Raw genomic sequence first — 144179 nt, 5'->3', positions numbered from 1 at the left:
CAGCCCCTCCCCTCAGGAAAGCGGCTGAGGAGCATTAGGAGCAAAACCACCAGGCTCAGGAACAGCTTCTTCCTTGAAGCTGTGAGACTAGTGAACTCGAGCCATGTTCCGTAGACTCCCTCATCTTCCTGCACTACAAACACTTTACACTTTATATTCACCACCACTTCTTCACTTTATCCCTTGTATATATTTTTACGCTCCTGTATATATTTTTACGCTTCTGTTATATATATTTTTATTACTTTGGCTTACCGGGACCTGAGTCCAAATTTCGTATCATTTTATGATATGACAATAAAGAATCCTTGAATCCTTAAAGGAAGCATCAGTGCTATCCTATGCTAAATGAGGTTCTAAAGGAAGCATCAGTGCTATCCTATGCTAAAGGAGGTTCTAAAGGAAGCATCAGTGCTATCCTATGCTAAAGGAGGTTCTAAAGGAAGCGTCAGTGCTATCCTATGCTAAAGGAGGTTCTAAAGGAAGCATCAGTGCTATCCTATGCCAATGGAGGTTCTAAAGGAAGCATCAGTGCTATCCTATGCTAATGGAGGTTGTAAAGGAAGCATCAGTACTAAAGGAGGTTCTAAAGGAAGCATCAGTACTGTCCTATGCTAAAGGAGGTTCTAAAGGAAGCATCAGTGCTCTCCTAGGCTAGAGGAGGTTCTAATGGAAGCATCGGTGCTCTCCTATGCTAAAGGAGGTTCTAAAGGAAGCATCAGTGCTATCCTATGCTAAAGTAGGTTCTAAAGGAAGCATCAGTACAATCCCATGCTAAAGGAGGTTCTAAAGGAAGCATGAGTTCTATCCTATGCTAAAGGAGGTTCTAAAGGAAGCATCAGTGCTATACTATGCTAAAGGAGGTTCTAAAGGAAGCATCAGTACTAAAGGAGGTTCTAAAGGAAGCATCAGTGCTATCCTAAGCTAAAGGAGGTTCCAAAGGAAGCATCAGTGCTATGCTATGCTAAAGGAGGTTCTAAAGGAAGCATCAGTGCTATCCTATGCTAAAGGAGGTTCTAAAGGAAGCATCAGCGCTATCCTATGCTAAACGAGGTTCTAAATGAAGCATCAGTGCTATCCTAGGATAAAGGAGGTTCTAATAGAAGCATCAGTGCTATCCTATGCTAAAGGAGGTTCTATAGAAGCATCAGTACTAAAGGAGGTTCTAAAGGAAGCATCAGTGCTATCCTATGCTAAAGGAGGTTCTAATGGAAGCATCAGTGCTATCCTATGCTAAAGGAGGTGCTAAAGGAAGCATCAGTGCTATCCTATGCTAAAGGAGGTTCTATTGAAGCATCAGTACTAAAGGAGGTTCTAAAGGAAGCATCAGTGCTATCCTATGCTGAAGGAGGTTCTAATGGAAGCATCAGTGCTATCCTATGCTAAAGGAGGTTCTAAAGAAAGCATCAGTGCCATCCTATGCTAAAGGAGGTTCTATAGAAGCATCAGTACTAAAGGAGGTTCTAAAGGAAGCATCAGTGCTATCCTATTCTAAAGGAGGTTCTAAAGGAAGCATCAGTGCCATCCTATGCTAAAGGAGGTTCTATAGGCAGCATCAGTACAATCTTATGCTAAAGGAGGTTCTAAAGGAAGCATCAGTGCTATCCTATGCTAAAGGAGGTTCTAAAGGAAGCATCAGTGCTATACTATGCTAAAGGAGGTTCTAAAGGAAGCATCAGTGCTATACTATGCTAAAGGAGGTTCTAAAGGAAGCATCAGTGCTAAAGGAGGTTCTTAAGGAAGCATCAGTGCTATCCTATGCTAAAGGAGGTTCTAATGGAAGCATCAGTGCTATGCTATGCTATGCTAAAGGAGGTTCTAAAGGCAGAATCAGTGCTATGCTATGCTAAAGGAGGTTCTAAAGGAAGCATCAGGGCTATCCTATGCTAAAGGAGGTTCTAAAGGAAGCATCAGGGCTATCCTATGCTAAAGGAGGTTCTAATGGAAGCATCAGTGCTATCCTATGCTAAAGGAGGTTCTAAAGGAAGCATCAGTACTAAAGGAGGTTCTAAAGGAAGCATCAGTACAATCCTATGCTAAAGGAGGTTCTAAAGGAAGCATCAGTGCTCTCCTAGGCTAGAGGAGGTTCTAATGGAAGCATCGGTGCTATCCTATGCTAAAGGAGGTTCTAAAGGAAGCATCAGTGCTATCCTATGCTAAAGTAGGTTCTAAAGGAAGCATCAGTACAATCCTATGCTAAAGGAGGTTCTAAAGGAAGCATGAGTACTATCCTATGCTAAAGGAGGTTCTAAAGGAAGCATCAGTACTAAAGGAGGTTCTAAAGGAAGCATCAGTGCTATCCTAAGCTAAAGGAGGTTCCAAAGGAAGCATCAGTGCTATGCTATGCTAAAGGAGGTTCTAAAGGAAGCATCAGTGCTATCCTATGCTAAAGGAGGTTCTAAAGGAAGCATCAGGGCTATCCTATGCTAAAGGAGGTTCTAAAGGAAGCATCAGTGCTATGCTATGCTAAAGGAGGTTCTAAAGGAAGCATCAGGGCTATCCTTTGCTAAAGGAGGTTCTAAAGGAAGCATCAGTGCTATCCTATGCTAAAGGAGGTTCTAATGGAAGCATCAGTGCTATTCAATGCTAAAGGAGGTTCTAAAGGAAGCATCAGTGCCATCCTATGCTAAAGGAGGTTCTAAAGGAAGCATCAGTGCTATACTATGCTAAAGGAGGTTCTAATGGAAGCATCAGTACTAAAGGAGGTTCTTAAGGAAGCATCAGTGCTATCCTATGCTAAAGGAGGTTCTATTGGAAGCATCAGTGCTATGTTATGCTAAAGGAGGTTCTAAAGGAAGCATCAGTGCTATGCTATGCTAAAGGAGGTTCTAAAGGAAGCATCAGGGCTATCCTATGCTAAAGGAGGTTCTAAAGGAAGCATCAGTGCTATGCTATGCTAAAGGAGGTTCTAAAGGAAGCATCAGGGCTATCCTATGCTAAAGGAGGTTCTAAAGGAAGCATCAGTGCTATACTATGCTAAAGGAGGTTCTAAAGGAAGCATCAGTACTAAAGGAGGTTCTTAAGGAAGCATCAGTGCTATCCTATGCTAAAGGAGGTTCTAATGGAAGCATCAGTGCTATGCTATGCTAAAGGAGGTTCTAAAGGAAGCATCAGTGCTATGCTATGCTAAAGGAGGTTCTAAAGGAAGCATCAGGGCTATCCTATGCTAAAGGAGGTTCTAAAGGAAGCATCAGTGCTATGCTATGCTAAAGGAGGTTCTAAAGGAAGAATCAGGGCTATCCTATGCTAAAGGAGGTTCTAATGGAAGCATCAGTGCTATCCTATGCTAAAGGAGGTTCTAAAGGAAGCATCAGTGCTAAAGGAGGTTCTAAAGGAAGCATCAGTACTATTCTATGCTAAAGGAGGTTCTAAAGGAAGCATCAGTGCTCTCCTAGGCTAGAGGAGGTTCTAGTGGAAGCATCGGTGCTATCCTATGCTAAAGGAGGTTCTAATCGAAGCATCAGTGCTATTCAATGCTAAAGTAGGTTCTAAAGGAAGCATCAGTACAATCCTATGCTAAAGGAGGTTCTACAGGAAGCATGAGTACTATCCTATGCTAAAGGAGGATCTAAATGAAGCATCAGTGCTATACGATGCTAAAGGAGGTTCTAAAGGAAGCATCAGTGCCATCCTATGCTAAAGGAGGTTCTAAAGGCAGCATCAGTACAATCTTATGCTAAAGGAGGTTCTAAAGGAAGCATCAGTGCTATCCTATGCTAAAGGAGGTTCTAAAGGAAGCATCAGTGCTATACTATTCTAAAGGAGGTTCTAAAGGAAGCATCAGTGCTATACTATGCTAAAGGAGGTTCTAAAGGAAGCATCAGGGCTATCCTATGCTAAAGGAGGTTCTAAAGGAAGCATCAGTGCTATACTATTCTAAAGGAGGTTCTAAAGGAAGCATCAGTGCTATACTATGCTAAAGGAGGTTCTAAAGGAAGCATCAGTACTAAAGGAGGTTCTTAAGGAAGCATCAGTGCTATCCTATGCTAAAGGAGGTTCTAATGGAAGCATCAGTGCTATGCTATGCTAAAGGAGGTTCTAAAGGAAGCATCAGGGCTATCCTATGCTAAAGGAGGTTCTAAAGGAAGCATCAGTGCTATGCTATGCTAAAGGAGGTTCTAAAGGAAGCATCAGGGCTATCCTATGCTAAAGGAGGTTCTAAAGGAAGCATCAGTGCTATGCTATGCTAAAGGAAGTTCTAAAGGAAGCATCAGGGCTATCCTATGCTAAAGGAGGTTCTAAAGGAAGCATCAGTGCTATGCTATGCTAAAGGAGGTTCTAAAGGAAGCATCAGTACTATTCTATGCTAAAGGAGGTTCTAAAGGAAGCATCAGTGCTCTCCTAGGCTAGAGGAGCTTCTAGTGGAAGCATCGGTGCTATCCTATGCTAAAGGAGGTTCTAAAGGAAGCATCAGTGCTATCCTATGCTAAAGTAGGTTCTAAAGGAAGCATCAGTACAATCCTATGCTAAAGGAGGTTCTACAGGAAGCATGAGTACTATCCTATGCTAAAGGAGCATCTAAAGGAAGCATCAGTGCTATACGATGCTAAAGGAGGATCTAAAGGAAGCATCAGTGTTTCCTATGCTAAAGGAGGCTCTAAAGGAAGCATCAGTGCTATCCTATGCTAAAGGAGGTTCTAAAGGAAGCATCAGTGCTATCCTATGCTAAACGAGGTTCTAAATGAAGCATCAGTGCTATCCTAGGATAAAGGAGGTTCTAATGGAAGCATCACTGCTATCCTATGCTAAAGGAGGTTCTATAGAAGCATCAGTACTAAAGGAGGTTCTAAAGGAAGCATCAGTGCTATCCTATGCTAAAGGAGGTTCTAAAAGAAGCATCAGTACCATCCTATGCTAAAGGAGGTTCTAAAGGAAGCATCAGTGCTATCCTATGCTAAAGGAGGTTCTAAAGGAAGCATCAGTGCTATCCTATGCTAAAGGAGGTTCTAATCGAAGCATCAGTGCTATTCAATGCTAAAGGAGGTTCTAAAGGAAGCATCAGTGCCATCCTATGCTAAAGGAGGTTCTAAAGGCAGCATCAGTACAATCTTATGCTAAAGGAGGTTCTAAAGGAAGCATCAGTGCTATCCTATGCTAAAGGAGGTTCTAAAGGAAGCATCAGTGCTATCCTAGGCTAAAGGAGGTTCTAAAGGAAGCATCAGTGCTATACTATTCTAAAGGAGGTTCTAAAGGAAGCATCAGTGCTATACTATGCTAAAGGAGGTTCTAAAGGAAGCATCAGTGCTATCCTATGCTAAAGGAGGTTCTAAAGGAAGCATCAGTGCTATCCTATGCTAAAGGAGGTTCTAAAGGAAGCATCAGTGCTATCCTATGCTAAACAAGGTTCTAAATGAAGCATCAGTGCTATCCTAGGATAAAGGAGGTTCTAATGGAAGCATCAGTGCTATCCTATGCTAAAGGAGGTTCTATAGAAGCATCAGTACTAAAGGAGGTTCTAAAGGAAGCATCAGTGCTATCCTATGCTAAAGGAGGTTCTAAAGAAAGCATCAGTGCTATCCTATGCTAAAGGAGGTTCTAAAGGAAGCATCAGTGCTATCCTATGCTAAAGGAGGTTCTAATCGAAGCATCAGTGCTATTCAATGCTAAAGGAGGTTCTAAAGGAAGCATCAGTGCCATCCTATGCTAAAGGAGGTTCTAAAGGCAGCATCAGTACAATCTTATGCTAAAGGAGGTTCTAAAGGAAGCATCAGTGCTATCCTATGCTAAAGGAGGTTCTAAAGGAAGCATCAGTGCTATACTATTCTAAAGGAGGTTCTAAAGGAAGCATCAGTGCTATACTATGCTAAAGGAGGTTCTAAAGGAAGCATCAGGGCTATCCTATGCTAAAGGAGGTTCTAAAGGAAGCATCAGTGCTATACTATTCTAAAGGAGGTTCTAAAGGAAGCATCAGTGCTATACTATGCTAAAGGAGGTTCTAAAGGAAGCATCAGTACTAAAGGAGGTTCTTCAGGAAGCATCAGTGCTATCCTATGCTAAAGGAGGTTCTAATGGAAGCATCAGTGCTATGCTATGCTAAAGGAGGTTCTAAAGGAAGCATCAGGGCTATCCTATGCTAAAGGAGGTTCTAAAGGAAGCATCAGTGCTATGCTATGCTAAAGGAGGTTCTAAAGGAAGCATCAGGGCTATCCTATGCTAAAGGAGGTTCTAAAGGAAGCATCAGTGCTATGCTATGCTAAAGGAGGTTCTAAAGGAAGCATCAGGGCTATCCTATGCTAAAGGAGGTTCTAAAGGAAGCATCAGTGCTATGCTATGCTAAAGGGGGTTCTAAAGGAAGCAACAAGCCTCCTTTCCTTTGCTCATTGAGAATTCAGTCAGTCCTTGTTGTGGCCGCTACACCAAACACTTCCAGGTTTAATGAGAAGTCCATAGATAAGGAGTTAGGAGGGACATTTCAAACGTACCCAAAGTCTCCTCTCACCTGAAGCAGCTACTGAAAATGGATTGTCCATTATTTGAGGCCTTGTGAAGTATTGCGGCACACGGGGAAGGTTACTTGAAAACTGTAACCCATTACAATTACAAGTTGCCTGTCAAAAAATGGAATCAGTAACTTATGCGTCCATAGAAGAACACAGAAGTGGCCGGTGGCTGTTTGAGTCATTCTCTATGACTCAGGTTAAACTTTCTCGTTGTGAACAGCAGCGTCCAGCTCTTGCTGAATCTTTTCCTCTCCTGTTACTGAGAGGAGCATCTGCACCTCATTAAAAGACTGCGGTGTTGTGTCATGCACCGACGTTTCAATAAACCCTGTTAACAAAACAACTAATGAGTGTAAAGCAGCATATGTAAATAACATTGGGATGGTTTATGGTTAATGAAATAATCACTACCAATCAGCAGACGGCTGTGTTGTCACTCCTCCTCACAGACCCATTCCTTGGTGCTAAGTACCTCAATGGAGGGGTGGTGGAAAACTGTAGCTGGTTTCTTTCTATATACAATAACCTTAATAAATAAACAACCTTTTTAGTGGGGGCACATGAAAACCTGTCCTGCCCCGCGGCATCCCAGCACAGAAAGTGTGGTGGAACCGTGGCTTTAGTGAAGCAGAATTCACCAGTTGGATTGTTCACCACTAATAGGGAACGTGAGCTGGGATTAGACCATCGTGAGACAGGGTAGTTTTACCTGACTGATGATGTGATGTTGCAATAGTAATCCTGCTTTTGTTTTGTAACAGTTTTAGAGACTCTCCATCCATCCATCTTCTTTCCCACTTTTCCAGTTCAGGGTTGTGGGGGTGCTGGAGCCAATCCTATCCTACTGTGCCCTGCCCTACTGTGGGCGAGGGCAGGGTACACCCTGGACAGTCTGTCACAGGGCAAACACATAGAGACAAACAACCACACTCACATTCACATCTTGGGGCAATTTAGCATCATTTGACCTTACATGCATGATTTTGGACTGTGGGAGGAAACCGGAGTACCCGGAGGAAACCCACACACACATGGGGAGACCATACAAACTCCATACAGAAAGGCCCTTGCTTGCTGTGAGGCAAGAGCACAAACCACTGCGCCACCGTGCGCCCCCCTGGGAGACTCTGTTTCTCTTGAATGTTTTCTTCCCAGTCAGCTTATTGAGCTAATTTTGCCTCAATAATTCTGAAGTTTGACAATTGTGAAGCATTACATGTTTGTTTTTTTATCTACAGTTCATCCCAACCCAACCTTTTTTTGTGGAGTTGAAAAGGTGTACTGTGTGAGATTTGTTACTTGACCTACATAATCATCAATGGCACAATCCAGTGAAGGCTGAGGACCTTCGATCGGGGGGGGGGGGGGGTGTAAAAAGGAGAATGAACAGTATGTACAAATGTATGACCTACATCCTCCTACATATGGCTGAGATCCTGAGCTGTGACCGGTTTATGGGAGAGGCTGACAGCTTAAGGTGCAGCTGGTAAAAATAGACCTGTACAGGCTGTTCCCGTCTCTTCTGAGATTTAAATACGGGGACTTCCTGCTGTAGCTTACATACAACTTGTTAGATAATTAGAATAAACAAATGCAGTAATACAATAATACAGTTTGTTTTAAGCTGTTTGCAGAAACATTTCATGGACACAAACACGACATTTTGAGTTACACAAACTATGTACTGCTGAAAAGACAACATAAACCTTTTTTTTTATGAATATCCATTGTGATTTGATTGCCAGTAACACCTCTCAGAAAAGATGGAAAAGTGATCACCATGGTGGACATATGCAACGTAGCTGTACAAGTGTTGGTTATATTTACCTCCTATAATAATTACTTCTACTTCACTGGACAAATAATGAAATACATGCTATAAAATTTAACTAAAACCAGAATGATGTGCTGGGAGTAAAAATCACAACAGAACACAGCCAAAAAGTATTTTATCGTGCCAAATAAGAATCATCATCACCATCATCATCACTAGAAGAAGAGGAAGCTATTGGTATTCGACCCTTATAATAATCTGAGTAGGTCCATTAGGGTCTGAGCGCCACTGACATCATCAGGACCTTCACCGTCTGAGCAATTCCAATAGGTGCAGTGTTGAGCGGGTCCTTGCATCCTTGCTGGCACTGCAACAGACTCTGTATTTTGGCTTATGGATGTGAGGACACATGAAAAGTTTGAGGCAGATAGAAGCATGTACATATAGACTGGTTATGCAACACTTCTTGTCCATCCACCATGTGGCGTTCTCACTGTGACTATATTGGCCTATCGAATTCATCAGGGCCAGACTGTTTCATGGCCATACCTCAATTTTCAGCAGATTGCCATGACCAGGGTTAAACAACCTTCAACATGCAAAAGCCATTTGGACCTATTTCCCATGGAACAGAAACACAAGGAGCCACGCAACCCTGCTGACACATAAATGAAGAGAACGCTGCATGAATTGATTTAAACCTCTATGCTATGTATAAAAAAAACTGGGGCACAGCCGATCATAAAGAATTAAATAAATGAAACCGTGTATTTAAAATTTAGTACGTGTATCTAAATGATTAATGCAATGGTCAGAGAGAGAGAGAGAGACAGAGAGAGAGAGAGAGAGAGAGAGAGAGAGAGAGAGAGGTTCTAGTTCAGGGCCAGTTCTTAAATGAGCACCACTAAATAACTGGTTCTTTTTCGTGATCATGAATTAAATGATCTCGTTCCCTCATATCATTAACTTCATGGAATGACTTATTCCCACACATTATTTAAATTTTTTCTCTATAACTTCTCCTGGGCTCCGTGTTCACTGTAGATTTCAGAAAGCCGGTTCAACCTCTCTTCCACCTTGTCGGTAGCGATGACTCCGCCCCCACCTGATGCTCCGCTCCTGAGGCTCCGCTCTCACCAAGCAAGGAAGTGGGGCCATTGTAGCACCAGCTTAGCTCCTGTTTCAGAAGGGCTGAAGCAGTGGAAAGACAAAGAACTGGTGCCAATCTGGCCCTGGCCCCTTGTTCTTTGGGGTGGAAAAGTCCTCAGAGAGAGACAGAGAGAGATTGTGACCCACCCTGAATACACCAACACCATCGAGGAGTTCCAAGTTCCTGCCGTATGGATGTGTTCGGAGCAGCACTGTCATGACACATGTAAAGTTTCAGGCAGATTGCTGCTTGTATAGCAGAGTTACACATCACTTCCTGTTTCATGGCGAACCATTAGATTTTCAGGGACCTGCCATGGCCACGCCCGTTGTGTGTGATTAACATTTTGATACGTTTGCATGAGGAAGAAATGTCTGTTGTATATACTGGCCTAATTTCAGATCTCTCCTCACCTCCTAAGGAGTTTGTTTCAAAAGTTTCCTACATAACACCAAATGGTGGGCTTCCTGTTGTCTTACTGTATTATTGTGACAATATTTTGAAGTATATACCTCCACAAATTACATACAAAGCATTCATCACAGTCATAAAAACACAGGAAATGAAACAGGAAGTTTTGATAATCCGACCATTGGTGAACATTCAACCAAGACATTTCTGAAAGCATTTACACATTTGCAGCTTTGACTCACTTCCTGCACACACACATTGTTCAGAAGGTTTCAAATGTGCTCAATGAAAACGTCACTGTCATCGAATGTTTATATGAAGATAGCTTGATCACATGGTCTGCCGATGATGTGTAGTTTGATGTTGAGAGCAGATTATGGTATTCAGGTGGAACAAGGCAGAACAATGGTCGATAACTCCCTTCGTTTGGTACAGTGTTGCTATGGGATGTGTTACTCACTGATACAACATATAGAGATAGCACAAACATGCTGAATGAAGTCAGTTTACTGGAGTATGATCTTGTCTTGTTCAGGGAAATTCATTTCTTCAATGATTTCTTGGACTCTATTCCAAAGAAGTGCTTAAATGCTGTACAGCGCTCAAAAGATGCACCAGAGATGTAACATCATCTTCCCATAGTTTTACAATGTTTATTCACAATTCAGTCATTGGAGAGGAAAATAAAGTGGAAGAAAAAAAATCTGACTGGTTTCCTTCTTCACTGATGTAAAACATAAAATAAATAGCAAAAAAATCTACATGCAGTGTCCCATAAAACAAATCTTCCTGAAGAAAGGTAATACAAGATCTAACATGTTTCTTCTCCTCAATAAACAGCTGAATAAAATACTGATTCCAAGTACTTGATGAAAATATGTTGATGAAACTGATGAAACAGTTGTATATAACATCAATGGCAACATAAACTCCACGGCATTTCTCAGCTACTGAACAGAATGTTTGTCGTGTTATCGTCACAATCAGCTGTTTCTAGGTTTGATCTGTATGCTGTATGCAAACCATAGGTGGCGCCGGGGGGGCTTGAGTGTGCTGCAGCTCCCCCCAGGAGAGCCAAAGCCCCCCCATAGGACCCCCAAGAAATTATAAAGGGGGGGATGACTGATGCCTTCGCTCTGAAAAACAACAACCAGCATATTAATGTATTCTGACATCTCATGGTGAGTGCATCATTATTGCCTGTATGGTGTTCGAACCCTGACTCCTGGTTCTCGCTGTGCAGTGTTTATTAATATAATTAGATCCACTGAACTAATATCTTTCTTTCAGTGGAGGTTTTGGTGATTTACAGCAGGAGTCAGTGTCTTTGTGTTTGAGGGCGAAAGGAAAATGTCCTGTGTTTTGCTTATTGCTGATGTTGAGGCTCCATCAGTGCATTACTTGGGTTACAGTTTACATTCATTGGTGTGTTTAACGCCTTGACGCCTGAATTTATTTCCAATTATGAAAAAAAATAAATTATTGTTTGTGGTTTCATGCAAATTCACCACAGTCGATGTCAAGGGGTTAAGTGGCAGGTTTGTAAACCTTTCATCTTTATCACTCTGGCTAAATACATTGTGTATTGTGTCGCATAATATTTGCTTTAATTAGCGGAGCTTTTTCTTTATTTGCACGGCTATTACGCACGTGGTGCAGCAGGCATACTGTCGGCGTTACAGTAGAAAAGAAACTAGATTCCTCAATTTCCCAGCACCATCCCTGAAAGCTCAAGCTGCCCTATAGCACCAGCAGAAAAAAACCTCTGGCGCCGCCATTGATGCATACGAAGATGAATATTAGGACAATAGGAGACGGCAGATTATGGCGGTACAGGATGGTACAGAAGACCATTTTCCATCCATTAAACTTCTGGTTCTGACCCACAGGACTGTTTCATTTTCACTGCGACTGAACTCTGGTCATCTCTCGCTGGACCTCACTGCAGGTCTGGCTGTGAAGCTACGAGCAGTGGTTTGTACTTCCTGCCTCTTCTATGTATATTAATGGTGTTGGGATCTGCAGGACCACAGAAAGTTAGTTTATTTCTGGGGAGAGACAATATTCATTTGTCATGAGACGCAGTCATGACATGAATTCTGACCCAAGAATGTGATGGCCTTTCACACCTAGAGTGGGGAAGGGGGGACATTCTCCAGAACCTTCCTCCCCCCCTTTCTGCTCACAAGACTCTTCTCCCATGCAATCAGCCAGTCACTGATTGGTTGAAGCTCTCAGGCTTTGACACCTCTGAATCCACACGTGGAACAAAGAGCCTGCGAAGCCAGGACGCTCTCTTGCAAAGAAAACTCCAAGTAGGTGAGTTGCTAGAGGAGCAACTCACCCAGCGTTAGCACGCAGCTAACACCAGACGCTCTTGCAACCAGAGGCCTTCACTCCTCAACTCTTCGGCTGACCCGACCACGAGGGTCAGACCTTCCCCTGATCCAGAGACCAGCACCCAGAGTCTGCTCTCCAGGGAAACCAACCGGTTCCTCCAGGACGGGACCAGGGACCCTCACAAAACTTCTTTGTGTTTTTCCTGAACAAGCAGGAAAACCATCACAGACCTGAGCGACCAGCTCCTCAGTCTGGACAAAAGGGACAACCAGGCGCTGCAAAGAAGGACAGCTCCTGAAACACCAACTTCATCCTCTTCTCCTCGGCCTGCAGAACCAGCAAACCACAGTTAGCAGGAGGTGCTAACTACAGGAGAAGACACCAGCTTCCCTCCAGCAGGACAACAACCGAACTCTTCCAAGGAAGTGGTAACAACAGGGCTTTACCTGAGATTAGTTAAACTTGATGCTATGCATAGACTGTTTAACTTTATGAAGATGTGTTGATTCTATCTGATGATAATGATATTAGGAGCCGTTATCAACTTGTAAACCGCTGTTAGCTCTGCCACAGACACAGGGTCTGCATGCTAATCTGCTTTACTAACTTGGTAACTCGCAATCCTCCACATATTACATCAAAGACAACATCACACAGTAACCGAACACCATCTGACGACTCCTGACGTTTTACAAAACAAGTCTCATTCACATCAAGTCATTCTAGAAATGGTCCCTTAGCAGAGACACACAGGAAGCAGATGCTACGGCTAGCTTCTATTGTTCCATTGCTATCAGCACATGGTGGAGACCCAGGGCAGACTTCCTGTTCTCTGACAACCTCCATTTGGAATGTAGTTTCTTGTGATCCGCCATCTTGTTTTGTAGTTCCATCACACGTCACACACACACACTCCCTCCAACTCTCTCTCTTTCTCTCTCCACACACACACATGCACCTACACACACCCAGCTGTATATAGGCAGTTAGAATCTGTGTTTTATTTGTTTTCATTGTTAATAAATATAATGTTTGGAATCATACTTGCTGTTTTATTAATGAGCACAAAGGTGAATGAAATGTCGACCTCTTCTGTGTCAAGAACTCCAAAATCCTTCAACCTTTACTGTTAATTCTGGTAATTGTAATTAATTTAACTATTAATTCAAATTCCTGATTAACTGTTTAGTATATCTTATGAGACTGATAGAACTGATTGACTATCATTTCCTGTTTAGACAGGTGGAGCTCCGAGGTTCTGATACAGATCAGATTAAATTTCAACAACATTATTAATAACTATCCTTGATAATTAATAATCATTATCGATAGCCAACCATAACATGAATAGTGATCCATATGAGCTATATAATGGCCCCCAACATAATGGTGCCACGTGTCCGGGCTACATAATGGTCCCAACAATCGTTTGATTTAAGTGCTGTGAGATCTGTATTTCGTCATTGACTACTAAAACTGACGTGACCTTGGTGATGATATATCATCACTATGATATCATAGGATCATAGATATAATCATAGTCATAATATATCTCTGCTATAGCAGACACTGGCTCACTGAGACTGTGCTTCATATACTTCTATAACGTTTACATTTCATAGTTTCTGATGGAATTGAAGCTTCACAGACAAGGTAAAAAAAAATGTCTTTAACTTTAAGAGCAACAGGACATTAATTAAGGGAATATAGACATTAGTGCTTTTGATAACTTCAACAATTTAGTATTTCCCACCTGCAGACATTTTCAATCGGACTGAAAAATAAAGGAAATTAACATTCAGTGACAATATACTGTCCAGCAGAGCAACATGCAAAGAAAACGTGTTCCCAGTGATGATTAGAATACATTAGAATGATTGTCATTGTTCTCAGCACAACATGAAAAATAGCAGCTCTCATGACAAAAAAAACAGTGCAAAACAGTAGAAGGTGCAAAGATAATAATAATAATTGAAAAAAACCCCAGAGATAAATGGAATAATGCAGACATAAAAACGTTTAAGAGAAAAAACTGTACCGTCCCCAGGGGGTATTTACAGGACAGGGGGGATATAATGGCAGTTCGGCTCTGTTGGTGTTTGAGGTGTTCAGGGCAACAACAGCTCTTGGGAAAAAACTATTATTCAGTCTGCTTGTTTTTGTCTTTATTGGCCTGAAACGCCTCCCTGATGGCAGAAGCTGGAAGAGGTGATGAAGGGGGTGAGGAGTCCCTGAGGAGGTTGTGGACTCTCCTGAGCCGGCGGGTGTTATAGAGGTCTTCCAGGCATGGGAGGAGGCAACCAATCAGTTTGTGGGCGGTGGTGATGAGCCTCTGCAGCCTCTTTCTGTCTGCTGTGGCGCAGCTGGCGAACCATAGCGAGATACTGTAGCTCAGCACCGACTCCACCGAGCAGCGGTAGAAGCACAATACTCCTACTCACCCTCTGGGAGAGGTCTGTCACGAAGTCCATAATCCAGGTGCAGATGTTATGGGAGAGACTCAGGTCCCCCAGCTTGCCGACCAATCTGCTTGGGATGATGACCGAGCAGAAGTCCAGGAAGAGCAGCCTCACATACCTAGGTTTGGCTGTGAGGTGATGTCAGCTGCAGTGTGGGCCCCACAGCTGGCTGGACCTCGAAGCAGGCGAAGAAGTGGTTAAGTTCCTGCGGCAGTGAGGCATCCCTCGAGGTTGTGGTGCTGTTGCTGGAATGGAAGTTGGTGATATGCTGGATCCCATGCCACACCTGCCGGCTGTTGTTGCTGCTGAAGTCCTCCTCAGGCCTTCTTGTATGGTGCCTTGGCCTCTCTGATCTCTGTCTTCAGAGCAGCAGGAGCACAACTGTACAGCTCCTTGTCCCGGGACCTGAAGGCACTGTCCCTCTCCTTCAGCAGCTCCTTGACCTGCTTGTTCATCCAGGACTTCTGGTTTGAAAACACCTGAATGTGCTTGTTCACCGTGATGGTGTGAACATAGTGTTGGATGGAGCCAAGTACTGCTGAACACCTCCAAGTCCTGTGGGGGAAAATGTCCCAGTCTGTGCTTTCAAAGCAGTCCTGCAGCTGCTGCTGGGCATCGTCTGGCCAACATGTCACAATACGAGTTGTGGGGGGTTAATCCATTCTTCAGTGGTTTGTATGCCAGGATCAAGAGCAGGGACATATGATCAGAAGAGCCCAGATGGGGCAGCTGTGTGGCCCTGTAACCATGCTTGATGTTGGAATAGGCTTTATCCAGCCGAGTACCCTTCCATCAGGGGACTCGGCCAATTGACGCCTGCTGATTGGTCAGTGATTTACTACACCCTCAATATCTTATTGAGTCGGCTGTAAGAATCCTCTGCTGCTAGCGTGGTCAGCTTTGCACTGGTTTATTTTTTCTTTGCAGCGCAACTTTCATGTTGGTCGTGAAAGAGCAGACGTGAGGCAGGAGGAGACCGGGGCTCAGGAGGAGACCGGGGCTCGGGAGCAGACCGGGGCTCAGGAGGAGACCGGGGCTCGGGAGCAGACGCTACAAGTAGCACCGGGGTCTGTCTTTGCATCCCGTCCAAACTTTCTGTTTGCTGCATCACATCCGTACTGCCGGTCGCGCTCCGGTGCACGAGGTTGGGGCGGCTCTCCGCCACTCTGGTGTTTGGGCAGAAGTCACGGTGCGGGGATGGACCACAGACGCGATGCAAAGACAAATGCTCAGAGCGCTCAGAGTGGCTGCCCCGGTGTTTGAGCACAAAATTCCGCCTCCCATGTCCTGGCACGGTGCACGGGCTCAGCTCTGTACGGCGGCCAGCCAGGGTGCGCTTGGGTGCGGGGCAAGTCACCGGAGCGTTCACTGTCTCCAGACCAACATGGAAGTTACAGCTGCAGCTCTTTGGCTGCAAAAAATTAAAGTTAATAAAACAAACAGTGCAAAGTGGAGGATGTAAATAACAACAATAGAGGATTCATAAGATCCAGATCTGCCACCAGATCACATATCTGTGGAGCTCTAAGCCCCGCCTACATTTTAATCTACTGTCTGCAGTGGAAACTGGCACCAGATTTGACTCCGATTCCGCTTTGCTAGACCGCTCCGTAATGTTCCGTAACGTTCCGTCCCTGTACTTGTTTGTGATGGAAACACACCATTAATGTGCTGGTGGAATTTAGGAAGTGCTACTTTCAAATCAGCATGATTAAAGTCCCCCGCGATCACATGCACTGCTTCTGGGTGGTTGTTCTGCTGCCAGCTGAGAGCAATGTCCAAGCTTGTGTCAGCATGGCAGGTATAGGAGCCTGCATCTAATCATGATAAAGTCAAGATCTTCAGAGCAGTGCCTGTTGATAATGGTGGCATTTGTGCACCAGCTGTTGTTCACGTAGATGCAAAGCCCCCCTCCCTGCTCTTACCGGGGTCCCGTGTCCTGTCATGCCTGTGAGCTGTGCGTCCCGCTAGCTCGATAGCTGTGACATTTGGTTAAGCTGACCTGCAGTCACTCAACAGTGAGCCAACCCTTCACTGCTGGCCAGCATCAAGTAAAACATTATTATTATTATTGTTAATAAGGGTGTTTGGGGTTTTACTACTGTTAACTTAAGGACCACACCACTCTTTATATCATCTCTGATATAAATTCAATCTGAAAATCAATTAGCAGACCCTGAAACGCACCATTTTGGATTACAAACCATGATTTCCAGAAGAACTGGTTCATATTAGTGAACACTGAGATAAACATTACCCAAATTATTTTTTCTTCTTCCTTTAGATTAAATATTTCTTCATTAGTTGCACAGTTCACTCGTGTTTCCTTTGTGTTAACAAAAAAAACGGATTCACTTGTGCTGCATCATTATCTTCATTTTCATCTTGATGCAAACCCCTTGTAGCATTCACTCCAGCTCAACAAAAGGTTTTGATCATCCTTATCAAAACATATTAGTCAAAAAGTTGATAAAGCACCTTCATCTAATTTTTTTATAATTCATCTTTTAAATTAATTTCATGATACACGTTTCAAAATGGGTTGTGTTTGTTTGGTTTGCAGCACGTTCACTCTGCTGCTGTCACAAAATGTGAGGCCATTAAGAAAGTCGGGACAGTTCTTGGATGATATTCCAAACAAGCAGACTTGGCTCAGTTTCATTTATATAAGTGGCAGAGAGCCCTTCTCAGCATGTCAACAATCTCACAATCCCTTCTTGTCAATAAGACCCTTGGGGCCTGAATTATTGAGATCATGCTTACAGTGCAGTGAGCTACATCACACTCATGCAAATAGATTGTGCTCTTTAGGCCACATCCATACGAGCCAAAATTATCTTTTTTCTCCCCAGTGTTCTAAAAAAATGTATTTCTAAATGTCATTGAACTTGGCTCAACACCAGGCTTCAGGACACGTAATACATATGCCTGGTCTTTGGGGGCGTTGTGACTCATCAAATACACCAAAACTGCAGAAGACACAGAGCACGTAGAAATCTAGAATTAGACTCCTGCTCATAGACTTCAATGTAGCTCAATATAAGTTGTATAGATGATGGCCCTGCACTTCCTCTGGCTAGCATCATTAGCTTCTGCAGCTCGACTGGAGCCTGTAGTCCGTGATTGTTGTGGTTACTAGGTGACATCGCGGACCACACTGGGGAGTAGAGGGGCAGCGATTGTCATCTTTTTTCCAGAGATGATCGTCTTTGCCATCCACACCTCACAACCGCGTCAGGGCTTTATAATTTCCCCATTCTGGTAGTAGTGTTTAAAAAAAAAAAAAAAAAGTTTTCAGGCTTCCAAAATGTCACCTCGGCCAAAAACGGCTCCTTTACTTGAACCGCCGTTCTTGTGTGGACGGCCCCTTAGTTTCAATGTCTTTTTCTGAGTGACCATAGAAGAACATCACACCAAAACAATGAGCATTCAAATGAAGGTTTTACATGTAGTGGGACCGTTTACACCAGAACTGTCACTTGGTAATACAGTTTGTGTTTGTTGGCTTGAGTTGACGTAGAGTGATTGGATAGCACATTGATCTACCACAGATACAAACTGAAGCGTAGATTGGACTAGTTGAGGGAGGAAGTTAAAGTAAGAGTGTGCTGCAGCAGATACTGTTTCCCCCAAATACTACGGTTTGGGGGAAAAAAGAAAAAAACATACATGGGAGATGATGTGCCTCAAAGTCAAAGCTGTGGGAGGTAAAAGCGCAACAGAACAAATTCAGAAAAGATTACAAACCCTAAGAAGCAGTTCAACACTGAAAACATCTTAAAATAAAGTCAGCCATTAAAATAAAATATAGACAACACTAACATTGGCATACACTCCCCCGTAGAATATTGGTCATCTGGACCTCATTCACAGAACAATGTGTGAGTACATGTTCTTACATCCATTAATGATTCAGCTGCTTTTATTTGCATTTTATTTCATTTCGTGTTTATGGCTGCTCAGAGCTCTGCAGGGACTGTCGTGGCTGACTCGTCTCTGCAACATTGCATGACAGTCGGGGACAGTACCTCTGGACAGGCCGACTGGGGAGGTGGTTCCTCTCTCCAAGAAGGGGGATCGGAGGGTGTGTTCCAACTACAGAGGGATCACACTCCTCAGCCTCCCCGGGAAAGTCTACTCCAGGGTACTGGAGAGGAGGGTCCGGCCGTTAGTCGAACCTCGGATCCAAGAGGAACAATGCGGTTTTTGTCCTGGTCGTGGAACACTGGACCAGCTCTATACCCTCCACCAGGTTCTCCTGATGGTGGAACACTGGACCAGCTCTATACCCTCCACCAGGTGCTCCTGATGGTGGAACACTGGACCAGCTCTATACCCTCCACCAGGTTCTCCTGATGGTGGAACACTGGACCAGCTCTATACCCTCCACCAGGTTCTCCTGATGGTGGAACACTGGACCAGCTCTTTACCCTCCATCAGGAGCACCTGATGGTGGAACACTGGACCAGCTCTATACCCTCCACCAGGTTCTCCTGATGGTGGAACACTGGACCAGCTCTATACCCTCCACCAGGTTCTCCTGATGGTGGAACACTGGACCAGCTCTATACCCTCCACCAGGTTCTCCTGATGGCGGAACACTGGACCAGCTCTATACCCTCCACCAGGTTCTCCTGATGGTGGAGCACTGGACCAGCTCTATACCCTCCACCAGGTGCCTGAGGGTTCATGGGAGTTCACCCAACCAGTCCACATGTGTTTTGTGAATTTGGACAAGGTGTTCCACTGCGTCCCTCAAGACGTCCTGTGGGGGGTGCTCCGGTAGAATGCAGCCTGGGGCATTTCGTTAAGGGCTGTTCGGTCCCTGCACAACCGGAGCAGGAGTTTGGTTCGCATTGCCGGCAGTAAGTCGGACCTGTTCCCAGTGCATGTTAGCCTCCAGCAGAGCTGTCCTTTATTGCTGGTTCTGTTTAACACTTACATGGACAGAATCTCTACACACAGCCAGGGACCGGAGGGGGTCCAGTTTGGGGACCACAGGATCTCATCTCTGCTTTTTGCAGATGATGAAAGTTCTGTTGGCTCCATCAAGCCTGGACCTTCAGCGTGCACTGACGCGGTTGAAAGCTGAGTGTGAAGCAGCTGGGATGAAGATCAGCACCTCTAAATCCGAGGCCATGGTTCTCAACCAGAAAAAGGTGTCTTGCCCCCTCCAGGTCGGTGGAGTGCCCTTGTCCCAAGTGGAGGAGTTCAAGTATCTTGGGGTCTTGTTCACGAGTGGGGGAAAGATGGAGCGTGAGATCGACAGGCGGATCGGTGCAGCGTCTGCAGTTATGCAGACGTTGTATCGGTCCGTCGTGGTGAAGAAGGAGCTGAGCCAAAAAGCGAAGCTCTCGATTTACCGGTCGATCTTCATTCCTACCCTCACCTATGGTCATGAACTATGGGTCATGACCGAAAGAACGAGATCCCGGATACAAGCGGCTGAAATGAGCTTCCTCCGTAGGGTGGCTGGGCGTACCCTTAGAGATAGGGTGAGGAGCTCAGTCACCCTTAGAGATAGGGTGAGGAGCTCAGTCACCCTTAGAGATAGGGGGAGGAGCTCAGTTACCCTTAGAGATAGGGTGAGGAGCTCAGTCACCCTTAGAGATAGAGTGAGGAGCTCAGTCACCCTTAGAGATAGGGTGAGGAGCTCAGTCACCCTTAGAGATAAGGGGAGGAACTCAGTCACCCTTAGAGATAGGGGGAGGAGCTCAGTCACCCATAGAGATAGGGTGAGGAGCTCAGTCACCCTTAGAGATAGGGTGAGGAGCTCAGTCACCCTTAGAGATAGGGTGAGGAGCTCAGTCACCCTTAGAGATAGGGGGAGGAGCTCAGTCACCTTTAGAGATAGGGGAGGAGCTCAGTCACCCTTAGAGATAGGGGGAGGAGCTCAGTCACCTTTAGAGATAGGGTGAGGAGCTCAGTCACCCATAGAGATAGGGGGAGGAGCTCAGTCACCCTTAGAGATAGGGTGAGGAGCTCAGTCACCAGGGAGGAGCTCGGAGTAGAGCCGCTGCTCCTCCACATCGAGAGGAGCAGCTGAGGTGGCTCGGGCACCTGTTTCGGACGCCCCCCTGGACGCCTCCCCAGGGAGGTGTTCTGGGCATGTCCCTCCACTAGGAGGCCTCGGGGCAGACCCAGGACACCTGGAAGGACTATGTCATTCGGCTGGTCTGGGAACGCCTTGGGGTGCCACCAGAAGAGCTGAGAAAGTGTGTGGGGTGAGGGAAGTCACTGCTGCCCCTGCAACCTGGCCTTGATAAGCGGTAGATAATCGATGGATGGATGGATGGATGGATGGATGGACTTTAGTCAGGTAGGGTCTTGAGGTAGTAAAGCTGGCCTTCAAGGTTCTGCTGAACAGTGGTAGAACGCCTGGGCCCTCCCTATTCCTCAATTTGACACCACGCCTTAGACACACACACATTGCATAAACCACTTCAAAACACAAAAACCCTGCATTCCTCCACACTCCACAGGGAGGAGAGGGGCAGGAGATAGGGCTCCCCCAGAACCTCTCGCTGTGATTTTGGTGGAGGATGGGATCTCATGGTGGCCTGGTGGGGGCCCAGTTCATGGTCTGGGAGGCAGGAAGCACCCCCCCCCCCCCCCCAAGAAATTAAAGTGAGTGTGGGGATGTATGGCTTCTGAGGGCGGGGAGTTAACTGTCCTCCAACTGGACCCTGCTGGGCATTGGGGAGGGATGATCCCAGACACGGCGGCTGATCCAGAGTGCAGTGGCTGGGGCCTTCTCTGGCATGCAGGGTTGGGGTGTGGCGGGCTTCTTCTGGCTTGGGGGGGGGGGTCTTCTCTGCATTCTCCCTCTGGTGCTTGCTGGCCTAGGCTTGCTGCCCTTGGATCCCATGGTGTCGCTACAGGCCTCTCCGCAACAGTTCTGACACACCCAATGGACAACCCCCCCCCCCCCACACACACACACACACACACACACACACACACACACACACACACACACACACACACCTCATCAATGAGATGTGCTGCTGCTGTTGCCTGCCATCATATATTTAACGGTCAAAACCATGCACTTCTGTAGTTGTTGTTGCTACTTTGCTAATATATGTACCTGCTCAGAAGTCATGTTGAAATCCAGACAGTGCTGCTTTTAATCAAACGTTTAATCAAATGGTTGGAAAGTGTTTGAATCGGTGTGTTAATGTTAAATAGTATATATAGCATATATCGTATATATAGCATTAACAAAGGCATTATCTATTGCCCTCCCCCTCTCTCTCTCTTCAATGTTCTCTCTTTCTTCTCTGTCTTTGAGCATTCCCACCCCCCCCCCCCCCCAAAAAAAAAAAACCTAGTACTCCAGCTTGCTCATTATGTCATTATGTGTTATTCTCAGGCCCTGTTCAGACGACGTTGTTTTATGAAACTACATTGTTTTTGATCAATCATCCAAACGGCTTGGGAGCCTCAAACCTGAGTTGTTTTGGAATAAAGGATCCAGATTTGAGAAATTTAATAACGCCGCCTCAGCTTTTACGTGAAGACAAGGCGCACATGACCTGCCTCTCAACCAGATAACTCTGCAAGCCTGTCCGTGACGTCACTTAACAACAACAATGGCGTACTACATGCTTTCGATCAAGGAGTAGAAGCTACTGATGCTATTTGCATCTTCATCTCTGTATTTGGTGTATTCCTGTGGAAGAGTTACTGTGCCACCTACAGGCCCGACATAGTGTGGAAGGGAAACTTTTTAAGAACAGGGAGAAAAAATTCATTTTGGCTGGCGTGGTCAGGGCTGAAGCTGATTAACCCAAACCGAGTGAGTGTGAAATTTGGCTTGCCACATGCTGGATGTTAGTGTGTCAAAACGTGAGCTCTTTCACCTCAAGAGGCTTCACAGCCTGAGAAGGGATCTACTTCTGTGAAACCTTGCTCTTCACTCTCTGTTGAGAAGCTTTCCACGGTGTATCTGAGGAATCCATGCAAAGGCTTAAAACACCTCTGTGTTGCTGCTCAATCATCAGAAGTTGAAACCCGTCTCCTGATTTAATTTCTCACTGAAAGGGCCACTGTCATGAACTTCACAGAGCTTCATGATGGATATATCTGCAGCTGATTAGCAGGTTTAAACAGTCTGCCACAGTTTCAAGTGCTTGTAAAACTCAGCTGTATAACACAGAGTAAACAGATCCCATGAAAAGTAAGTACAAAATATCTGTATTAAATAGGTTCAAATATGGAGCATCACTAAACTTCTGTAAGATTCAACAGAGCCTTTGAGGCTGCATTCATGTGCAAATATACAACACTCTTCAAGATAAGCATGTTTCAAACCTAACAATAGAGGAATGAGCTCTACAAAAGAAACAGACCATTCAGTACATGACAATACAGTTTCACATGTTTGCCCACTGTTGAATAAAATCATGTAACAATGAGTCACAGCAGAAAATAAAAGATACATATGGAAATGTTTTCATTGGAAGAATAGTTGTTTTATCCCAATTTCGATCTTAAAGATAAGATTTAAAGACAACGATTTACCTGACACCAAGGCCCTGTTTACTCAACAACGATTACGAGTCTCTCCAGAAAACTTTCTCCACTTTTAGGTGGTCCGTTTCCACGACACCAGTGTGCGGATGCACTGAATGTGAAGTTTTGAATCTGGCTCCCAAGGTGTAAAGATGGTTTCACAGCCACTATTCCCTCCTGCAGAGACTGCTGGAGGCTACAGAGCCTGTTACTGCACATCTCCCCTCCCTTCCCCTTCCATCCCTTGTAAACAAACATGGCGACCCACAGTGGTATGGCTTCAGGTCAGTGTTCTAGTTTTATCCTCCATATCAGTAGTTTTATAGTTGACACTCTCCCCTGATAGCATCCGGAGCGTCTCCAGTCCATGCTGGTGTCGGCTTCTCTCCATTTTCTTCTTGTTTATAGTGTATTGTTGTCTGGTTTCATTATAAAATCAATCAACAGCGCCCCCCTGTGGCCCAGCATACTAACTACATCTTTGTCTGTGTGTCCACTGCTGCAGTGGAAACACACTTCCTTTTTTTGAATAGATTAGATGTTGTCACGTGAAACATTGGCGTGTACACAGGATGTAGAAAGATGACGTTGTGATCAAGCACTCAGTCACACTGTGAGCAGCACAAAGGAACCTCAGGATCTTTGGATCATGGAGTTACTGCCACTGTGAAGGTTTCACATTGAGTCAATTGTAACGTCAGACACACTTGGTAAACACAGGCATCCAGAGTGTCAAAGCAGTGCTCAGGTTTGATGGAAGTGTCAGTCATGTTTCTTTTCCCAGTGTGGTATCAAACCTTCTATACCTCCAATAATCCATTTCAAAAATGTCCAGGCACCTTTCTACAAGGCTTGTCCAGAAGAGACCGTCTACAAACATGATGCGTTAATCTTGAGGTCACAACGAGCTCGACCCTCTGACAGCCGACAGAACCTTCCAGACTGTTCTCAATAAACATATGTGTTTTCACTTCATCTCTGCTGTATCTGGTCAAATGTTGCTTCTTCTACAGTCACAAACTCATAAAAACAGCTACTGGTTTATTGACTGAGCTGTGTGTCAATCCTTCAGAGGTATTTAATCTCAAATCGCTTGCAATTGCATTAGTCTAATGACTAAATGATCGACTCCTAAGAATAAGGAATCCTCCATTGGAGATGATTTAACAGAAATACATCTGATTGTCTTCCCTTTGCTTCTGTCTTTCATGACATCAATGTATTCCAAAAAGAACAGCTTCTTCTAGCAGGTGGTGAATCAATGTTATTCTATTCTACCGTTTTACATTTGATGGTCAAATGTAAAACAACAACAACATCAACAACAACAACAACAACAACAACAACAAAAAAGCAGTTTCACAAATTCCAGTATATACACAGACATGAGGGATGGAAATGACTCTTTGTCTGCTCACAGACAAGTTCACTTTCTTATTTTGAGGTCACTTCATTTGTTCTGTCTGGATCAAACTGAAATAATATTTTTTCAAGTGGCAGTGGTGATGCCCCTTCTTTTCTTTTTTTCTTTCATGACAGCACTGATGGTTAAACATGAAGCTTTGAGACTCAGATCGAGTCATGACAGCAGATCTTTCTGCAGCTTCCATGTTCTTGAGTTGCAGTTGTGCAGTACATTATGTTGAAATACAAAAGAAACAAAATCTTTCACAGCAAAGTTGTTTTGTGATCGCAGTTCCAGCAGCATTCAGATTAAAATTCAAGGCTGTTCAACACTGGTCTGTAAACGAAAAGGTCTTTCAGATAACACTATGGAAATTACATGTACACTAACACTTATTTGACACATTTATGAGCAACCCAATATGGGCCAAAATCCTATGAATGTGCTCACTCACATGTTTACAGCAGTGCACAAAACACCATCAGCGTAATTCAATGCACCAAAATGTTTGGAGAAGAAGCAAACCTCACCAAAGGGTACTCCACAATACAGTCAATCATAAAAAGCGAGCATGCTGAAGTTGTCGTGGCACCTTCAATGTCACAGTTTGTTCACAGTGTCAGCACCGTTTCAGGAGGTACCATCACAATTATCTGGTGGTCATCATTTTGTCTCTGCCTTCTGAACAGGTGGTTTGGCACATTATTGTCCCGCCGTGTCTGTTTTCAGTCAAACGACATCAGGTTTGCTGGCATCTGTTGAGAGAATACAAGAAAAATTATGCTAGCTTTATTAATATTTGCCTCATTTCAACATGGAAACTTTAAAGTAGATAAAAGACCAGGTATTATCAGGGGTTTTATTGGGAAAAGTTTTTTTGAGACGACGCTGGAAAGAAATTTTGCTTTGTGGAAAGACACATGCGAAATGTCTTCCTTTTGAATAAAACACAGGTGCAACAAGTACGGAAAAATTGTTTTAAATATGGAGGGTAAAATCCAATGTAACAAATATCTATCCAAGCATTGTGGTTAGCAGGTTAGCAACTAGTTTTATTAGCTCCTAACCTGCCAGTAACCTGCCAATACCAACTAGTTTTATTAGCTCCTAACCTGCCAGAAACCTGCCAATACCAACTAGTTTTATTAGCTCCTAACCTGCCAGTAACCTGCCAATACTAACTAGTTTTAATAGCTCCTAACCTGCCAGAAACCTGCCAATACCAACTAGTTTTATTAGCTCATAACCTGCCAGTAACCTGCTACTACCAACTAGTTTTACTAGCTCATAACCTGCCAGTAACCTGCCAATACCAACTAGTTTTATTAGCTCCTAACCTGCCAGTAACCTGCCAATACCAACTAGTTTTATTAGCTCCTAACCTGCCAGTAACCTGCCAATACCAACTAGTTTTATTAGCTCCTAACCTGCCAGTAACCTGCCAATACCAACTAGTTTTATTAGCTCCTAACCTGCCAAAAACCTGCCAATACCAACTAGTTTTATTAGCTCATAACCTGCCAGTAACCTGCTACTACCAACTAGTTTTACTAGCTCATAACCTGCCAGTAACCTGCCAATACCAACTCATTTTATTAGCTCAGAACCTGCCAGTAACCTGCCAATACCAACTAGTTTTATTAGCTCATAACCTGCCAGTAACCTGCAAATACCAACTAGTTTTATTAGCTCATAACCTGCCAGTAACCTGCCAATACCAACTAGTTTAATTAGCTCATAACCTGCCAGTAACCTGCCAATACCAACTAGTTTTATTAGCTCATAACCTGCCAGTAACCTGCCAATACCAACTAGTTTAATAAGCTCATAACCTGCCAGTAACCTGCCAATACCAACTAGTTTTATTAGCTCCTAACCTGCCAGTAACCTGCCAATACCAACTTGTTTAATTAGCTCATAACCTGCCAGAAACCTGCCAATGCTAACTACTTTTATTAGCTCCTAACCTGTCAGTAACCTACCAATACCAACTAGTTTTATTAGCTCCAAACCTGCCAGAAACCTGCCAATACCAACTAGTTTTATTAGCTCAGAACCTGCCAGTAACCTGCAAAAACCAACTCGTTTTATTAGCTCAGAACCTGCCAGTAACCTGCCAATACCAACTAGTTTTACTAGGTCATAACCTGCCAATAACAACTAGTTTTATTAGCTCATACCCTGCCAATACCAACTAGTTTTATTAGGTCATAACCTGCCAATAACAACTAGTTTTATTAGCTCATAGCCTGCCATTAACCTGCCAATACCAACTAGTTTTATAAGCTCATAACCTGCCAGCAACCTTCCAATACCAACTAGTTTTATTAGCTCAAAACCTGCCAATAACAACTAGTTTTATTAGCTCATTACCTGCCAGCAACCTGCCAATACCAACTAGTTTTATTAGCTCAGAATCCTGCCAGTAACCTGCCAATACCAACTCGTTTTATTAGCTCATAACCTGCCAGTAAGCTGCCAATACCAACTAGTTTTATTAGCTCCTAACCTGCCAGTAACCTGCCAATACTAACTAGTTTTAATAGCTCCTAACCTGCCAGAAACCTGCCAATACCAACTAGTTTTATTAGCTCATAACCTGCCAGTAACCTGCTACTACCAACTAGTTTTACTAGCTCATAACCTGCCAGTAACCTGCCAATACCAACTAGTTTTATTAGCTCCTAACCTGCCAGTAACCTGCCAATACCAACTAGTTTTATTAGCTCCTAACCTGCCAGTTACCTGCCAATACCAACTAGTTTTATTAGCTCCTAACCTGCCAGTAACCTGCCAATACCAACTAGTTTTATTAGCTCCTAACCTGCCAAAAACCTGCCAATACCAACTAGTTTTATTAGCTCATAACCTGCCAGTAACCTGCTACTACCAACTAGTTTTACTAGCTCATAACCTGCCAGTAACCTGCCAATACCAACTCATTTTATTAGCTCAGAACCTGCCAGTAACCTGCCAATACCAACTAGTTTTATTAGCTCATAACCTGCCAGTAACCTGCAAATACCAACTAGTTTTATTAGCTCATAACCTGCCAGTAACCTGCCAATACCAACTAGTTTAATTAGCTCCTAACCTGCCAGTAACCTGCCAATACCAACTTGTTTAATTAGCTCATAACCTGCCAGAAACCTGCCAATACTAACTACTTTTATTAACTCATAACCTGTCAGTAACCTACCAATACCAACTAGTTTTATTAGCTCCAAACCTGCCAGTAACCTGCCAATACCAACTAGTTTTATTAGCTCAGAACCTGCCAGTAACCTGCCAATACCAACTCGTTTTATTAGCTCATAACCTGCCAGTAAGCTGCCAATACCAACTAGTTTTATTAGCTCCTAACCTGCCAGTAACCTGCCAATACTAACTAGTTTTAATAGCTCCTAACCTGCCAGAAACCTGCCAATACCAACTAGTTTTATTAGCTCATAACCTGCCAGTAACCTGCTACTACCAACTAGTTTTACTAGCTCATAACCTGCCAGTAACCTGCCAATACCAACTAGTTTTATTAGCTCCTAACCTGCCAGTAACCTGCCAATACCAACTAGTTTTATTAGCTCCTAACCTGCCAGTTACCTGCCAATACCAACTAGTTTTATTAGCTCCTAACCTGCCAGTAACCTGCCAATACCAACTAGTTTTATTAGCTCCTAACCTGCCAAAAACCTGCCAATACCAACTAGTTTTATTAGCTCATAACCTGCCAGTAACCTGCTACTACCAACTAGTTTTACTAGCTCATAACCTGCCAGTAACCTGCCAATACCAACTCATTTTATTAGCTCAGAACCTGCCAGTAACCTGCCAATACCAACTAGTTTTATTAGCTCATAACCTGCCAGTAACCTGCAAATACCAACTAGTTTTATTAGCTCATAACCTGCCAGTAACCTGCCAATACCAACTAGTTTAATTAGCTCCTAACCTGCCAGTAACCTGCCAATACCAACTTGTTTAATTAGCTCATAACCTGCCAGAAACCTGCCAATACTAACTACTTTTATTAACTCATAACCTGTCAGTAACCTACCAATACCAACTAGTTTTATTAGCTCCAAACCTGCCAGTAACCTGCCAATACCAACTAGTTTTATTAGCTCAGAACCTGCCAGTAACCTGCCAATACCAACTCGTTTTATTAGCTCATAACCTGCCAGTAACCTGCCAATACCAACTAGTTTTATTAGCTCAGAACCTGCCAGTAACCTGCCAATACCAACTCGTTTTATTAGCTCAGAACCTGCCAATAACCTGCCAATACCAACTAGTTTTATTAGCTCAGAACCTGCCAGTAACCTGCCAATACCAACTCGTTTTATTAGCTCATAACCTGCCAGTAACCTGCCAATACCAACTCGTTTTATTAGCTCATAACCTGCCAGTAACCTGCCAATACCAACTAGTTTTATTAGCTCATAACCTGCCAGTAACCTGCCAATACCAACTAGTTTTACTAGGTCATAACCTGCCAATAACAACTAGTTTTATTAGCTCATACCCTGCCAATACCAACTAGTTTTATTAGGTCATAACCTGCCAATAACAACTAGTTTTATTAGCTCATAGCCTGCCATTAACCTGCCAATACCAACTAGTTTTATAAGCTCATAACCTGCCAGCAACCTTCCAATACCAACTAGTTTTATTAGCTCAAAACCTGCCAATAACAACTAGTTTTATTAGCTCATAACCTGCCAGTAACCTGCCAATACCAACTAGTTTTATTAGCTCATAACCTGCCAGCAACCTGCCAATACCAACTAGTTTTATTAGCTCAGAACCTGCCAGTAACCTGCCAATACCAACTCGTTTTATTAGCTCATAACCTGCCAGTAACCTGCCAATACCAACTAGTTTTAATAGCTCATAACCTGCCAGTAACCTGCCAATACCAACTCGTTTTATTAGCTCATAACCTGCCAGTAAGCTGCCAATACCAACTAGTTTTATTAGCTCCTAACCTGCCAGTAACCTGCCAATACTAACTAGTTTTAATAGCTCCTAACCTGCCAGAAACCTGCCAATACCAACTAGTTTTATTAGCTCATAACCTGCCAGTAACCTGCTACTACCAACTAGTTTTACTAGCTCATAACCTGCCAGTAACCTGCCAATACCAACTAGTTTTATTAGCTCCTAACCTGCCAGTAACCTGCCAATACCAACTAGTTTTATTAGCTCCTAACCTGCCAGTTACCTGCCAATACCAACTAGTTTTATTAGCTCCTAACCTGCCAGTAACCTGCCAATACCAACTAGTTTTATTAGCTCCTAACCTGCCAAAAACCTGCCAATACCAACTAGTTTTATTAGCTCATAACCTGCCAGTAACCTGCTACTACCAACTAGTTTTACTAGCTCATAACCTGCCAGTAACCTGCCAATACCAACTCATTTTATTAGCTCAGAACCTGCCAGTAACCTGCCAATACCAACTAGTTTTATTAGCTCATAACCTGCCAGTAACCTGCAAATACCAACTAGTTTTATTAGCTCCTAACCTGCCAGAAACCTGCCAATACCAACTAGTTTTATTAGCTCCTAACCTGCCAGTAACCTGCCAATACCAACTAGTTTTATTAGCTCATAACCTGCCAGTAACCTGCAAATACCAACTAGTTTTATTAGCTCATAACCTGCCAGTAACCTGCCAATACCAACTAGTTTAATTAGCTCATAACCTGCCAGTAACCTGCCAATACCAACTAGTTTTATTAGCTCATAACCTGCCAGTAACCTGCCAATACCAACTAGTTTAATAAGCTCATAACCTGCCAGTAACCTGCCAATACCAACTAGTTTAATTAGCTCCTAACCTGCCAGTAACCTGCCAATACCAACTTGTTTAATTAGCTCATAACCTGCCAGAAACCTGCCAATGCTAACTACTTTTATTAGCTCCTAACCTGTCAGTAACCTGCCAATACCAACTAGTTTTATTAGCTCCTAACCTGCCAAAAACCTGCCAATACCAACTAGTTTTATTAGCTCATAACCTGCCAGTAACCTGCTACTACCAACTAGTTTTACTAGCTCATAACCTGCCAGTAACCTGCCAATACCAACTCATTTTATTAGCTCAGAACCTGCCAGTAACCTGCCAATACCAACTAGTTTTATTAGCTCATAACCTGCCAGTAACCTGCAAATACCAACTAGTTTTATTAGCTCCTAACCTGCCAGAAACCTGCCAATACCAACTAGTTTTATTAGCTCCTAACCTGCCAGTAACCTGCCAATACCAACTAGTTTTATTAGCTCATAACCTGCCAGTAACCTGCAAATACCAACTAGTTTTATTAGCTCATAACCTGCCAGTAACCTGCCAATACCAACTAGTTTAATTAGCTCATAACCTGCCAGTAACCTGCCAATACCAACTAGTTTTATTAGCTCATAACCTGCCAGTAACCTGCCAATACCAACTAGTTTAATAAGCTCATAACCTGCCAGTAACCTGCCAATACCAACTAGTTTTATTAGCTCCTAACCTGCCAGTAACCTGCCAATACCAACTTGTTTAATTAGCTCATAACCTGCCAGAAACCTGCCAATGCTAACTACTTTTATTAGCTCCTAACCTGTCAGTAACCTACCAATACCAACTAGTTTTATTAGCTCCAAACCTGCCAGAAACCTGCCAATACCAACTAGTTTTATTAGCTCAGAACCTGCCAGTAACCTGCAAAAACCAACTCGTTTTATTAGCTCAGAACCTGCCAGTAACCTGCCAATACCAACTAGTTTTACTAGGTCATAACCTGCCAATAACAACTAGTTTTATTAGCTCATACCCTGCCAATACCAACTAGTTTTATTAGGTCATAACCTGCCAATAACAACTAGTTTTATTAGCTCATAGCCTGCCATTAACCTGCCAATACCAACTAGTTTTATAAGCTCATAACCTGCCAGCAACCTTCCAATACCAACTAGTTTTATTAGCTCAAAACCTGCCAATAACAACTAGTTTTATTAGCTCATTACCTGCCAGCAACCTGCCAATACCAACTAGTTTTATTAGCTCAGAATCCTGCCAGTAACCTGCCAATACCAACTCGTTTTATTAGCTCATAACCTGCCAGTAAGCTGCCAATACCAACTAGTTTTATTAGCTCCTAACCTGCCAGTAACCTGCCAATACTAACTAGTTTTAATAGCTCCTAACCTGCCAGAAACCTGCCAATACCAACTAGTTTTATTAGCTCATAACCTGCCAGTAACCTGCTACTACCAACTAGTTTTACTAGCTCATAACCTGCCAGTAACCTGCCAATACCAACTAGTTTTATTAGCTCCTAACCTGCCAGTAACCTGCCAATACCAACTAGTTTTATTAGCTCCTAACCTGCCAGTTACCTGCCAATACCAACTAGTTTTATTAGCTCCTAACCTGCCAGTAACCTGCCAATACCAACTAGTTTTATTAGCTCCTAACCTGCCAAAAACCTGCCAATACCAACTAGTTTTATTAGCTCATAACCTGCCAGTAACCTGCTACTACCAACTAGTTTTACTAGCTCATAACCTGCCAGTAACCTGCCAATACCAACTCATTTTATTAGCTCAGAACCTGCCAGTAACCTGCCAATACCAACTAGTTTTATTAGCTCATAACCTGCCAGTAACCTGCAAATACCAACTAGTTTTATTAGCTCATAACCTGCCAGTAACCTGCCAATACCAACTAGTTTAATTAGCTCCTAACCTGCCAGTAACCTGCCAATACCAACTTGTTTAATTAGCTCATAACCTGCCAGAAACCTGCCAATACTAACTACTTTTATTAACTCATAACCTGTCAGTAAAATACCAATACCAACTAGTTTTATTAGCTCCAAACCTGCCAGTAACCTGCCAATACCAACTAGTTTTATTAGCTCAGAACCTGCCAGTAACCTGCCAATACCAACTCGTTTTATTAGCTCATAACCTGCCAGTAACCTGCCAATACCAACTAGTTTTATTAGCTCAGAACCTGCCAGTAACCTGCCAATACCAACTCGTTTTATTAGCTCAGAACCTGCCAATAACCTGCCAATACCAACTAGTTTTATTAGCTCAGAACCTGCCAGTAACCTGCCAATACCAACTCGTTTTATTAGCTCATAACCTGCCAGTAACCTGCCAATACCAACTCGTTTTATTAGCTCATAACCTGCCAGTAACCTGCCAATACCAACTAGTTTTATTAGCTCATAACCTGCCAATAACCTGCCAATACCAACTCGTTTTATTAGCTCATAACCTGCCAGTAACCTGCCAATACCAACTAGTTTTACTAGGTCATAACCTGCCAATAACAACTAGTTTTATTAGCTCATACCCTGCCAATACCAACTAGTTTTATTAGGTCATAACCTGCCAATAACAACTAGTTTTATTAGCTCATAGCCTGCCATTAACCTGCCAATACCAACTAGTTTTATAAGCTCATAACCTGCCAGCAACCTTCCAATACCAACTAGTTTTATTAGCTCAAAACCTGCCAATAAGAACTAGTTTTATTAGCTCATAACCTGCCAGTAACCTGCCAATACCAACTAGTTTTATTAGCTCATAACCTGCCAGCAACCTGCCAATACCAACTAGTTTTATTAGCTCAGAACCTGCCAGTAACCTGCCAATACCAACTCGTTTTATTAGCTCATAACCTGCCAGTAACCTGCCAATACCAACTAGTTTTAATAGCTCATAACCTGCCAGTAACCTGCCAATACCAACTCGTTTTATTAGCTCACAACCTGCCAGTAAGCTGCCAATACCAACTAGTTTTATTAGCTCCTAACCTGCCAGTAACCTGCCAATACTAACTAGTTTTAATAGCTCCTAACCTGCCAGAAACCTGCCAATACCAACTAGTTTTATTAGCTCATAACCTGCCAGTAACCTGCTACTACCAACTAGTTTTACTAGCTCATAACCTGCCAGTAACCTGCCAATACCAACTAGTTTTATTAGCTCCTAACCTGCCAGTAACCTGCCAATACCAACTAGTTTTATTAGCTCCTAACCTGCCAGTTACCTGCCAATACCAACTAGTTTTATTAGCTCCTAACCTGCCAGTAACCTGCCAATACCAACTAGTTTTATTAGCTCCTAACCTGCCAAAAACCTGCCAATACCAACTAGTTTTATTAGCTCATAACCTGCCAGTAACCTGCTACTACCAACTAGTTTTACTAGCTCATAACCTGCCAGTAACCTGCCAATACCAACTCATTTTATTAGCTCAGAACCTGCCAGTAACCTGCCAATACCAACTAGTTTTATTAGCTCATAACCTGCCAGTAACCTGCAAATACCAACTAGTTTTATTAGCTCCTAACCTGCCAGTAACCTGCCAATACCAACTAGTTTTATTAGCTCCTAACCTGCCAGAAACCTGCCAATACCAACTAGTTTTATTAGCTCCTAACCTGCCAGTAACCTGCCAATACCAACTAGTTTTATTAGCTCATAACCTGCCAGTAACCTGCAAATACCAACTAGTTTTATTAGCTCATAACCTGCCAGTAACCTGCCAATACCAACTAGTTTAATTAGCTCATAACCTGCCAGTAACCTGCCAATACCAACTAGTTTTATTAGCTCATAACCTGCCAGTAACCTGCCAATACCAACTAGTTTAATAAGCTCATAACCTGCCAGTAACCTGCCAATACCAACTAGTTTTATTAGCTCCTAACCTGCCAGTAACCTGCCAATACCAACTTGTTTAATTAGCTCATAACCTGCCAGAAACCTGCCAATGCTAACTACTTTTATTAGCTCCTAACCTGTCAGTAACCTACCAATACCAACTAGTTTTATTAGCTCCAAACCTGCCAGAAACCTGCCAATACCAACTAGTTTTATTAGCTCAGAACCTGCCAGTAACCTGCAAAAACCAACTCGTTTTATTAGCTCAGAACCTGCCAGTAACCTGCCAATACCAACTAGTTTTACTAGGTCATAACCTGCCAATAACAACTAGTTTTATTAGCTCATACCCTGCCAATACCAACTAGTTTTATTAGGTCATAACCTGCCAATAACAACTAGTTTTATTAGCTCATAGCCTGCCATTAACCTGCCAATACCAACTAGTTTTATAAGCTCATAACCTGCCAGCAACCTTCCAATACCAACTAGTTTTATTAGCTCAAAACCTGCCAATAACAACTAGTTTTATTAGCTCATTACCTGCCAGCAACCTGCCAATACCAACTAGTTTTATTAGCTCAGAATCCTGCCAGTAACCTGCCAATACCAACTCGTTTTATTAGCTCATAACCTGCCAGTAAGCTGCCAATACCAACTAGTTTTATTAGCTCCTAACCTGCCAGTAACCTGCCAATACTAACTAGTTTTAATAGCTCCTAACCTGCCAGAAACCTGCCAATACCAACTAGTTTTATTAGCTCATAACCTGCCAGTAACCTGCTACTACCAACTAGTTTTACTAGCTCATAACCTGCCAGTAACCTGCCAATACCAACTAGTTTTATTAGCTCCTAACCTGCCAGTAACCTGCCAATACCAACTAGTTTTATTAGCTCCTAACCTGCCAGTTACCTGCCAATACCAACTAGTTTTATTAGCTCCTAACCTGCCAGTAACCTGCCAATACCAACTAGTTTTATTAGCTCCTAACCTGCCAAAAACCTGCCAATACCAACTAGTTTTATTAGCTCATAACCTGCCAGTAACCTGCTACTACCAACTAGTTTTACTAGCTCATAACCTGCCAGTAACCTGCCAATACCAACTCATTTTATTAGCTCAGAACCTGCCAGTAACCTGCCAATACCAACTAGTTTTATTAGCTCATAACCTGCCAGTAACCTGCAAATACCAACTAGTTTTATTAGCTCATAACCTGCCAGTAACCTGCCAATACCAACTAGTTTAATTAGCTCCTAACCTGCCAGTAACCTGCCAATACCAACTTGTTTAATTAGCTCATAACCTGCCAGAAACCTGCCAATACTAACTACTTTTATTAACTCATAACCTGTCAGTAAAATACCAATACCAACTAGTTTTATTAGCTCCAAACCTGCCAGTAACCTGCCAATACCAACTAGTTTTATTAGCTCAGAACCTGCCAGTAACCTGCCAATACCAACTCGTTTTATTAGCTCATAACCTGCCAGTAACCTGCCAATACCAACTAGTTTTATTAGCTCAGAACCTGCCAGTAACCTGCCAATACCAACTCGTTTTATTAGCTCAGAACCTGCCAATAACCTGCCAATACCAACTAGTTTTATTAGCTCAGAACCTGCCAGTAACCTGCCAATACCAACTCGTTTTATTAGCTCAAAACCTGCCAGTAACCTGCCAATACCAACTCGTTTTATTAGCTCATAACCTGCCAGTAACCTGCCAATACCAACTAGTTTTATTAGCTCATAACCTGCCAATAACCTGCCAATACCAACTCGTTTTATTAGCTCATAACCTGCCAGTAACCTGCCAATACCAACTAGTTTTACTAGGTCATAACCTGCCAATAACAACTAGTTTTATTAGCTCATACCCTGCCAATACCAACTAGTTTTATTAGGTCATAACCTGCCAATAACAACTAGTTTTATTAGCTCATAGCCTGCCATTAACGTGCCAATACCAACTAGTTTTATAAGCTCATAACCTGCCAGCAACCTTCCAATACCAACTAGTTTTATTAGCTCAAAACCTGCCAATAAGAACTAGTTTTATTAGCTCATAACCTGCCAGTAACCTGCCAATACCAACTAGTTTTATTAGCTCATAACCTGCCAGCAACCTGCCAATACCAACTAGTTTTATTAGCTCAGAACCTGCCAGTAACCTGCCAATACCAACTCGTTTTATTAGCTCATAACCTGCCAGTAACCTGCCAATACCAACTAGTTTTAATAGCTCATAACCTGCCAGTAACCTGCCAATACCAACTCGTTTTATTAGCTCATAACCTGCCAGTAAGCTGCCAATACCAACTAGTTTTATTAGCTCCTAACCTGCCAGTAACCTGCCAATACTAACTAGTTTTAATAGCTCCTAACCTGCCAGAAACCTGCCAATACCAACTAGTTTTATTAGCTCCTAACCTGCCAGAAACCTGCCAATACCAACTAGTTTTATTAGCTCCTAACCTGCCAGTAACCTGCCAATACCAACTAGTTTTATTAGCTCATAACCTGCCAGTAACCTGCAAATACCAACTAGTTTTATTAGCTCATAACCTGCCAGTAACCTGCCAATACCAACTAGTTTAATTAGCTCATAACCTGCCAGTAACCTGCCAATACCAACTAGTTTTATTAGCTCATAACCTGCCAGTAACCTGCCAATACCAACTAGTTTAATAAGCTCATAACCTGCCAGTAACCTGCCAATACCAACTAGTTTTATTAGCTCCTAACCTGCCAGTAACCTGCCAATACCAACTTGTTTAATTAGCTCATAACCTGCCAGAAACCTGCCAATGCTAACTACTTTTATTAGCTCCTAACCTGTCAGTAACCTACCAATACCAACTAGTTTTATTAGCTCCAAACCTGCCAGAAACCTGCCAATACCAACTAGTTTTATTAGCTCAGAACCTGCCAGTAACCTGCAAAAACCAACTCGTTTTATTAGCTCAGAACCTGCCAGTAACCTGCCAATACCAACTAGTTTTACTAGGTCATAACCTGCCAATAACAACTAGTTTTATTAGCTCATACCCTGCCAATACCAACTAGTTTTATTAGGTCATAACCTGCCAATAACAACTAGTTTTATTAGCTCATAGCCTGCCATTAACCTGCCAATACCAACTAGTTTTATAAGCTCATAACCTGCCAGCAACCTTCCAATACCAACTAGTTTTATTAGCTCAAAACCTGCCAATAACAACTAGTTTTATTAGCTCATTACCTGCCAGCAACCTGCCAATACCAACTAGTTTTATTAGCTCAGAATCCTGCCAGTAACCTGCCAATACCAACTCGTTTTATTAGCTCATAACCTGCCAGTAAGCTGCCAATACCAACTAGTTTTATTAGCTCCTAACCTGCCAGTAACCTGCCAATACTAACTAGTTTTAATAGCTCCTAACCTGCCAGAAACCTGCCAATACCAACTAGTTTTATTAGCTCATAACCTGCCAGTAACCTGCTACTACCAACTAGTTTTACTAGCTCATAACCTGCCAGTAACCTGCCAATACCAACTAGTTTTATTAGCTCCTAACCTGCCAGTAACCTGCCAATACCAACTAGTTTTATTAGCTCCTAACCTGCCAGTTACCTGCCAATACCAACTAGTTTTATTAGCTCCTAACCTGCCAGTAACCTGCCAATACCAACTAGTTTTATTAGCTCCTAACCTGCCAAAAACCTGCCAATACCAACTAGTTTTATTAGCTCATAACCTGCCAGTAACCTGCTACTACCAACTAGTTTTACTAGCTCATAACCTGCCAGTAACCTGCCAATACCAACTCATTTTATTAGCTCAGAACCTGCCAGTAACCTGCCAATACCAACTAGTTTTATTAGCTCATAACCTGCCAGTAACCTGCAAATACCAACTAGTTTTATTAGCTCATAACCTGCCAGTAACCTGCCAATACCAACTAGTTTAATTAGCTCCTAACCTGCCAGTAACCTGCCAATACCAACTTGTTTAATTAGCTCATAACCTGCCAGAAACCTGCCAATACTAACTACTTTTATTAACTCATAACCTGTCAGTAACCTACCAATACCAACTAGTTTTATTAGCTCCAAACCTGCCAGTAACCTGCCAATACCAACTAGTTTTATTAGCTCAGAACCTGCCAGTAACCTGCCAATACCAACTCGTTTTATTAGCTCATAACCTGCCAGTAACCTGCCAATACCAACTAGTTTTATTAGCTCAGAACCTGCCAGTAACCTGCCAATACCAACTCGTTTTATTAGCTCAGAACCTGCCAATAACCTGCCAATACCAACTAGTTTTATTAGCTCAGAACCTGCCAGTAACCTGCCAATACCAACTCGTTTTATTAGCTCATAACCTGCCAGTAACCTGCCAATACCAACTCGTTTTATTAGCTCATAACCTGCCAGTAACCTGCCAATACCAACTAGTTTTATTAGCTCATAACCTGCCAATAACCTGCCAATACCAACTCGTTTTATTAGCTCATAACCTGCCAGTAACCTGCCAATACCAACTAGTTTTACTAGGTCATAACCTGCCAATAACAACTAGTTTTATTAGCTCATACCCTGCCAATACCAACTAGTTTTATTAGGTCATAACCTGCCAATAACAACTAGTTTTATTAGCTCATAGCCTGCCATTAACCTGCCAATACCAACTAGTTTTATAAGCTCATAACCTGCCAGCAACCTTCCAATACCAACTAGTTTTATTAGCTCAAAACCTGCCAATAACAACTAGTTTTATTAGCTCATAACCTGCCAGTAACCTGCCAATACCAACTAGTTTTATTAGCTCATAACCTGCCAGCAACCTGCCAATACCAACTAGTTTTATTAGCTCAGAACCTGCCAGTAACCTGCCAATACCAACTCGTTTTATTAGCTCATAACCTGCCAGTAACCTGCCAATACCAACTAGTTTTATTAGCTCATAACCTGCCAGTAACCTGCCAATACCAACTAGTTTTATTAGCTCATAACCTGCCAGTACCCTGCCAGTAAAAACTAGTTTTATTAGCTGATAACCTGCCAGTAACCTGCAAATACCAACTAGTTTTATTAGCTCATAACCTGCCAATATCAACTAGTTTTTTTAGATCATAAGATGCCAATACAAACTAGTTTTATTAGCTCATAACCTGCCAGTAATCTGCCAATACATACTAGTTTTATTAGCTCATAACCTGCTAGTAACCTGCCAAAACCAACTAGTTTTATTAGCTCATAACCTGCCAGTAACCTGCCAATACCAACTAGTTTTATTAGCTCATAACCTGCTAGTAACCTGCCAAAACCAACTAGTTTTATTAGCTCATAACCTGCCAGGAACCTGCCAATACCAACTAGTTTTATTAGCTCGTAACCTGCCAGTAACCTGCCAATACCAACTAGTTTTATTAGCTCATAACCTGCCTATACCAACTAGTTTTATTAGCTCATAACCTGCCAATACCAACTAGTTTAATTAGCTCATAACCTACCACTAACCTGCCAATACCAACTAGTTTTATTAGCTCAAAACCTGCCAGTAACCTGCCAATACCAACTAGTTTTTTTAGCTCATAACGTGCCAGTAACCTGCCAATACAAACTAGTTTTATTAGCTCATAACCTGCCAGTAATCTGCCAATACCAACTAGTTTTATTAGCTCATAACCTGCTAGTAACCTGCCAAAACCAACTAGTTTTATTAGCTCATAACCTGCCAGTAACCTGCCAATACCAACTAGTTTTATTAGCTCATAACCTGCTAGTAACCTGCCAAAACCAACTAGTTTTATTAGCTCATAACCTGCCAGGAACCTGCCAATACCAACTAGTTTTATTAGCTCGTAACCTGCCAGTAACCTGCCAATACCAACTAGTTTTATTAGCTCATAACCTGCCTATACCAACTAGTTTTATTAGCTCATAACCTGCCAATACCAACTAGTTTTATTAGCTCATAACCTGCCAATATCAACTAGTTTTATTAGCTCATAACCTGCCAGTAACCTGCCAATACCAACTAGTTTTATTAGCTCGTAACCTGCCAGTAACCTGCCAATACCAAATAGTTTTATTAGCTCATAACCTGCCAATATCAACTAGTTTTATTAGCTCATAACCTGCCAGTAACCTGCCAGTACCAACTAGTTTTAATAGCTCATAACCTGCCAGTAACCTGCCAATACCAACTAGTTTTATTAGCTCATAACCTGCCAGTAACCTGCCAATACCAACTAGTTTTATTAGCTCATAACCTGTCAGTAACCTGCCAATACCAACTTGTTTTATTAGCTCATAACCTGCCAGTAACCTGCCAATACCAACTAGTTTTATTAGCTCATAACCTGCCAGTAACCTGCCAAACCAACTAGTTTTATTAGCTCATAACCTGCCAATACCAACTAGTTTTATTAGCTCTTAACCTGCCAATACCAACTAGTTTTATTAGCTAATAACCTGCCAGTAACCTGCCAATGCCAACTAGTTTTATTAGCTCATAACCTGCTAGTAACCTGCCAATACCAACTAGTTTTATTAGCTCATAACCTGCCAATACCAACTAGTTTTTTTTAGCTCATAACCTGCCAATACCAACTAGTTTTATTAGCTCATAACCTGCCAATACCAACTAGTTTTATTAGCTCATAACCTGCCAATACCAACTAGTTTTATTAGCTCATAACCTGCCAGTAACCTGCCAAACCAACTAGTTTTATTAGCTCATAACCTGCCAATACCAACTAGTTTTATTAGCTCATAACCTGCCAGTAACCTGCCAAACCAACTAGTTTTATTAGCTCATAACCTGCCAATACCAACTAGTTTTATTAGCTCTTAACCTGCTAGTAACCTGCCAATACCAACTAGTTTTATTAGCTCATAACCTGCAAGTAACCTGCCAGTACCAACTAGTTTTATTAACTCATAACCTGCCAGTAACCTGCCAATACCAACTAGTTTTATTAGCTCATAACCTGCCAGTAACCTGCCAATACCAACTTGTTTTATTAGCTCATAACCTGCTAGTAACCTGCCAATACCAACTAGTTTTGTTAGCTCATAACCTGCCAGTAACCTGCCAATACCAACTAGTTTCATTAGCTCATAACCTGCCACTAACCTACCAATACCAACTCGTTTTATTAGCTCATAACCTGCCAGTAACCTGCCAATACCAACTAGTTTTATTAGCTCATAACCTGCCAGTAACCTGCTAATACCAACTAGTTTCATTAGCTCATTACCTGCCAGTAACCTGCCAATACCAACTAGTTTTATTAGCTCATAACCTGCCAGTAACCTGCCAATACCAACTAGTTTTATTTGCTCATAACCTGCCAGCAACCTGCCAATACCAACTAGTTTTATTAGCTCATAACCTGCCAACACCAACTAGTTTTATTAGCTCATAACCTGCCAACACCAACTAGTTTTATTAGCTCATAACCTGCCAATACCAACTAGTTTCATTAGCTCATAACCTGCCAGTAACCTGCCAATACCAACTAGTTTTATTTGCTCATAACCTGCCAGTAACCTGCCAATACCAACTAGTTTTATTAGCTCATAACCTGCCAGTAACCTGCTAATACCAACTAGTTTCATTAGCTCAAAACCTGCCAGTAACCTGCCAATACCAACTAGTTTTATTAGCTCATAACCTGCCAATACCAACTAGTTTTATTAGCTCATAACCTGCCAGTAATCTGCCAATACCAACTAGTTTTATTAGCTCATAACCTGCTAGTAACCTGCCAAAACCAACTAGTTTTATTAGCTCATAACCTGCCAGTAACCTGCCAATACCAACTAGTTTTATTAGCTCGTAACCTGCCAGTAACCTGCCAATACCAACTAGTTTTATTAGCTCGCAACCTGCCAGTAACCTGCCAATACCAACTAGTTTTATTAGCTCATAACCTGCCAATATCAACTAGTTTTATTAGCTCATAACCTGCCAATACCAACTAGTTTTATTAGCTCATAACCTGCCAATATCAACTAGTTTTATTAGCTCATAACCTGCCAGTAACCTGCCAATACCAACTAGTTTTATTAGCTCGTAACCTGCCAGTAACCTGCCAATACCAAATAGTTTTATTAGCTCATAACCTGCCAATATCAACTAGTTTTATTAGCTCATGACCTGCCAGTAACCTGCCAGTACCAACTAGTTTTAATAGCTCATAACCTGCCAGTAACCTGCCAATACCAACTAGTTTAATTAGCTCATAACCTGCCACTAACCTGCCAATACCAACTAGTATTATTAGCTCAAAACCTGCCAGTAACCTGCCAATACCAACTAGTTTTTTTAGCTCATAACGTGCCAGTAACCTGCCAATACAAACTAGTTTTATTAGCTCATAACCTGCCAGTAATCTGCCAATACCAACTAGTTTTATTAGCTCATAACCTGCTAGTAACCTGCCAATACCAACTAGTTTTATTAGCTCATAACCTGCTAGTAACCTGCCAAAACCAACTAGTTTTATTAGCTCATAACCTGCCAGGAACCTGCCAATACCAACTAGTTTTATTAGCTCATAACCTGCCAATACCAACTAGTTTTATTAGCTCATAACCTGCCAATACCAACTAGTTTTATTAGCTCATAACCTGCCAATAGCAACTAGTTTTATTAGCTCATAACCTGCCAGTAACCTGCCAATACCAACTAGTTTTATTAGCTCGTAACCTGCCAGTAACCTGCCAATACCAAATAGTTTTATTAGCTCATAACCTGCCAATATCAACTAGTTTTATTAGCTCATAACCTGCCAGTAACCTGCCAGTACCAACTAGTTTTAATAGCTCATAACCTGCCAGTAACCTGCCAATACCAACTAGTTTTTTTAGCTTATAACCTGCTAGTAACCTGCCAATACCAACTAGTTTCATTAGCTCATAACCTGCCAGCAACCTGCCAATACCAACTAGTTTTATTAGCTCATAACCTGCTAGTAACCTGCCAATACCAACTAGTTTCATTAGCTCATAACCTGCCAGTAACCTGCCAATACCAACTAGTTTTATTTGCTCATAACCTGCCAGTAACCTGCCAATACCAAATAGTTTTATTAGCTCATAACCTGCCAGTAACCTGCAAATACCAACTAGTTTCATTAGCTCATAACCTGCCAGTAACCTGCCAATACCAACTAGTTTTATTAGCTCATAACCTGCAGATACCAACTAGTTTTATTAGCTCATAACCTGCCAGTAATCTGCCAATACCAACTAGTTTTATTAGCTCATAACCTGCTAGTAACCTGCCAAAACCAACTAGTTTTATTAGCTCATAACCTGCCAGTAACCTGCCAATACCAACTAGTTTTAATAGCTCGTAACCTGCCAGTAACCTGCCAAAACCAACTAGTTTTATTAGCTCGCAACCTGCCAGTAACCTGCCCATACCAACTAGTTTTATTAGCTCATAACCTGCCAATATCAACTAGTTTTATTAGCTCATAACCTGCCAAAACCAACTAGTTTTATTAGCTCATAACCTGCCAATATCAACTAGTTTTATTAGCTCGTAACCTGCCAGTAACCTGCCAATACCAAATAGTTTTATTAGCTCATAACCTGCCAATATCAACTAGTTTTATTAGCTCATAACCTGCCAGTAACCTGCCAGTACCAACTAGTTTTAATAGCTCATAACCTGCCAGTAACCTGCCAATACCAACTAGTTTAATTAGCTCATAACCTGCCACTAACCTGCCAATACCAACTAGTTTTATTAGCTCAAAACCTGCCAGTAACCTGCCAATACCAACTAGTTTTTTTAGCTCATAACGTGCCAGTAACCTGCCAATACAAACTAGTTTTATTAGCTCATAACCTGCCAGTAATCTGCCAATACCAACTAGTTTTATTAGCTCATAACCTGCTAGTAACCTGCCAAAACCAACTAGTTTTATTAGCTCATAACCTGCCAGTAACCTGCCAATACCAACTAGTTTTATTAGCTCATAACCTGCTAGTAACCTGCCAAAACCAACTAGTTTTATTAGCTCATAACCTGCCAGGAACCTGCCAATACCAACTAGTTTTATTAGCTCGTAACCTGCCAGTAACCTGCCAATACCAACTAGTTTTATTAGCTCATAACCTGCCAATACCAACTAGTTTTATTAGCTCATAACCTGCCAATACCAACTAGTTTTATTAGCTCATAACCTGCCAGTAACCTGCCAGTACCAACTAGTTTTAATAGCTCATAACCTGCCAGTAACCTGCCAATACCAACTAGTTTTTTTAGCTTATAACCTGCTAGTAACCTGCCAATACCAACTAGTTTCATTAGCTCATAACCTGCCAGCAACCTGCCAATACCAACTAGTTTTATTAGCTCATAACCTGCTAGTAACCTGCCAATACCAACTAGTTTTAATAGCTCATAACCTGCCAGTAACCTGCCAATACCAACTAGTTTTTTTTAGCTTATAACCTGCTAGTAACCTGCCAATACCAACTAGTTTCATTAGCTCATAACCTGCCAGCAACCTGCCAATACCAACTAGTTTTATTAGCTCATAACCTGCTAGTAACCTGCCAATACCAACTAGTTTTATTAGCTCATAACCTGCCAGTAACAACTAGTTTTATTAGCTCATAACCTGCCAATACCAACTAGTCTTATTAGCTCATAACCTGCCAGTAACCTGCTAATACCAACTAGTTTCATTAGCTCATTACCTGCCAGTAACCTGCCAATACCAACTAGTTTTATTAGCTCATAACCTGCCAGTAACCTGCCAATACCAACTAGTTTTATTAGCTCATAACCTGTCAGTAACCTGCCAATACCAACTTGTTTTATTAGCTCATAACCTGCTAGTAACCTGCCAATACCAACTAGTTTCATTAGCTCATAACCTGCCAGCAACCTGCCAATACCAACTAGTTTTATTAGCTCATAACCTGCTAGTAACCTGCCAATACCAACTAGTTATATTAGCTCATAACCTGCCAGTAACAACTAGTTTTATTAGCTCATAACCTGCCAATACCAACTAGTCTTATTAGCTCATAACCTGCCAGTAACCTGCTAATACCAACTAGTTTCATTAGCTCATTACCTGCCAGTAACCTGCCAATACCAACTAGTTTTATTAGCTCATAACCTGCCAGTAACCTGCCAATACCAACTAGTTTTATTAGCTCATAACCTGTCAGTAACCTGCCAATACCAACTTGTTTTATTAGCTCATAACCTGCCAGTAACCTGCCAATAACAAATAGTTTTATTAGCTCATAACCTGCCAGTAACCTGCCAAACCAACTAGTTTTATTAGCTCATAACCTGCCAATACCAACTAGTTTTATTAGCTCTTAACCTGCCAATACCAACTAGTTTTATTAGCTAATAACCTGCCAGTAACCTGCCAATGCCAACTAGTTTTATTAGCTCATAACCTGCTAGTAACCTGCCAATACCAACTAGTTTTATTAGCTCATAACCTGCCAATACCAACTAGTTTTTTTTAGCTCATAATCTGCCAATACCAACTAGTTTTATTAGCTCATAACCTGCCAATACCAACTAGTTTTATTAGCTCATAACCTGCCAATACCAACTAGTTTTATTAGCTCATAACCTGCCAGTAACCTGCCAAACCAACTAGTTTTATTAGCTCATAACCTGCCAATACCAACTAGTTTTATTAGCTCATAACCTGCCAGTAACCTGCCAAACCAACTAGTTTTATTAGCTCATAACCTGCCAATACCAACTAGTTTTATTAGCTCTTAACCTGCTAGTAACCTGCCAATACCAACTAGTTTTATTAGCTCATAACCTGCCAGTAACCTGCCAGTACCAACTAGTTTTATTAACTCATAACCTGCCAGTAACCTGCCAATACCAACTAGTTTTATTAGCTCATAACCTGCCAGTAACCTGCCAATACCAACTTGTTTTATTAGCTCATAACCTGCTAGTAACCTGCCAATACCAACTAGTTTTGTTAGCTCATAACCTGCCAGTAACCTGCCAATACCAACTAGTTTCATTAGCTCATAACCTGCCACTAACCTACCAATACCAACTCGTTTTATTAGCTCATAACCTGCCAGTAACCTGCCAATACCAACTAGTTTTATTAGCTCATAACCTGCCAGTAACCTGCTAATACCAACTAGTTTCATTAGCTCATTACCTGCCAGTAACCTGCCAATACCAACTAGTTTTATTAGCTCATAACCTGCCAGTAACCTGGCAATACCAACTAGTTTTATTTGCTCATAACCTGCCAGCAACCTGCCAATACCAACTAGTTTTATTAGCTCATAACCTGCCAACACCAACTAGTTTTATTAGCTCATAACCTGCCAACACCAACTAGTTTTATTAGCTCATAACCTGCCAATACCAACTAGTTTCATTAGCTCATAACCTGCCAGTAACCTGCCAATACCAACTAGTTTTATTTGCTCATAACCTGCCAGTAACCTGCCAATACCAACTAGTTTTATTAGCTCATAACCTGCCAGTAACCTGCTAATACCAACTAGTTTCATTAGCTCATAACCTGCCAGTAACCTGCCAATACCAACTAGTTTTATTAGCTCATAACCTGCCAATACCAACTAGTTTTATTAGCTCATAACCTGCCAATACCAACTAGTTTTATTAGCTCATAACCTGCCAATACCAACTAGTTTTTTCAGCTCATAACCTGCCAATACCAACTAGTTTTATTAGCTCATAACCTGCCAATACCAACTAGTTTTATTAGCTCATAACCTGCCAATACCAACTAGTTTTATTAGCTCATAACCTGCCAATACCAACTAGTTTTATTAGCTCATAACCTGCCAGTAACCTGCCAAACCAACTAGTTTTATTAGCTCATAACCTGCCAATATCAACTAGTTTTATTAGCTCATAACCTGCCAGTAACCTGCCAAACCAACTAGTTTTATTAGCTCATAACCTGCCAATACCAACTAGTTTTATTAGCTCTTAACCTGCTAGTAACCTGCCAATACCAACTAGTTTTATTAGCTCATAACCTGCCAGTAACCTGCCAGTACCAACTAGTTTTATTAACTCATAACCTGCCAGTAACCTGCCAATACCAACTAGTTTTATTAGCTCATAACCTGCCAGTAACCTGCCAATACCAACTTGTTTTATTAGCTCATAACCTGCTAGTAACCTGCCAATACCAACTAGTTTTGTTAGCTCATAACCTGCCAGTAACCTGCCAATACCAACTAGTTTCATTAGCTCATAACCTGCCACTAACCTACCAATACCAACTCGTTTTATTAGCTCATAACCTGCCAGTAACCTGCCAATACCAACTAGTTTTATTAGCTCATAACCTGCCAGTAACCTGCTAATACCAACTAGTTTCATTAGCTCATTACCTGCCAGTAACCTGCCAATACCAACTAGTTTTATTAGCTCATAACCTACCAGTAACCTGCCAATACCAACTAGTTTTATTTGCTCATAACCTGCCAGCAACCTGCCAATACCAACTAGTTTTATTAGCTCATAACCTGCCAGTAACCTGCCAATATCAACTAGTTTTATTAGCTCATAACCTGCCAGTAACCTGCCAGTACCAACTAGTTTTAATAGCTCATAACCTGCCAGTAACCTGCCAATACCAACTAGTTTAATTAGCTCATAACCTGCCACTAACCTGCCAATACCAACTAGTTTTATTAGCTCAAAACCTGCCAGTAACCTGCCAATACCAACTAGTTTTTTTAGCTCATAACGTGCCAGTAACCTGCCAATACAAACTAGTTTTATTAGCTCATAACCTGCCAGTAATCTGCCAATACCAACTAGTTTTATTAGCTCATAACCTGCTAGTAACCTGCCAATACCAACTAGTTTTATTAGCTCATAACCTGCTAGTAACCTGCCAAAACCAACTAGTTTTATTAGCTCATAACCTGCCAGGAACCTGCCAATACCAACTAGTTTTATTAGCTCGTAACCTGCCAGTAACCTGCCAATACCAACTAGTTTTATTAGCTCATAACCTGCCAATACCAACTAGTTTTATTAGCTCATAACCTGCCAATACCAACTAGTTTTATTAGCTCATAACCTGCCAATATCAACTAGTTTTATTAGCTCATAACCTGCCAGTAACCTGCCAATACCAACTAGTTTTATTAGCTCGTAACCTGCCAGTAACCTGCCAATACCAAATAGTTTTATTAGCTCATAACCTGCCAATATCAACTAGTTTTATTAGCTCATAACCTGCCAGCAACCTGCCAGTACCAACTAGTTTTAATAGCTCATAACCTGCCAGTAACCTGCCAATACCAACTAGTTTTTTTAGCTTATAACCTGCTAGTAACCTGCCAATACCAACTAGTTTCATTAGCTCATAACCTGCCAGCAACCTGCCAATACCAACTAGTTTTATTAGCTCATAACCTGCTAGTAACCTGCCAATACCAACTAGTTTCATTAGCTCATAACCTGCCAGTAACCTGCCAATACCAACTAGTTTTATTTGCTCATAACCTGCCAGTAACCTGCCAATACCAAATAGTTTTATTAGCTCATAACCTGCCAGTAACCTGCTAATACCAACTAGTTTCATTAGCTCATAACCTGCCAGTAACCTGCCAATACCAACTAGTTTTATTAGCTCATAACCTGCCAATACCAACTAGTTTTATTAGCTCATAACCTGCCAGTAATCTGCCAATACCAACTAGTTTTATTAGCTCATAACCTGCTAGTAACCTGCCAAAACCAACTAGTTTTATTAGCTCATAACCTGCCAGTAACCTGCCAATACCAACTAGTTTTATTAGCTCGTAACCTGCCAGTAACCTGCCAATACCAACTAGTTTTATTAGCTCGCAACCTGCCAGTAACCTGCCAATACCAACTAGTTTTATTAGCTCATAACCTGCCAATATCAACTAGTTTTATTAGCTCATAACCTGCCAAAACCAACTAGTTTGATTAGCTCATAACCTGCCAATATCAACTAGTTTTATTAGCTCATAACCTGCCAGTAACCTGCCAATACCAAATAGTTTTATTAGCTCGTAACCTGCCAGTAACCTGCCAATACCAAATAGTTTTATTAGCTCATAACCTGCCAATATCAACTAGTTTTATTAGCTCATAACCTGCCAGTAACCTGCCAGTACCAACTAGTTTTAATAGCTCATAACCTGCCAGTAACCTGCCAATACCAACTAGTTTAATTAGCTCATAACCTGCCACTAACCTGCCAATACCAACTAGTTTTACTAGCTCAAAACCTGCCAGTAACCTGCCAATACCAACTAGTTTTTTTTAGCTCATAACGTGCCAGTAACCTGCCAATACAAACTAGTTTTATTAGCTCATAACCTGCCAGTAATCTGCCAATACCAACTAGTTTTATTAGCTCATAACCTGCTAGTAACCTGCCAAAACCAACTAGTTTTATTAGCTCATAACCTGCCAGTAACCTGCCAATACCAACTAGTTTTATTAGCTCATAACCTGCTAGTAACCTGCCAAAACCAACTAGTTTTATTAGCTCATAACCTGCCAGGAACCTGCCAATACCAACTAGTTTTATTAGCTCGTAACCTGCCAGTAACCTGCCAATACCAACTAGTTTTATTAGCTCATAACCTGCCAATACCAACTAGTTTTATTAGCTCATAACCTGCCAATACCAACTAGTTTTATTAGCTCATAACCTGCCAATATCAACTAGTTTTATTAGCTCATAACCTGCCAGTAACCTGCCAATACCAACTAGTTTTATTAGCTCGTAACCTGCCAGTAATCTGCCAATACCAAATAGTTTTATTAGCTCATAACCTGCCAATATCAACTAGTTTTATTAGCTCATAACCTGCCAGTAACCTGCCAGTACCAACTAGTTTTAATAGCTCATAACCTGCCAGTAACCTGCCAATACCAACTAGTTTTTTTAGCTTATAACCTGCTAGTAACCTGCCAATACCAACTAGTTTCATTAGCTCATAACCTGCCAGCAACCTGCCAATACCAACTAGTTTTATTAGCTCATAACCTGCTAGTAACCTGCCAATACCAACTAGTTTTATTAGCTCATAACCTGCCAATACCAACTAGTTTTATTAGCTCTTAACCTGCCAATACCAACTAGTTTTATTAGCTAATAACCTGCCAGTAACCTGCCAATGCCAACTAGTTTTATTAGCTCATAACCTGCTAGTAACCTGCCAATACCAACTAGTTTTATTAGCTCATAACCTGCCAATACCAACTAGTTTTTTTTAGCTCATAACCTGCCAATACCAACTAGTTTTATTAGCTCATAACCTGCCAATACCAACTAGTTTTATTAGCTCATAACCTGCCAATACCAACTAGTTTTATTAGCTCATAACCTGCCAGTAACCTGCCAAACCAACTAGTTTTATTAGCTCATAACCTGCCAATACCAACTAGTTTTATTAGCTCTTAACCTGCTAGTAACCTGCCAATACCAACTAGTTTTATTAGCTCATAACCTGCCAGAAACCTGCCAGTACCAACTAGTTTTATTAACTCATAACCTGCCAGTAACCTGCCAATACCAACTAGTTTTATTAGCTCATAACCTGCCAGTAACCTGCCAATACCAACTTGTTTTATTAGCTCATAACCTGCTAGTAACCTGCCAATACCAACTCGTTTTGTTAGCTCATAACCTGCCAGTAACCTGCCAATACCAACTAGTTTCATTAGCTCATAACCTGCCACTAACCTACCAATACCAACTCGTTTTATTAGCTCATAACCTGCCAGTAACCTGCCAATACCAACTAGTTTTATTAGCTCATAACCTGCCAGTAACCTGCTAATACCAACTAGTTTCATTAGCTCATTACCTGCCAGTAACCTGCCAATACCAACTAGTTTTATTAGCTCATAACCTGCCAGTAACCTGCCAATACCAACTAGTTTTATTTGCTCATAACCTGCCAGCAACCTGCCAATACCAACTAGTTTTATTAGCTCATAACCTGCCAACACCAACTAGTTTTATTAGCTCATAACCTGCCAACACCAACTAGTTTTATTAGCTCATAACCTGCCAATACCAACTAGTTTTATTAGCTCATAACCTGCCAATACCAACTAGTTTTATTTGCTCATAACCTGCCAGTAACCTGCCAATACCAACTAGTTTTATTAGCTCATAACCTGCCAATACCAACTAGTTTTTTCAGCTCATAACCTGCCAATACCAACTAGTTTTATTAGCTCATAACCTGCCAATACCAACTAGTTTTATTAGCTCATAACCTGCCAATACCAACTAGTTTTATTAGCTCATAACCTGCCAATACCAACTAGTTTTATTAGCTCATAACCTGCCAGTAACCTGCCAAACCAACTAGTTTTATTAGCTCATAACCTGCCAATACCAACTAGTTTTATTAGCTCTTAACCTGCTAGTAACCTGCCAATACCAACTAGTTTTATTAGCTCATAACCTGCCAGTACCAACTAGTTTTATTAACTCATAACCTGCCAGTAACCTGCCAATACCAACTAGTTTTATTAGCTCATAACCTGCCAGTAACCTGCCAATACCAACTTGTTTTATTAGCTCATAACCTGCCAGTAACCTGCCAATACCAACTAGTTTCATTAGCTCATAACCTGCCACTAACCTACCAATACCAACTCGTTTTATTAGCTCATAACCTGCCAGTAACCTGCCAATACCAACTAGTTTTATTAGCTCATAACCTGCCAGTAACCTGCTAATACCAACTAGTTTCATTAGCTCATTACCTGCCAGTAACCTGCCAATACCAACTAGTTTTATTAGCTCATAACCTACCAGTAACCTGCCAATACCAACTAGTTTTATTTGCTCATAACCTGCCAGCAACCTGCCAATACCAACTAGTTTTATTAGCTCATAACCTGCCAACACCAACTAGTTTTATTAGCTCATAACCTGCCAACACAAACTAGTTTTATTAGCTCATAACCTGCCAATACCAACTAGTTTCATTAGCTCATAACCTGCCAGTAACCTGCCAATACCAACTAGTTTTATTTGCTCATAACCTGCCAGTAACCTGCCAATACCAACTAGTTTTATTAGCTCGTAACCTGCCAGTAACCTGCCAATACCAAATAGTTTTATTAGCTCATAACCTGCCAATATCAACTAGTTTTATTAGCTCATAACCTGCCAGTAACCTGCCAGTACCAACTAGTTTTAATAGCTCATAACCTGCCAGTAACCTGCCAATACCAACTAGTTTCATTAGCTCATAACCTGCCAGCAACCTGCCAATACCAACTAGTTTTATTAGCTCATAACCTGCTAGTAACCTGCCAATACCAACTAGTTTTAATAGCTCATAACCTGCCAGTAACTTGCCAATACCAACTAGTTTTTTTTAGCTTATAACCTGCTAGTAACCTGCCAATACCAACTAGTTTCATTAGCTCATAACCTGCCAGCAACCTGCCAATACCAACTAGTTTTATTAGCTCATAACCTGCTAGTAACCTGCCAATACCAACTAGTTTTATTAGCTCATAACCTGCCAGTAACCTGCCAATACCAACAAGTTATATTAGCTCATAACCTGCCAGTAACAACTAGTTTTATTAGCTCATAACCTGCCAATACCAACTAGTCTTATTAGCTCATAACCTGCCAGTAACCTGCTAATACCAACTAGTTTCATTAGCTCATTACCTGCCAGTAACCTGCCAATACCAACTAGTTTTATTAGCTCATAACCTGCCAGTAACCTGCCAATACCAACTAGTTTTATTAGCTCATAACCTGTCAGTAACCTGCCAATACCAACTTGTTTTATTAGCTCATAACCTGCCAGTAACCTGCCAATACCAACTAGTTTTATTAGCTCATAACCTGCCAGTAACCTGCCAAACCAACTAGTTTTATTAGCTCATAACCTGCCAATACCAACTAGTTTTATTAGCTCTTAACCTGCCAATACCAACTAGTTTTATTAGCTAATAACCTGCCAGTAACCTGCCAATGCCAACTAGTTTTATTATCTCATAACCTGCTAGGAACCTGCCAATACCAACTAGTTTTATTAGCTCATAACCTGCCAATACCAACTAGTTTTTTTTAGCTCATAACCTGCCAATACCAACTAGTTTTATTAGCTCATAACCTGCCAATACCAACTAGTTTTATTAGCTCATAACCTGCCAATACCAACTAGTTTTATTAGCTCATAACCTGCCAGTAACCTGCCAAACCAACTAGTTTTATTAGCTCATAACCTGCCAATACCAACTAGTTTTATTAGCTCATAACCTGCCAGTAACCTGCCAAACCAACTAGTTTTATTAGCTCATAACCTGCCAATACCAACTAGTTTTATTAGCTCTTAACCTGCTAGTAACCTGCCAATACCAACTAGTTTTATTAGCTCATAACCTGCCAGTAACCTGCCAGTACCAACTAGTTTTATTAACTCATAACCTGCCAGTAACCTGCCAATACCAACTAGTTTTATTAGCTCATAACCTGCCAGTAACCTGCCAATACCAACTTGTTTTATTAGCTCATAACCTGCTAGTAACCTGCCAATACCAACTAGTTTTGTTAGCTCATAACCTGCCAGTAACCTGCTAATACCAACTAGTTTCATTAGCTCATAACCTGCCACTAACCTACCAATACCAACTCGTTTTATTAGCTCATAACCTGCCAGTAACCTGCCAATACCAACTAGTTTTATTAGCTCATAACCTGCCAGTAACCTGCTAATACCAACTAGTTTCATTAGCTCATTACCTGCCAGTAACCTGCCAATACCAACTAGTTTTATTAGCCCATAACCTGCCAGTAACCTGCCAATACCAACTAGTTTTATTTGCTCATAACCTGCCAGCAACCTGCCAATACCAACTAGTTTTATTAGCTCATAACCTGCCAACACCAACTAGTTTTATTAGCTCATAACCTGCCAACACCAACTAGTTTTATTAGCTCATAACCTGCCAATACCAACTAGTTTCATTAGCTCATAACCTGCCAGTAACCTGCCAATACCAACTAGTTTTATTTGCTCATAACCTGCCAGTAACCTGCCAGTACCAACTAGTTTTATTAACTCATAACCTGCCAGTAACCTGCCAATACCAACTAGTTTTATTAGCTCATAACCTGCCAGTAACCTGCCAATACCAACTTGTTTTATTAGCTCATAACCTGCTAGTAACCTGCCAATACCAACTAGTTTTGTTAGCTCATAACCTGCCAGTAACCTGCTAATACCAACTAGTTTCATTAGCTCATAACCTGCCACTAACCTACCAATACCAACTCGTTTTATTAGCTCATAACCTGCCAGTAACCTGCCAATACCAACTAGTTTTATTAGCTCATAACCTGCCAGTAACCTGCTAATACCAACTAGTTTCATTAGCTCATTACCTGCCAGTAACCTGCCAATACCAACTAGTTTTATTAGCTCATAACCTGCCAGTAACCTGCCAATACCAACTAGTTTTATTTGCTCATAACCTGCCAGCAACCTGCCAATACCAACTAGTTTTATTAGCTCATAACCTGCCAACACCAACTAGTTTTATTAGCTCATAACCTGCCAACACCAACTAGTTTTATTAGCTCATAACCTGCCAATACCAACTAGTTTCATTAGCTCATAACCTGCCAGTAACCTGCCAATACCAACTAGTTTTATTTGCTCATAACCTGCCAGTAACCTGCCAATACCAACTAGTTTTATTAGCTCATAACCTGCCAGTAACCTGCTAATACCAACTAGTTTCATTAGCTCATAACCTGCCAGTAACCTGCCAATACCAACTAGTTTTATTAGCTCATAACCTGCCAATACCAACTAGTTTTATTAGCTCATAACCTGCCAATACCAACTAGTTTTATTAGCTCATAACCTGCCAATACCAACTAGTTTTTTCAGCTCATAACCTGCCAATACCAACTAGTTTTATTAGCTCATAACCTGCCAATACCAACTAGTTTTATTAGCTCATAACCTGCCAATACCAACTAGTTTTATTAGCTCATAACCTGCCAGTAACCTGCCAAACCAACTAGTTTTATTAGCTCATAACCTGCCAGTAACCTGCCAAACCAACTAGTTTTATTAGCTCATAACCTGCCAATACCAACTAGTTTTATTAGCTCTTAACCTGCTAGTAACCTGCCAATACCAACTAGCTTTATTAGCTCATAACCTGCCAGTAACCTGCCAGTACCAACTAGTTTTATTAACTCATAACCTGCCAGTAACCTGCCAATACCAACTAGTTTTATTAGCTCATAACCTGCCAGTAACCTGCCAATACCAACTTGTTTTATTAGCTCATAACCTGCTAGTAACCTGCCAATACCAACTAGTTTTGTTAGCTCATAACCTGCCAGTAACCTGCCAATACCAACTAGTTTCATTAGCTCATAACCTGCCACTAACCTACCAATACCAACTCGTTTTATTAGCTCATAACCTGCCAGTAACCTGCCAATACCAACTAGTTTTATTAGCTCATAACCTGCCAGTAACCTGCTAATACCAACTAGTTTCATTAGCTCATTACCTGCCAGTAACCTGCCAATACCAACTAGTTTTATTAGCTCATAACCTGCCAGTAACCTGCCAATACCAACTAGTTTTATTTGCTCATAACCTGCCAGCAACCTGCCAATACCAACTAGTTTCATTAGCTCATAACCTGCCAACACCAACTAGTTTTATTAGCTCATAACCTGCCAACACCAACTAGTTTTATTAGCTCATAACCTGCCAATACCAACTAGTTTCATTAGCTCATAACCTGCCAGTAACCTGCCAATACCAACTAGTTTTATTTGCTCATAACCTGCCAGTAACCTGCCAATACCAACTAGTTTTATTAGCTCATAACCTGCCAGTAACCTGCTAATACCAACTAGTTTCATTAGCTCATAACCTGCCAGTAACCTGCCAATACCAACTAGTTTTATTAGCTCATAACCTGCCAATACCAACTAGTTTTATTAGCTCATAACCTGCCAATACCAACTAGTTTTATTAGCTCATAACCTGCCAATACCAACTAGTTTTTTTTAGCTCATAACCTGCCAATACCAACTAGTTTTATTAGCTCATAACCTGCCAATACCAACTAGTTTTATTAGCTCATAACCTGCCAATACCAACTAGTTTTATTAGCTCATAACCTGTCAGTAACCTGCCAATACCAACTTGTTTTATTAGCTCATAACCTGCCAGTAACCTGCCAATACCAACTAGTTTTATTAGCTCATAACCTGCCAGTAATCTGCCAAACCAACTAGTTTTATTAGCTCATAACCTGCCAATACCAACTAGTTTTATTAGCTCTTAACCTGCCAATACCAACTAGTTTTATTAGCTAATAACCTGCCAGTAACCTGCCAATGCCAACTAGTTTTATTATCTCATAACCTGCTAGGAACCTGCCAATACCAACTAGTTTTATTAGCTCATAACCTGCCAATACCAACTAGTTTTATTAGCTCATAACCTGCCAGTAACCTGCCAAACCAACTAGTTTTATTAGCTCATAACCTGCCAATACCAACTAGTTTTATTAGCTCATAACCTGCCAGTAACCTGCCAAACCAACTAGTTTTATTAGCTCATAACCTGCCAATACCAACTAGTTTTATTAGCTCTTAACCTGCTAGTAACCTGCCAATACCAACTAGTTTTATTAGCTCATAACCTGCCAGTAACCTGCCAGTACCAACTAGTTTTATTAACTCATAACCTGCCAGTAACCTGCCAATACCAACTAGTTTTATTAGCTCATAACCTGCCAGTAACCTGCCAATACCAACTTGTTTTATTAGCTCATAACCTGCTAGTAACCTGCCAATACCAACTAGTTTTATTAGCTCCTAACCTGCCAGTTACCTGCCAATACCAACTAGTTTTGTTAGCTCATAACCTGCCAGTAACCTGCTAATACCAACTAGTTTCATTAGCTCATAACCTGCCACTAACCTACCAATACCAACTCGTTTTATTAGCTCATAACCTGCCAGTAACCTGCCAATACCAACTAGTTTTATTAGCTCATAACCTGCCAGTAACCTGCTAATACCAACTAGTTTCATTAGCTCATTACCTGCCAGTAACCTGCCAATACCAACTAGTTTTATTAGCTCATAACCTGCCAGTAACCTGCCAATACCAACTAGTTTTATTTGCTCATAACCTGCCAGCAACCTGCCAATACCAACTAGTTTTATTAGCTCATAACCTGCCAACACCAACTAGTTTTATTAGCTCATAACCTGCCAACACCAACTAGTTTTATTAGCTCATAACCTGCCAATACCAACTAGTTTCATTAGCTCATAACCTGCCAGTAACCTGCCAATACCAACTAGTTTTATTTGCTCATAACCTGCCAGTAACCTGCCAATACCAACTAGTTTTATTAGCTCATAACCTGCCAGTAACCTGCTAATACCAACTAGTTTCATTAGCTCATAACCTGCCAGTAACCTGCCAATACCAACTAGTTTTATTAGCTCATAACCTGCCAATACCAACTAGTTTTATTAGCTCATAACCTGCCAATACCAACTAGTTTTATTAGCTCATAACCTGCCAATACCAACTAGTTTTTTCAGCTCATAACCTGCCAATACCAACTAGTTTTATTAGCTCATAACCTGCCAATACCAACTAGTTTTATTAGCTCATAACCTGCCAATACCAACTAGTTTTATTAGCTCATAACCTGCCAGTAACCTGCCAAACCAACTAGTTTTATTAGCTCATAACCTGCCAGTAACCTGCCAAACCAACTAGTTTTATTAGCTCATAACCTGCCAATACCAACTAGTTTTATTAGCTCTTAACCTGCTAGTAACCTGCCAATACCAACTAGTTTTATTAGCTCATAACCTGCCAGTAACCTGCCAGTACCAACTAGTTTTATTAACTCATAACCTGCCAGTAACCTGCCAATACCAACTAGTTTTATTAGCTCATAACCTGCCAGTAACCTGCCAATACCAACTTGTTTTATTAGCTCATAACCTGCTAGTAACCTGCCAATACCAACTAGTTTTGTTAGCTCATAACCTGCCAGTAACCTGCCAATACCAACTAGTTTCATTAGCTCATAACCTGCCACTAACCTACCAATACCAACTCGTTTTATTAGCTCATAACCTGCCAGTAACCTGCCAATACCAACTAGTTTTATTAGCTCATAACCTGCCAGTAACCTGCTAATACCAACTAGTTTCATTAGCTCATTACCTGCCAGTAACCTGCCAATACCAACTAGTTTTATTAGCTCATAACCTGCCAGTAACCTGCCAATACCAACTAGTTTTATTTGCTCATAACCTGCCAGCAACCTGCCAATACCAACTAGTTTCATTAGCTCATAACCTGCCAACACCAACTAGTTTTATTAGCTCATAACCTGCCAACACCAACTAGTTTTATTAGCTCATAACCTGCCAATACCAACTAGTTTCATTAGCTCATAACCTGCCAGTAACCTGCCAATACCAACTAGTTTTATTTGCTCATAACCTGCCAGTAACCTGCCAATACCAACTAGTTTTATTAGCTCATAACCTGCCAGTAACCTGCTAATACCAACTAGTTTCATTAGCTCATAACCTGCCAGTAACCTGCCAATACCAACTAGTTTTATTAGCTCATAACCTGCCAATACCAACTAGTTTTATTAGCTCATAACCTGCCAATACCAACTAGTTTTATTAGCTCATAACCTGCCAATACCAACTAGTTTTTTTTAGCTCATAACCTGCCAATACCAACTAGTTTTATTAGCTCATAACCTGCCAATACCAACTAGTTTTATTAGCTCATAACCTGCCAATACCAACTAGTTTTATTAGCTCATAACCTGCCAATACCAACTAGTTTTATTAGCTCATAACCTGCCAATACCAACTAGTTTTTTCAGCTCATAACCTGCCAATACCAACTAGTTTTATTAGCTCATAACCTGCCAATACCAACTAGTTTTATTAGCTCATAACCTGCCAATACCAACTAGTTTTATTAGCTCATAACCTGCCAGTAACCTGCCAAACCAACTAGTTTTATTAGCTCATAACCTGCCAGTAACCTGCCAAACCAACTAGTTTTATTAGCTCATAACCTGCCAATACCAACTAGTTTTATTAGCTCTTAACCTGCTAGTAACCTGCCAATACCAACTAGTTTTATTAGCTCATAACCTGCCAGTAACCTGCCAGTACCAACTAGTTTTATTAACTCATAACCTGCCAGTAACCTGCCAATACCAACTAGTTTTATTAGCTCATAACCTGCCAGTAACCTGCCAATACCAACTTGTTTTATTAGCTCATAACCTGCTAGTAACCTGCCAATACCAACTAGTTTTGTTAGCTCATAACCTGCCAGTAACCTGCCAATACCAACTAGTTTCATTAGCTCATAACCTGCCACTAACCTACCAATACCAACTCGTTTTATTAGCTCATAACCTGCCAGTAACCTGCCAATACCAACTAGTTTTATTAGCTCATAACCTGCCAGTAACCTGCTAATACCAACTAGTTTCATTAGCTCATTACCTGCCAGTAACCTGCCAATACCAACTAGTTTTATTAGCTCATAACCTGCCAGTAACCTGCCAATACCAACTAGTTTTATTTGCTCATAACCTGCCAGCAACCTGCCAATACCAACTAGTTTCATTAGCTCATAACCTGCCAACACCAACTAGTTTTATTAGCTCATAACCTGCCAACACCAACTAGTTTTATTAGCTCATAACCTGCCAATACCAACTAGTTTCATTAGCTCATAACCTGCCAGTAACCTGCCAATACCAACTAGTTTTATTTGCTCATAACCTGCCAGTAACCTGCCAATACCAACTAGTTTTATTAGCTCATAACCTGCCAGTAACCTGCTAATACCAACTAGTTTCATTAGCTCATAACCTGCCAGTAACCTGCCAATACCAACTAGTTTTATTAGCTCATAACCTGCCAATACCAACTAGTTTTATTAGCTCATAACCTGCCAATACCAACTAGTTTTTTTTAGCTCATAACCTGCCAATACCAACTAGTTTTATTAGCTCATAACCTGCCAATACCAACTAGTTTTATTAGCTCATAACCTGCCAATACCAACTAGTTTTATTAGCTCATAACCTGCCAGTAACCTGCCAAACCAACTAGTTTTATTAGCTCATAACCTGCCAATACCAACTAGTTTTATTAGCTCATAACCTGCCAGTAACCTGCCAAACCAACTAGTTTTATTAGCTCATAACCTGCCAATACCAACTAGTTTTATTAGCTCTTAACCTGCTAGTAACCTGCCAATACCAACTAGTTTTATTAGCTCATAACCTGCCAGTAACCTGCCAATACCAACTAGTTTTATTAGCTAATAACCTGCCAGTAACCTGCCAATGCCAACTAGTTTTATTAGCTCATAACCTGCTAGTAACCTGCCAATACCAACTAGTTTCATTAGCTCATAACCTGCCAGCAACCTGCCAATACCAACTAGTTTTATTAGCTCATAACCTGCCAGTAACCTGCCAGTACCAACTAGTTTTATTAACTCATAACCTGCCAGTAACCTGCCAATACCAACTTGTTTTATTAGCTCATAACCTGCCAGTAACCTGCCAATACCAACTAGTTTTGTTAGCTCATAACCTGCCAGTAACCTGCCAATACCAACTAGTTTCATTAGCTCATAACCTGCCACTAAACTACCAATACCAACTCGTTTTATTAGCTCATAACCTGCCAGTAACCTGCCAATACCAACTAGTTTTATTAGCTCATAACCTGCCAGTAACCTGCCAATACCAACTAGTTTTATTTGCTCATAACCTGCCAGCAACCTGCCAATACCAACTAGTTTTATTAGCTGATAACCTGCCAGTAACCTGCCAATACCAGCTAGTTTTATTAGCTCATAACCTGCTAGTCACCTGCCAATACCAACTAGTTTCATTAGCTCATAACCTGCCAGTCACCTGCCAATACCAACTAGTTTCAATAGCTCATAACCTGCCACTAACCTGCCAATACCAACTAGTTTTATTAGCTCATAACCTGCCAGTCACCTGCTAATACCAACTAGTTTCATTAGCTCATAACCTGCCAGCAACCTGCCAATACCAACTAGCTTTATTAGCTCATAACCTGCCAATACCAACTAGTTTTATTAGCTCATAACCTGCCAATACCAACTAGTTTTATTAGCTCATAACCTGCCAATACCAACTAGTTTTTTTAGCTCATAACCTGCCAATACCAACTAGTTTTATTAGCTCATAACCTGCCAATACCAACTAGTTTTATTAGCTCATAACCTGCCAATACCAACTTGTTTTATTAGCTCGTAACCTGCCAATACCAGTACTGGTGTTGATGGGAGGAAGACTTTCTCAATAACTTTAGAGGATCTCATGTTTTAGGGATTCATTGGAGTGACACCTGCCATTATTATTTTTTTTGTTTTAATTCTGCTCGTTGACTCAGTAGCTGGTTGTTCAGTTATGATCAATCAGTGATTCATGCTGCCAGATACAGCAAGTCATACAGAGTGTTTTGGAAAACACACACACGCACATTATCTTGAATAGAAATTAAAACCTTTATTTGTATTGTGGTTTTGATTCTTTAAAAAAATAAATCAGTGTTCGACACCTGATTGGTTACTGAGTTTTGATAGTTAAAACTTGTTCAGTGCAATTAGTGTATAAGACGAGTCAACACACTGAGCAGACGACACTTTCTATTCTTTCTTGTCCTTATTTTTATGTTTGCTGGTGAAGTAACCCAAAAGTAACTAAAAGTACTCTGGTACGTTACTTTTTTATTTTGATACTTAGAGTAAGTTACTGATTACATTTTTTGACAAGTAACTTGTAATTGTAACGGATTACAGTTTTCAAGTACCTTCCCAACCCCGGTGGTTAGCTTGGTTGCTATACTATAACAAGAGTACCAGTTTAGATCTAGTCAGTGTGGCCCAGCAAGACATCCTTTATAAAACACTACTGACCCCTGTGGATCTCAGCAGTGTGTCCAGTGTGTCTATCCAGAGTTTCCCTGATACACCGCGACTGTCGGTGCAAACTGGCCGCAGCTCCCCACAATCTCAACTAGTAAAAAGTGAAACGTATGATGAAGAGGCTTTCTACTTTTAGTGTTTGGTCTCTTACAAGTTCTGATGAACTTATGTGGTTCTTAGACTCCTGAAGGCCTAGTGTGAGTTGTCCCCTCACAAGAGCTGAAAGGTGAATAATGAATCTGTGTCTTTTTCACTTTGATAGCCAATAAAAAAGAACATTCAATTAACTGTCCAAGCTGTGAACGCAAACAACAATTTGGTCTTGGGGATAAGGTGTTATTGAACATGATGAGTGTACAACATACCTGAGGTCTACTGCTTCTACATGCTTCCTCCAGGTTTTTATGCCAGATGATGGCTGAAAATCTGGACCCTGTCTGGAACTTGTAAACATTGCCTGCAGATTGAATAACACATTATACATCTGGGGGAGTCTCTGCAGCGTCGTGAAGATAAAAAAAGAAAAACGTGAATGATAATGCAGGGCTGAAACTGACCGTTGTCTGGATCGTTGAGATGGAAGATGTTGGGTCTTGCTGGGTTGTCTGGGAGTACCACCATCCATCCAGTCACACAAACCTTCTTACATGGGTTTGACTTGTACTGTTGTTGAAGCAAAAGTGCAAATATTCAGACTAGTACTTGATTTATTAAGATGCAGTTCCTCATGCATAGTAAATATCCTGCTTCTACAAATAAGTGGTGCTGTTGCTTTGAGTGTGTTTTGCAGGCGAGTAACTAATAATTAAAGGATAATCATTTTACACACTATTATTAGTACTGACTATGTAGGTTGAAGCTCTGACCCACCAGAAGCTCAACATAAAATTTGATTCTATACTCATTACTGTGCAGGTGGACAATGTTATCAAACTTCTCTGAACGTTTGGGTTGGGTTCAATATTGTTTGGGTTACTGACTGAAAGTGAAATGTAACTTCAGGCTTTACTCTCATATTCCAAAAGCATGAGACTGACATGTTTCCTTTCAGAGGCTCTTAGTGCTTTCGCCCCATAAAATGTGAGAGTTGATCCCGACATGGCAATCCAAAACCTGGTCCATGAAGTCAGCTGTCAAGACAGGAAAACCAGTGATGTAAGAGGTGCTTTCAACTCCAGACAAGATGAAAAGAAAGGTCCAAGGGCACCTTTGGCTTACGCCCCTCTTTCAGTAGAGTTTTCCTTTTCAGAGGTCCTTCAATGGTCACGCTGGTTCCCTCACTGCATTCGTAGCAGGAGGTGGCAGCAGAAAAGCTAAAGATAATAAAAAGAGAAAGACAATAAACACGGTGAGTGACTGGTATTAAGTTCATCAAGGTTTCTGTTCAGACAACACAACACAAAGTGTATGAGCATGTCGAGACGGTATAACACTGGTAGGAGGTTTCTCTATTATCAGGACATTTTAAAGTTTGCCAACACATCGAGTCAAAATAATAGAGCTCAAAATTTGGTAGAAGACAGCAACTGCAATGACGGCAGTGTGTGAATCAGTGAGTTCAGAAAAAGACTAAGAATCATCTCTGACAATCACAAATTCAAGCTGAAGCCAAACTGGCCAAGTACCAAAGCTTGTTTCTTTTTTAGAGTCCTGCAGTCAGCAGCTACTGTATGTAGACAATTAATTGAACACTTTCTGATTTTAATGGATTCGTTCATGTAAACTCTCTGAGAACCTTTGTACTGAGTTTAGTTGTAACTATCTGCATTAAAATTGTTTATTTTGGTGCAATATAAATTGTCATGGGAGAATTTTCTCCTTGTCGTTAAGAGGCGTTAACGTGAGGTGGAGCATGCCGTGAGAGGGTGACATTGAAAGATCACATCAAACAACATGATTGTGTTTCTCTCTGGAGATTGAAAGATGTCTTCTCTGCCATGTCACTGTACCTGTACACATAACTGTGGCTCCGCGGGGAGTTGCGGAGGGGAACCCTCCAGTTGGGGCCCAGTGTTGCATACATGCGGCCTCTGTTTGTCACACATTGCACATCAAATTCAGTCTGGGGGTCACATGGGACTGGGGTGGGACTGAGTAGTGTATCTCACAAAAAGACCAGAGTGTTAAAACAAGACAAATATGAAACTGTCCAGTCACAGCTGTTTTAAATCTGTCTCTGATTCACATAACCGTAGCAACATTCAAATACGCCAATATTATAAATGTTAAATATGCTGCAGATACAAACACAAACAAGCTATTATGGGGAATATACTTCACAAAGTGTATGAGCAGAGTCAAAAACAAGACATTTGTCATTGTCTCAGCCAGTGTGGAAATGTAATGATGTACTGTATAACAGATAAATATTTATTGTCTTAAAAACAAGGGATTCAGCATTTAATTCATTTCACAGGAATTTTAGGTTTCAGCATTTACATTAAAAGTGTTCCATTTTTCTTTTCATTTTCTAAAAATAAATGTGTCCTTAATATACACAGAGGTAACTCGGGGAGAAAAAATTTGGCGTGCCAGGTGAAAGAGGTAATTGAATCTTTTGTGCTGAAAAACTGGTTGGTGAAAGTTTGAAACTGCAAAGTGAAATGGCCTCAATCCATCAAATACCCAGAGACGGAGTGAAAACCTAAAGAGTTTGTCCTCATTGCAGAATATATCAAAGAAATATTATTTTACATACAGTATAGTGTTATGAGGTTCCGTCAACTTTGTTCTTTTTTCATAATTGACCTTTGGCTAATCCCTGCCCACTTAGTTGGTGTTGCTAACTGGGACAAGCGTCAAAGCTTACTGCATGCTAGGGTAGAAACCAAACCGCAACCGGTGCTAAAAAGCATTTAGCTAACCTAGCATCCTGATTGTCTAGCGACATTGATCTCAGTGGCTAACATCAGTGTTCTGCAGGTAAGCTAGGTGGCGGGCTCATTACTGCAAGCTTCATGGGAATTATAATAAGTGACTGCTTGTTTGCTAAGATTAGACAAGACGTTGCTTTACTGTGAAACAAATGTCGATGTCCTTGTTTACTGTGGTGGTGTTGCATCTGTGTTCTGCCACACAGCTTCATCTACAGGGGACGTTTGTCCAGGTTTCATTTTGGAAATGGGAACCCTGATGTTTATTCTTTCAGGATACCTTGTGTCGCTGTTCCATGCACCTCAGGCACATCCTTTCTCCATTTTTGAGTCTTAAATGACTTCAATAGCCCAGAAAACTAAAGTTTAGCCAGCTCTCCTGGTTCTCCACGGAGCTGAGAATGTTTGTCAGAGTCCTGGCAGCTGGTTGTCGAATGCTACTGGTTCCTTTGCATTTGGGGGCAGGGCTTAGCTAGTTCAGTTCTACATGGTGTGGTGGGAGGGGCACCAAGGTTTTAAATGGTAAAAATGTGTTTAAAAGGGATCATGTGTTTCTCCATCCTCGTGGGCAGTTATACTACACAGAATTTGGATTCACCAGTGCAAACTACACCAGGGGTGAGCAATCCTGGTCGTGGAGGGCCGCAGTCCTCCAGGACCAGGATTGCCCACCCCTGAACTAGACTCTTCCTGCCTGAGTGAAAGTAACCACAAACAGATGGACAGAACTAGAAAATGAATGTGCTTTTACAAAATGTGTTTGCTTTGTATTTACTTGAATTATCTATTATCTATCTGACTAAATAAATTATGTTGGTGTTATATACTTTACTTGAGGATTTACACAGTACAGTGTGGAATACTAACATACATTTATGCTGAGATGAAGCCATCACTGTTTCCATTTTGATGTCTCTATAGTTTAATAATTGCCTTTAATGTAGTGGTTATTCTCTATTGAACAGTGGATCAGAGTGAAGTGAAATGTAACTCTAACCTTTCCATTCCAGGTGACAGCTCTTCCCCAAATGAGCTTTCACTGCTACCTGGCAGAGCAAAAAAAGATTTAAATGACCTGATTTGTCACCATATTTAAGTTCCGGGACTACTTGACGACAGTAAAAATAAGTACACATACCTACTGACAGCCCATTGGACACTGATGTACAGTGTGGATCGTTCCTCGATGGACTTTGAGACTCTAAGAAACTGTCATCCAGGAGATGTCGGGCCTTCTCGATGGGGAATGTGGCACTCCTGCTCTCCGAGATGCTGTACTGACACATCATACTGTGGAGACAGGCCAACAGGAAAGCATTTCAATCATTTTTTTTGAATACTCGTTAGAATTTTATTAGTAATAATAGTTTTTGTTTCTTGTTTTTTTGGATAACACAAAAATAACATTGACATATTTTCAATTATTTTCTTTTTCTTCCCTATCCCACCCCACTGCATCACAGCAACACAAACAAAAAAGCCAGCTAGCTCAGAAATGCAAACTTAGGTACTTAAGACAAAACAAAAATAAATAAGCAGACATCTAAACAAAACATACAGATATATGTACACACATGCCGACATACATATAAACAGTGGTGTGCAGTCAGGGGCAGCAGGGCAGCTAGCACTGCTAGTCTTATCAAAAGTGATTTTTTTTTGTTAATAATTAAAAAGCGATTCTGAAATCTGTGTCTGGAATCAATTAGTGACTTTAGCAACCTCATCCAGAAAACGACTGGTTATATTGTGTGGAGCTCAAATCTCCTATGTCCTCTAAATGCATCACAGCTCCTTTCCTCTGCTGGGGCTAGCAGTAGCTTCATTGCTAACCTCTGATGGAAGCTGGACCTGCTATTGGGTTAAAACGTTGAGTGACAGTATCATCAGCCAATCAGATTGTGATGTGTTATTGACCTTAGGACCAGCAGAGTTTCTAGTGCTGGTCTTGGTGTCGTCATTGAAATGAGCCTCACTGATTGGCTCATGATCAGGTGGTGATGACTCTGTTATTATGTGCTCCTCTGGAGTGATGGCGGCTAATTTAACATCAAGATCTAAGATACGATAGAAGACCTGCTTCAGGGAACTTTTTCAGTTGTGAGTAGAAGAAGACCAACATCAGAAATGATGAGCTGAACTCAGACCATCAAAGGCTTTGTCAGCATTTTACAGCAGGATGGGTTTAATATACAAGTGGTGGTGATGCTAGTTTGTTTTTTTCACTTTCTGTGGATTAGATTGGTGGTGCTGATGGCATTTGGTGCAGTTTTTGATTGTAAATTGGTGCTTCCCATACAACCATGCACACAGACAATCAAGCACACATGCATGATAGTAGTGGGTGAGATTCGCACTGAGGGGGGGGGGGGGGGGGGGGGGGGGGAGGCTGCTGGCCCTGACTGAACCACCACTGCATGCTACTGCATATAGCCATGGTTGGGTAGTAACGGATTACTTGTAATGGCAAAACATAATTAGGATACAAAAACAATTTAACTAATTGTTCACAGTACATAAAAAAATGTGTAATCTCATTACAGGTATAATAAAAAAAACTGTGATTACTGAGCGGGAATACAATGGAAAAACAGATGGAAAAAAAAGAAACACAGCTGTCACATGCACCATCCTGCACATCACCATTGTGACACTTCCCCACGCTTTCAGATAGAGTGCAACAACGAAACCACGCCTGAAACGATCCGTTGCCATGGATTCTGCAGCCAGCTGCTCTCGTCACGGCTGCTCCGTTGGAAAGAAATGCATTTTCTAGCTGGAAACACTGACGTCATTTTGTTTTGAAGTGGGAGGAGCCTCTTCACCTCTCTGTACAATGCTAATGACGCCTCCCAGCTGTGAAAGAGCTGTGAACGTCCCACCTGAAGAAACATCTGGTAGGAAAAAACCTGCTGACTTTAATGAAACACACCTGGACTCTGTCAACTAGTTTTATTAGCTCAAAACCTGCCAGGAACCTGCCAATACCAACTAGTTTTTTTAGCTCACAACCCACCAGTAACCTGCCAATACCAACTAGTTTTTTTTAGCTCACAACCCACCAGTAACCTGCCAATACCAACTAGTTTTTTTTAGCTCACAACCCACCAGTAACCTGCCAATACCAACTAGTTTTATTAGCTCACAACCCACCAGTAACCTGCCAATACCAACTAGTTTTTTTTAGCTCACAACCCACCAGTAACCTGCCAATACCAACTAGTTTTATTAGCTCAAAACCTGCCAGGAACCTGCCAACACCAACTAGTTTTTTTAGCTCACAACCCACCAGTAACCTGCCAATACCAACTAGTTTTATTAGCTCAAAACCTGCCAGGAACCTGCCAATACCAACTAGTTTTATTAGCTCATAACCTGCCAGGAACCTGCCAACACCAACTAGTTTTATTAGCTCAAAACCTGCCAGGAACCTGCCAATACCAACTAGTTTTTTTAGCTCACAACCCACCAGTAACCTGCCAATACCAACTAGTTTTATTAGCTCAAAACCTGCCAGGAACCTGCCAATACCAACTAGTTTTATTAGCTCATAACCTGCCAGTAACCTGCCAATACCAACTAGTCTTGTTAGCTCATAACCTGCCAGTAACCTGCCAGTAACCTGCCAGTACCAACTAGTTTTATTAGCTCATAACCTGCTAGTAACCTGCCAATACCAACTAGTCTTGTTAGCTCATAACCTGCCAGTAACCTGCCAGTAACCTGCCAGTACCAACTAGTTTTATTAGCTCATAACCTGCTAGTAACCTGCCAATACCAACTAGTTTTATTAGCTCATAACCTGCTAGTAACCTGCCAATACCAACTAGTTTTATTAGCTCATAACCTGCTAGCAACCTGCCAGCACCAACTAGTCTTGTTAGCTCATAACCTGCCAGTAACCTGCCAATACCAACTAGTTTTATTAGCTCCTAACCTGCCAGTAACCTGCCAGTAACCTGCCAGTAACCTGCCAGTACCAACTAGTTTTATTAGCTCAAAACCTGCCAGGAACCTGCCAACACCAACTAGTTTTTTTAGCTCACAACCCACCAGTAACCTGCCAATACCAACTAGTTTTATTAGCTCAAAACCTGCCAGGAACCTGCCAATACCAACTAGTTTTATTAGCTCATAACCTGCCAGGAACCTGCCAACACCAACTAGTTTTATTAGCTCAAAACCTGCCAGGAACCTGCCAATACCAACTAGTTTTTTTAGCTCACAACCCACCAGTAACCTGCCAATACCAACTAGTTTTATTAGCTCAAAACCTGCCAGGAACCTGCCAATACCAACTAGTTTTATTAGCTCATAACCTGCCAGTAACCTGCCAATACCAACTAGTCTTGTTAGCTCATAACCTGCCAGTAACCTGCCAGTAACCTGCCAGTACCAACTAGTTTTATTAGCTCATAACCTGCTAGTAACCTGCCAATACCAACTAGTCTTGTTAGCTCATAACCTGCCAGTAACCTGCCAGTAACCTGCCAGTACCAACTAGTTTTATTAGCTCATAACCTGCTAGTAACCTGCCAATACCAACTAGTTTTATTAGCTCATAACCTGCTAGTAACCTGCCAATACCAACTAGTTTTATTAGCTCATAACCTGCTAGCAACCTGCCAGCACCAACTAGTCTTGTTAGCTCATAACCTGCCAGTAACCTGCCAATACCAACTAGTTTTATTAGCTCCTAACCTGCCAGTAACCTGCCAGTAACCTGCCAGTAACCTGCCAGTACCAACTAGTTTTATTAGCTCATAACCTGCCAGTAACCTGCCAGTACCAACTAGTTTTATTAGCTCATAACCTGCTAGTAACCTGCCAATACCAACTAGTTTTATTAGCTCATAACCTGCTAGTAACCTGCCAATACCAACTAGTTTTATTAGCTCAAAATCTGCCAGGAACCTGCCAACACCAACTAGTTTTTTTAGCTCACAACCCACCAGTAACCTGCCAATACCAACTAGTTTTATTAGCTCAAAACCTGCCAGGAACCTGCCAATACCAACTAGTTTTATTAGCTCATAACCTGCCAGTAACCTGCCAATACCAACTAGTTTTATTAGCTCATAACCTGCCAGTAACCTGCCAATACCAACTAGTTTTTTTAGCTCGTAACCTGCTAGTAACCTGCCAATACCAACTAGTTTTATTAGCTCAAAACCTGCCAGGAACCTGCCAATACCAACTAGTTTTATTAGCTCATAACCTGCCAGTAACCTGCCAATACCAACTAGTTTTATTAGCTCATAACCTGCCAGTAACCTGCCAATACCAACTAGTTTTATTAGCTCAAAACCTGCCAGGAACCTGCCAATACCAACTAGTTTTATTAGCTCATAACCTGCCAGGAACCTGCCAATACCAACTAGTTTTATTAGCTCATAACCTGCCAGTAACCTGCCAATACCAACTAGTTTTTTTAGCTCACAACCCACCAGTAACCTGCCAATACCAACTAGTTTTATTAGCTCAAAACCTGCCAGGAACCTGCCAATACCAACTAGTTTTATTAGCTCATAACCTGCCAGTAACCTGCCAATACCAACTAGTCTTGTTAGCTCATAACCTGCCAGTAACCTGCCAGTAACCTGCCAGTACCAACTAGTTTTATTAGCTCATAACCTGCCAGGAACCTGCCAACACCAACTAGTTTTATTAGCTCAAAACCTGCCAGGAACCTGCCAATACCAACTAGTTTTTTTAGCTCACAACCCACCAGTAACCTGCCAATACCAACTAGTTTTATTAGCTCAAAACCTGCCAGGAACCTGCCAATACCAACTAGTTTTATTAGCTCATAACCTGCCAGTAACCTGCCAATACCAACTAGTCTTGTTAGCTCATAACCTGCCAGTAACCTGCCAGTAACCTGCCAGCACCAACTAGTTTTATTAGCTCATAACCTGCTAGTAACCTGCCAATACCAACTAGTCTTGTTAGCTCATAACCTGCCAGTAACCTGCCAATACCAACTAGTTTTATTAGCTCCTAACCTGCCAGTAACCTGCCAGTAACCTGCCAGTAACCTGCCAGTACCAACTAGTTTTATTAGCTCATAACCTGCCAGTAACCTGCCAGTACCAACTAGTTTTATTAGCTCATAACCTGCTAGTAACCTGCCAATACCAACTAGTTTTATTAGCTCATAACCTGCTAGTAACCTGACAATACCAACTAGTTTTATTAGCTCATAACCTGCCAGTAACCTGACAATACCAGTACTGGTGCTGTTGGGAGGAAGACATTCTCAATACGTTTAGAGGAGCTCAAGTCTGCTCATTGACTCAGTAGCGGGTCCATTAGGTTGTTCAGTTATTATCAATCAATGATTCTTTATTTTTGTCCTTCTCACTTGTCCTGCAGCTTGGGCAGATAATATGATGTGATTGAGAGCCTTTCTGACGTCAGAACAGTTTTTACTCTTGTAACAGGAAGAGACGAAACGCTCCTGCAGAATCCCTTTTTGAAGCCATAAGAACAAGACTGTTCGGCAGTGACGTCAACAAGCTGCTGAAAAAAACATGTGTTCAGCAGGACTGTTCATACTCCACAAGACGGTGCCGAACTCATAGACCACGCCCCCTTACAACAGGCCACGCCCCCTCACAGCAGGCCACTCCCCCTCACAGCAGCCACGCGTCTGTGAAGCGGCGTTTTCACTTTTCAACTGCACAGTTTATTTCTCACCTCCTGTGCTGTCAGAAACATTTCTCTGAACTGTTTCATTAATAAAAGTGAGAGGTTTTGTTTGAGCCGCGGCGTTTGTCCGGTTTTAACTGCAGGAGCTGAGCGCTTTGAGTGATGCGTTCAGGTGCATCACAGCATTTTAAAGAGGTGCGACGCTCAGACAGTAGCCATGTTAGAAGCTGATAAAAATATAGCCAGACTGAGCAGCTCTATCTACACATTAACATGACTTTCAAGCAGGAAAATAAATTAGCAAGTAGGCAATAACCAATAAATAAATAAATAAACAACCTGATTTTGATCATTGAAAGAACAATAGCAGAAAACAAGAAACATCAGCAGCAAATCTCATAGTAAAAGGTTTGCTCGGGTACCTGAATCATTCACCCAACTTGCCTGAATGGGCTTGTGGTTTTTTGGTGATATTTTGATGTTTTTTTCGTCAAAAATCACTTGGTATCACCAACGGATCATGCCATTGTCTGGCGCGGCCATTTCTCGCCCCGAGAGTGTAATCACGTGAGTCATGCTGATGGCCGTTAGTGGCCGCTATTTTCTTACCGATTCCTGTTCCACATACCGGTCAGGGATGCTGCATCTTATGTGGAAAACATGCATTCTGATTCGATAGAGTCGCATAATTCCTCAGGAATCAGTTGAATTACATAATCATATAAACTCCTCATCGTCTGCCATTTTGACTTTTTCACTTCTGTCAACATTCAGATTGTCACCCAAAATGCATTAAAAACTCACTCGACTTCAACACATAAAAACAACATATTTTTGATTATTTTGACTTTCTAATCCCGAAGTTTCACAACTTTTTATGGTTCAGAATAAAGGTTGACTGAGAAGGAAGAGGAAGAGGAACAGGGACAGACTTTGATTTGTTAATATAATAAAAATAATATTTACCATGTTATTAAAAAAATTTATATGGATAAAAAGTTACCAATACAATAAATAAGCAGTGGCAGTGTGTGCATAGTAGGAGGGTGTGACAGCTCCAATCTTAATACTATCCAATTTATTTCAGACCAACACAGCAAAAAGCTCAGAGGTCGGCCTCAAATAAACTCTGTAGGAATTAATTCAACTCTGTGGGAGTAAATGCTGTCAATGCTGGTTCAGGGAACCCTGTGGCAGTGATGACTTGCCACATCTCGGGGGTTGCACCACCTCCACTGGTTGCTCTGGCATGACATGGGCAGGTTTCAGACGGTCCACTGAAACCCGGACTGGCTTACCCCCCATGTCTACCACAAAGTTCTTCGGCCCTGCTTCCAGAATGTGAAATGGGCCGTCACATGGCGGCTGAAGTGGGGAGCGGTGAGCGTCATGCCAAAAAAACACGGATTCAGCGGCCATCGGGTTCTTTGGGACATAGGACCGGGTTAGGCAGTGATGAGCTGGAACCCGGCTGAACCTGCGTGCCGGCTCCTTGAAGACCGGCTTCCTCGTTGTAACCAACCAGGGCTCTGATGGCTCTGGCAGGAACTCTCCAGGGAAACCGCAAGGGCTGACCAAACATCAGTCTGTGGACGACGACTGGAGATCTTCCTTTGGGACCAAACGCAGGCCCAACATGACCCTCAGTCGACCCAGTTGCTGTCCGTGAGGGTGGCTCTGAGAGCTGATTTTCTGTGCGCCCACGGACTATTAGTCTGCTTGACGAATCACGACCTGGTGGACGCTGTCTTGTTCTCCTCTTACTCCTCCACATTGGGAAAAGGGGGGTCGGTGTCCTTTGCAAATATCTTAGCTACCAGCGACCGCTCCACCAGCGATTGCACCGCTGCTGGCTTCTAAAGACATGTTCAGATGTCAGGGTTACCAATGTGGAGGCTGAGAAAGATGAGACGGACGAAGGAGTCATGTTGGCTTTCTTTTTTGCCTCCAACCCAATGACAATGCACCTGTCAAACTTTTTCTTTTGCATCACCACACTTCCTCTTTTAACACGTCCCGTCACCAACACATACACCACACCCACTCCATTCTGGTTGGGAGAACGTCCCTCCAGGTGCACACCACAAAATATAGATTATTATTCAGTTTCATTGAGAGATCTTGATTACTAAAGAAACCACAAGTGTTTTTAAGTAAAGTTATGTTGGTCAAATTCATACATTACCCAAGCTTATACATTTCTATTAAACTTTTGACAAGTTAAAATTAGTTTTTGTAAAGTTTTTTTTTTCAAATGTTCCCCTTAACTGAGTACCGCACCAAGCCGTGACTTCTGTACTGAGGTATGTACCGAACCGTGATTTTTGTGTACCGTTACACCCCTAACATTCACACATCTCGTGCTTATATGGTTTACTCTGAGCCCACATATGAACTGGGCCCCAACTGAACCAGTCTGTCATGTAAGATAGTAGCTGAGGGCCAGCAACATCCCAGGAGTTTGAGATACAGGATACAACTTAACTCGACATACCTGCAAAGGATCCCTTTTACACACACACAAAAAGCAAAGAAAGTTCAGGCATATGTTCTCTTTTCCAAAGTTCAAATCAAGGCAGCGAGTGATATTCTTCAAAGTCCCAAAAAAGAGAGAGGACAGAAGAAAAAAAAGGAAATCCGATGAAAAACTGAAGCTTAATTGTAAGCAATGGGAGAAAACAGTTCTTATTCAGAAGCCGTGATGTAAATTCCAGGTTATGAATAGAAATGTGGTGTGTCAGGGTTACTCCTCCATTGGTTTGATGACATTATTTTTAACGTAGGCCATGGCTTTGCTCAGATCTGTCAACTCTCTGTCCTGGCCGTTGTGGGCAATGTGGAGCCGTGCAGGATACAAAATACCAAAGTGGACACCTTGTTGGTGTGCAAGAGTTTCTGTACCTCTGTCAACTCGGGTCGGGATTTAATCCAGAAAAATGGTGATAGGTTGGCCGTTAAAGTGGAGAGGGGGCTGGCTTCGAGCGCAGCGCACGATCTCGACACAATCATGGTAATAATGGAGCTTGGCGAAGATCGGTCGCAGTTTTCCATCTTGAGGCTTCTGTGTGAGCGGTCAATGACGATGTCTTTATCCAGTTTGAGCAGATCTGTCAGTAGTTCAGAAATGGGTCCCATGGAGCTTGGACATGGCTCCTCCAGGACGCCCACGATGCGTATGTTGCATCTCCGCATTTGCCCTTCCGTATCTTCACACTTGCCCTTTAAATCAGTCACTTCTTTCTGAAGACTCGTCAGCGTAGATTGGAGTGTAACTTCATCTGACCACTCTGACAGCCCGCTCTCCATGTCTTTCATGTTAGCTTTCATTTGACCATTCTCCGTGCGGGTCGCTGCTGTGCTGTTCGTGACCTCGCTTCTCATTGCCTGCAGCTTGGTTTTAAGGAGATTAAAGTCCTCAGAAAGTGCGTTCCTCAGTTGCTCTTTAATCACAGCGGTGATGTCAGACTTAAGAGACAGAAGGATCTTGGCTTTTAAAGCCTCTATGTTCGTACCTGAGGGCTCCGCGCTGGCGGTAACTTGGGTGTGGCGATGGAAGATATTACTGAAATGTTTTATGTTTAGGTGCAGCGGGAGCCCAGCGAAATGCAATCTCCTCCATTTCAGCTCACTGGCGCCCCACTATTTCAATCATTAAAGCCTGGTGTGCTTATAAGTAAGAAGTAATGGTCGAAGTAAAGCTTGTTCGAGCTGATCGCACCTTGAGATCTGAGCACATACAGTACATGTCCTGCACTCCATTCCTCAAAGAGATTCATAATGCCTGGTCGAAGCATTAACTGGTAGTCTGTGACTTCAATATAACAGCATACATTAATGGGGAGAGTTGGCCTAATTGTATTCCACCCATTGATTATCCTGCGAGAGAAAAGAATTATGGAAAATAAAAATGAGAATTTCAGAGTTTCTACCGCCAACTAGAACAACAGAAACTGTCCACCTCTTTGTTTTCCACACAGTCATAAGCCACCTCCCAAACCAGCAACAGTGGAACAACCAGACGAGCTTGAGCAATTCTTAACAAACATAAATAAGCAGATAAATAAACAACCAAAACAGACACATAAGTCAAAAAATTCAATACCACAGTGGGCAATCACAGAAACAAAACAACAGAAACGTGTCCTTTTTTAGGTGCCTGCCTGCCTGCCTGCCTGCCTGCCTGCCTGCCTGCCTGCCTGTCTGTCTGTCTGTCTGTCTGTCTGTCTGCCTGCCTGCCTGCCTGCCTGCCTGCCTGCCTGCCTGCCTGCCTGTCTGTCTGTCTGTCTGTCTGTCTGCCTGCCTGCCTGCCTGCCTGCCTGCCTGCCTGCCTGCCTGCCTGCCTGCCTGCCTGTCTGCCTGCCTGCCTGTCTGCCTGCCTGCCTGCCTGCCTGCCTGCCTGCCTGCCTGTCTGTCTGTCTGTCTGTCTGTCTGTCTGTCTGTCTGTCTGTCTGTCTGTCTGCCTGCCTGCCTGCCTGCCTGCCTGCCTGTCTGTCTGTCTGTCTGTCTGCCTGCCTGCCTGCCTGCCTGCCTGCCTGCCTGCCTGTCTGCCTGCCTGCCTGCCTGCCTGCCTGCCTGCCTGCCTGCCTGTCTGTCTGTCTGTCTGTCTGTCTGTCTGCCTGCCTGCCTGCCTGCCTGCCTGTCTGTCTGTCTGTCTGTCTGTCTGTCTGTCTGTCTGTCTGCCTGCCTGCCTGCCTGTCTGCCTGCCTGTCTGCCTGCCTGCCTGTCTGTCTGTCTGTCTGTCTGCCTGTCTGTCTGTCTGTCTGTCTGTCTGCCTGTGTGCCTGTCTGTCTGCCTGCCTGTGTGCCTGCCTGTGTGCCTGCCTGCGTGCGTGCATGCTCTGTAAAAGTGGCTTGTTGCATTTTTAAATGGAGTTGAATTTCCAGTCATTTAATTGCTGGCTGAATGAGATGAGAAGAGGTGAGAGTTTAATTTGTGTGGTGCTTCATCAGTAAGCAGCTGGGACAGATGAGATGTGCTGCTGTGACACACTGGTGACAGAGGAGACAAAATGAGGCATATTGAGGAAGAATAAGAGTCGTTGTTAGTTTCTTGATATCACCCCTTCAATGACCTTCAGTTCAATCTCTGTTAAGCTTCCTGCTTCTGTTTCATCAGAGATTTGTACCCACTCAATGGGTAGAAAACATGTACAGAGAGCTGTGCTCTGCTGAAACATTTTAAAATCTACTTCAATTTATTTCAAGAGGAAATCTGGACAGTTTACGGCACGGTCCCTGCAGGCACCAGGCCCCAAGGACCACATGAACCGTCAGCAGGCCTGTTCTAAAAATAGCACAGCTCACAAATGTTATTCTATTCTGTTGCTATTCTTTTTTAATCACAATTGCATTAATACAGATTTCTAAATGACAGTATTTAAAAAAATGTTTTAAATATACATGAAGTTTCGGTACCTGGTGCACTGTGTGGAGGAAGGACACTGACGAAGGTCCTTCACTTCCTCATCTCACTACCACAGACGGCAGCAACTATTCACTTAACATTAAATATTAAGGAACTACACAACATATGAAAAACATTGAAGACACAGCACACACTCATGGTTCTAAAAACCCTGAACTCCCCCATTTAGCTGCTGATTACATAATATTGTATGTTAACAGCAGTGGCGGCCAGGGGGCGCCACTGGTAAATTCCGGATGGGTCAAAAGCTTCTGGGTTGGATAGGAGGAGGCTTGCTGCCGGGAAAAGATCGAACTGAGTGACGTGGTAATACAATCTTTGTAGGAAGTCACTGTAGTACAGTTGTTATGACTCTGACCTGCTGTGCATAGAGATGATGGTTCAAGTCCTTGTTGGTCCATTCATATAGACATGGTTAGTCATTTCTAAAGATGAACTTTTGTTTATGTTGGGATCTCACAAAACCACAGAAAGTCTATATCTTCAGTGTTATCTTCATTTTTATGTCCATAGGGTTTTGTGATCCAGAGTTTCTGTTCAGTGGGAAACGGGTCCAAACAGCTCTTCGAGTGTTGAAAGTTCCCAACCCCTGGACTAATGAAAATGGGACAATTTTTTTGTTGTATTCATTGTTTGGTTTTTGTTGAGCTTAATATAAATAGTGTTAAATATTGATATCATCTGTTTCCCACCTCGTTAAGTCATTGTTATTGATAATTATTGTGAAAAAGGTTTTCACGTAGATTAGTATCATTAATAATACTATGTAACTGAAGGGAAACTGATTTAACAAATTTGATGTTTCAGAGGAGTGTGTCAAACTGGGAGCCTTTCGTATGACTCAATACCAATGAAGTCGCTCTCAGTTTGGAAAGGGTTGGTGAAGCCAGGTTTTAGGTGACCCAGATTAGAGTACTCATAAACAGATGAAGTTGAAGAACAGAAATAATACGTTTTTGAAGACCCTGTGTTTTTGCTGCATTGTAAAGTTTCAAAGCTGCCAGTAGACGAGGGCCAGGAATGTTTGGTGACTCACTCGTTTCCCAGACTGTGGCTCTTCCTGTGGTGAGACGGTGGAGGGGTAGGGATGTGCACCCCCACAGAGGCATCGGGGCAGGTGGGCCGCCGGTTCAATCTCACAGAGGCAGATACTTCAGAGAGACCTGAAACACAGACCAAAACTCACATTTCTTCAAGGACTGGTGATGTTGAAAAAATGAAAAGTAAAAGTCCCCACTTGAGGTTTCCTCCCATGTCAATAAAAATTATTTTACAGAGATTTTCTTATGACAGTTTTGATACACAGTGGAGGACACTTAAAAATGTGGTTTCTTTCATTTTTGTTGTCAACTTACAACATAATAGCATGTAATTATATATATATATATATATATATATATATATATATATATATATATATATATATATATATATATATATATATATATATCACAAAACTCCTGAACAAGTCACTGGAAGCTTTTAAAATAGCTTAATGGGTATGTTCTTGCTTTACCTAACTGGTGTAAAAAAAAGAAAAAAGGAATCTGCTTCTCACTTCTGCTCAACAATTTGGTTCTTTATTGATCCACATTTGGATATGAAACCTGCAGTATTAACAGTGGAGGATGTGTTAACTTTGACACTACTACTGGGTTGAGAGTCATTCTGGAGCGGATTAAAAATTCAACATTTATTAAAAGTTATTGCTGCTGCGTGGAGATATTTCTGCATATTAGTTGTATTTCCTCCCTTTGATGGAATATCCACTTTTGAAGAACAGCAAATCTGTGAGGATCCACACCTCGCTCCAGCACCAGATCCTCCTCACTCACACTCCTGCGGGTAATTGACTAATTGATTGCTCCACCTCTTAAGCCCTGCAGTGAGGAGGTCTGGTGCCAGAAGATTGTGTCTCTGTTCAGAGTCACCTGCTTCCTAAATGCGTTCCACGACTCCCTGCTTCAAGCGTCCTCGGCCAGCCTCCTTTCCACGCAGCGCTCTCCCCTGCTGCAGTCCTGAATGCGCTTCATGGCTCCTCACTCCATGCGTCCTCAGCGCACCTCCTCCTGGTGCAGCACACCTCCTCCCGGCGCAGTGCGCCTCCCTGCTGTGGTCCTCTTGCCTGTGCACTTCGCATTCCAGAGTCTCTGTTCCTCATCTCCCAGGTCCTGCAATATCAAGAAGCCATTGCTTATTGCACCTGCTCTGCCTCCTGGTCTGCTTCTGGGTTTCAGAACTCCACACACCGACTGTAAGCCGTAACAGAATCTTCTGGCCCTAAAATGAACCCAGCGGACCTCAATTCAGCGGGAGTAGGCCTCTAGTCTCAGGGGGCGCTACATGGTCGGCATGAACGTCTGTTGCAGGAGCTCGCAACTTCCATCCAAGACATTCATCAGCGGCTGGTCCTACAGACACTTCCGTGTCAAACCCCGGCACCACTCACTCCCCACAGGCCCTGGACGACTCTTCTCCCAGCAAAGAGCCCTTCGTTCCCCCACCAGAGCCATACGCCAGGGAACTGGGCTCCTGTGGCCAGTTCCTGCTGAATGCCACCTCATCTTCCACCTCCAGCCCTCCGAATATCCCTCTGATCGGGCCAAGATCGCCTACACCACCAACCTCCTGCGAGGGAAGGCGGCTCGGTGGGTGACGGCACTCTGGAACTACGACTCACCGGTTATTCAGACCTGGGCCTGCTTTACCAAGGAGCTTAAGAGGGCGTTTGATCAACCGGTAAAGAAAGAGAAGGCGGCGCGGCGGCTTCTCTCCTTCTCCCAGGGCACCACGTCAGCAGCCGACTACTCGGTCAAGTTCCGGATCCTGACACAGGAGTGTGGGTGGCATGACAAGGGTTTCCAGGGAATCTACACCCAGGGTCTCTCGGAGAGACTCAAAGACCAGCTGGCGATGTGGGATGACCCCTCCTCCCTCGACGAGCTCATCTCACTCTCCATCCGCTTGGACAACCGACTGAGGGAGAGGCAGCGGGAGCGTGACGACCGCCGATCCTTCCCCACCGGACTCTCCTCCTCCCAGCCGGCTCCCAGGTCCTCGACTTCCCCACCGGGTCCTGGAGCTCCCGACGAGTCAGTAGAGGAGCCAATGCAGCTGGGGCGGACCTGTCTGGACCCCTGAGAACGACACCAGCACATCCAGAACCAGCTGTGTCTCTACTGTGGGGAAGCCGGACATCTTCGGAACTCCTCCCCAAGTCTACCCAAAAGGTGCGGCTCGTCTGTGTCCGGGAACCCTCCGGCGAGCCATATCTCCAGTGTCCCAAGTTCCTCTGCCCAGATGAAGGTGCCCACCAGCCTCCACTAGGATCAACACTCTGCAACCCTTCCTGCCCTAGTAGACACGAGGGCCGACGACAACTTCGTGGACGCTGGGTTGGTAGCCCAGCTCGGACTGCCGCTGGAGCTCCTGCCTTCTCTCCAAAGAGTCAACTCCCTGGATGGTCGGCTGATTTCCCGGGTTACCCGTCGCACGACCGCTCTCACCCTGGTAATCTCTGGGAGCCACAGAGAAACTCTCCAGCTGCTGGTGATCCCTTCTCCGTTCACGCCCCTCGTCCTCGGTTACCCGTGGCTGCACCAGCATAACCCACACCTCAACTGGAGGAACTCTTCAATCATCAGGTGGAGCCTCCAGTGTCACTCCCACGGCCTCCGGTCTGCCGAGTCCATCTCCTGTTCCCGTTCCCCAGCTCCTCCTGATTTGGCTGTGGTCTCATCGGAGTATCGTGAGCCGGTGCCGGTCTTAAGCAAGGACCTCGCTTGGACTCTCCCTCCTCACCGGCCCTATGACTCCTCCATTGATCTGCTTCCTGGGGCTCCGCTGCCGACGGGGCGCCTCTACAACATCTCGTGTCCCGAGAAGGAGGCAATGAAGACGTACATCCAGGAGTCATTAGCTGCTGGCCTCATTCGCCCCTCGTCATCTCCGGTGGCAGCAGGATTCTTCTTTGTTAAAAAGAAAGACGCCACTCTCCGTCCCTACATAGACTACAAGGACTTGAACGCCATCACTGTGAACAACAGGTCGCCTCTTCCCCTCATCGATGCCTCCTTCGAATCCTTCTGCGAGGCCTGGGTGTTTACCAAGCTGGACCTCCGGAACGCATACCATCTCATCCGGATCAGGAAAGGAGATGAATGGAAGATGACGTTCAACCCCCCCGCTGGGACACTTCGAGTACCGGGTGATGCCGTTTGGACTCACTAATGCACCGGCGGTGTTCCAAACCTTCATGAATATTGTCTTCCGGGACATGTTGAACAAGTTTGTTTTCGTGTACCTGGATGACATCTTGGTCTTTTCCCGCTCACTGGAGGAGCACCGGCAGCATGTCCGCCTGGTCCTCCAAAGCCTCCTGGAGAACCGGCTGTATGTCAAGCCAGAGAAATATGAGTTCCACACCACCTCCGTGCAGTACCATGGCTACAACATTGCCCAGGGGCAACACCAACCGGACCCGCCCAAGGTTCAAGCAGTCACAGAATGGCTCGTCCCCACGACCCACAAGGAGCTGTTGAGATTCCTGGGGTTCGCCAACTTCTATCGTCGGTTCATCAGGAACTACAGTAGGGTGGCCTGTCCCCTAACTCAACTGACCTCCACCAAGGATCCGTTCTGATGGTCCGAGGAAGCAGCTGCAGCGTTTGCCCAGCTGGATTCTTCACCAGCGCCCTGATTCTACTACATCCCGACCCCTCCTGGCAGTTCTTGGTGGAAGTAGACTCCGGACCTCCAGGGACCTCCAGGAACCCCAGGGACCTCCAGGAACCCCAGAAACCCAGCATGTATCCAGCTGCAAACGTCCCATCAGGACATGGGGGCTCTCCTTTGCCCGGTCTTCGTGTCGTAAACATTTAGTCGATCGCATTGAGAGACCAGCTGATCAATTCCATGGTTCTGGTTAAATTCTGATGTGGAGTGAAGAGAAGCTCTTGTTAGATCTGACATGAGACGGTACAGGACGGGAGCAGCAGGCAGGGAGGACGAGGGAGGAGAGGAGAGAAGAGGGGAGGAGAGGGGGAGAGGAGAGGAGAGAGAAGAGGGGAGGAGAGGAGAGAGAAGAGGGGGAGAGGAGAGGAGAGAGAAGAGGGGAGGAGAGAAGAGAGAAGAGGGGAGGAGATGGGGAGGAGAGGAGAGAAGAGGGGAGGAGAGAAGGGGAGAGAGAAGGGGGGAGAGGAGAGGAGAGAGAAGAGGGGAGAGGAGAGGAGAGAGAAGAAGGGGAGAGGAGAGAGGAGAGGAGAGGGAGGGAGGGAGGAGAGAGGAGAGAAGAGAGAAGAGAGAAGAGGGGAGGAGAGAGAAGAGGGGAGGAGATGGAGAGGAGAGGGGAGGAGAGAAGAGAGGAGGGGAGGAGAGGGGGAGGAGAGGAGAGAAGAGGGGAGGAGAGAAGAGAGAAGAGGAGAGAGAAGGGGGGAGGAGAGGGAGAGAGGGAGAGGAGAGAAGGGAGGAGAGGAGAGAGAAGAGGGGGAGAGGAGAGGAGAGGAGAGGGGGAGAGGAGAGAAGGGAGGAGAGAGGAGAGAAGAGAGAAGAGGGGAGGAGAGAGAAGAGGGGAGGAGAGGGGGAGAGGAGAGGAGAGGAGAGAGAAGGGGGGAGAGGAGAGGAGAGAGAAGAGGGGAGGAGATGGGGAGGAGAGGGGAGGAGAGAAGAGAGGGGAGGAGAGAAGAGAGAAGAGGAGAGAGAAGGGGGGAGAGGAGAGGAGAGAGAAGAGGGGAGGAGAGGGGGAGGAGAGGAGAGAAGAGGGGAGGAGAGAAGAGAGAAGGGGGGAGAGGGGGAGGAGAGAAGAGGGGAGGAGAGGGGGAGAGAAGAGAGGAGAGAGAAGAGGAGAGAAGAGAGGAGAGAGAAGAGGGGAGGAGGAGAGGAGAGAAGAGAGAATCCTTGAATCCTTGAGAAGAGGGGGAGAGAAGAGGGAAGGAGAGGGGGAGAGGAGAGGGAAGAGAGAAGAGGAGAGGAGAGGAGAGAGGAGAGAGAAGAGGAGAGGAGAGGGGGAGGAGAGAGAAGAGAGAAGAGGGGAGGAGAGGAGAGGAGAGGAGAGGAGAGAGAAGAGGGGGAGAGGAGAGAAGAGAGAAGCGTCCACCTTCGCCGAGAGTCGGAAGAGATGAAAATTATTAATTATTTAATGGTGTATTTAATTATTTAATTTTGGTCCAGTCAGCCCTCCATAGACAACATTTCTGAAAATCTCCAGTCAACTCAATTCTCAAGCACATTTCAAAACTTCCCGTCAAGCCTGGCTGTGAATCGTAAACATAATAACTCAAAATCAAAAAACATTTGTTAAAGAGCATTTATCAAAAAAATTTAAGAAAACCTCTCCAAACACTGTCTGACATTGTGTCGATGGCTGCCGATATTCCAGTTCTGTAGTTTGAACATTTTGATAATATACAAGTGTGTCAACAGTTATTAGTGAAGGGCATCAGGCTCATCTCTGGATGCCAGCATACATCTGTTCTTTTGCTTTTATAATGCTGGCAGAAATGTTATGGACTGGGGGAATTATTTGTATTGCAGGGGTAGTTGCAAATAGTGTATATACTCTATGTCCATGTTTGTTTGTTTTTAAATAATTGTTGTTGTCGTCAATGTATGAGGACTTTACACAAAGTGTCCATTTCTGTGCACGGTCCTCTGGAAATAAACTAATAAAGAAAGAAAAATTAAAGCAAGAAATCTGTCCCGATCCGCTGTTTGCAACGTCAGCAAATGTATTGGTCCCAAACCAGATCTGGAGTGATCCTAGCCTTAGAAAATATTTTTTGAGATTTCAGGACTTGTCCCAGACTAAAATGTAGTTATCCTGCATGTTTGTAGTGGTCCAAGATTACTTCTGATTGGTTTTCATCCCGATGTTAATCTTTGTTTCCGTTTTGTTCATTGATAAAAATGCAAATGATCTCCATCTTAGTTTTCGTGCTCGTACATTGGTTTTTATGTTGTTTTCATCTTGTTTGGTCCAAACACGTTGTGGCTAAAAATCAGATGAACATTTCTGTCATGAAATGCATATTGTAAAGGACCCTTGCATCAGTGTGCAGTAGTATTTCTGTCCGGTGCTTCTTACCTATGAGGTCTTCTTTAGAGGAGGCGATGCGCGGTGAACTGTTGCCAGGTTCTATCTTCAAAGAAAGCCTGCAACACAAATGGTATCCCTCAAATACAACAGCTCTCTGTGGCTCAGTCATTTTCAACTCTGATGAGGATTATGTATCTCACTTTTATGATTTCGTTTTGTTTTACTAAAAACTTCCAAATGTAGATGGAATTTTGTGTTTTCATGTTTGGCATATATTGCAAAGTCCTTTAAATGACGGAAATGACTGCAGATACGTGTCATTTTCTTCCATTTTAATTATGTAACTTCAGAACATGAAATTCAATAAACCTGAAGACCAAAAAGTAACTTAGGTTGTAAAAAAACAAAAGTACTTGTTAAGTATAGAAAATAATAAAAAAAATTCAACACAACGCTGCAGAACTTCTCTCCTTTGTTCATTGTGAATTATTCACTCTGAATCACTGTCCAGATTTTGTGTCATATATGACCATGTGACTTTAACACGTTTCAAAATGATCTTATTTAACTCGACTGTCAGAATCCAGTGAGCTAATAAAGGCTGTGTGTTTGTTAAAGTGGCCATGATCTATCAAAATCAATTAATCTGTGTGTTTTATTACAGTGTTTGGTCAGGATATTTCATTCCTTTCATTTATTTATTTATTTCAAGCAAATAATGTAGCAAGAGCAAAACAAAAGGCAACACTATAATAATTGTGGATGAGCGAGTACACCACTAAATGTATCTGATTCTATTCAACCATCTGTTTGTACCCGTGTTCAGAGTGTCAATGTCAGTCTCTGTACCATGATTGTTATATTCCGTGTATTCAGACGTATTCGGGTCCAGCAGTTGGAGTTCAAGGATTCTCTGCAGTAACCCAGTATTATTGTCTTTGGTGTGGACATATGTTGTTTAGTATTCGTAATGGTTAAAACTGAATGTCAGAAGTTACTTTGATAGATTCGTGTCGGTACATGCGTTGACTCATTGTCGTCACTGATATTTGTCCAGTTCTCTAAAATGTCTTACAGTGAGAATCTTGCTGAGCCCTTCAGCTTGATTAAGATTTTGCAGTTTGCTACCCATGTATATTGGATTTTGTGTGGTTTCTTGAGGTCTCTTGCTTTCTTGGTCATTTCCGTGTTCTTCGTTAAGTGTTATTCAGGTAAACATTTGTTCCGTGAAGCTTGCGTCCTTTCCTTAGCAATGCTGTTTTATTCTTCCTGTTGACCAATGGGATGATGATAGCGGGTTTGTTGTTGCCCTTTCTGGGTAGAGGGTGGCATGTTTGGATGTGATCCAGGCTCAGCTCTTCTCCTTTGCTCTGGAGAAAGCTTTCCACCTGTTGCTCCACACAGCGTGTCTCCAGCTCTGTTCCCGACCACCACGCGTGCACATGAGCATGGATTGGTCGGTAGACCGGTGACAACCAGGTCGTTCATCCGGGAGTGCTGCTCGAGCTCATCCGACCGCCGTTCCAAATCCACAATCTGTTTGTCTTTGCCTTCTATTTGGAGGCGCAACTGTTTCACCTCCTCCACTAAGGCCAGGAGCTGTTCCTGCTGTCTCCGGACAGCTGTCACTTCTTCAGTCAAAAGGTCGACCATCCTCACTTTCTTCTGCTGACGGCTTTCTTCTCGGTCCAACCAGACTGTGAAGTGATACGATCCGTGATGAACAGTTGTTTTAGCGTGGTCAGCTGATGGCTATGCTATGACAGCTGACATATGTTTTATTCTGCTTGCTCAGGCTTCACTGATTATTTTGGCATCTGTGTTATTATTGGGTGATAGCTAGAGGGGAGTGTGGAAGTACTTTTAATTTAGTAAACATCATGTGTGGCACAAACATAAGCTCCAGAATAACTGTAAATATTTTAGAGCTTTAATGAAGAAGAAGAATCATTGCACTTTATTAATCCGTTAAAAGAAATGGGGGGTGGGCGCAAGAGGAGAGTGGTGCATGTTCATAGAGACTGTGGTGGAAACCGAAGTACCTGGAGGAAATCTACACACACACGGGGAGAACATGCAAACTCCACACAGAAAGGGCCTGGGATGTATTTGAACCCACGTCACTCTCAGTGTGAGGACAGAGCACTAGCCACTGCGTCATCACTATGCTCATTCGTCGCAGACTTAAATTCATCCAGATGAATTTGATAAATTGTTAAATTTGAGTGAAATCACATTATTATAATGATTGACCTTAAATCCACAACTATACTGAACAAAAATATAAACACAACTCTTGTGTTTATACTCCCATTTTTCATGAGCTGAACTCAAAAATGAAAAACATTTTCTCTATACACAAAAGACATTTCTCTCAAATCTTTTTCCCAAATCTGTCTACATGTGTGTTAGTGAGCACTTCTCCTTTGTCCAGATAATCCATCCCACCTCACAGCTGCGGAATATCAAGACACTGATTAGACAGGATGAATATTGCACAGGTGTGTCTTCGGGTGATTTTGTACATTGGGGGGTCTGGAGAGGTGTCAGAAAACCAGTCAGTATCTGGTGTGACCACCGTTTGCCTCACGCAGTGCAACACATCTCCTTGGTATAGAGTTGATCAGGTTGTTGATTGTTGCCTGTGGGATGTTGGATGTTGGTCCACTCCTCTTCACTGGCTGTGCCAAGTTGCTAGATATTGGCAGGAAGTGGAATACACTGTTGTTTACGCCAATCCAGAGCATCCCAAACATGCTCAGTGGTGACATGTCCGGTGAGGATGCTGGCCATGGAAGAACTGGGATGTTTTCAGCTTGCAGGAATGGTGTCCAGATCCTTGCAACATGGGGTCGTACATTATGATACTGCAAGATGAGGTGATGGTCGTGGATGAATGGCACAACAACAGGCCTCAGGATCTCATCACGGTATCTCTGTCCATCAATAAAATGCTCCTGTGTTCCTTGTCCATAACGTACACCTGCCCATAAAGTTGGGATCTCATAAGACCACAGAAAGTTGCTTCATTTCCAAGGAAAGACAACTGTCAATGGTCTCAGGAATGTGACTGAGCATCACACCCAACGGACAGCCCTGCAGACACTGCAAACCTCAGCCATGCAAATCCTCGCCTGCTTTCTGCTCAAAAGACTCTCCCCCATGCACTTAGCCAGTCACTGATTGGTTGAGGCTCTCAGGATTTCACACCTTTGAACACCCAACCTTCACCAAAAGCCTTTGGAAGAGACTCCTCAAGCCAATCTTGCCCCAAGTCTTCCCCGGTGAACACCATGGAGGAGCTGCATCCAATAGTGGTGTGCAATATTCCAAGATTAGGTATCAATCCGATACCAAGTAAATACAGGGCCAGTATCACCGATATCGATCCGATACTTTTTAATATTCAAGTTTAATGCATCATCAAACTGATAAATCTGGATAAGTTTTCATGACTTTACATTTTTTTTAAAGATACTTCCTTTGCTTTATTGATTCGTTAAAACCTTGGACAGAATTGGAGTTTATAGGTAAACGTAAAATACTTCATCAAAAAAAATAATTTTCTCCCATATATTGGAATGTCTGGATTTTTCTATTCAATGAAGAGAGAGAAGAAAAAAAAGCGGATCGTTCACAATTATTTCTGTCACGCTTCTTTTCATCGCCTCTGCTCTTGGAGAATCAACTAAGTGATAAATAATAAAAATAAACTTTGCCTAATAAAATAAACATTAGAATAAGTATTTAGTAAATTGACTTGTAGTTTAAATATAGAATCCTACAGAATACTTTTTACAGTTACCACAACAGACAATCAAATCCAAGTCATATTATATTCAGTGTATATTCCAGTAAATGAATTAACCCGAGATAAGATGACTTCTTTAATCCAACGAGCATATGATGGGGGGTGAGCCAACTTCCAATTGTATAAAATGAGTCGCCTGGCCAACAAGGTCGTAAAGGCAACAGAATGTTTTAATGACTTAGAAAATGTGGTGTCAGGGGAGAGGCCGAATATAGCTGATAACGGATTAGGAGGAATTGTCTGACCATATGCCCCTCCTATAGTGTCGAAAATACTCTCCCAAAAAGAACATAGCTTAGGACAAGACCAGAACATATGAATATGATCAGCAGGAGATTGTTTACATCGAGTGCAGATATTGCCAACAGAGGGGTAGATTTTAGATAGTCTTGAATTGGTATAGTGAACTTTGTGGAGGATTTTGCATTGGATGAGGCTATGGCGGGAGCATATCCAGGAGGAATGGACCAACTTCAGGGCGGAGTTCCAATGTTGCTCGGCTATATTCATATTTAAATCACTCTCCCATGAGGCTCGAATTAATGATAAGGGGTTTGGGGCAATTGAACGTAAGGAGGTGTATAGTACGGAGATGCACTTTTTATGATTGGGGCCCATCGATAGCAAAGTGTCGATCAAAGTTTCCGGAGGGCGATTTGGAAAGTGTGGGAACTGCTTCTTTACAAAATCTCTCGCCTGGAAAAAACGAAAAAGGTGGGAGTTCGGTAAGTCATATTTAGAAGACAGTTCAGCGAAGGATAAAAAGATGCCGTCTTTATAGAGGTCTTTCACGGTAATAGTACCACGATCGTGCCAAATTGCAAATGCGGGGTCAGTACAAGAAGGTTTGAATAAGTGGTTTTTCAGTAGTGGGCTTAGTATGGAGGGGCCCTGCAAGACCAAACACTTCCTGAGCTGGTTCCATATTCTCATGGAGATCGATGCAATGGGGCTAGTACCTACAGGTTTTAAAGGAAGAGTGAGTGATGAGCATAGGGCAGAACGTAGTGAAAAGTGTGGGGTTGCAGTCTCAAGATGCACCCAGGCTGGGAGGGGCTCAGAGCCTCCAACCATCCAATATAGGAGTTTCTGTACGTTAGCTGCCCAATAATAATGCCTAAAATTGGGGAGGGCAAGCCCTCCCTCACATTTAGGGGATTGTAAAATTGATTTGCGTATTCGAGCCGGTTTAGTTCCCCATAGGAATTTGGAAATTGATTTATCTAATTTATCGAAAAATGATTTTGTGATAAATATGGGGACATGTTGAAAAAGGTAGAGAAGTTTAGGAAGGGTGATCATCTTGATCAAGTTAACCTGACCAGCGAGAGATAGAGGTAAGACAGACCAACGGGCAAAATCCTTCTCTATCTTTTCAATTAAAGGTAAAAAATTTGCCAGGAGCATGTCAGACATATTTGGAGTGACAAAAATTCCCAGGTAGCGGATCCCGTTGTCTGCCCATTTAAATGATGTTAGAGAACGTGGGAGCTGTTTAGCTAATGTGTTAACCGGAAACAGTTCACTTTTTTGATAATTAACTTTGTAGCCAGAATACATGCCAAACCGCTCCAAAATGTCAATAATCACAGGGAGAGAGGTAACAGGGTCTGAAATATACAAGAGCAGATCATCTGCATAAAGCGAGGTTTTGTGTTGAGTATTCAATCTGGTAATACCTTGAAAGCCCTCTTCTGCACGCAGCCAAAGAGCAAGGGGTTCTATCGCGATAGCGAACAGGAGTGGTGACAGCGGGCATCCCTGTCTAGTGCCTCTTTTAAGAGAGATGGGGGGAGATAATGTGTTATTCGTACGCACTGAAGCCACTGGGGACGAATATAAGAGTTTAACCCAGAGAATAAAATCTTTACTAAGGCCGAACCGACCCATTACCGTAAATAAATACTCCCATTCAACCCGGTCGAAGGCTTTCTCCGCATCAAGAGATACCACCACTTCTGGCGTCATGGGATTTGGTGAATGGATGATGTTTAGAAGGCATTATGTGAGGACTGCCGACCAGACATAAAACCTGTTTGGTCCAGCGAGATAATGGAAGACATCACCCATTGGAGCCGGAGAGCGAGCACCTTGGAGAGAATTTTTAGGTCTACATTTAGGAGTGAAATTGGTCTATAACTGCTGCAGAGCAAGGGATCCTTCTCTTTTTTCAGGATAAGAGAAATAGTGGCCTTTGATAAGGATTCTGGGAGACGGCGGTTTGAAAATGCCTCATTATACATGTCTCTTAGAGCTGGAGCAAGAGCATTGGAAAAAGTCTTAAAATACTCTGCACTGAAGCCATCCGGGCCAGGTGATTTACTGCTTTGCAATGATTTAATGGCTTCTGTGATTTCAACAGCAGTAATGGGTTGACCCAAGCCCCTCGCAACCTCAGGTTCTATTTGAGGAAAGGGCATATCACCAAACAGTTCATTTGAAGGAGGGGGGCAGTCTGAGGTATAAAGTGTAGTATAGAATGCAGCAAATGTTTCGTTAATCTTGGTTGGATCAGTAAGTAGTTCTCCCATATTAGATCGGATAGATGGAATAAGCCTGGAGGACGCTTCCTCCCGGATACGGTGGGCTAAAAGCTTCCCAGCTTTTTCCCCAGATTCAAAAAAGCGTTGTCTCGATTTGAGTATTTGTAATTTTGCTCTGTTAACAGACATAAGGTCAAACTCTGTTTGTAAGCCAAGGCGATCTTTATACAAGGTTGGGTCTGGATTGGAAGCATACCCATCATCCAAATCTTTAATCCTTCGGAGCAACTCAGCAATGCGAGTGGTTTCTGTTTTATTTTGGTTTGAAACAAAGGATATAAGTTGACCTCTCATATAAGCTTTAGATGCTTCCCATAATATTGCTCTGCTTATTTCTGGCGAGTCGTTTAGTTCAAAGAAAATTTTAATTTGATCATGTACGAAATGCTTGTATTGTTCTTCTGCCAGTAGAGTGGAGTTGAATCGCCACTGTTTAAAGGGTCTGATTTGAGTGTACATATTAATATCAACTGATGTGGGAGCGTGATCTGAGATTACAATGCTCAGAAGTGTAGTCTGAATGTTGTCTAGTTTCTTCTCCAGTTTGGAAAAGGCGGTGTTAAATTCCGATGAAAGAGACGTCTTATGGTCCGCTAGCATCGTTGTTAGCATAGCCATAATGGCACTCGCAGCCGGATCCTCCTTTTTTTGCTCCTCTTTCTTGGCTCTGCTAGACATATTCCTGTTCAGCGCGAGGAGTTAATAGTATTGTTCAAAGTCAGCAGCAGTGTCAGCAGCAGTTAGTGCTCTCAGTCGAGCTGTAAAGAATATTATTATTGAATTTAGTGGGAGCATGGAAATATGCGACTACTCCATCTCGTCGCCAAACCGGAAGCCAGACTTTGTATATATATACATAGAAAATAGAGGGGCGGGGGGGGGGGGGGGGTTGACATAGTAGTATTGATATTTACAATATGTACAGTATTCAAAATATAGTATAAATGTATAAATAACATTTGAATTGGTTAAAGTATGATATCAAGGCACACTTTATACGTTTTGAGTTAGCTAAACTAACAAATGACCAGTTGCACCTTGATAATTAAATAACTTGCTGAAAATGACTTGTGTATTTGTTCCTCATTATTATTTACCTGGATATTGTCCACCAGACTGAAAGGCTTCTGCCAACATCTTGTGCCTCTGGTTTACTCAACAACGATTACGAGTCTCTCCAGAAAACTTTCTCCACTTTTAGGTGGTCCGTTTCCACGACACCAGTGTGCGGATGCACTGAATGTGAAGTTTTGAATCTGGCTCCCAAGGTGTAAAGATGGTTTCACAGCCACTATTCCCTCCTGCAGAGACTGCTGGAGGCTACAGAGCCTGTTACTGCACATCTCCCCTCCCTTCCCCTTCCATCCCTTGTAAACAAACATGGCGACCCACAGTGGTATGGCTTCAGGTCAGTGTTCTAGTTTTATCCTCCATATCAGTAGTTTTATAGTTGACACTCTCCCCTGATAGCATCCGGAGCGTCTCCAGTCCATGCTGGTGTCGGCTTCTCTCCATTTTCTTCTTGTTTATAGTGTATTGTTGTCTGGTTTCATTATAAAATCAATCAACAGCGCCGCCCTGTGGCCCTGCTTACTAACTAAAACTTTGTCTGTGTGTCCACTGCTGCAGTGGAAACACACTTTTTTTTTTTTTTTTTTTTTACAGATTATGTGTTGTCACGTGAAACGTCGTGTAAACAGGGCCTGGGTTGGAGGTCTGGATCTATCAGGGCCAGAGGAAGGGGGATTTTTCTCCTCTTTCTTTTTCTTTAACTTGTCGTTTTCATTGGGACAAATTTTCATGTGCTTGAATGAGTCGTACAAACTATTTGCAAATGACCCAATTTGCCATTGTTCCATTTTCAGTTTGAAAATAGAGCCCCACCATGCTGCTCTTTCTCTCTGGCTCTGCCATTCTTCTGCAATCTGTAGTGTGCAGCTGGTGCTGCTGCCTGGCGCCTGATCACATGAAGGTACACCTCCACGTGAGTCAGGTGATGGGAAACCCTCCTCTCATCTCCAGAAAATAGGAAATGGGAGGAGGAGGAGGAGCCAAGTGACGTGTGCAGCTGCACTTGGAGTGGCACTTGCATGCACCATGCATACATAGAGAACCTGACACCAAGTATCGATCTCATTCCACTGCTATCATTCCATCTCGATACCAACATGGGTATCGAGATTTAGATTGATCCGCCCACCACTAGCGTACGAGCAGCTCAACTCACCCAGTGTTAGCACACAGCTAACACCAGAGGCCTGCAACCAGGGGCCTTCACTCCTCTGCTGACCCGGCCACGAGGGTCAGACCTTCCCCTGATCCAGAGACCAGCACCCAGAGTCTGATCTCCCATCAACCAGGGAAAACCAACCAGTTCCTCCAGGACGGACCAGGGAAACGACGCCTCACAGAACTTCTTTGTGTTTTCCTCAACCAGCAGGAAAACCATCACAGACCTGAGCGACCAGCTCCTCAGTCTGGACAAAAGGAACAACCAGGACCTTTACTAACTAGTTAACTCACAATCCTACACATATCACATCAAAGACAACATCACACAGTAACTGAACACCATCTGACGACTCCTGACGTTTTACAAAACAAGTCTCATTCACATCAACTCATTCTAGAAATGGTCCTTTAGCAGAGACACACAGGAAGCAGATGCTAAAGACTAGCTTCCATGTTCCATTGTTCTCCAGCACATGGTGGAGACCCAGGACAGACTTCCTGCTCTCTGATAACCTCCATTTGGATGGAGTTTCTGGTGATCCGCCATCTTGTTTTGTAGTTCCATCACACAGACACACACACACACACACACACACACACACACACACACACACACACACACACACACACACACACACACACACACACACACACACACACACACACACACACACACACACACACACACACACACACACACACACACACACACACACACACACACACACACAGGTAGTTAGAATCTGTGTTATTTGTTTTCATTGTAAATAAATATAATGTTTGGAATCATACTTGCTGTTTTATTAATGAGCACAAAGATGAATGAAATGTCGACCTCTTCTGTGTCAAGAACTCCAAAATCCTTCAAGCTTTACTGTTAATTCTGGTGATTGTAATTAATTTAACTATTAATTCAAATTCCTGATTAAGTGTTGAGTATATCTTATGAGACTGATAGAACTGAATTGGCTATCATTTCCTGTTAAGACAGGTGGAGCTCCGAGGTTCTGATACAGATCAGATTAAAAATTTCAATATCATAATTAACAAGAAGGCCGTTGCTCGGCTAATCCCCCGCCGGAGGGCTTTATATTTTCTCACAAAGCCAGCTCTAAGGCAGCACACTTGGTACACTAGAGGGTGTTCCATGGGTCCTAGTAGATAATTATGTAGAATCTGAAAGGTCTTCCTCATAAGCTATGTCAAAATACGTCTCCAGAGCCCAAAAGGTGTTTTTATGCACTTAGTGACCCTGTGACCTGATATGCAAATTAGGTCATGGTCACCATGGTGCCCCTTCTCCCCAGGTGGAGTGTCCATGTGTGAAGTTTGGTGACTGTGGGCCCAGGAACTGCTGAGAAATGAGGAGAAATGTTTATATGAAAATACATGTGTTTTTTACGGAGCCCCTCTGGTGACATTGGTGAAAAAAAAATTCTTGCTTAATCGCGTGGCCACGCGTTATTAAGGCGTGGGAACGAGATAAATAAGTCGTGGCCACGCGTTATTAAGGCGTGGGAACGAGATAAATAAGTCGTGGCCACGCGTTATTAAGGCGTGGGAACGAGATAAATAAGTCGTGGCCACGCGTTATTAAACTGCCGTCAAGTGAATTTTAACTGCGCTTTTATTAACGCCTTTACGGTAAAACACAGGTCAACGTACGGCCGCAACGCTGACAGAAAGACAGATGGTCTGATTTCAAAATGCAATAAAACGGAATCCTTCATAGGTTTACACCCAATTTCACTTCAGCGCAATACTAGGCATACTCCTTTGTTACTACAAGAAATATGAAAGAACATTACTGTAGAGATTTGGAGAAAAGTACTCTTAAACTTGGATGTGTTGATCGAAAATGATGGTCTCATCTAATTTCAAACTGCAATAAAATGGAATCCTTAATAGGTTTATGCCTGATTCCACTTCAGGCAGTACTAGACATACTCCTTTACTACTACAAGCAGCATCAAAGAATATCACTGTAGGAATTTGGAGAAAAGTACTTTTAAACTGCAAATTAATGAAGGCAAGACCATTATTTTCGACCAACAGATCCAAGTTTGACATTACTTTTCTCCAAATGTCTACAGTAATATTCTTTGATCTTACTGGTACTGGTAAAGGACTATATCTAGTATTGCACTGAAGTGAAATCAGGCATAAACCTATGAAGAATCTTTTTTAATTGGAATTTGAAAACAGGTGTGAGAAATCATTATTTTCGTTAATTTGCTCCAAGTTTAAGAGTACTTTACTCCAAATTCCTACAGTAATATTCTTCGATATTGCTTGCAGTAACAAAGGAGTATGTCTAGTATTGCCTTGAAGTGGAATCAGGCATAAACCTATGAAGGATTCCTTTTTATTGCATTTTGAAAACAGGCGAGAGATCATTATTTTCAACCAACAGATTCAAGTTTAAGAGTACTTTTCTCCAAATTCCTACAGTAATATTATTTCATATTTCTTGTAGTAGCAAAGGAGTATGCCTAGTATTGCACTAATTTTTTTTTCACCAATGTCACCAGAGGGGCTCCGTAATTTTGCAACCATGACGAGCAAACTTCAGACTCTACCAATCTTCAAGGTCAAGGTCAAGGTCAGGTCACTTGGTATGCTGGAGGGTGTCCCCAGAGTACTAGTAGGTGTGTATAAAATTTCAGAGCCCTAGCTCAAAAACCTAGGCCTCCAGAGCGCAAAATGTGTTTTTAAGCAATTCGTGACCCTGTGACCTACTTAATATGCAAATTAGGTCAAGGTCACCATAGTATCCCTTCCCCCTCTGAGATGTATCCACATGTGAAGTTTGGTCACTGTGGGCCCAGGGGTTGCCGAGATATAGGTAGAAACGTTCGGACGGACGTACGGACGTACGGAGACTGTTTCAAGATCCCCCTTCGGGGCCTATCGGCTACGGCGGGGGATAATTAAAGCTGCAAGTAGCGTTGGTCGGGACCTCGCCTCAGGCAGGGGCCTGTCAAGGTCAGCCCAATCACGGCCTCTGGCCCAATCACGGCCTCTGGCCCCTTTAAATGCCATCTACCTGAAAACCACACAGGTTACTGCCCAGATGTCCCTGACCTGGAATCTGGTCTCATCTCACATGCTAATCTGCTACGTTAACTAGCCTAGCAGGACCTGGCTAATTAGCTAGTGATCGGTAAGCCCAGTGGCCCCTTTAGTCCGGCCCCCAAATATCAGCTCTATTGAACAAGCTTTGTTAGCATGCTCATGAGCATGCTAGGCTGTCATCTGCTCCTCCTCCTCCTCCCTCTTCTCCAGCAGAGGGAGGGCCCTGCTCCTCCTCCTCCTCCAGCAGGGGGAGGGCCCTGCTCCTCCTCAGGCATATCTGCTATATAAGTACTTTGGTTTTTTTTATTATTAAGATCTAAGCAGTGTTGACTGATGAAATATTCTGCACAAAATACACACACACCTATCAAAAAAAATAAAATAAATATATATATATATATATATATGTTGGGGCCACTCAACCTCATGGAAGGGGGAGGGGAGACCACGTTTTGAGAACAAAGAGATCACATGGTCAGAATGGGAAAAGTTCGCCATTCATCCCGGATCACCCCCCGGATCACCCCCCTTCCAAGGTGCAATACTAGAGGCCAACGGCAGGGGGAGCCTGAGAGCTCCCTCACCAGCTGGAAGGTCCAGGGCGGGCCCTCCGTCAGGATTGGTCCACATTACCCAGAGCCGACCGGTAACACGAAACCACAACAAGAGGTATAAAACACCCCCGCCGGGGTGATTTCTGCCTCTCCAATGTTGAAACCTGCGTAAAGACGGACGCATCCGTTTCGCACGGAGACGAAGTGCCACGTGTGCCCGCTGACCGGGCCCGGAGTTCCACACCCGGCCGGACGAGCCGACAACCACCGTGGAACTACTTCTACTTTTCCCTTTTTCCTTTTTTTTCTTCTTCACCGGAGTCCGAGTGTGCAGCTGCCAGCGCACCGTCCTCCCGCCTGCAGACCTGAAGCCGCTTCTTCTCCCCCTCCTCAAAAGAAGCGCTTGATCATCCTGGAATCATCCTGTGGACTTTTTCCTTGTCCACAGACCAGTTTTAGCTTGTTTTACCTGGGACGCCAGAGAAAACAAACTGGCAGCCGGGAAATCAACGGATTTTCACCGGCCGCCGGCAGCACGCTCACCCTCGTCAAACTGAGTAAGGCTTAGAGTCTGGGCAGGCAATGAGAATAACGTGACTGTAATATTGCTGTGTGTTTATTATTGTGTTGAAGTCAGGGACGCCGATCCCTGTTTCCAACCAATCTGTGTCTGCGCGTTGGATTTACATCCACGCGAACCTCCTCTCTCTCTCTCTCTCTCTCTCTCGCTCTCTCTCTCAACTTGCACAGACCATTTCTAGATGACTGTGCAGTCCAGAGACAGTGTGCAGAGCTGAACATATTCTGTCCACTGCCCTTCTCCCTCCCTCCTTTTCATTTTTCCTCTCCTCCTCATAAACGATCGCGTAAAAGCAGCCGCGCGCTGCTGCACCCGCTTCTGTGACCGTGTGTAGTTCACTGTCCCTGGGATTTCTCAGCCACGAGCCCCCAGGCGCGCTCCGAGCAGGCTCACGAGCCGTGCACGAGCACAGTGACGTCACGCTGTCCAGAAAGAGTGCACCAAGCGCCTCTGGTGGCCGCGTTGGTGATTGCAATCTCTTGAAAGACCGCCACTCGGTGGACAAGTCGAGTCATTGCATTCTCCCTCCGTGCGCCGCCGCGCCCCTAGTGGTCATTCCGGTTACTGCCTCGAACTAGACGCCTGCCGCCATCTAGTGTCCGTTCGAGGTCATTACACCCACACACACTGACCCTCCAACGCCTGCCGCCACCTGGTGGACGTTCGTGGTCATTACACCCCACTCAGGCTTCCACACACTCACTCATACATACTCTCACACACATACACACACACACACACACACCCTCTTTCTTTGTACATAGTGTTTGCTGTTTAATAGATTAGATCTTCGTGTTTGATTGTTTATTACTTAATTGTGTTGTTTTAATAAATAATTTATGAATTATTTTTGAATAAATAATTTTTGTTAATAAACGCATTTTAACTGAATTGATCGATTCTTGGTTATCATTGTGTATTTATTGTTGACAATTCACTGGTTTGTAACAGTCTGTGCTCGAATCTCACACCTTCCTTGTTATTTAATATTGTTATATTTACACAGAAATATGAACTTTACTTAAATAACCCTTTTTGACAAACGAGACTGAAATTTGGTATTAGCTATTTCCAGCTTAGCTGGTGGTGCCCCGATTTAATTATTATTTGATAAATAACCAATTTATGCAAATTAATAATTTTTATTAATAAATTATTTTTGATAATTTATTAACTTTTGAGTAATTACTCAATTACTCTAGGAGTTGCTGATGAGTAACTAACCGTTTACTTTATTAGTAATTCCACTTTTTCCTAAATTACTTTCAGTAATCTATTACTTTCAGTAATCCATTACTTACAGTAATTATTTATGCTAATTACCAACCATAAATCCCAACATAATGGTGCCGCCCGTGTGAGGCTGTTTTAAAACCAGTATTGTCACAATATCTGCATAATTTATCCAGAATTGTCTGTTTAGTTTTACAACCGATAACTTTGTTTTTCTCAGAACTTAGTTTTTCGAAGAACACGTTACAGCACTGCTAAGCAAAGTCAATTGTGTTTGTGAAGTGGTAAAGCCTTCTTTTTCTTGCATTTTCATGCATTCTTTTATTTCTGTCAGAGATAAATGTACACTAACCCGCTATTGCTCACCCAAGGTGCTAACTCCACCCTGTTAACTTGAGAGAGGTTACAGTTAGAGCAATTAGCAACCCACAGAGTTGTAAGCCACAGGTGTAACCATCACCTGTGCATTAACAACATTTTGGCACTTTTCAAAACACAGCTTTCGCGTGACTCCTACCATGAGTAGTCAGAGACACTGCGTGCTCGGAGCAGAGACTCCTCGGGAGCCACATGACCCAGCCCTGCAGACTGTGGTCGCTGGTCTCCTATGCCTCTCCACACAGGAGAGAAGAAACCTCAACAGCTACAGCTTAGAGACCTGTGAAGCAGAGATCAGGCAGCTGTTAAGCTATGTGAAAAACCCGGTTGGTCAGGTAGAGCTCACCATTCCGGATGTGTTAGGCCACATTGCACTGCTCTACCAGCGCAAGGCCGAGCTGCAAGCTCTCGAAGCTCAAGAGCAGCTCTCCCAGCTGCAACTTTACAGTTCGCAGCTGAGGATTAACCATGCCCAGCTGAAGCTGGAGAACTCCCGCCTGCGACAGGAGATCCAGGCCAGGGACGATCAGGCTCCTTATACGGAACCTATTGGGTTACTAACCCGAACTTCTGTGAAAGAAGTCAAAACAGACACATCATCTGATGATTCATCAGACGATGAGTCAGGTTATGGCTCTCAGCACAATGAGCCAAACCACATTGGGGTAAAACCTGGTGCAGCTCTCAGCAGAGACGCAGCACATCTCCGCAGTCTGGAAAATGTCCAGTCAGATGGACAAATTACCCCAGTTATGCGCATTCTTGAAGCTGTCCAGTCAGGTGGACAGCCCCCTCCAGGTCTCTACAATTCTGAGGTGGTCCAGTCAGGTGGACCGACCACCACAGGTGAGTGTAGACTTGGAGCTGTCCCGTCAGGGGGACAGACTGCATCAAGCTTCCCCGCAGCCATGGCGAGGGGGGGGCTTGACACACAGCCAGGGGGGCGTGGCATAAGACACCTGCCCAGTGTTGTGGGAGTTGACTGCATCCCACTGAACCGACACCCAGTCCCCCCAGCTTTTCACTTTAAGGACCGCAGGGTCCCGGTGTGTTACGACACACATCCATCGGTGCTTAGCCGCACCTCAATGCGCTCTCACAGCTCTTTCACTCCTTTTCAGGAGAATGAAAAGAGTTATTTTGCAGTACCTCACCGTGCTGTCAGCTTTGGTCCTCCACTCACTGGAGACCCTCTTGGTCATCATGACCCTCACTCTCTCCACCGGAGAGAACCAGGGGGGTCCAGCTCAGATGACTCGGACCATTCCGGTCCCCCAAGGGAACGTGGTCTTCGGACCCGCCAGCTTGAGTCCCTTGCAGAGGACATAGAGCAGTTCAACCCAAACAACCGGGAGGTTAGTATAGAGGACTACCTCCGGGAGGTTGAACGCTGCCTCCTCGACCTGCCTCATCCTTCGTCACGTGAGAAGCTGAAGCTTCTCTGGAAGACGACGTCCAGGAGCGTCCATGTTTACATGGAATCCCTCCCACCTGCCGTCAGAGACCATTACTCATCCCTCTGTCATGCACTTAGGGAAGAGTATTCTCTGGACAATGATCCTGCCTCTTCAACCTTAGGTGCACTTGCCATTACTCAGAAGGAGGCGGAGCCTCCCAGAGAGAACTATAGGCGCCTTAGGGCCGCCTACTTCCAAGGCCGCAGTGCACCGGGGTTGGATGAAGACCAGACTTTAAAGTCGCTCTTCATTAACAACCTCCACAACAGCGTGCGGTTCGATGTCGCTCTGTTCTGCAGGACTACAAACCCCACCATGAAAGACCTCCGCAAACACGCGCAGATGGTGTGGGAGCTGCGTCACAGTTCAGGTGAAAACCATGATGGTGACGCAGGCGTCCTGAGAACGCAGGCGACTGGAAACACGAACCTGGCACCTGTAGGTCACGAGGTCCCCTCCCCCACACCTGCTGTGGATGGGGGACCCGTTAGATGTCCACAGCCTCGATCACGAGGTGGACAACGGCACAGAGGTAAGAGATCAGGCAGACCGAGACCTCACCACTCCCAGCGGAGAGGTAAGTCTCACAACCGAGGCCGAGGTCAGACCCAAAACCACTGGGACGCAGACGTCCCACAGTGGGTTAAATCCTGCCTCAAGGAGGTGATGCGGGACCTGGACCCGCCTGGTCAGAAGGGACCCGGCTCCCCTGAGGAACCGGACTCCCGGCCCCTGACCACATGACTAGGCCGGTCGCCTCTCCCCTCCGCACACAAAGTTTGCTTTGTCAGGAGGAGGAGGAGGAGATCCAGGAGGTCAAAGAGGCCCTCAGAACCAACAGAGGAGCCCCCTTTGACATTCTTGGGTGATCTTGTACGCAATGGCAATGCCAACTGCGTATACACTTCAGTGATGGCAGGGGGTGTAGACACCCTCGCCCTGCTTGATTCTGGGTCAGAAATCACCCTCATGTGTTCAGCCACCTTCACGCAGGTTGCTAGAACCATGCGTGCCCTAGGAAAGCCACTTCAGGTGGAAGAGTGTAGCATAAACATCAGAAGCTTCACTCAGGACTCTTCTCCCATCACTAAACGTGTCTGGGTCGACATAACTTTCCAGGACATGTCGGTGACACATCCCATCTATGTCACTGACCTGAACACAGAGGAACTGCTTATTGGTCAGGACCTCTTAAACCGACTGGCTGTGCTGATGGACTGCAACCAATGGCGCCTTTGGTCTCAAGTCACCAGCCCGACTCCCCTTGGCCCTGAACCAGGCCACCAAGCTTTCAACAGCAGAGTCGATGCCATCCAGTCTAGAGGTCCCCTACCAATCCTTGGGTCTCTCCCAGAGTTTGACCCCAGCCAATCCACTTCAGGGCTCCCTGACAGTCAGCATCCGCCGCAGGTGACGAGCCAAGACCCAGTTCAAGCACACCACTCTTTACTCTTGTCACTGAAGGACGTGAGTTCTTCTTTCTACATGAGTACTTCTTTGCACGCCCACCACACCGTGGGGGGTGCACACATGGATGGAACCTCGGTTCCGGAGGCACCTTTGGCGCGCTGGTCCGAGAGATCGGCCACCGACGCCGGCCTGCTCAAAGTTCCGAGCCACCGCTCACTTTCAGCATGGTCACTTCAGACCTTAACCAAGGTCCCTGGTTCATGTGCCTCCTCGACTCGCTGTCCAGATCCCGACCCGGTGATCTGTGACACACCTCTTCTGGAGCTGAACAATCGTCCAGCCAACCTGCAGGTCCACAATCTGACACACAGTCAGATGAAAGTGACCACATTTCCACCTTTAGAGATGTCAACTGACAGTTCATTTCACAATCTTGAACTGATGGTGCCTCTCACTGACAACCTGCTATCGTCCCCCACCAGTGACGACACGCATGACACCGCTCTCCTCATTCCCACAACCAAAACCATTACCAGCGCTCACCATGTTAACCTCGAACAGGTTCTCTATGGAACAAAACCGAGCACTGAAGGTGACCTGGTTGTGCACGCTCCGATGACTCAACCAGAGAATACAGACACTTCAGGTAAACAGACCGCGTCTGTACCAGAAGAACCTTATTCAGGTTTCGAGTCAAAGACCGAGCCACACCCTGCTAAAGCTAGCGCTTTACACAGCAGAAATGAGGAGATGCATTCATTGAGGTCTTCCGCGATTATCACACGATCTTCGCGCGGGTCTCGCACGAAAGGGGGGTCACAGACCTCCACCTGGCGTGCGTCCCCACTGACCTCGAGGCACCGCCATCTTCTGTACACCAGTACATACTCTTTCTAGCTGTATACGTGGTAAAGCGGCGCGGAACCACAAAGGTGGTCCCCGCTAACCAGTATCAGCTAGTTTTTTCCTTTGGCAACCGCCAGTCCGCCTGGAACCGGTGCCACTTCGGCTACTTAGACCCACCATCGGTGTCTACCATCCTTCTCCACACCATGATGAGTAACATTGCTGCTCACGGCAACCCTCATCTATGTGGATGACTTCCTCATGCGTCACTGCACCTGTGAGGAACATTTAGCCGAGACACGACACGTCCTTTATCAACTTCTGGTAGCGTGAACCAAACTTGCTCTCAGCATAGTTTGGGAGGCCGCACCAAAGCTGAAGTCATTGGGTTCATAGGTGGCGCTGATGGGACTGAACCCCCAGCAGGGAGAGTTCACGCCAGTCAAAACCTCAGAGCCCGACTAACGTGTCATAACTTGGGAGCCTCCATCTTGACACAGCCATTCCGGCTGCTGCCCTCCTTCTGAACCAAGCGTTCAGCCACTGGAGCTTCCCATCTTTGGTCGACTCAGACAGGCACACATGCCACACGCAGTGTCATGGTTGCCCTGTACGACATTTTGGTAATGGAGGCCAACCTCCATTCACCATACCACTCCTAGTCATTTTCCCAGGTTGACCGAGTCAACCACAGCACCACCCACATACTCCGGTATGGTAACAGTGGTGGTGCAGATGGAGACGTGAGCCTCCAACGGGTGTTGGTGACCAATCGGTCCACCATATACCACTCCACAGGTTCCACTCCCTCCAAAGAATGACTGGTAGAGAAATGACCTTACACTGCACCTTCTGGACCAGCCAGAAGAGGTCAGTGTTGTCACGGCCTGCACTGCAGAGCCACTCAATCAAGTTACTCCCTCGGAGTAAGGTCAACTCCTCCCCTAGCGAGGGAGGAGAACCTCCATTCCAGGAGCAGAACAGATTTTAATCAGTAGGGTTTAGTGCCAGCATGCTCAGCTCCCAGCAGGTGCATGTACTAACCCCTGCCACCATCAGAAATCTAACCCTGCCTCCTTAGACAACGTGAGCAGTTACAAAGCTCGAGTTGAACCATTCAGGGAAATATAGTCACTGTAAACTCATATCCAGCTCTGTTAACACCACTTAGCATGCCTTAGACCAGTCAAGTATTGTTTAGGAGAAATAACCCCTGTGTATAGTCAGAAATCTCACACGAGATCGAAGGGAGATTAGCTCCTCCGTTAGCAGCTTCAGTACAGGTAGAACCACCTTACTTAGCTCCACTAACCCGGGTTGAGCAATTTCTCAAGACTAACACCACCACGGTTATACAACCTTCACAGATACATCTGACAGTCTCGGCAGTGCTATTTTAACCTCTGTGAAACCACAGAGCCAAGAGTTGTGATTTCTTCAAAACTTAGCCATTATTAACAGAAATAATGTGTACAGTTTTAAGCCTCTGTAGTGAAAGTTGGGTTTTGGAAGGGAACACACACGTGCACCTCCACACACCACACTTCACTCTCACTCCTCACCGGAGCAGGTGCACCAAAAGCCCCAGACGGCTGGTGGCTTTTGGACACTTGCTCACTGGTGCAACCACATCCACAGTTTACAGATCAGACTCTACTCCTTGCATCCGGTACCTCCGCTTTTGTAAACTTGTCCTCGAGCTGCCTACTAACCCATTTCCCTCCTGTTCTTCAACTTTCCTGCCCTTTCCTACCTCTTTCATGTTCACTGGTGATGCACTTGTAAGAAATGAAATGTATGAAGGCTTAGATAGTTAGAACAGGAATAGTAGGTCTGCCCAGACTAGCCTTGCTCTGCCCAGACTAGCCTTGCCCTGCTCGGACAATAACCTCATGTATGAACTGTTGGACAGAAATGACCTTGTGTTTCACAGGACATTGGGACATTCACAGACTCATAGACGTTTCGGCCCAGGTTTGCTCCAAAGCCTGAGATCCGCATCCCACTCTTCGGACCAAAGGGGGGATGTTGGGGCCACTCAACCTCATGGAAGGGGGAGGGGAGACCACGTTTTGAGAACAAAGAGATCACATGGTCAGAATGGGAAAAGTTCGCCATTCATCCCGGATCACCCCCCGGATCACCCCCCTTCCAAGGTGCAATACTAGAGGCCAACGGCAGGGGGAGCCTGAGAGCTCCCTCACCAGCTGGAAGGTCCAGGGCGGGCCCTCCGTCAGGATTGGTCCACATTACCCAGAGCCGACCGGTAACACGAAACCACAACAAGAGGTATAAAACACCCCCGCCGGGGTGATTTCTGCCTCTCCAATGTTGAAACCTGCGTAAAGACGGACGCATCCGTTTCGCACGGAGACGAAGTGCCACGTGTGCCCGCTGACCGGGCCCGGAGTTCCACACCCGGCCGGACGAGCCGACAACCACCGTGGAACTACTTCTACTTTTCCCTTTTTCCTTTTTTTTCTTCTTCACCGGAGTCCGAGTGTGCAGCTGCCAGCGCACCGTCCTCCCGCCTGCAGACCTGAAGCCGCTTCTTCTCCCCCTCCTCAAAAGAAGCGCTTGATCATCCTGGAATCATCCTGTGGACTTTTTCCTTGTCCACAGACCAGTTTTAGCTTGTTTTACCTGGGACGCCAGAGAAAACAAACTGGCAGCCGGGAAATCAACGGATTTTCACCGGCCGCCGGCAGCACGCTCACCCTCGTCAAACTGAGTAAGGCTTAGAGTCTGGGCAGGCAATGAGAATAACGTGACTGTAATATTGCTGTGTGTTTATTATTGTGTTGAAGTCAGGGACGCCGATCCCTGTTTCCAACCAATCTGTGTCTGCGCGTTGGATTTACATCCACGCGAACCTCCCCTCTCTCTCTCTCTCTCTCTCTCGCTCTCTCTCTCAACTTGCACAGACCATTTCTAGATGACTGTGCAGTCCAGAGACAGTGTGCAGAGCTGAACATATTCTGTGCACTGCCCTTCTCCCTCCCTCCTTTTCATTTTTCCTCTCCTCCTCATAAACGATCGCGTAAAAGCAGCCGCGCGCTGCTGCACCCGCTTCTGTGACCGTGTGTAGTTCACTGTCCCTGGGATTTCTCAGCCACGAGCCCCCAGGCGCGCTCCGAGCAGGCTCACGAGCCGTGCACGAGCACAGTGACGTCACGCTGTCCAGAAAGAGTGCACCAAGCGCCTCTGGTGGCCGCGTTGGTGATTGCAATCTCTTGAAAGACCGCCACTCGGTGGACAAGTCGAGTCATTGCATTCTCCCTCCGTGCGCCGCCGCGCCCCTAGTGGTCATTCCGGTTACTGCCTCGAACTAGACGCCTGCCGCCATCTAGTGTCCGTTCGAGGTCATTACACCCACACACACTGACCCTCCAACGCCTGCCGCCACCTGGTGGACGTTCGTGGTCATTACACCCCACTCAGGCTTCCACACACTCACTCATACACACTCTCACACACATACACACACCCTCTTTCTTTGTACATAGTGTTTGCTGTTTAATAGATTAGATCTTCGTGTTTGATTGTTTATTACTTAATTGTGTTGTTTTAATAAATAATTTATGAATTATTTTTGAATAAATAATTTTTGTTAATAAACGCATTTTAACTGAATTGATCGATTCTTGGTTATCATTGTGTATTTATTGTTGACAATTCACTGGTTTGTAACAGTCTGTGCTCGAATCTCACACCTTCCTTGTTATTTAATATTGTTATATTTACACAGAAATATGAACTTTACTTAAATAACCCTTTTTGACAAACGAGACTGAAATTTGGTATTAGCTATTTCCAGCTTAGCTGGTGGTGCCCCGATTTAATTATTATTTGATAAATAACCAATTTATGCAAATTAATAATTTTTATTAATAAATTATTTTTGATAATTTATTAACTTTTGAGTAATTACTCAATTACTCTAGGAGTTGCTGATGAGTAACTAACCGTTTACTTTATTAGTAATTCCACTTTTTCCTAAATTACTTTCAGTAATCTATTACTTTCAGTAATCCATTACTTACAGTAATTATTTATGCTAATTACCAACCATAAATCCCAACATATATATATATATATCCTATATAACCACTTGCTTGGTGATTTCTGGGGATGATTGGAGCTTTTAGCCTGAGACCTCATGTTCTCTTCTCTCAAATGAAAGTGAAACTTTGACGTGACGTCAAACTTGTCATGGACCCCGTCGGCTCGGCTCTGACCCTCTGCGGGGATTAACGGCTTGTTCCATTACGTGATGGAGCGTGGAAGTGAAGCCAGACATGCATCATTCTCATAATGTGGTCCAGCACAAGTGTTTTGGCCGTCTTGAGCAGATTAGACTGAGCGGAGCGGACGAGTGGGCCAAGGTTCAATTCAGCGTCAGAAGTCCACTTCTTCTGCTCTAATCTAATACTGCGGTGGAAGTGTGCTTGCCATGCACTTATAATGCGATTTACAAACACATTATAAGCCCCCACCCCCTAAAAAAATCAAAACCAAGACAATAGCAGACATCACAGAACTTTAAAAGTTGCAGGTTTTGCTGAGTCAACTTGTTTTGTAGCTCATTTCCTGATTGCTGAACCTCAAGGTTTCTAAGTGAAGAAAAGCTAAACTGAACAAACATCACGATGGAATTAAAATTGCATGAATTTGAAAATGTCATGGTATTCTCGGGGAGTAAAAAACTTACTTGAAATTGTCATCCTCTACAAACTTTTGGAGTTCCTCAATGTAGCGAACTGACAGCAGATATTTCTGTACGTGTGGCAGCGTCACCAGGTGATCTGATGGAAATGGAAGATACTTTTAACATCACGCTGTTCACAGGAATCAACATTTACCTTATGTTTTTAAGAAAAAGTCAAATTAAAAGTGCCATCCAACCCTGACCCATCTGCATCAGCGAGTGGTCTGTCTTGACTGTGTCCTTATTTTCCCTCCTTCTATCCCCTCACCCCAACCGGCACAGCAACAGGTTTCCACCTCTGAGCCTGGTTCTGCAGGTTTCTTCCAAAAAAAAGGGGAGTATTTTTTTTCCCACCATTGCTTCTGCTTTCTCAGGCCCAACCCAGAGTCAATGCAGGGAGCTTCTTGCTATAAGGTTTATATCTGCTTTATATCCTTTATCTGCTATACCACTGTGTGCCAACATAGCAAACACATGAGATCCATGGATCTGAAAATTAGACCAGTTGTTTTTCCCACATTGAGAATTAAACACATTATTGCTATTTATCTGCCTCATGGATTTTCTCTCTCACCAAGTAGAAAGTTCTCAATGAAAGAAATGTTTAGCCTTACAGGAGCTTTCTGTCAAGATGTTTTGGATATTGCTGTACATCAGTCACTGATTTTGTTTTGTGTTGTATTATAATCAAATGACTGAAATAATGAGTCACCATTTCAATTCATCAGGGCACAGCTCTTCATAAGAAGAGAAAATTGACAACTGATCAGTCCAATCAATCTCATATAGATATTCTGAACTATGAATTTGGAACACTGAATAATCATATGAACTACTATTATTATTATTATTATTATTGCAAAATAAGAATTAGGCCTAGTTTAGAGTTCTGCCTTGATGAGGTTGGCAGTGATAACATTGAAGGTCCGAGCCGTTCTATCTGAAAATAAGAAATACCTGAGGCAGACCCCAGCCTGGAACACCTCGGACCCCACGTGCCTCTGGTGAAGAGCCAGCCAACAACAAACTGCTCCATCAGACATTATTCCCATGCAGCTTTGGAGACACTGCATGGTGCTTTGTAATGACTGACTTTTGGACACACGGACGTGACAGAGTGCATTACCTCGCCGTCTGTGAGCACCAGGACTCTCCATTATGCAAACAAGTTGTGGACAACAAAGGAGCATTGAGGCCACCTTCAATAAACACTTCATTGCTTGAGATTTACACACATTTAAAGTCATTTTGTGTCTATTGAATTGTTTTATGTGGCATAACGATCTTCCTGAAGGGTTGGCATGGTGTCTTACCATAGTTACATGACATCTGGAGGTCTGAGATGACCCTGAGGAGATTGTTCATCTGATTGGTTCGCTGCTCTGTCTCGATGATGCTGTCAGATGCAGGATAGGCTGAGTCAATGTAAATCATGTCCAACAGGTAGATCCCTGGAGAAAACATACAACATAGAAAAGCGTCATGAAATCCAAGAAACCTAAATATAGTGAGGTCCATATATAGTTAAAAGAACCCAGTTGAATAACTGGACCCAGTCTGTTGATCGCTGGCATTTGACTAAACCCTGGAAGAAAAGACAAAGAAAAGGAATTTTACAGAAGGTGAAACAGCCATGGAGGAGGTGGAGGTCAGGAGAATGATATTAATAGGTGTCAAAGTCTCGGAATCACAAATAAAAAAAACAAGCAATTGATGGGTAGCGCGTCGTCACCACTGAAAATACTGTGAGAGTCACAGAGAGATGAATAACTGTAGAGGTGAAGGAGAAGAGTGTGATGTTGCTGGGATCTCAACAGGACCACAGAAAGTTTGTTCATTTCTGGGGAGAGACAATATTCATTTGTCATGAGACGCAGTCATGACATGAATTCTGACCCAGGACTGTGATTGACCATCACACCCAGTGGGGGTGGAGGGCCTTCTGCAGGATCTTCCTCCCCCCTTTTCTGCACAAGACTCTTCCCCCATGCAATCAGCCAGTCACTGATTGGTTGAAGCTCTCAGGCTTTGACACCTCTGAAGTCACACGTGGACAAAAGGCTTTCAGCCAGCCTCCATCTCTCTCCTGCAAGACTGGACCTTGAGTAGGTGGGTTTCTGAAGAGCTGCTCCCAGCAGCTCAACTCACCCAGCGTTAGCACCAGACGCTCTTGCAACCAGAGGCCTTCACTCCTCAACTCTTGTGCTGACCCGACCACGAGGGTCAGACCTTCCCCTGATCCAGATACCAGCACCCAGAGTCTGATCTCCCATCAACCAGGAAAACCATCACAGACCTGAGCGACCAGCTCCTCAGTCTGGACAAAAGGAACAACCAGGCGCTGCAAAGAAGGACTCCTGAAACATCAACTTCATCTTCTTCTCCTCAGCCTGCAGAACCAGCAACCACAGTTAGCAGGAGGTGCTAACTACAGGAGAAGACACCAGCTTCCCTCCAGCACGACAACTGAACTCCTTCAAGGAAGTGGGAACAACTGGGCTTTACCTGAGATTAGTTAAACTTGATGCTATGATAGAACTGTTTAACTTTATGAAGATGTGTTGATTCTGTTACACTGATTGAGTTCTATAGATAGTGATATTAGGAGCAGTTATCAACCTGTAAACCAACGTTAGCTCTGCCACAGACACAGGGTCTGCATGCTAATCTGCTTTAACTTGTTAACTCACAATCCTACACATATCACATTAAAGACAACCTCACACCGTAACTGAACACCATCTGACGACTCCTGACGTTTTACAAGACAAATCGCATTCACATCAAGTCATTCTAGAAATGGTCCTTTAGCAGAGACACACAGGAAGCAGACGCTACGGCTAGCTTCTATTGTTCCATTGCTATCAGCACATGGTGGAGACCCAGGACAGACTTCCTGTTCTCTGATAACCTCCATCTGGAATGTAGTTTCTTGTGATCCGCCATCTTGTTTTGTAGTTCTGTCACACACACACACACACACACACACACACACACACACACACACACACACACACACACACACACACACACACACACACACACACACACACACACACACACACACACACACACACACACACACACACACACACACACACACACACACCCAGCTGTATATAGGTAGTTAGAATCTGTGTTATTTGTTTTCATTGTTAATAAATATAATTTTTGGAATCATACTTGCTGTTTTATTAATGAACACAAAGGATAATGAAATGTCGACTCTTCTGTGTCAAGAACTCCAAAATCCTTCAAGCTTTACTGTTAATTCTGGTAATTGTAATTAATTTAACTATTAATTCAAATTCCTGATTAACTGTTTAGTATATCTTATGAGACTGATAGAACTGATTGACTATCATTTCCTGTTTAGACAGGTGGAGCTCCGAGGTTCTGATACAGATCAGATTAAATTTCAACATTATTAATAACTATCTTTGATAATTATTAAACATTATCGATGGCCAACCAAAACATAAATAGTGATCCATATGAGGTAGTAAATCCCTACAATGTGAAGGTGGAGGACAGGGACACCAGACGGAGGCCAGCACCTGAGCCCACCGCTGGAGACCACCGTGGACTGATACACTTCAGTTTTATCTGGTGACTTTGTGTTTTATCCTCAGTCACTGGAGAGTTGGAGGCGGAGGGTGGAGGAGCTCGTCCGTCTCCAGCAGTCGTACATCCTGAGCGCAGGACCGTACCGGTGTGCCAAAAACTGATTCCCAGCCATGCACGCAGCTTTTATCAGGATTTACAGCCATAACAGAAAAATATACTAAACTGTATCACATATCACGTTATGTATAATAATAGAATAAGCAATATAACATCTAAAATCCTCGGTGCTGTTTCCAAGCTTCAGAGAAGTGTATTTGTGTGGTTTACATGTTTTGCATTTGATTGGTGAAACTTTATTTGTATAAGTATATTGTTATTTATTTATTCATTCATTGACTTTTCTTTATTTGAAACTTATTTGTCTGGCCTTGTCACTGGCTATCCACTGGTCAATTAAAGTCCAGCTGTTAAAGACTGTTACATATCTTGTATTGTTTACATTTAGAAAATACATAACTAGCCTTAGATCATCTCAATTATGTGTGGAGGCATACTTTATGCATTAATGAGCGTGGTGGTTCTTGTTTGAAAAAATAAACCCAAAACAAAAAGTCACAGAGGCTGAAGGAGGAACTGTGCACCGCTGACCCTAACCCAACAAAGACACACCACTGGCGCTCTTTCCAATGTCCAGCTTTTATTTGGATTGCCATGCTAACACACAGAAAGAACGTCTCTTTCTCAATGACGCCCAAACTATGACGATACGCTGATAGATGGATACAGTCAACAAAATGATGCGATTCCAACTCACCCCCCCTCTCTGCCGCTCTCCCTCTACCACACAAGTGACATCACCAACAACATAAACAAAAACATTGGTGGACACGGCTCCGACAGTGGGAGTTGACCTCCTCACCAAGGCACTACAATCCCTGGGTAGTTACAAGGAGACTGGCTGTGCTTCAGCTCAGGCCTCTGCTAAACGTGTGTGAGGAAATGAATGTGGAGGCTGTGCTGAAACTGAAGAGACCAAGAAGCACAAAAAAGCACTTTGCCTGTGATGCCCCAGACAATCCTATTGTACAAGCCATGAAGCAGCTCCAAACTGCATTCTTCAATGTGGCTGTTGACACAGCAGGTGGATCTATGAAGGACGGTTTGGGAACACTGGGGGAAGTGAGCGTCACATTTGGAGTGCTGCTCAATTTCAACAAACGAGATGCTGTAGAATTGTGAACCAGTGTGACAACCTCTGCAGCACATGAAGCACTGGAGATGAAGGGACATTGATGGAAAGAGCTGGCTCTGGAAATATGCAACTGATGAGTAGGGGCTGAGGGGAGATAGATCCCAGTGGTGTGGTTGTATTATAGACTTCTGTGTGATTCCTTTAAAGGATTGTTTTTATTGTTGCATTTTTAATGAATGCTGGTTTATTGTGTGGTCCTGAAGGTCTTTGTGTCACATTTGAAAGATTCCTTACTGTCCCAACAGTATTATTCTTGTTAATTTTTTGTTTTTTCATTCTTGTCATATTTATATGGACGCTGGCTCATTGTGCGTTTCTTTTCAAATTAATAGCCTGCTTTATTTTCTGTACAAATGTATTTATTCATTATAGTTTTTGGTTTGTGTCGTTTGTAATGTATATTTTATACATATATAAAGTTGTATATATTTATATGTTATATGTTTAATGTCAACTTAAAATAAAAGAACATCAGTTTCATGTATTGACCTATTGAGGATCGCTATGGTTTACCTTGTATTATCATTTTCCATCAGTTCAACTTACAATGGGGGGGGGGTGTCAACTTAAGATGTTTGAGTTTAATTTGAGAGAAGTTTTCACGACTCTGGCCTGTTTTCCTCTTAAAAGGTATTAGACTGTTGCATCTTTATGGAGCCCCTAAAAGAGGGAGGAATCTATCCGTTGTAGTTTGACAAAATAGGGGCCCGCAAACAACATCTTGCATAAGGGCCCCAGACGGAGGGAAATGGCCCTGCGTGGATCATTCCAGATAAAGAAAATGAAGATATTAAATGTATGAGATGAACCTGACTTCATTTCTCCATGTCACCATCAGCACCACCAGGTTCCCCGTCTCTAAAATGTGTGTGTGCACGGTTCAGTGTGTGTACTGGTACGCACATTCTCCTGCAACTTTGTTTTTTTAGATCACAAACTTAGCATGGGAAGTGGCATACGCATCTTTCATGACCGTTTTGTGCTTCAGCAGCTTTATAATTGGGGGCCAGAGACGACAACAGTACAGTAACAGTACAAATACTCCATTACTGTATTTTTTTGTGATTTTTCAGGTACTTTGTACTTTTCGAAGTATACATTTCTCTGACGACTTTTTACTTTTACTCAGTTACATTTTCAACATAAATATCGGTACTTTATACTCCTTACATTTCACTAAAAGGCTCGTGACTTTATAAGTTGAAGGAGTGATTGAAGGTACGCACAGGACACACAATACTTTGCAACACACACACTCTCTTTGTACATAGTGTTGCTGTTTAGTAGATTAGATCTCCGTGTTTGATGATGTTTGTTATTTGATTGCATTGTTTTATCAAATAAAGTGTGAATTATTTAGGAATTGAAGCATTTGTGTAAACAAACACTTGTTAGCTGAATTGATGGATTCCTGGTAATTATTGTGTATTTATTGTTGATAATTCACTGGTTTGTAGCAGTCTGAGCTCGAATCTCACACCGTCCTTGTTATTTAAGATTGTTAAATTACTAAGTAATTACTGAATTACTTTAGGAGTTGTTAATGAGTTAATGACCATTTACTTCTATTAATAATTTACATTTTTCATAAATTACTTCCAGTGATGTATTACTTTGAGTAATGTATTACTTAGCCATTTTAATGCTAATAACCAACCATAAATCCCAACACAGCCAAGTGCAGCCTAATAGATTTGGCAGTGTTTCATATTACAGATGGACAATGATCAAAACATACAGCCAAAGCCACCCAGGACTTTATTAAAGCAAAGAAGTGAAACATTCCTGAATGCCAAGTTGGTCACCTGATCTCAACCCAATTGAGCATTGATTTGACCTGTTAAAGACTAAACTTCAAAAGAACAGGCCCACAACAGCAGCCAGTGAAAGCTGCTGCAGGAAAGGCCAGGCAGAGCACTGAAAGAGGAAACCAGCGTCTGGTGACGTCCATGAGTTCAAGACTTCAGGCAGTCATTGGCATCAAAGGGTTTTCAACAAAGTATCAGAAAAGAACATTTTAACTTCAGTTATTTAGTTTGTCCAATTACTTTTGAGCCCTTGAAAAAAAGGGTTTGTGTTTAAAAAATGCTTTAGTTCCTCAGCTTTTTATGCAAACTTTTTGTTCAACTCACTGAATTAAAGCTGAACGTTTGCACTTCAACTGCATCTGAAATGTTTAATTTAAAACTCATTGTTGTACCATACAAAATAAAACTAGAAATAAAATGTCTCTGTCCAAATATTTATGGACCGAACAGTAAATCCCCCACCATGATAAAATTGGAACTTCCCAAACGGGTGAAAACACACTGAACAGATTAAATGTTAATATTTTGGAATAAAGTCAGGAAAGACTTTGATTTATATTATTTTAAGGAGCACATACATAAAGGGTTGTTTTAAATTGTTTGCTGAAATATGAAAAAATATAACAGAAGAAATACTTTATTTCACTAAAATATGGTGCAATGTGCAGAAAATAGGTTTAAATGTTCCACGATTTCCTTCAAGTAAGAGACATTTAATTTCACTTCAGCTCGATGCGATGTGCAAAAGATTGAAATGAACAAAACAGGTTTTATAATAAGGAGTTTCATTTGATTCAGTATTCAGAATTTTGCATATTCAGGTTGTGCATCATGTTTTTTTAAGTAACTTAAAGTAACTCAAGTAATTACTTTTGGAAGTATAATCAGTAAAGGAACTAGATTACTTTCTCAGTGAAGTACTCAGTAACTAATTACTAATTACAAGTCAATTGACCAACACTGCATGTTAGTCAACAAATTAAAACAACATGAAAATCTTAGGGCGGGACGAACGGACAAGGCATCCAATCAGAGCTGCTCCTTCGTCGAGGCGCCACTCCAATACCTTCTGTAGTGATTGTGACAAGCGTGTGGGTCTTTGATGGTTTCAGACTCTCAGGGGCTTATAGAAAGAAAAAAAATCAAGCTGGGTTGCTGGAGCAGCAACCTTGGGGAGATTTTAGTTTGGCATAAATCCAAGATGGCCACTAGAAGTTTTGAAATTCTAAAACTGTAATATTTCAACAGGGACTTGTGAAATGGCTCAGTGACTGTCTTGTGTCCTCAGTCACTGGAGTTGTGAGCGGTGGGTTACAAGGAGGTTGTCTTTCTCCAACACCAGTGCGTCCCGAGACATGGCGGTGCACCACAGTGCAGCATTACACACGGCTGTCATAGTGCTAGTTATATGCTTACTGTGAAATTAGACTGATTATTACATGTGTGTAACAATCAGTCAGTTTTATTCACCACTCTATCATTTGAAGATGAAAGTATGATGTATGGACATAGTGCTGCTGATTTAGTAGTAATGTTCCACTGAAGAAACATTTACAACACTGCACCTTGGCTGTTTATGATTAAATGGAACAATAAGTCTGATATTTGAAGATATTAAATGTATGAGATGAATCTGGCTTCAATTCTCCGCTTCACAATCAGCGCTACCAGGTTCCAGGTCTCCAAAATGTGCTGCACAAGGTTCAAGGTTTGGGTACCGGTACGCACAGTCTCCCTCAATGTATATTTTTTAGATAATTAACTTTGCATGGAAAGTTGGATACACATATTTCACGACTTGTTTTGTGCGTAAGCAACCTTTATAAATGAGGCCCCGGATCTTACAAGACTCCTCCATGGAGAAGCATGTGACTGCAGGAACTCCACTCTGGGGCTTCCTCCACTGTGAGGCTCCCCCACTGTCAGACAGGAAATGATGACACATTTAACGCCAACGCGTGAGCTCCATAGCGGTAAGTTGCTACTTTTGAATTTCCCGAAAAAGTTACGCAATGTATGGTTTCTTGTGTGTTTGCCGTTGATTTACCTGCGTAAACTAACATGTATTGAGATGATAACAGCGTGTTACACCAGTGGGTTGGGCTCTGTGCCATTTTAAAGCTAAGTAATGCTAACGGTGGCTATCAATAAAACACTGTAGGGTTAACGCTTTTCAGCACATAATGTAAAGTAACTGTTCGTCTATCCGATGGGTGAAACGGTTTGTAAAAAGTACAGCAAGTGATAAACCCTTCATAAAGTAGCTAATGTATTGCAATGAAGTAGAAAATGTGTTTTTCTCAGATTCTCAGCCTGAGACCCTAACACTTCATAATGCAACCAAAGGGGTTTTTATGCACAGCGGAGCTATAGAAAACTTTATTATCCTCTTTTTTCATTTGGTTAAACATGTTTTGTTGCATCAGATCAGTTTTATTTGATGGAAATTTGCAAAAATTGATCTTTCTTCGCAAAGGTTGCAGCACTCTGTTCAAAGGCCCCATTTACTCAACAACGATTACGAGTCTCTCCAGAAAACTTTCTCCACTTTTAGGTGGTCCGTTTCCACGACACCAGTGTGCGGATGCACTGAATGTGAAGTTTTGAATCTGGCTCCCAAGGTGTAAAGATGGTTTCACAGCCACTATTCCCTCCTGCAGAGACTGCTGGAGGCTACAGAGCCTGTTACTGCACATCTCCCCTCCCTTCCCCTTCCATCCCTTGTAAACAAACATGGCGACCCACAGTGGTATGGCTTCAGGTCAGTGTTCTAGTTTTATCCTCCATATCAGTAGTTTTATAGTTGACACTCTCCCCTGATGGCATCCGGAGCGTCTCCAGTCCATGCTGGTGTCGGCTTCTCTCCATTTTCTTCTTGTTTATAGTGTACTACTCTGTACAGATGTCTGTATGGTTTCATTACATAATCAAGCAACAGCGACCCTCCCATGGCCTGGCATACAAACTACATCATTGTCTGTGTGTCCGCTATTGCAGTGTAAGCACACAGGTGTTGTCACGCGAAACGTCGTTGTGTAAATGGGGCCTAAGACAAGGAACACCTCACTGCAAAGGAAATGAATCCATCATAAACGGGCTGCAAAGTCTGAAACAAGTGATACCTGCATTGGTAAATATGGCAGTAAAGGAAAACTATACTATATTTCTGTATCAAATTCACAAAATAATTAAGGGTGGTGCCATTGTGGTGTGTTTCAAGGGCATAAATGGAAGGATTTGTGTATTTGTCAAAGTGAGACACCTCAACATACATCAGCCAGGTTTCACCATGACTCAGTTTGAATCGAAAAATGTGCACCGACTGAATTTCAGATCTATACCTTTGGCAAGGAGGTTGAAAGAGAGGACTTACCCAGGTAAGGAATGCAGGGAACCATCTTCAGCGAACGAATGTACTCCCTCATGCAAGTGTAGTTCTCTTCTTTGGATGTGAGATAGTTCAGCTTCTCAAATGTGGCCTTGTCTTTGCGACTTATCAACTGAACAGAGAAGACACAACAGCAGACACTTTATTTGTCTTTCTTTTCAGAGGCCTTTACATCATATATGCAGTTTGACATCCCAATTATTTTACTGGAACCAAATTACAATGAGTCTTCACTGTGCTTTACAAAGAGATCACAGAAATATACAGTATTAAAACAAGGCAATGAAGAATCTTAAGATGATCAATGTTTTATATCCTGCAAGTCAATCAGAGCCTGGCACTATTCAAGCTCTAGACAATAAACCCATTTTGAAGTCAATCCTTTGACACGCCAGCAGCCAGAGCAGAGATTGAAGCACAGATGTAATGTTGTCCCCCCCGTGTGTCGGTGAGGACTCCAGCTGCAGCGCTCTGGATGAGCTGCAGCTGTCTGACAGGTTTTTCTACTGACACCTGTAAACACACCATGACAACAATCCAACCTACTGACAAGAAATGCATGATCAAGTTTCTGACTCTTGTCGGTCAGAAATCCTGTCATTCTTGCTCAATTTTTCAGACGGTAGTGAGCTGGTCTTGTTATTGTCTTAATGTGGCTGTTGAGTTTCAAGTCAGAGTCCAGAATCACACCAAGATTTGATGTCCTGAGTGACATCGAGTCAACATGAGCACTGACCTTTAACCTTTCTGCTTTGGAGCCAAAGACAATTACTTCTGGCTTTTCCTGGGTTGAGTTGTAAAAAGTTCAGATGCACTTTTCATGTCACAAAAATTGCTGTATAAAGCTGTGTGTCACCTGCAAAACTATGATAGGAGATGTTGGAACGTTCCATGATCTGAGCCAGTGGGAGCATGTAGATGTTAAATAAAAGAGGCCCAGTGGAATTCTATATATCGGAATGTTTTTAACACAGTCTTGTAATAAAATCATTAAAATTAATCATACATTTAATCATAGGCTAGCTCTTAACCCACTTCACACAAGTAAGATGTTCTCAAATTCTTCCTCTAAATGTCATTGCAGCAAAACACGTATAGGTTCATTTATGCACAACTTCTGGGAATGCAGAAAATTAAAACTATTTTGGAAGGATGTACATGAAGTGATTGCCACCAGCAGCCAGTGATGCACAGCAGATGTTTTGAAGTAGTCTGATTCTTAGAAAAAGATCAGTTTAGCAGCTTTGCTTGTTTGAAGACTTTACTGGATTGAAATTGACTCACTGAAACTTTCATACAGTAATCCATCTATCTTCTACTAGTTATTTACATCTGGTAATGTGAAAAGTTTTTTATCCCCATGCACCTTAAACAATGTGGCAATAAAACCTATTAAACCTTTTCTCTGTTCAGGATATTTATATAAATTAATTTGATTACAATGACAATGTATTCTAATTTATAATGATCCAATTTTATTTTAGCATAATTTGATTTTTAATTCATCCTTGAAGACTACATTATTTAAATTTTAACACAATCTACTTTTCCACATCTAATGAATGGACATAATATTTCTGTGTGATTTGAGACAAACTACAAATTTGGGAAAAGTGCAAAGTAAAGTCAATCCAATGAAAATAATTAGTGTGAGAGGTTTGAAAGTACTTCATACTTTTAGTTAATTACAATCTTCATTGCTTGCTTGATGTCTTTGTAAAGCTTTAAAGTTTTTTTTTAATTCCTTTGTAAAGCACTTTTTTTTTGAGGCTTTGAAAGTCAAACCTGTAAGGCAAATGTATTTATAGAACACCACTCAGACACATGGCTATTCACAGTGCTTTAGAATTAAAACTTTACAAAGAAATAACAAATACATTAAGCTAGCACTGAAGATCTGTCTCATTCCGGTCTAACCAGCTCACGCTCCCCATTAGTGGTGAACAATCCAACGCTGGTGGGTTCTGCTTCACAATGAGAGGAAGAGCCACATCCAAGGATCAAACAGCGACGTCGCTATGAACGCTTGGCCGCCACAAGCAGAAGGCTACTACATGTACTTCGACCTGGAGCTGGAACGTGCAGCCACCCCAAGGATCCCAACCCTTCACTGTTTTCACAAGTACACCCACAAGGAGCGGGTGTTGCAATGGGCGAAAAAGAACCAGGGGCATACCATCAGAATATTTCAGAATCTCAGCCACACAATTACAAAGAAGCAGGCTTCAACAAGGTGAAAGTCCAGCTGTATAAGGATGGAACATGCCTCGGTGTGGCTCACCATGGAGGGACAGACTGCTGGAGAGGCAGAGCAGTTTAACCGCGACCACAGCCGAGAGTGAACAATGTGGATTCAAGTTAAAGTCATCGGCAAGTGTGTGTGTGTGTGTGTGTGTGTGTGTGTGTGTGTGTGTGTGTGTGTGTGTGTGTGTGTGTGTGTGTGTGGGGGCTGGGGGGGTGGGGTTCTCTCTCTCTTAAATTTCATTCACTGCAATAACTGAATGGGCATTACAAATAGTTGTGGTCATTCTGTGGAGCATGCAATTGTTTATCGGTGTGTAAGAACGGTTAATTACTTCAGGGAAGCAGCTCCAGCTTGGCTAACCAGAGGTTGGTATTCGTTCCCGCAAGCTCATCTTTTATTTTTTCTTAGACAAGTTCATGTTTTCTTGGAAAAGTCATGTTTGGGATCAGTTCGGATTAATATATGTGTATACGAAATATCATATTAATGTCTATATTTCTATCAAAGAAACCATTAAAATTCTACAAACATTTGGCCCTTTTTCAGGTTATAAGTTAAACTTTACTAAAAGTTAATGTTTTCCTCTCAATGAAGCTGCAAAAAAGGTCCCAGGCCAAATGCTACCTTTCCAATTATCACATTAAATTTTCACTGTCAAATTTCTCAAGATCTCACCTCACTTTACAAAATGAAAATGATCAATGCAGTGAACTCGTACCTCCAACGTTGGAACCATCTCCCCCTGTCCCTCTTGAGAAGAATGAACACAGTTCAAAAAGAATTATGTTGTTCCCAGAATATTATTCCTTTTTCAATGGTTGCCGATATTTCTCGTGAAATCATTTTTTTTTTTTTTTTTTTTTTTTTAAACTTGACAGGAACATTTCAACCTTTATTTAATCTGGTGAGACTCCAAGGGCCAAATACTCTGTCCTATAAGCGCTAAACAAGATGGAGGTCTTGCACTACCAAACTTGTTGATATATTATTGGATGGCTAATATCCAAACAATCCTCGTGGTACAACTCCTCTAAAATGGACTGGTGTCAGATGGAAGCTGGATTATGCAGCTGTGTTTCTCCAACAACTTTGATCTGTGCCTCCTTAAAGCCATCCTACCAACTACACCTGCAATCCAACGGTTTTGTCTACAGTAAAGATATGGAGACAGTTCAGACGCCAATATAAAATTGTTTCTGCTTTCCCACTAATACCCACCTGCGATCACCATTTGTTTCTACCTTCAGCTCTTGATTCAGTTTTCTCTTTGTGGAGGGATAAAGGCTTGGTTTATTTTAAATAACTCTTTGTAGATAAAGTTTTAATTTATTTTGAAGCTCTTAAATGGTCCTATGACACAACCTTTCAACACTTTCACATGGTTCCAATTGGTCCCTAAACGTATTCAAAGCTTTTTGCCCCAAATCCAGCTTGTCCTTGATTTCCAGCCAGTTGAATATTTGATCATTGATCCTCATTGAGAATCTGCTGGTTTCAGGAGCTGGACTGGCTCCGCCCACATGCCCATCTTGGGAAGAGGAGGAAGTGCTTCCTCTCCTTACGCCATGTGCCATTGTTTACATTCTATCTGTCACTACATGATGGAGAAACGCAGTTCAACCAAACCAATATGAACCAGAATGTGACCCAGAAGGAGAAACTCCTGAACAAGGACGTGTCAGAATGCTAGTAAAACATTGTGTGTCTCAATATGTTAATTCGCGTCACTGAATATTTTCATTACAAAGAAATGTGCTGCCTTAACAGCAAAGAAATGACTTTTCAGACCAGCCTGAGTGACTCTCCACTTATCTAGCTGTACATGTCACACTGAGATCAGATCATTTAATGATCCTCTACTAACGATCAGAATTAGCCTCAGACAGGAGAATTTCCTGAGCCACCATTTAATCATAGAAAGAAATAAAAAGATCACCTCACAATTATCAAGTCCAGACACACCTCAGACTCTGCAAAACGTACATTTGATCTACAGTCTCTATCAGCACAACTTAGCAGACATGAACAATACCTCACAATAAACAAAACAAAACAAACAAAGAAACAAAAAAACATGGGATCAGCTGTTGCAAACTTACAGAAGGGTATTAGGGTCACTGAAGAATTAATATGTTTATTGTATATGGCTGTTCATAAAAATAAATCTAATATAAATATTACAAATCAAGCTTTATATACTGTATATAGTGTAGTTTTAATATATAAAACACTGAATTCTGAGGTTGTTCTGTAAATAGCTTTCAAATATACAATAAATAAAGCAACTTCTGATCAATCCAGATCAATTTCAAACATAAAATAATGTACCGATTTAAGCCACACCCAGTTTCACTTGGACCACGCCCACTTCATGTTTAGGCCCCGCCCACTCTGAGTACGGACACGGATACAGATGATTTAGATGGTTGAACAGATACAGATAGTGGTGTACTCGCTCATCCCTACTGGTAACCCAATAAGAAATACATGGGGAAAATAACTAATCCCACACATCCACCCAGCAGTAAGGCCAAACTGAACAAGTTCCTTCAACTGTAAGAATAACATTGTGGATACAGGCCTCAAGTGAGGTTCTTGGCTGATGGCCTCACTATAAACGACCCAGTCAGTCGGAGAACCATCTCAAAGAAGACCTGCGACTCCTCCACATTGAGATGCAACGATATTCACCAACGAACACTCCAATTCTAGAAGCTGAGTAAAAGTAGATGTCTTACGGCCCAGGTTTTGCTGAGTCTGAAGATCGGAGCACTCTGTAGAGCCGACACCACCGACACCAGAGAATGAAGGTTGTTCAGATCAAGTAGTTTCTGTGGAGAAAAAAAAAAGAAAAGCATTTGTCACATTTCTCTTGTGTGTACAGTGAACTTGTGATGATATTTTATTTTTGCATCAACTCGAGCATAAAAAAACAAGAATGGGCACTCAGTAGTGCGCAAACCTTCGCTAATGCCACATTTATTTACAGAACTGATTTCGAAGTGATAGTTTGCTGACATCAGCTAACTGGGGAGGTCAACATCACTATGTGAAACACTGAACAGGGAGCGTCTCCATGACAACAGACGCCAGTCTTCTTTGATCTCCATGACGTGCCTCTCTCATTCACTTTGTATCGGAATTTTTTCACAGTTTATTAGGATTTATTTGAAAAAGGTTAGACATTAACGACCCAAAATCGAATCGATTGGTCCTTGGATGGTGACAAATTATCCCTGAAGATTTCATGCAATTGAAGGAGAGTAGTTTTTGCAGAGTTGGTGAAATACAAAAATACATACATACTATTAAATAAATGAATAAATATACACAGATGAAAACACAACCTCGGGCAACTTCATTGGTTTAGGCAGTGTGGTGGTGGTTAAATGTAATCCATCATGTGTCCTTCAGAAAGTAAAACTCGCATATAAGACCCCCTCAGCAACTGTTTGGAAAGTCATTACGATCACTTGTGATGAACATCAAATCAATAAAACTGTGTTTTAATGTCTGTCTTCTACTGAGCAAAACAAAGTTCAGAGTCGGCATTTTTCATCCGAAACTGTCACATTGTCGAGTCAATTCTGACTCAACAATAAAGCAACTGTACAACAAATACAGTCAAATAATCACAACTAAAGTTGAGTCCATTCTGACATTTTTTTGTTCATAAATTGCTGAGGGATCTAAAATCCCAACAATTCAACCATCACCTAAAAACCTGTATCTGTCTTCTAAACACATACGGTAAATTCCGGACTATAAGCCGCTACTTTTCCCCCACACTTTGAACACTGCGGCTTTTACTATGGTGCGCTAATACATGTTTGGGGGTTTTTTTTCGTGGCGAAAAAAGATTTTGCCGAGTAACCGTAGACCAATCAAATGAATGAGTAGTTCACAGAGGTCCAATGAAATTGTTTGATCAATCAAGCGCACTTTATTATTATAAATCAGTCATTTGTACTCATCAACATGGAAAATAATGAAGAAAAGCATGTGATGCGGCTTTTAAGTTAAAGGCGATCAATCTGGCGGTTGAAGAAGGAAATCGAGCTGCAGCACGTAATCTTGGCGTGTCAAAACATCCACCATCACCAACGGGTTTGGAAAGGCTGGACTGCTGGTGATGAAGAGGATGGCGTGCTGCGTGATGAAGAGGACGACGTGCGTTCAGGTGACGGCGACAACGAAGAGGCTGAAGTGAGGACGAGACCCTGAGGCTGTTTAATTGGGACACTGAATTAGAGACTTTGATGGTTTCAGTGCAGGAGGAAGATGAAGACCATCATGGACTGTTCCTGGTAGGCTGCAGTAGACCGTATATATTTCTACCAGTCGTTATGGAGATATCTCCTAGTAGAATGTTGTTCATGCATTGTTCAGTAAAAAGGCATAAGAACGTAATTTGTGTGTTACCGATACCTACGTATATTTAAATGAGCCGTGTTACAGGCACTGTTCGAAACAATCTGCAATATGTACGTTTATGTTACCATGCTGATTAAAGTAAAAGTTAAAAAATCCTCGGCTGTAATATCTTTCTGTGTAAATATCTCACATTATAAAGGTGTTTTTGGTTCTCTGTTGAGACATAAAAGTGAAAAGAATAGATGTTGCGCTTTAGCTTTCTGTTTGACACTGAGCGGGTGACGTGACTTCCGGCACCTGGACGGCTGTCAAGTCACCCACTCGACTCTTTTCACTTTTATGTCTTAATAACGAACGTTTTTGAGCTAATGTCTCAGATTACAACGTGGGACACATGCGGCTTAAAATCCGGTGCGGCTTGTACAAGAACAAAATTAATTTTCTTTCTAAAATTAGAGCATGCGGCTTTTAATTAGGTGCGCTGTGTCGTCCGGAATTTATGGTACATTTTTAGCTCAGCGAATGGTCACAGGTTCTTCACTACTTCAACCAAACCCAGAAACTGTAACATTTTGTCATTTGAAAATAATCCGGACCAACATGAACTTCTCCACTTCCAAAGAAAGGATTATTTGGACATGTGTAAAAAAAAAAAAAAAAAAATAATAATAATAATAATAATAATAATAATAAAGAAGAAAAAATAAGGAAAATGCAATGTCTTCATATACATCTCTAATTCAAAGTGATGGCTTCGGTAACGGTGGGCTTTCAAGAGAAAAATAAACTTCAATGCATACCAAGGTTAGCCCAGATTTGCTAAGGATTAATTTATTTACATGCAAGGCCACCGAGCCAAAACATCCAGACTGGTTTACATTTAAAATACCTCACTTTAAACCAGTGCTTCTCAAATGGTGGGGGGCATTAGTATTAGTGTCTTTATTCATGCTTGAACGATAAAAAAGGGCCTCCAGCCACTAGGTGGCAGCAGTGCTCAAACTAATCAACAGGCTGCCTGATCAACCAGTAGAGTAGAAGAAGTACTACACCAACACCGGTGTACAGAGCTGGAGGAGGAGGAGGAGGAGGAGAGGTGGAGACGTTTGTTCTCAGCTCATTTTATTAATTTATTGTGATAATCAGGCGATTGTATGCAGAATGCTGGTGCCAGCAACTCATACAGTGGTTTATACAGATAAATAAATAAACATTATCAGGTTCTCAATGGTAGTACAATTGGGGGTGGGCCTGAAAAAAATTCTGTCCTCTAGGGGGGGCATGACAGAAAATAATTGAGAACCACTGCTCTAACCCAACCTGTAGCGGCTCAAGCCTTGGACTTGAACGTGGAGGACTTTCTCTCTTCTCGCTCTCTGAATGCACAGGAAACACAATGACTATGATAACGTATGATTGTAGTATTTGGAAGAATTACAATCATCAGTCAGGAAACTAAAGTTTGATTTCGGTTGATTTGGTTCAGCATTTTATTTGTGGGTTTGGGCCGTTGGTCCACCCTGAAGTTTCGTGTTAAATCAGTGTCTTTGTATATATGATATCTTCTTTTTTCTGTAAGTAAATGATAATAAATAGCTTTTTTGACTGACAAAGTCTCGCTTTTTCCTTCATGTTAACAGGAGAAACCTTGTATTTCCACATCATTCTTTTTCATATCCAGTAACACAATATCTGGGTTACGTTGGTACAATGGCAAGCCAGCGTTCAATAAACTCACACAACTGTATATGAATGGTCAACTTCATGTTGTACAACAAATAATGTCAGGTAACATATCATGATGAATGTGAATCTTGTGAAATTTAGTAAACAATCTTGAACTCACCTTTGCTATTTTGACAAAATGGCTCAGTATTTCAGCTCGAATTTTCAGTGTCTGGGCAGTTAGAATTTCCCTCACCAGCCAAAAGCTCACCTGAAAGATCCACAGCAGACACATATATAATATGACAGTTAAGCCAGGCACTCCATCTGTTGAGAAAATACACATGTACACAAGATGATGCTTCAGAGTCTACAGACTGTGCCACTTGTAGCCTGTGATTTTAGTCAGATCAGAATCTGACATACTCTTAATACCCCCCCTTCCTATTCAGCAGCTTGGGCAAATAATACTATGTAATTGAGAGCCTTCCAGTGTGAGAACAGTTCTTGCTCTGGCGACAGGAAGAGACTGGAGTCTCTTCGCTCCACGAGAGAGAAGAGAGAAGATTGAGGGGAGGGGGTGCTACAACATACAATATATTACATACAATATAATAACATACATATATTATATACAGTTGTCACACTGACCCACACACTTTCCAACTGTTGTTAGAATTAACAGGCCTCAACACCTCTGTCTCCACAGTAACAGGATTTTCAAGCAGGAACATAAATTAACAAAGAAGAAATAACAAAAGAACATGATTTGATAGTTGAATGAATGATGGCAGAAAACAAGAGACATCAGCAGCAAATCTCATTGATGAGTGGTGTGTGTGTGTGTGTGTGTGTGTGTGTGTGTGTGTGTGTGTGTGTGTGTGTGTGTGTGTGTGTGTGTGTGTGTGTGTGTGTGTGTGTGTGTGTGTGTGTGTGTGTGTGTGTGTGTGTGTGTGTGTGTGTGTGTGTGTGTGTGTATAACTTCTGCAGGGAGGGCTGTGGAGACACCCTGGGGCCCGGACGCCACCAGCCCCAGGCCTGGAAGGCCCAGCGAACCCCCCCAGAGAGCGGCCCAACCCACAAAGCACCAGAAGGAAAATGCAGAGAAGGACCAACCCCCCAGCCAGGAGGGGCCCACAAGAGAAGGATAAAGGACGCAGGGCCCCAGGCCCCGACCCAAGCTGCCAAGCCAAGACCGGCTGGAACAGGGCCCCTGGGCCGGGAGCCCCCCAATAGTGACGGCAAAGCCCGCCGCACCCGACCACCACCACCCCCGGCCGGGCCGCCACTCTCCCTGGTGGTGGAATGTGTCATTTCCCTGTGTCCATGTCTGCCCTTGGCAGAGGTCAGAAATCTCTGATTGCTCTTGTTTGATACTGCAGTTGATGAGCAAAGTATGACATCATCAGATTTGACTGACATTAAAATGATGCCTCCTCACAACCTGCCGTTTGCATATATTTATCTCCATTGTGTTGATCATTCTCACTCTCCTAATGATGTTCTTCTGATCATATTGGCTTGTCACTGTCCCATTGATAAAGTGTAGGACAGTTCTGTATGGAGCAGACACACCTGCCCTACACTGCAACACCTCCACTACCAAAGGCTCGTCTGGTGACAACAGTGTAGCGCTCTTCCTGACGTCTCCAACATTTCATTTCTGCTCAAGGTGAATGAAGAAGCCATCAGAGAAGAGCACTGAGGTCCACTGGTCCCTCGTCCAGCTAAATAGTCCCTGGTCAATACAATGATGCCTGTGGCTGGTGGCATAGTCCAACATCCTTCCACGTCCTCTCACATGCAGGTCCGGCTGAGGTAAACCATTTCCAGTGGTCAGAAGTGAGGCTTGGTCCCTCTCACCGTCTGACCTGAATGTACCTGGAGTTGATCACTCATCATCCATCATCATCGTTCACTATCAGTGTGGTATGAGAAAAAACTATGTCCACTTCTATGCCTTTCTGTGACTCTTCCATTGGCTCCGTTCAATTTCTTACACCTGGCATCCAACACTTTGTGTTCCAATAGTTTAATATTGTATTATAACAATAATGGATGGGCTTCCCATAGGAAACCCACACACAGGGAGAGCATGCAGACTCCACACAGAAAGGCCCCGAGCCATATTTGAACCAACAACCTTCTTGCTGTGAGGCGAGAGCGCCAACCACTGGGCCGTTGACAGTGGTTAGCAGAGGACAATCTAAATTCAGGTTCACCCTGGACAATGTGTCCCACCGTCTCTCACACCCTCCATAATGTGCTGACAACAAATACCAAAGTGCACGACAGTCACAGGAGACATCACACTCCAGAACCCTCCTCTGTAACACTGTTCTTACTGACAAGCCCATAGTAATGATTACATTTATTAGCTGTTAAGCCCTGTTCACATCAACATTTACTTGTTTATTATTGTTTCTTATACAGAATTTTAATCTTCTAACCTGTTATAGAATAGTGAGGGACAAAACTGAAACCAAAATGACTCATGTCATATCAAACAAGGACAATCAACTAGTAAAGCTACTGGTAATCAGACTGATCAGCCATGTATAATGTTTCACACATTCTTCATATGTATGAAGATTTTAAACTGATAACATTTTGGATGGTAACTTAAACAACATCAATATAACAGGATGCAACAATTGAGAAGGTTTTGAATATTTCAATAAATGAAAATCATTTACATTTAATAAACATTTTTGGGTGGCGATGACGTGACAGACATGTTAAAAGTGTCTGTCAATGAGCCTCAACAAACTAACTGCCATAACGAGAACAAAAGTGATTGGACATACCTGGTTAAACCTACGAGTAAATGCAACCACATTGGGGGCCAAACTGTGTTTTTCCTTCCCATTCCATCCACAGCTGGCTAGTTCCTGCAAATACAAATGAAAACTTAACAGGAGATTCATTGGTGTACACAGCACTTGAGATCTCATTGTGATTAAAGGTACAGCACTAAACTGGTTTCAATCAGATTCATCAGACAGGTACCATTTCATTCATGTCAATAAGTGTTGTTAGGGTTTATTAGCATTTACTAGCATTTTACGTTAGCATTTACCATTGTGGTCATTTTCCAATAATACACACTCAATCCAAACTAAACAGTTTGTTTTGTGAATTGCAGACAGCAGCAGCATCGGACGTGATCACAGCTGCCGCCATCACTCCCCAAATATCAGAGACAGCTGAATGACCGGTCCCTCGGCCATCTAATTTAATGATTCTTGCACAATCTGATCTTTCATCTCAGATGGCTGAAAATTGCACGTTTGTGGGAGCCTCAATGTAGATGAAAAATTCAGATTTAATCGTGATTATTTAAAATTAATCCAGAGGAAGTTTGTGATTAATTTTATTTCAAACTTTAATTAACAACTCTAATATCATTTCATAATAGTACACACTGAATTGGAATACTCAAAATGGTTTCGGTTTACAAAGCAAAAGTGATGTTTAAAAGAGATCCTACTTAAATACACAGCTGTTTCTTACCTCTGGCTGTATCGCTTTGAAGACTGGCACATCCATCAGAGTGATTTGGCTCTAAAACAACAGGAAACAAATTGACATCATATATATGTGGAGGACAAGATTTTTAAAAATGATTAAATGCTCTGATGGATGGAAAACAACTAGTTAGGATTTGTGAATCGTCTGACGCGTCGTCCTGACCAGTGACAGGTGGCTGCTAGTTCTTGGCTGGACGTAATCCATGGGAGCAGGGGGCTGATTGTTGCTGAACTTCTAAATTGGTATTCATAGCCAGTCTGTTTGAGCCAGATTCTTAATTCTAACAACGCATTCAATATTTTGGGTATGTATTTACTTCTGCTAATTTGAAGTATCAATACCTATTTGTTGGTTGACTTGATTTAATGATCTGTGGAAGCTGGTGAGATATTGGAAGTTTATTCAGCAGCTCCAGCTCCATTTTTGTCCACAGGTGACTGCAGAACATGCGCTATATAAACTGGTGAGGGGTTCTAATGTGCGCCTTCAGTTAGGTACGCAGCCATACAGTTTTAGATCGCTCTGAAAAGATTCATCAGGCCACTTATATCCTTAGCATGTAATGGTCGTTCCACCTGTCTGCAAATATTCATCCATTGCAGAAGGAAAGTTTAACCCAAACTGGAAAAGAATGGAAATAAAGGAAATGAAATTGCAAAATTGTTTGCATTTCTTTGGACTGTGGGAAATCTTGAGCAGCTCAAAACTCTGCACAAAGCATTGGGGAGCACAAGAGTCTTTGCTGATGTGACTCAGAAGGGTCAGGCGTATGCAGAACAGCAGTACTGACTGCATCCTAGGCCTGGGCAATAAAACGAAAATTTACCGATACCAAACTTTACGTAAATTACCGACGTCATTTTTTCCATATGGGTATATTTGGTGTTTAAAAAAAGAAAAGAAACGTTGGTTTTGAGTGTGTGTAGGCTGCCTGTCCCTTTAAGACTATTGTGTCAGAGACGCGACTCCACCCCATCCAATCTCCAATAAACATTGAGAGAAGTGAGACGATAGAGGACGGTTCAGAATTTGTATCGACTGCTGCAGTGGCTGAAGCGAACGGCTTTAGAAGCAACTCATCTTTGATCCTCTGTATTTAGAATCAATGGGCAGAGTGACGCGAGCTGCGGGGATCCGCACTTCCTTCGCGGGCAGAGCGCCGCACCGTCAGTCGGGTTGGACGTGAAAAGTAATTTTACACACAATATGCAAGTTCTTTCAGGAGAATTAGGTGACATAGGTCTTTTTCATAGAACTGGAGAAATCCCCTGTTTTCAGGTGCAATACAGACGAAGTCACGGTCTAACCTGCTCTCAGTCCTTCTCATTTCAACTCATCTGTGCTCATCAGCTCTTCAATACATCTTAACTAAAAGTACTTGATTTGTATTTTCTGCATTTATTTTCAGACAGTGTAGTTTTACAGTCCTTTAAAGTGACAACAAATAGGTCCAGGGGAGTCGTACTATCAATACAACGGCTACATCTAGTGGACAAACATTTTTAGTGCACAGTGGAGGAGTTATTGTCCATTTATCATTATCGAGGTGAACTGCTCAATATATCCTGATATTGATTTGAGGCCATATCGCCCAGCCCTAGTGCTTGGTATATGCCGAACTTGAAGTTAACTTGGGAAATTAGCTTTGATTTGGCTTCCAGGGTCGACTTCCACAATCCCATGGAGTGCTTGATGACGGTGTCCTGTTGCTCATGTACAGTTCCACATATTCTAGTATCCACGTGTGTGGCACTGAGTCATAGACTTTGTAAACAATTCTGGTGTTGCACAGGTTGAGCAGTCTGTTCTTGCGGTCTCTGGAAACCACTGGTAACTCCTCTGGCAATGGTACCAATTCCTTTCTGTGCCTTGCTCATGACTTGAAAGAAATCCTGTTGACCTGAACTGCTATGAAACCTGACAGGAGCTTCCATGGTGTACATGTCATTGAGACAGATTCAATGAATACTTACAGCAAATTCCTCTGGTGTCACCTTGAGCACATCAAAAATGACTGCATCATAGCTCTTGGTGTGAGCCATGCAAGGTCCATCCAGAGAATCAGAGCTGCTGCTGGCCTGTCAGATAGACACACAACAGTATACAAAATATACAATAAAACTCAGATGTAAAAATAAACACAAAGAAATGGTCAAATGTAACAAATCAAATATTGATGTAGCCTCAGGTCCAGTTCATATGCACAGGAAAAACAAAAAGGTAAATGAACCATACTACTTGGACTGATAATGTGCCATCATTCAAATTCTGTATGTACTGTACCAAACCTGATCTGTCGCACAGCCATAGAATTTGGTCACAACATTTATAATCTTCAAGATTATAAATGCCCATGCAGTCGGGGTCCAGGCCATACTTAGAGTGATCAACATTAGGGGTGTATCCTGGTTCAGTATGTACCTCGGTACAGAAGTCACGGCTCAGTACTCAGTAAAGGGGAAAATGAAAAAAAAAAAAAACTGCTCATAATTATTCCAAAACACTTGTTTGTTTTCTGAAACCAAACTTTGGTTTATTAACAATAAACACAAATGTAACAGAAATGCTGCGGCAAATTTCTTAATATTGAATAAACAAAATACAATAAAATGAAACCCGTACTTGATTTTATTTCTGCAAAACTGCGCCACTGAGACGAAGGACAACTGTGGGGTTTTAGGTTTTGCATTTAAAACAAATCTGTACATTAACCATAAAAAGTTGAATTCAAGTGAGTCTTTAATACGTTCCAGTGACGATCTGAATGTTGACGGAAGTGAAAAATTCAAAATGGCAGACGACGAGAAGTTTCCCCGACTTCGTCATTGGAGGGAATCCCGAGGAATTATGTGACGCTATCCAATCAGAATGCATGTTTTTGCAGAGTCACTGACCAGAATGAAGATCATGAATCGGGAAGAAAATAATGGCCACGGTCTTCACATCTTAAGCCTTTTCTCACGCCATCAGTGGCGTTCACACGAGAATAAAGCAATCGCGCTCTCGGAGCGAAAAATGGCCGCGCCCAGCGATGGCGTGATCCTTTTGGCAATACAGAGTGATTTTTGCCAAAAAATACGTCAAACTATCGCCAAAAAAAAAAACACTAGCCTGTTCGTGCAAGTTGCCCGAGCAAAGCTTTTACTAGCCCCGGACGTTCAGGAAAGTCTTAATGTCCAGCCCTGGTCTTAAAGTCTTGTACTGTGGTACACCTCTGGACTGGACCAAACCTGCCTGGACCGGACAGTACGGGTACCAGTACGTACATTGTTACACCTTTAATACACGTGTTTATTAAAGCTTTTTGCCTTGATTTGGTTTCTGCTAACATTACAATTGTTCAGGTCTGTAAAAAAGTAACCAATCTCACTGGTTGTAACTTTCACATCAACAGTGTTTGAGCACACAAATGTAAACCAGGAATTAAGAAGGAATTTCCATGTTGTAATGCTTTCAGTGTATTTATAATGGGATTTGTGACACAAAATGTATAGCAGCAAAACTGTCCAAGTATGGCTGCTCCAGAATTCATATTATTGGACAAAGAAAGGTTTGTAGGACTGGAACCTTGACCTCAAAGGAAGTGATAAAAACAATTATCACCTCTTGTAGATACTTGAGAGAAAAAGTTGAAGGATGAAGCAGAAGGACGGAGACGTTCCTCGTCTCCGTCCTCTGGAAAGGAACTTTGACAATAGATCTTTTATTTATGATTCATGGATAAGGACTTGGATTTATAGAGTGTTTTTTTCATGCTGACTCAAAGCACGTACAGAAACCATTATTCATCCAGACCAGTCCCATTTTGCGCCACCGGCCCCTCTGACCACCACCATCATACATGATGCACCATGCATACGAGGCAATGTGGGTAAAGTGGACACAAGGACACAACAACAACGTGTCCCTTTCCTCACCTTAGTCCTCGGTGTCCTCCATGTCTTCAGACCACCAGGTATGTCTTCACTTATGTGTGTGTCTGGATGTGTGTTCATTTGCTTTTTATTCATCCATTTATCTTTGCACTGTTCTTAATTCTTGTTAAAGCACTTTGTGTTACTTCACTGTGCTAAAAAGTGCTATATAAATAAAGATTGATTTGATTTATCACCGGTTCTGTTCATCATATATATGTACAGAATTTCTAGGCACAGCCGGGGGCCGGAGGGGGTCCGGTTTGGGGACCACAGAATCTCATCTCTGCTATTTGCGGATGATGTGGTTCTGTTGGCCCCATCAAGCCTGGATCTCCAGCGTGCACTGACACGGTTCGCAGCCGAGTGTGAAGCAACTGGGATGAAGATCAGCACCTCTAAATCCGAGGCCATGGTTCTCCACCAGAAAAAGGTGTCTTGCCCCCTCCAGGTCGGTGGAGTGCCCTTGTCCCAAGTGGAGGAGTTCAAGTATCTCGGGGTCTTGTTCAGTGGGGGAAAGATGGAGCGTGAGATCGACAGGCGGATCGGTGCAGCGTCTGCAGTTATGCGGACGTTGTATCGGTCCGTCGTGGTGAAGAAGGAGCTGAGCCAAAAAGCGAAGCTCTCGATTTACCGGTCGATCTTCGTTCCTACCCTCACCTATGGTCATGAACTATGGGTCATGACCGAAAGAACCAGATCCCGGATACAAGCGGCTGAAATGAGCTTCCTCCGTAGGGTGGCTGGGCGTACCCTTAGAGATAGGGTGAGGAGCTCAGTCACCCTTAGAGATAGGGGGAGGAGCTCAGTCACCCTTAGAGATAGGGGGAGGAGCTCAGTCACCCTTAGAGATAGGGGGAGGAGCTCAGTCACCCTTAGAGATAGGGGGAGGAGCTCAGTCACCCTTAGAGATAGGGTGAGGAGCTCAGTCACCAGGGAGGAGCTCGGAGTAGAGCCGCTGCTCCTCCACATCCAGAGGAGCCAGCTGAGGTGGCTCGGGCATCTATTTCGGATGCCCCCCGGACGCCTCCCCAGGGAGGTGTTCCGGGCATGTCCCTCCGGTAGGAGGCCTCGGGGCAGACCCAGGACACGCTGGAGGGACTATGTCTCGCGGCTGGCCTGGGAACGCCTTGGGGTGCCACCGGAGGAGCTGGAGGAAGTGTCTGGGGCGAGGGAAGTCTGGGCAACTCTGCTCAGACTGCTGCCTCCGCGACCCGGCCCCGGATAAAGCGGTAGCCAATGGATGGATGGATGGATGATTTGATTTAGATAGAGTGGTATTCAAACCGCCAACTGGTTATTGGCCAACCAACTCTACCACTCAGCCCACTGTTCACTCCACAGTTTTTCCCGGTTCACCCATTGCTCTCTGCTGGTCCTACAGAAGCATCATTCAATACTCCATCTACACCACAGACTGTGTTTCTTAATGGTCAACTACAACTTTATCGATCTCGTTTAAAGAAAGGTGTTTGGTATGACAAAACAAACTTCACAGCCTCTAAAGAAAACACAAACTCATCAACAACTGTTGGTTCACAGGGATTTAAGGGACCAATGTTTTCTATCAACATTTCAAGTAGAGATCCACCAATCCACATTTTTCACTTTTGATTCGATCTTGATATCTGAATTTGCATATCTGCATATTATTCCAATACCAGAGTTTTACTTTAATATTATTATCATTACTGTTGATTTTATATGAGGCAGTAATAAACTTCTCTCTACAGTAAAGTATGAAATGTATGAATGTATGCATGTTTTCTCTCAACTTGAGGTTTGTATAAGGTGAGAAAAGGAAGCAGTACAAAATATTTTTGTTCGGTAAGGACAACGTTGGAGTCTGCGTGACGTCATAATCTCATAATAAACTAGTTATGTCTTTAAAACCTCAGAATCACTTCATTAATTCGTGGGGAAATTCTTTAGCAATGCAGCACTAACTGCAGTGTTTCCAGCTCATATTATTGGGACTATTTTCAGGGAGTTTATTGTGGAGTATGACACAGCTTCACTTAGGTATGATTGGCCTGCTACAGCGGAGGAGCGAGCTATTCATTGATCATCATTTGATGCTGCAGGCAGTGCCGTTCTCCTCGGCGAGCTGCTGTTTTAAAACTGAGGTTTGGCAGCAGAGTGACGCCTCTCTGTAAAACAGCTTTGCAAACATCCACATTGATGTGATGCTTTGTGGTGTTTTGAGTGTAAAATACTTTCAAACAGCGACGTGTTGCCATGAAAAGTCAGATAGCACAGTGCTAATACATCAGCCCGCAAGTTGGATGCAAACTGTGAAATGGATTTCTGACTTAGTACTCCGTCTCTCATTGAGTCCCGCCTCCATTCAGGAAATCCATTCCACAGTTTGCAGCCAGTGAGCAGAGCCGCGGCAGGGAAACACATGGAGTCATTTCAGCAACAGTAAAGAACAGACGAGGCTTCATGGATCGGAAATCTTGGCAGCTTGGATCGGAAATTTCCAATCCGTGAATTACGTTGGTATTCAGAACCTGATAGCAATACTGGATCGGATCAGCCCCATCCCTAATTTCAATACTTTTCATCTTTATCAATGGAACTCTTTAGTGCAGTTCAAACACGGATCCCACATCTTCTGGGTCAACTGACACAATGAAAATGCCTAGAATTATGTCCTACCTCTGAGCTGAATGAATGAATGCTGGTGCCATCTGAGCGCCCGTTCCTGCGATACATGCTCACAAGGGACTGATGTGATGCACAGGTCTGGGGTGACAGAAGCCTTCAGCTATGAAGCGCACAAAACCTTTCATCCATCCCTGAAAACACAAGCACAAATATTTACTCCTGAGTTGTTAGAAGCAGTCATTTTTTTTATCCACCAACTCGCAAGGTATAAAAACTACATCTGATGGAATTCACACTAACTTTTGACATTTCGAATGCAGGGCCATGCATCTCATAGGACACAGGCTCTGAAAAGCAATAGAAAACTAAATGAAATCCTGGTTTTATGTAAAACTTTTATAGGACAAATAAATGAGCGATTAAATAAGGCATGCTGTCATGGTTGCCAAATCAGAGACAAATCCCACCAAATCAGCACAATAGAATAGTTTTATTAATCACAGAGGGAAATTCTTTACAGTGTTGGTCCACTATATAGAATAGAATAGATCAAATCTATACACAAGGCTTAATGGTGACTTATATAAAGAAATGGAAAGAATAGAATTGACAAAAAAACACAACACGATTTACAAAGAAGAGTTGCAATGTCTGGGGCCACAGAAATGAAGTCTCTCGTGTAAAGCTCTGTACTTTGGTGGAATGAGTCTATCACTGAAGGAGCTGCTGACCAGGGCATCATGGAGGCTGAGAGCCATTGTTCAGGCTGGACCTCGGTCACATCCTGCTCTCTGAGACCACTGGCACAGAATCCATCTCCAGAGTGATTCCTAATGGCTTTGTTGAGACTATTGGTGTGGGCCATCCTCAGCCTGCTGTCCCAACATGCAACAGCATAGAGGACAGCGCTCGCCATCACAGACTCATGGAACACCTTCAGCATAGTCCGGCAGATGTGGAACAACCTTGGCCTCCTCACAACGTAGAGGTGGGTTTGGTGTTCCTTACCCAGTCCGGCTCAATGTCAATGTGTCACGTGTCCAGGCAGGCCAACGACATTGTTTTCAGTGTCTCTGCCATTGCCATGTAAATGAAACTTTTCTGAAACAAATGAGACTTTGTCACTAGAAACGTTGTCATGTAAATGGATCCTCAGACTCACGTTGAAGAGATCCCGAAGGGCTGGACAGAGCTGCACGATATATCGAAGAAATATCGTCCCCGTGATATTGGTACGTGCAATATCCCCATCGCCAAAATGTGTGATCAGTTCTAATTATTAAATGTATTAATTGTGTATGTTTACAAGCGCACATGACACAACTTAAATATGTCCCAAGCAAGGTTCCGTTTCACTATTGGCCAGCGTGAGCATGCTCTCAGGAGATGCTGTAACAAAACAAACATGGCAGGAGATGACGAGGAGAATGAAGAGGAAAGTAGAGAAGAACTCGTTGCTACAAAGCACTGCACCTCCGGATTTGGGACGACTTCGGTTTTACAACACAAGACGCATCACAGATGCAAGCACGTTGCAAGTCATGCTGAAAAATAGTGGCTACATCGAGAGGAAACCCAACGAATCTCCACAGCCACCTTCAACGCAACCACAAGGAACTTCATGCTGTATATTTACAATCTAAAACTCCACAGCCTACTCAAGAAAAGTCAGGCAAACGAAGGGCAAATTTGCAAACGAGCATTAATGAAAGTTTCGCTTCTGCCGCTCCTTACGCAACACAAATCTTTAACAACAGCTATTACGCGATACATAGCAAAATGCACACTCTCCAATAATATTGTGTATAAAGAGGGTTTTTTGGAACTGGTAAAGGAGTTCAGCCTGACATATCAAGTGCCCTCTTGAACAAAGTTGAATCAAGTTGCCATTCCAGAGATGTATGACACGTGTGAAGTCTGTAAAAGCAGAGCTCATTGAAGTGGACTTTAATGCTCGCACCACCGATTTGTGGTCCAGTGAACTCTGGAGCCCTAGATGAGCTTCATTGTTCACTTTCTGACCTCCGTACGCGCTGCCTGGAAGTCGCCTACTTCCCCGACTCACATATCGGTGAAAACATTGCTGCTGCTCTGCGGGATGTTTTGAGCAAAGAGAACTTGCCTGAACACAAACAAATGGCCATCACAACACACGACGGAGCAAATGTGGCGACGGTGGCGGTCAAGAGCGGCTCAGACTGCAGTGCTTACAGCTCACTGGTGAGTGTTTATGACAAGCAATTACTACTTTACTACTCCTGTTAAGCCAGCCACTACTGTGTTTAGCGCTGTGCCGATACACTACCGTATACCTTTATATACACATTACCGTAAGAGCAAACTCAAACCCATTTCAAAATAAGTGACATTTAAATGAACAAGCTCTGGCCTTCATTCAGATGGTTAAGAAAACACTAATTAATACTACGGCTAATAATAACACAAAACAAAGAAAATTAATGAATGTATCATTGATACAAACTATTAAAAATTAAATTGGTAATAAAACATATATAGTAGTAAAAAACATACACATTCAGTGAGTGATGTGGTAATTATTTTATTCTAATACTATAGACATCAGCCCACTCTAATCACTTTATTCACATTAAAGGCCCAAAGGAACAGCAGATCTTGGCAAAATTCAGACTTGGATTGGATTAGATTAGATTAGATATAAACCACAACTCATTAAACTTCAGATTGATAATAGGCCAGATAACGATATGGTATATGAAAATAAGTGATCTCAGAAAACATATCTGGGCTTGAATGACTGATTTCAGACTGATATTAAAGGAATTTCCCTGTTATCATTGAACCATTCCATGTCAGACTGGTAGTAGGACACCCCAGGATGTTACTCCCCAAGTGTCAGCCCAATCTGATGTGGCATTACAAAATAAGAGCCCACTGATATCGCACATCTGAGCAACTATCGTTCTAACTTCAGACTGATAAAAGGAAATTCCCTGTGATCATTGAACTATTCTATATAGTAGAAGGCCAACGCCAGAGCTCACTCACCAAGTACCAACTCAATCTGCTGTGGCGTATCAAAATAAGTAAGAATTGACCCATTTCTTACTTTGAAATAAGAAAGAAATAGGTAAGAATCTTTTTCTTCCATAAATCTATTGAAAAATTATTCTGTTGTCAAGTTCATACACAGGCCACTTGAAAAAATGTTTCTAATGGATCTACTTGCAAATGACGAGATCACAGTGTACCGTCGCTGCTCACGCTGTGTAACACGTTCATTACAAACATTTTACATGTGTGTAATTGTTAGTGACCAAGAAAGAACTTTGTTTACATTTCAGGCATAGTGGTTGGACATGGGATGCATATTTAAATATATATACACACACACACACATTATTTTTCATAGAATGTAACCTGCATTATTACTAAAGGGTTTATAAATAGATATATACGTGTGTGGCAAGATGAAGCATTTGGATCGCACGCATGTTGAAGGGATCACATTTTATCTTATCATCATTTGACATTCTCCAGCTTATTAATTCCTTGTCCAAAGATAAATAAAAATAGCTCTTATTGAGGTTTTAGTTTTCATAATGAAAAGCCATTTGACTCTCATTATTTGATTACAGAGATTTGTTTTTACCTTTAGTGCCACTGATTGAGTGACTTTTGATGGTGTTCTGGAGCATTTGGTCACAGAGGTGTTGGTGTGATAAATAGGAAAGAAGCAGCTCTGGGGGAGCAGATGAGGAGGAGCAGCTCTGGAGGAGCAGACGAGGAGGAGCAGCTCTGGTGGAGCAGCTCTGGAGGAGCAGACGAGGAGGAGCAGCTCTATGGGAACAGCTTGGGTCTGGAGGAGCCGATGAAGAGGAGCAGACCAGGAGGAGCAGCTCCTCTATGGGAGCAGCTTGGGTCTGGAGGAGCAGCAAACGAGGAGGAGCAGCTCTGGGGGAGCAGATGAGGAGGAGTAGCAGATGAGGAGGAGCAGCTCTGGGGGAGCAGATGAGGAGGAGTAGCAGATAAGGAGGAGGAGCAGACAAAGAGGAGCAGACAAAGAGGAGCAGCTCTGGGGGAGCAGACGAGGAGGAGCAACTCTGGGGGAGCAGCTTGGGTCTGGAGGAGCAGATGAGGAGAGATGAGGAGGAGCAGCTCTATGGGAACAGCTCGGGTCTGGAGGAGCAGATGAAGTGGAGCAGACGGAGAGGAGCCGACCAGGAGGAGCAGACCAGGAGGAGCAGCTCGGGTCTGGAGGAGCAGACCAGGAGGAGCAGATGAGGAGGAGCAGATGAGGAGGAACAGCTCTGGGGGAGCAGATGAGGAGGAGCAGATGAGGAGGAGCAGATGAGGAGGAACAGCTCTGGAGGAGCAGATGAGGGGGAGCAAATGAGGGGGAGCAAATGAGGGGGAGCAAATGAGGAGGGGCAGCTCTGGAGGAGCAGATGAGGAGGAACAGCTCTGGGGGAGCAGATGAGGAGGAGCAGCTCTGGGGGAGTAGATGAGGAGGAGCAGCTCTGGGGGAGCAGATGAGGAGGAGCAGCTCTGGGGGAGTAGATGAGGAGGAGCAGCTCTGGGGGAGTAGATGAGGAGGAGCAGCTCTGGGGGAGCAGATGAGGGGGAGCAGGTGAAGAGGAGCAGCTGTGGAGGAGCAGCTCTGGTCTGGAGGAGATGAAGAGGAGCAGATGAAGAGGAGCAGACCAGGAGGAGCAGCTCTATGGGAGCAGCTCGGGTCTGGAGGAGCAGATGAAGAGGAGCAGACCAGGAGGAGCAGATGAAGAGGAGCAGACCAGGAGGAGCAGACCAGGAGGAGCAGCTCTATGGGAGCAGCTCGGGTCTGGAGGAGCAGATGAAGAGGAGCAGACCAGGAGGAGCAGACCAGGAGGAGCAGCTCTATGGGAGCAGATGAAGAGGAGCAGACCAGGAGGAGCAGACCAGGAGGAGCAGACCAGGAGGAGCAGACGAGGAGGAGCAGACCAGGAGGAGCAGACCAGGAGGAGCAGATGAGGAGGAGCAGACTAGGAGGAGCAGACTAGGAGGAGCAGATGAGGAGGAGCAGACCAGGAGGAGCAGACGAGGAGGAGCGGCTCCTCTCGAGGCTCCGCAGTGTGACAGCTGACATTGAAGTAAACACGTCGAGGCCCAGTCTCAGACTGCAGCTCCTGCAGGGCCTCGTCTCATTACTACGCCGATAAAGCCGCCGACCACCGTACCTGGTCTTCAAGTGGACCTCCTGCGGCGCCTCCCGTTGCTGCTGGGTCTGGAGAAACGACAGCATTCGTCCGCTGAGGCCAGTCCAGTGCGGTGGTTTGTGGAGCCCAGCGGGGCACTGCGGTCCGCAGCGACGTCCTGGGACGACGGGCCGCTTCACATGGACACAACGACGCAGCGCTCCGTCTGCGGGATTCGCAGACAGAGGAGGAATAGAGGAGGAGACGTGCAATAAGAGTAAAACATGAGAAAGGAGCGGCACAGGGAGAAGAGTGAAAATGAAGAAATCCCGACTGCAGGAAGTGGCACGTAGGAGCTTTGATAGGACAGGCAGGGGTTAAGGCCAATCAGCGGCTTCGCTCCCCTTAGAGGCCCGCCCCCTCACAAATGGCAGCCAATCAGAGAGAGGTTTCATTCTAGCCATCGTCAGGCTCAGGTGCATGTAGTTTGTTCTGCAGGTGTTTATTATTTCTCTCTAAATCACTAATGTTCACAATTTGTGCCTCTCTGGTAGTTTATTCAACAGAAAGTCAGCAGACGTTATCTAATGATGAGAGAGGGAAGTGACGAACCTGGAAGTGAGCTGGATGAAGCGGGGAGGGCGACAGAATGAAGAGTAGGTGCTACGTCCACTATTCACAATGGAATAAAACCAGGTTGTCCTCTTTCTCCATTATTATGTATTGCTACAGCTGAGATGCTCTCACACAAGTCTGATTTTGATCAACACTATTAAGTAAACAATTGACAATTAGCCAACTGGCTGATGATACAGCTATATTTATGGAAAATTATGATCAAGTCCCTAAAATTCTCAATTATATTGAGTTTTTCTCTAAAGCGTCATGATTAAAATTGAATCTTGATAAATGTTGATAATGATTGCAGTCTGTCAGCCATTCATAATATTCCGGTCAAAACAAAGGTAAAATACTTGGGTATGCATATTACAAAAGATATGGACCAATTAGCCAAGCATAATACATGGAATTACTGAGAGAAATCTAAAAAACATTAAACTCTTGGTGTCAGAGTCATTTCCATTGTAGGAAGAGCATTTCTCACAAACATTTAATGCGTCTCCAGATTCATTTACCCAGCATGCTCTTTATCAAAGCCCAAAGACGCAATTACAGCTATTATTCAAACCAATTTTAACTACTTCTGGAAATGTAAAACACATAATATTAAAAAGGATACTATGATCCAAGAAAATGAGGAAGGTGGTGTTAAAGCAATAGACCTTGAATGTATCAACGGTACTATCAAAATAAATTGTCTGAGGCAATTTCTTAAACATTCCAAACATTTTTGGTTTCACATTCCAAAGGAAATATTCATCAAACGAGGACGCATTGAATTCCTTCTCAGATGTGATTATGACCTAAAAGAGCTCCCGTGTAAACTTTCCTCATTTCATCAACAGGTTTTATTCTATTGGAAATTAATGTACAAACATAATGTCAGTCCCCACATGACACCCCTATGGAGCTGTAGATATGTACTTTCTAAACATAAATCTATATTTATACGTACAAAGCTGGCTTGATAAGGGAGTTTGGTCTGTACTACATTTACTGGACTGTGCAAGAAATATTTTTTTTTAAATAATATTTTTATTGTATTTTCAAACAAACGACAAACACAACAACAACACAATAGCTCACATACAGCACTATATACATTTGTCTAGATAAAGATACTTCTCAATTCTTGACAGTAACCACTGTTGGGATCTCACAGGACCACAGAAAGTTTGTTCATTACTGGGGAAAGACAATATTCATATGTCATGATACACAGTCATGACATATGAATTCTGACCCAGGAATGTGATTGTCTTTCACACCCAGTGGGGGGGGGGGGGGGCTTCTGAAGGACCTTCCTCCCCCCCTTTCTGCTCACAAGACTCTTCCCCCATGCACTCAGCCAGTCACTGATTGGTTGAAGCTCTCAGGCTTTGACACCTCTGAATTCACACGTGGAACAAAAGGCTTTCAGCCAGCCTCCATTCTCTCTTGCAAGACTGGACTCCAAGGAGGTGAGTTGCTGAAGAGCTGCTCCCAGCAGCTCAACTCACCCAGTGTTAGCACACAGCTAACACCAGAGGCCTGCAACCAGGGGCCTTCACTCCTCAACTCCTCTGCTGACCCAACCACGAGGGTCAGACCTTCCCCTGGTCCAGAGACCAGCACCCAGAGTCTGATCTCCCATCAACCAGGAAAACCAACCAGTTCCTCCAGGACGGACCAGGGAAACGACGCCTCACAGAACTTCTTTGTGTTTTCCTCAACAAGCAGGAAAACCATCACAGACCTGAGCGACCAGCTCCTCAGTCTGGACAAAAGGAACAACCAGGACCTTTACTAACTAGTTAACTCACAAGCCTACACATATCACATCAAAGACAACATCACACAGTAACTGAACACCATCTGACGACTCCTGACGTTTTACAAAACAAGTCTCATTCACATCAAGTCATTCTAGAAATGGTCCTTTAGCAGAGACACACAGGAAGCAACGCTAAAGACTAGCTTCCATGTTCCATTGTTCTCCAGCACATGGTGGAGACCCAGGACAGACTTCCTGCTCTCTGACAACCTCCATTTGGAATGTAGTTTCTTGTGATCTGCCATCTTGTTTTGTAGTTCCATCACACGTCACACACACTCTCCACCTCTCCCTCTCTCCACACACACACACACACACACACACACACACACACACACACACACACACACACACACACACCAAGCTGTATATAGGTAGTTAGAATCTGTGTTTTATTTGTTTTCATTGTTAATAAATATAATGTTTGGAATCATACTTGCTGTTTTATTAATGAGCACAAAGGTGAATGAAATGTCGACCTCTTCTGTGTCAAGAACTCTAAACTGCTTCAAACTTTACTGTTAATTCTGGTAATTGTAATTAATTTAACTATTAATTCAAATTCCTGATTAACTGTTTAGTATATCTTATGAGACTGATAGAACTGAATTGTCTATCATTTCCTGTTAAGACAGGTGGAGCTCAGAGGTTCTGATACACATCAGATTACATTTCAATAACATTATTAATAACGATCTTTGATAATTATTAATCATTATTGATAGCCAACCATAGCATATATAGTGATCCATATGAAGTAAGAAATCCCTACACCACATAAAGTATGAGCTCAGAACACAGACATCCCAGTATAAGAAGATGAACAGGTTGTACACAAAGCATATCACGCTGACCTCGGGAATCCCCGCAAAAGCGTTGATGATACAGTAGGACCAACATGTTGTAAATAAAGATCCCAGACTCTGTAAAATGCATTCAATCTTGAGTGAGACATACAGGTAATTAGTTCACTTGGAATGCAGTCCCTGATTATATTGTGCCATGATCTTAAAGTTGGGGCAGACTCACCAATCCAAAAGGATAGGATATTTTTCCTAGCAGCAAAGGTCAGGATATTATTAAGCCTCTGGTGATCTCTGTTGGTGATACCTTTGTCTGTTAGACCAAGTAAGAGACACTTAGGGTCCAGCTGGATTGGGATATTGAAAATAGAGCACAGTACATTTACAATGCTGGACCA

The 144179-nt window shown here is 42.9% G+C and overlaps 1 protein-coding gene across 1 annotated transcript; it reads right to left on the bottom strand.

Moving 5' to 3' along the window:
• Positions 1–24382: 24382 nt before the first annotated feature.
• Positions 24383–140813, bottom strand: LOC308140264 (ras-specific guanine nucleotide-releasing factor RalGPS1-like). Its single transcript, XM_080509949.1, has 20 exons — positions 140587–140813; positions 135443–135582; positions 130841–130945; positions 128850–128900; positions 128144–128227; positions 125518–125607; positions 122036–122128; positions 117038–117164; positions 108351–108488; positions 107041–107134; positions 84259–84326; positions 78214–78340; positions 66241–66392; positions 66100–66148; positions 64179–64259; positions 63437–63542; positions 63267–63359; positions 62787–62892; positions 62595–62686; positions 24383–25251 (listed from the first exon to the last, which is right to left on the bottom strand). Exons 2-20 carry the CDS (start codon positions 135497–135499, stop codon positions 25222–25224), a joined length of 1743 nt encoding a protein of 580 aa, XP_080366075.1. The 5' UTR covers positions 135500–135582; positions 140587–140813; the 3' UTR covers positions 24383–25221.
• Positions 140814–144179: the final 3366 nt, after the last annotated feature.

Source organism: Blennius ocellaris (genome assembly GCF_963422515.1).
Source record: "Blennius ocellaris genome assembly, chromosome: 15".
NCBI classification, from domain to species: Eukaryota; Metazoa; Chordata; class Actinopteri; order Blenniiformes; family Blenniidae; genus Blennius; species Blennius ocellaris.
The sequence above is the reverse complement of the archived record's forward strand: the minus strand, read 5'-3'. Positions and strand labels throughout refer to the sequence as shown.

What these genes read in the sequence shown, in the direction of transcription:
- LOC308140264 (XM_080509949.1), bottom strand. Translation starts at nt 135,499, where the DNA reads ATGTATCGCAGGAACGGGCGCTCAGATGGCACCAGCATTCATTCATTC. An exon ending in GTCCAATGGGCTGTCAGTAG is followed by an intron (nt 66,149 to 66,240) that starts GTATGTGTACTT and finishes TTGCTCTGCCAG; the next exon opens with GTAGCAGTGAAAGCTCATTT. An exon ending in CTGTCACCTGGAATGGAAAG is followed by an intron (nt 64,260 to 66,099) that starts GTTAGAGTTACA and finishes TGTGACAAACAG; the next exon opens with AGGCCGCATGTATGCAACAC.